Raw genomic sequence first — 142,631 nt, forward strand, 5'->3', positions numbered from 1 at the left:
TCTTCATTTGTTTAAATGCAGAAGTCTGTCATTTTCTTGGCAGGGTCAGACACACTAGTCAGCCCAGCATAACTATTTGTTTGGATTGTAAATTGTGCTGAGAAAGTAGCGTTAAAAATGCACATTCCCGCACCACCCCATCAGCCCATGAACTCTCCCCACCTCCTCCCAGGGTGTGTGTGACGTGGGCCAGGACAACCCAGAGGAAAAACAGAGAGAGAGAGAGAGGAATGGAGGAAACAGCCCCACACACACATGCCGTGAAGACAGCCTCTGGCAGCTCTGGACACGTTGCCTAGAGACGAGGTGTTGAACAGCTGTAGTGGGTCAGTGCTTCTGAGAGTAACAGGGACTCCTGATCATTGACCCCTGAGGGTGAGCTCTGCGTTCTGATTGGATGAGAGGAGCGGGATCTGGAATGAACCACTGCAGTGTGTTCTATGGGTGGTTTCCTTTCCTGTCTGCGTTCCATCAAACCAGTTCCCCCATCCTTCATCTTTCTCTAAAGGCCACCTGGATCAATATCTGTCCTATGTTCCGTAACCAACGTAAAGGTTGGGCTTTAAAAACCACTTACCTCCTTACTTTTCTCTGCTCTACACGCTGCATACTTCTCATATAATATGGAGATGAACATCGGTAGGTGAACCGTGATGACGGACGACCCAGAGGCGACCATCTGGTCCTGAGGAGACTGGCAGAGCCACACACACACACTCAGTGTCTCTCTCTCTCACACACACACACACAGTCTCAGTCTTTTTCTCTCTCTCTCTCTCACACACACACACACATACACACAAACACACACTCTCAGTCTCACACATCAGAATCAGAATGGGTTTTTATTCGCCATGAAAGTTTGCACAGACAAGGAATTTACTTTGGCAGGAGAGCCTACCTAGCCTACATACACACGAACACACACTCTCAGTCTCTCTCTCTCACACATACACACAAACACACACTCTCAGTCTCTCTCTCTCACACACACACACAAACACACACACACACACACACTCTCAGTCTCTCTCACAAACATACACACAAACTCACAGACACTCTCAGTCTCTCTCTCTCTCACATCCACACACGTTCACACAAACACACACCATAGCCCAGCCTTTACAAACACAAACCCCCACCCCCACAGCCCGGCCACTGGACACACAGGTGTTAATGTATGCAGGCGGGTCGATGTACTGCAGCCCTGTAGTATTTGGCACAGCCTCTGTAAACACAAGTCTATGTAGCCCTACGGTGTTCGGTCCCATGGTAAACAGACTGCGCTGTATTTCTCCCCTGTGTTTCCGTATAGGAATCGATGTTTCTTAATTAGCTGGCCTTTCTAAGCTGATCCTGCCTCAGCAGTTCTGTGACCCTGAGTTTGGAAAGCCAGGCTTGGTCTCCTGTTAAACCCACACCCACTCACAACAACACCAGTCCTGTTCCAACAATCCCCGTATCACAGTGTTGGACAAACCTCTCCCTCCCTCCCTCCCTCCCTCCCCCCTCTCCCTACCCCTCTCTCTCTCTCTCTCTTACAGACACACATACACACGCTTCTTATATCAATATAGCAGGAGCAACACAGGAGCGAGCACACCAATAGGAAGCGTCTCTTCTTCGTAACAGGCGTGATGACAGCCTACACACACATCAAAGGAGCCGGCTTGGTGGAACATGTTCTGAAATAGGATTGCTTGCGAGACACACTTCACACGAGTCCGTGGCCCGTTGATAAAGGAACATCAAAGGACCTGGCTGAAGCACCCGTCATCTACTCCGAAGCTGAATGTCACAGTGTGACTCATCAGGTTTCTCCATGGCGACAAGGCTGTTGTGGAGCTCCTAAGAGCGTCTGTGTTCGCCACGTCCTGCGCTCTTCGGTTGTTTGTTCTGCTCCTGTCTGACACGATCGTTCTATCCGACACACTCTGCTGGAAGTCTTTCGACGTTAAAAGATAAATACTGAGGGCTGGCACGTTTTCGTCTAAAGCAATGCTGCTCAGCCTCACAGAGACAGACTTGGACTCTAGAGAGAACTAACTGACCTGTGACGTCGTAATGCTTAAATTCCAGTACTGATGTCACAATGGTTAGGTTCCAGTAGTGATATCACAATGGCAGGTTCCCAGTAGGGGTGTCGCGATCAGAGATATATATAAAGACTATTAACTTTTTTTTTAAGTCTTTATATATATCTATGGTCGCGATGGTTGGGTTTCAATAGTGATGTCTCAATGGTTAGATACCAGGTGTGATGTCACGATTGTATGATTCTAGTAGTGATGTCACAATAGTTGGATGCTAGTAATTATGTCACAATCTGGAACCCTGACTCTTAATCCTTGGCCTTCTGACCTCGGGAAAAACCACTATACAGCACGCACACACCATTATCCCTACAGGAAATTGTGTTGGTCATTAAGCACTATTTGAGACAGCCCTTGAGGCACTATTTAAGTAATTGTGCATAATGACGTTGCGTTTGGTACATTTAGCCTACAGAATGACCGGTCATTCACAACACATTGGTAGGCTAGGGCTACAAAACAGTGGCAGCCAGAATAAAATCAGTTGGCACGGCGGCCGAAATGTTTTTAAATAACATTGCCTACCTTTGATGATCTTTACTTGAAAACCTAGTCCATTCTACTGTCTCTTTGGATGATTTGGTTAACTCCAACTTCTCATTAAAAGTTAACCATGAAAACGGCGCATATAACAAATGTGAAACAATGTCTTCCTCACTAGCGGGAACGTTACTCGCGGCTTCCATTGTGAAGTGAACGAACAACGTTTCGTTAGCTAGTTTATTAGCTTGTGATCGCGTTCCCCACAGCCGGCGGAACTTGTCATAAAGTTAGCGATAACAAAGCCCACCCATTTAGAAGGAAGATATGATTGGTCAATTTTACTGTCAATGGAAATTAGTCTTTCATTGAATTAGCCTACTATTAATCGGCCCTCTGTAAATTCATAGCTGGACCACCAATCACAGAGCATAGCACTTTCCTCCCAACAACGGAGACAGCAACATTCTGATAGGGTGACAAAAGGGGATTTTTTCATTTAACTCTTCACATTCCAACACAAACTGAATAGGCAGGATTGAAGGGGTTTATTTCAGAAACATGGTCAAATTATGAATTGATAAAATAAAATGACAACAGATTACTTTTAAATATATATTTTTAGAATATATTAGGCCCTCTCTGAGGGCCTAGATGTCCCTGAAGGTTTCCCCCCGGTCACAATGGTTGGGTTACGGTAGAGATGTCATAATGATAAGGTTATAAAAATTTATACAAATAAAATGGCTTTTCAGTACTTGATAGAACAATAAGAAATCTATTATGTCCTCGAGGTGTGTAGGTCCTCGAGTGGGCAGATTGCAGCCGATCACCTTCTCAGCAGTGCGGATGATTCGCTGCAGTCTGCTCTTGTCCTTGGCAGTGGCAGCAGCTTACCAGATGGTGATGGAGGAGGTGAGGATGGACTCAATGATGGCTGTGTAGAAGTGCACCATCATTGTCTTTGGCAGGTTGAATTTCTTCAGCAATCACATGCCTGAAACCTACTGTGGTTACTCATACTAGTGCCCTCAGTGTAAAGTAAGAATCATTTGATGCTGGGATATGCAAAACAGACAATAGAGGGGGATGCATTTCACGACAGGCTTGTTGTATTCCTTCTTGCCATGAAATGCACCCCCTGCTAACTCTGACTAGGAAAGTGTCACATGCCTGAAACTTACTGTGGTTACTCATACTAGTGCCCTCAGTGTACAGTAAGAATCATTTGATGCTGGGATATACAAAACAGACAATAGAGGGGGGTGCATTTCACGACAGGCTTGTTGTATTCCTTCTTGCCATGAAATGCACCCCTTGCTAACTCTGACTAGGAAAGTGTCACATGCCTGAAACCTACTGTGGTTACTCATACTAGTGCCCTCAGTGTACAGTAAGAATCATTTGATGCTGGGATATACAGAACAGACAATAAAGGGGGGTGCATTTCACGACAGGCTTGTTGTATTCCTTCTTGCCATGAAATGCACCCCCTGCTAACTCTGACTAGGAAAGTGTCACATGCCTGAAACCTACTGTGGGTACTCATACTAGTGCCCTCAGTGTACAGAAAGAATCATTTGATGCTGGAATATACAGAACAGACAATAGAGGGGGGTACATTTCACGACAGGCTTGTTGTATTCCTTCTTGCCATGAAATGCACCCCCTGCTAACTCTGACTAGGAAAGTGTCACATGCCTGAAACTTATTGTGGTTACTCATACTAGTGCCCTCAGTGTACAGTAAGAATCATTTGATGCTGGGATATACAGAACTATTAGGTTTGAACCATACTTCAAAAATACATTTGATTTAGTGACACAAACATATTGGGGCAATGTGGACATTTACATAAATACACCCCTTTCAGCCATCAAGTAACGTTTTTAAATACCTCAATGATACATATCTGTACACAATTTCAAGTCAATTAGAGCTTTGGTTCAAGAGAAGAGGAATTTTTAAGGTTTTCCAAAATTATCACTGTACAGGAAAATCCATCATGGCGGACCTTATGGGTCCTTGAGGATTTTTTGTTCCTCATGAAAAATGAGGCATGCACACCAAGGTTCAGAAGAATTGGAGCAATGGGGTGGAAATGCCATCACTTTGAACATTTGACTTTTGGGCGTGGCCTGTGGCGCCCCCTATGGTCCGATGTGGCCCATATTTGGTGTGGGGGTACCCACTTGGATGTAGTATCAATTTGCCAAATTAGAAAATGTATGATGAGGGACTTTTTGAGATATCGGGGCGCAAGGAGAAGAAAAATAATAAGAAGAAGAATACTAACAAAAACAACCCTCCTACCGGAGGAACCCTAATAGAACTAACAAATACAATAGGTTCCATGCTACTGGAGGAACCCTAAATATATCTTAAAGTGACCAATACACATTTTCCATCAACAATCCTAAAAAACAGTTTCCCTCTCTGATTTGAGTCCTCTGACTTACACACACCACTGACCACCTGTCATAAACATCACTTGAACCAGCTTTGCCACTCAGAACCTAGTGGGGGAGGGGTGAGTGAGTTGTGCTGTAAGCCAAATCAAATGTATCAAACTGCCACTTACCAACCTCTCCCAAGGCCACCCAATATGCAGCCTTAGGTCTCCCAACTTTTATGACTGGCACAAATGTTTATCTGGTTATTTTAGGAGACTATTCAAAGTGGGCAATTAATTAATCTATACCAAATACATTGTGTGCAATGCAGAGTTTGGCTGAATATCAGATAAAAAGTTTAGTCATAAGTCTGGAAAATCTAATGAACAAGCTAAAAGTAGTATTATTCAAAACATTTTCCTAAATGTAGTTTATTTACAAAAAATAAGTAAGAAAGTAAGCAAGTCTCTGTCAAGATTTAGAAATTTGGAAATCTTGGACAGACGTTTTTTAATGGTTCCAAAATAGGATGTCCAGGATTTTTTTTTTTTTATGTCATGCCAAAATCGCCATTGATTTTTATAAACTTTGTTTGGCCTAGATTGTAATAAACATTGAACTAGCAGCCCTTTTACTTTTTTTGCCCAAGCTCAAATATAATATGTGAGACATTTAGTAACTGATATAGAAGTTAATCATTGCATTTGGGTTTCCCAAATGAAGCAAAAGCAGGTGGCTGTTTAAACCACTTCCTTCCTCTCCCTTGGTCATGTGGTGAAAATTCTAGCCAATCAGAAAAATAACCCTGATTCAGAAACCAATCAAAAAAGGTTGAGGGCCTACCACATAGGTGAGGACTTTTGGTGAAATTTGCAGAGATGGATGCCTATGGTCATAGGGTGTCAGTTTAAGAGTTTGAAGCTATTTGCTTGTGAGGACCAGCAAAAATGTCCTCACAAAGAAAAACGTCCTCACTTTAAAGGTCTGTCAGGTTGTTGTCCTCACAAGTATAGAATTACAAACACACACACACACACACAGTTACATAAAGTTATTGAATCAATTGTAGGAAGGAGACAGGAGGGGTCAGGATGAGAGGGGTCAGGATGAGAGGAGGCAGGATGAGAGGAGGCAGGATGAGAGGAGGCAGGATGAGAGGAGGCAGGATGAGAGGAGGCAGGATGAGAGGAGGCAGGCTCAGCCGTGATACAGGAGAGGAGAGTGGGTCGATTAAGCAGCAGGAGATGGAGCCATGCCATCTCCGGCTTCAGTGCTCTCCTCACAGTCATATCTGACTTCCTGGGCCCAGACAGACAGTAAGAAGCTTAGCAGGAGCTGAGAGACTGAGCGGAGGAGGGCAGGTGTGTTGTGACTGCTGCCTCTTCTACAAGAACCACAAAACAGACATAAAAGGCTTTCTTTCACTTCTTATATTTAAGCTCCCAAACACATAAACCAGTAGGGAACATAATACTGTTTCTGGTAACACAATGCTGGAATGACAAAGCTACAATCCTTCTCCGGTCAACAGCAAGTCAGTAACAATCGATGACAAAACTCAGACATCATCCTGGAGAATGACCGAGAGCAGTGGTTGAAGTCGTCTCCAGGCTCCCAAGGAAGGCAGATCTGAAGTGAACCCCTCAAGGCTGCAGGGCTGGGAGTATGGAGCCCACACAGGGCCCAAAACCTACCCTATACCCATTACCTTCACAGTAACCTAGAGAGATGGACACATATTCATACACATGAGAAACCTACCCTGTACCCATTACCTTCACAGTAACCTAGACAGAAATTTTGGTTTACTCTTTATTTTCTTTGTCATTTTCTACCTCTATATCTTATCTACTGTATACATTTGAACTTTAACAATTTAATCTGTACTTCAGTAATCTGTTTGATGTCCCATATCTCATTACTGCACTGTTGCACTGTTATTCCTGATATTCCTATTTGCCCTAAGTTATTACTGTTTGCATTTCGGGTTAGATGCAAATTGCTAATCTAATCTTGAACATAATCAAATGTATTATATAGTGTGTACATATTCATAGAGAGAGACTGAAAGAGAGAGAAAGATAGAGAGAAAGCGTGTATGTGTGTGAGAGAGTTTGCGTATGTGAGAGTTTGTGTGTATGACAGTGTGTGTGTGTGTGTGTGTGAGAGAGTTTGCGTATGTGAGAGTTTGTGTGTATGACAGTGTGTGTGTGTGTGTGAGAGAGTTTGCATATGTGAGAGTTTGTGTGTATGACAGTGTGTGTGTGTGTGTGTGAGAGAGAGAGTCAGGGCCTCTGCAAAGCAGCTCTGTACAGGGAGGACTGTCTGGGGGGGAGGAGTTTCCATCTGATGTGTGAAGCAGCAGCACACCAACTCTGTGCGGCCCCCCTACCTGTGATGGTCACCTGGTCCCCTACCTGTGATGGTCACCTGGTCCCCTACCTGTGATGGTCCCCTACTTGTGATGGTCACCTGGTCCCCTACCTGTGATGGTCACCTGGTCCCCTACCTGTGATGGTCACCTGGTCCCCTACCTGTGATGGTCCCCTACCTGTGATGGTCACCTGGTCCCCTACCTGTGATGGTCACCTGGTCCCCTACCTGTGATGGTCACCTGGTCCCCTACCTGTGATGGTCACCTGGTCCCCGTCCCTGAGGAACGTCCTGGTCTCCCCTCCTCCCAGGTCGATGCTCTTGGAGCCCCTCCAGGACAGCTCCAGCAGGGAGCCAAAACTCTCCGGGTCCTGTGGACCCAGCAGAGAGAGACAGTCAAGAACACACACACACACAGACATACATGCTCTCTCACACACACACACACACACACATACATGCTCGCACACACACACACAGACGTACATGCTCGCACACACACACACACACACACACACACACACACACACACACAGAGACATACATGCTCTCTCACACACACACACGTACATGCTCGCACACACACACACACACAGACGTACATGCTCGCTCACACACACACACACACACACACACACACACACACACACACACACACACACACACACACACACACACACACACACACACACACACACACACACACACACACACACACACACACACACACTCACAGGTCCACTGATAGTTCCAGAGGCCAGCAGGTCTCCTGGTCTGACATTGCAGCCGTTGACTGTGTGGTGGGCCAGCTGTTGCTTCATAGTCCAGTACATATACTGGAGGGGGGAGGAGAGTGGGGAGATAGAGAGTGGGGGTTGGAGGGAGGGAGACAGAGAGTAGGGGTTAGAGAGTGAGAGGGGTAGAGCGAGGATGAGGGGGGGGGGGGAGAGTGTGGGGGATAGAGAGGGGGGTGGAGGTTGAATATGAAGTTTGACAGGATCTGTGAACACTCGATCTCCATGACCACACACCACAACTGCTCTTCCCCAAGCTCAGCTGGATGGAAACTTACCCTGAAGTTGGACTTGCATATGGTGGCTGCCTCCCTCATGCCCTCTCCTGGAGACACACAATACAGACAAGATGTCCAAATATATATGGGAGTCAGGTGGCTGAGCGGTGAGGGAAGCGGGCTAGTAATCAGAAGGTTGCCAGTTCGATTCCCCGGCCGTGCCAAATGACGTTGTGTCCTTGGGCAAGGCACTTCACCCTACTTGCCTCGGGGGGAATGTCCCTGTACTTACTGTAAGTCGCTCTGGATAAGAGCGTCTGCTAAATGACTAAATGTAAATGTAAATATATGTGAGATAGAGAGAGGGAGGATGAGAGAGAGGGAGAGAAACTTCTTTGTCGAGCATGTAAAAGCTCTAAACGGTGACTCATTGTTACCAGTGGCCTCTGGGCTTACACTGGCTCAGTGAGTGGGCACCTGTTTAATTGTATTGGAACCAAACCCATTAGTTTGTGTTTGTTTGAGTGTGTGGTGTGCATTGATTCCTGACCTTTCACTGACACAAACAAGTTAATGTTGAAGGTGTAGGCGTCGTCATGGCGAAGGTAGGGGAGGGGCTCGGGATCCTAGAACAACAACAAATGGAGACAATAAACACGGAACATTCCAGGCTCAAGCTGCCCAGAGAGTACCAGAGGGGCCCAGAGAGACCCAGGACGTCCCCAGACCCACCTGCACAGCGTTGGGCTCAGCGAAGGGCATCAGGGCCTCCATGGGGACCACCCAGGGGGAGATGGTGGTCCCAAAGTTCTTCCCCAGGAAAGGCCCAAGAGGGACATACTCCCATGCCTGGATATCTCTGGCTGCAGGACACACACATACGCACACACACACACACACACACACACCACAGGGAATGACGCCAAGGAGATGTCAGTGGAAACATGATTTGTGGTGCTCATTACAATAGAGCACCTGGTCATTTCCTGCAAGTGACATCAAAAACAAAGTTATATAACATTATAAGGCAGTCAGGTGAAAAGCCCATTTCAGCTCTCATTACCTCTCCAGCTGCATCACAACCCAGATGTATGAAAATCAGCACTACCAATCTAACCTCCCCACACTCCATTCCTACCCTGGTGGAGCTAAACTACTTCTGCTCTGTGTCACCCCACTGGGAACCTGACGATCCTGCTGTGAGGCCCTGCGGTGAGGCCCTGCAGTGAGGCTAATGCGAGGCCCTGCCCTCCTGTGTAGGCTGAACCCCTGCCCACTGGGAGATGGAACAGGAAGGACGGCCCATTGGCTACACCCTCAGCCTCCCAGACAAACTTTATAAAGAGGTTTCAATAAAATACGATAGGAGATGAGAGGAGGGGAAATATAGACTTCGATATAATTAACAGAAACTGTAAACACCAGAGAAGATAGAGTAGATTAATAGCTACATAATACTATATATAAAAGCACACAAAGCAGATGTGATTTAGTAGTCAAGCATGAAATACCACAGGAGACAGATCTGCCCTCAGAGTTGCATATTCAGCAGACACAACAGAGAGAGAGAGAGAGAGAGAGAGAGAGAGAGAGAGAGAGAGAGAGAGAGAGAGAGAGAGAGAGAGAGAGAGAGAGAGAGAGAGAGAGAGAGAGAGAGAGAGAGCAAGAAGTGGAGAACAGAAGCATGGTTATTATTATGGGATGGTGGGCCACACACAGCATCTGTGCACAACCATCATGGACTCCCCAAAAAATAAATGGAGCTTGTCTTAAACTGTGCTGCCTTTAAGTTCATAGGCAACAATCCTGTATTCCCAGGATATTGGATTGAGTCTGAAAGCTGTGATTTGGCCTGCTATCTGAACCTGTCTTCACTATGACTGAGTGAAGCCCGACCAAAACTGGTCATCATGCGAGAGCAGTTTGTGCCCTATGTGTAAACATGTTGAATTATGCTGGGCTGCCTTTTGCTACAGTCCAGGAGACCCTCTATGTGAGAGGTTTGTTCTCTATTTTACCAGGAGGGAGGGGTCAGGGCTATGGTTGGGGCATTTCTCTAAACGACTGGGTTATGTTAAGCAAATCAGATGTCTATTTAGTTCTGCATTCCATTTAAATGCAATATATTTCTGCCCTGGTTCAAATAGTCTTCCAACTCCTAGTCTGGACTGGATCAATATGGTGCCATCTGGGCCCCTCCCACAAAGAAGGGGGGGGGGGGGGGAGAAGTGAACACGGTCAAATGGAGGAAGACGACTTTCATACTGGAACACAGGAGCTGAAGAATGTTGCTTCTGCAGAGCTTCTCCTAAGATCCTCCAGGTTATCTATAATTGAATCAGCCTGTTATGTTGTGTGACTGGCTGGCAAAGGGATTTCCTCTAGGGGCCTGAGCCCTAGGACTACACATGAAGGCTGAAGGCTCCTGCATTTATAACGTAGAAGCCAATTAAGAAACATCAGGGAGAATACAGTTGGGAACGTTTGATGTTTTGAATGAATAATACCGATTGGTTTTATCGGTTTTAAAATAATGTCATCATTTGCATGTGTGTGTGTGTGTGTGTGTGTTTGGGCCTTACCACTCCAGTCGTTCATTAGCACCATGCCAAAGATGTGTTGGTGGACCTTGTCTATGGGGATGGGCTCTCCCAGACGGTTACCTCCCCCTACGAAGAAGGCCTGGTAGGACCAACAACACATCATCACATAACGGAGCACTGAGACATGTCTTGAGAGGAATTTCTTCCATAAAGTTTTGCCAAGTCTTTAAATATCAGAGGTGCTAAACAATCTTGCAATCTTACCACCAGAAAGCCACAATAGGACAGGAGTTAATTTAGTGTCTAGGAAGAGATTCCTCACACAGTCATTTTTCTTTATGTGGTTAGATATTTTTTACTTTTATATCCAGCAGGCTGGACTACTGTGACGCACTTTTCTTCACAAGACAACCACTGAAAGACTACAGCTCATTCAAACCTCTGCAGCTAGATTATTCACCAAAACTAAAAGGAGAGAACACATTAGTCCTGTCCTAACTACTTTACACTGACTCCCTGTTACCTTCAGAATTGACTTTAAGGTCCTTCTCCTCACATGCAAAGCTCTAAATGGACAAGGACCTAGCTACATTGCTAACTCTCTTACTAACTACACACCAGCTAGAACACAGCAATCATCATATGCAAGCATATTAGAGGTCACCAGAAGCAGTCATTAGAAGATTGGTGATGAAGCCTTTGTCAACTACACCCCTAAACTATAGAACACATTACCCATAAATATTATTGCAAAATGACGTTGTGTCCTTGGGCAAGGCACTTCACCCTACTTGCCTCGGGGGGAATGTCCCTGTACTTACTGTAAGTCACTCTGGATAAGAGCGTCTGCTAAATGACTAAATGTAAATGTAATATATAGTACAGTTCCTTACCATCTCAAGCTCAATGTCCAGCTGCTTGGACTGTCCAAATACAGGAGGGTTGGCTGTGTGGAGAGAACACAACAGAGCTGTCACCCATGAAAGAAGTGGCCTGGGAACTAGAACTGTGTGTCCGATCTGGCAAGGTGACTGGGTAGATGGTGTTAAGTCTGTAGATTCGGTAGAGGATGTGTTAGGTCTGTACACTAGGTAGATGGCATTAGGTATGTAGACTAGTTAGTTGGTGTTAGGTCTGTAGACTAGGTAGATTGAATTAGGTCTGTAGACTGGATGGAGGGTGTTAGGTATATGTAGACTGGATGGAGGGTGTTAGGTCTGTAGACTGGATGGAGGGTGTTAGGTCTGTAGACTGGATGGAGGGTGTTAGGTCTGTAGACTGGATGGAGTTGTGTTAGGTCTGTAGACTGGATGGAGTTGTGTTAGGTCTGTAGACTGGATGGAGGGTGTTAGGTCTGTAGACTGGATGGAGGGTGTTAGGTCTGTAGACTGGATGGAGGGTGTTAGGTCTGTAGACTGGATGGAGTTGTGTTAGGTCTGTAGACTGGATGGAGGGTGTTAGGTCTGTAGACTGGATGGAGTTGTGTTAGGTCTGTAGACTGGATGGAGTTGTGTTAGGTCTGTAGACTGGATGGAGGGTGTTAGGTCTGTAGACTGGATGGAGGGTGTTAGGTCTGTAGACTGGATGGAGGGTGTTAGGTCTGTAGACTGGATGGAGGGTGTTAGGTCTGTAGACTGGATGGAGTTGTGTTAGGTCTGTAGACTGGATGGAGGGTGTTAGGTCTGTAGACTGGATGGAGTTGTGTTAGGTCTGTAGACTGGATGGAGGGTGTTAGGTCTGTAGACTGGATGGAGGGTGTTAGGTCTGTAGACTGGATGGAGGGTGTTAGGTCTGTAGACTGGATGGAGTTGTGTTAGGTCTGTAGACTGGATGGAGGGTGTTAGGTCTGTAGACTGGATGGAGGGTGTTAGGTCTGTAGACTGGATGGAGTTGTGTTAGGTCTGTAGACTGGATGGAGGGTGTTAGGTCTGTAGACTTGATGGAGGGTGTTAGGTATATGTAGACTGGATGGAGGGTGTTAGGTCTGTAGACTGGATGGAGGGTGTTAGGTCTGTAGACTGGATGGAGGGTGTTAGGTCTGTAGACTGGATGGAGGGTGTTAGGTCTGTAGACTGGATGGAGTTGTGTTAGGTCTGTAGACTGGATGGAGGGTGTTAGGTCTGTAGACTGGATGGAGTTGTGTTAGGTCTGTAGACTGGATGGAGTTGTGTTAGGTCTGTAGACTGGATGGAGGGTGTTAGGTCTGTAGACTGGATGGAGGGTGTTAGGTCTGTAGACTGGATGGAGTTGTGTTAGGTCTGTAGACTGGATGGAGGGTGTTAGGTCTGTAGACTGGATGGAGGGTGTTAGGTCTGTAGACTGGATGGAGTTGTGTTAGGTCTGTAGACTGGATGGAGGGTGTTAGGTCTGTAGACTGGATGGAGGGTGTTAGGTCTGTAGACTGGATGGAGGGTGTTAGGTCTGTAGACTGGATGGAGTTGTGTTAGGTCTGTAGACTGGATGGAGGGTGTTAGGTCTGTAGACTGGATGGAGTTGTGTTAGGTCTGTAGACTGGATGGAGGGTGTTAGGTCTGTAGACTTGATGGAGGGTCTCTCAGGGTCTTACATGGGTCTGGTCTCATCTGGCCCGACGGTCTGCGTATGGGTGTCCCAGACACCACCACTGAAGACGCTCTGCCGTGGTAGCCCACTGGCAGCCTCAACCTGCGTTCACACACAGACACACACAAGCACACACAAACAAGCACTTCTATCAAATGTATCATCTCCCTGTCGGTCATCTTTGAGTCTAGCAAGTAACCATACAGCAAATAAAACTATTAACGGTCTAGTTGGAATGAAATCAGGCGTTGGCTCACCAGTTGGGCATCAAGGCGTTCTCCTTCCCTCTGAACATGATGCCCACATTAGTGGCATGGTCTTTGGAGGAGTAGAAATCCGTGTAGTCACCTGGGTGGAGAACCATGTGTGTAGGAATGTGTGTGAAAGAAAGAAGTCAGGAGGTTAGAGAGTGTGTTTTTGTACAGAATATATCTTAGGCGGCACCACAAGCACTGCTAGGTTTAGGCTGTTCAGTAGCACCCCCTAGAGTTGATCTCCCATTTAAAAAAAACACTTTTTCTATTCCACTTGACTTGGCACACAGTGGGACCTCATGTAGCTACATGAATTGGGTTTAAGATTGAATCAAGAACTATGACATGCACTGGCAAGCATGTTAAGAAGTCGAACCTTTCTCTAGAGGACCTCTGACAGGATAGAAGATATATAATCAAAAAGGTTAAATCAGCTTCAGAATGGGATGTGATGGATGAGGGGCACAGGAAGTGGTTAACTACAAACAGGAAAAGCTCACCTATCTCAGCAGGAAGATGCATCTTGACTGAACTCAGAGGCACAAATGCTCTGGAAGACAAAAGCACAGAATAAATGTGAATGTCAAAGTGATTAGCCAATCTGCCCTAATTTAAAGCACGCACGCACACACACACACACACACACACACACACACACACACACACACACACACACACACACACACACACACACTACAAAATAGCATCATAATAACCATGCATGGGTGTCAAAAGAACATACATATACTGTTATTTATTTATTCATGTCACTTGATGCCGGTCTCTGTAGCCTAAATCATTATGTTCTCTGTAAATTATCATTATCAAAGTACAACAAATAAATAAATTAAACATTTCCAGCTGGCAGGGGAAACCTGGAGGCTCACCTGCTCCGTAGGTTGGCGTCATCTCTCAGCGTGGTCTCGTTAGCAGACAGCAGCGTTTGCACGGTTCTGCGGGCTTCTCGCCAGGCCTCATGACCGACACCCATAAACGCATTCAGGGTCGGCTGGAAGGAAGATGCACATTAGTCCAGAGAGGTTGCCGAGTGAATTAGAAAACCGTCAAATAAATCGATTTTGAAACATTGTGTTTTCATTTGTCACGTATTATGTTGTTTACAAATCAATAGCAATTCTCAAAGATAGGTTTAATCCCTGGGTCAACAACTTTAATACACTTTATTTTGCTCAATACCGATGAGTGAAAGGAAGGCAGACACGCAACGCTTGAAGACTAATAAGGCCTCGTTGTGAATCAATCAATCAATCAGCTATTTTGTTTCAAAATAAAGAAGGCGCAATCTTATTACCTGGTCGAACACATCCTGGCGTGCGAACAGGCAGGGTCCATTGAAGAATGACTTAATCACACTCAGGTCCAATACCTGATCTCCAATAGCAACACCAATTCGATGTCTGGGCTGAATGGACGCAAAAACACATAGGCTATAATAACTTCAGGACACACCCATTAAACCACTTTCATGTCAAAAGTTCAACAGAGTTTCATACATTAAGTTATATACATTGGTTATCCTATTGAAAGTATCTCTCCAAAGTTTGCAGTCGACGCACTTTCAGACTGCCGGTGATAGACAGGTAAACAATAATCAAGAGCTATCAGTTTGCTTACATTATCCGGTGTGGAAAACACTCCGTACGGTAAATTATGGTAGGAAAAATCTGAATTTTCGTCAACTTTTACGAAAGACATTTTCAAGTTGCAGTTGTACTCCGGGATACTTTTCAAAGTAAGCAGCAGAGTGAGTAAACGCTTCCAGATGTTGACCGCTGCCATTGGACAGGAGCGCCTCCTACTAAGTGATCCAGCGACCAATCACGCACTCCGTTTCATATCCACCCTTTTCACGAGCTCAGAACATAATCCAAAACAGCTTGAGGAATGACTCAGCGATACTCTAGTAAAACTGATTAACCCACTGTGTTTAAATTGACGTAGTTCTCCAAAAGACTTTACCTGAAATTAGAGATCGTGTAAAAAACGTGTTGCCCATGTTGTTCTCAGACCTCCCTTTTGTGTGTGACTAGAATCTAAATGTTTCGGCCACATTTTTCAATTGAGAAAAAAAGTTTGAACTTTATTCAGATCAAAGTTGTAACAGTGAATAAACTAACATAAATACAGCACAATAAATTCAGGTCATTCTTTTGTTCACTCATAAATGAACTATATTTTTCAAATAAACTTACAACCAGCAACAACTTGCATATAGGCTATTCATGATCACTTCCGAGACTTACACACACACACACACACACACACTTCTGTGTCATCTCACACTCCATAATGACTCAATTATACAAAAGGTGAAGGAGCAGACAAGCAAATGTACGTTTCTGTCATGTAAAACAAGATATCTGAGGGGGTTTGCATGTCGTAATACATTCGGTTATTGACTAGAGCTACATCCAGAGGAGGCAGGTACAGGTATTTACATGCATTTAAAGAAGCACAGCCCTTCAAGGAGCCCCAAATTAAAAAGGTCAAAGCCCTAATCAAAATATATCCGTTAAATGTATTTTCCCAATTAGAGATATCACAACCAACAACGAGGTAAAGAGGTAAAATATATTCAAATAACTTGCAAAAGTAAATGGGGTCCAATAAAATAAATCTTCAAAGAAAAGTTTTCAGAGTGGCATGCATGATTTAAGGATCTGACAATTGGAAGGCGTGTTGCTCAGCAACAGCAACAAATCAGGGAGCAAAGGTAAAGCCAAAAACCAACATGGCCGACGGATGCCTTTCTCTACTCAGTCCCAGGTCAGATCTTCTAGATCTTCTGGATCTTCTCTCCGACGATGACAGGGTTCTCTTTCCTGATCTTCTCCGCTGCGTCCGCCTTGTAGTCAAAGGTGCATTTGTGAATGTCTGAGTATCTGTGCATGCCACAGAACACATGACCACATCTGCAGTCAAACCCTGCAAAGGAGAGGGAAGACATTAACATGCTGAGACAGAGAGAGAGAGAGAGAGAGAGAGAGAGAGAGGGGGAGAGGGAGGAGGGGAGAGGATAAGCATGTAAAATCTCAAAATGGTAATAAAGACTAATAGAGAGAAAGAGAAAAAGAGGGGGGGGAGAGAGAGAGAGAGAGAGGGTAACTCTACCTGTGAGGCCCACTTTCTTGCGGCAGGTGAAGCAGCGGTTCTTCTTGGCTTTGGGTTTGTCCGAGGCTTGGTCCTGGTCATCCACAGATCCTTCAGGGGTGGAGGCAGGTGCTAGCAGAGGAGACAGAGACACATGTCACCCTCACATCAGGACAGAGCGCACGACAACCCAACGACCGCCCAGCAGATAATGCACTCATACTTGCCTTCGAGTGTGATGTGCATAAAGTAAACATTTGACTGCAAAAAGATGGGTTAAAATACTGACCATTTCCTTATTTTTCCATTTACCATGTTCGTATCTTGATATTTTCCCCCTCCTAAACAAAGTAAACATTTTTTACATGCGTGTCTCTGTTTTTGTTTACAGAACCCACATAGTACAGCCTACACTGGTAGTCTGCACGCTAACCCCTCACACCGGGAGCGACTGTATGTCGGCAAGTCTCCGACTGTATGTCGGCAAGTCGCCGTCGCCTAACTGCCTCTTGCTTGTCCAGGTGGTGGTGAGGCTTGTGAGTGGGTTATGATTTTCATGGCCCGTCCCTGATCTGGCCTCGGGCTTGGAAGGTGACAGGTCATTCTTTCACTCACCCTTCTCTCCGTTTATAAGCTGTAGGGGACTCTCTAATCTCCTCTTGGCCGCTGGTGAGCTTTCCCCCAGACAGTCCTCCTGAGATGGCCTCTTCCCTGACTGGCTGCTCTGGCTGGCTGCCCCTGGCCTTGAGATACCTGCACTACCGCTAGCTACGGCTGAGGCTGGGGCTGAGGCTAGGGCTGGGCTACTCAGGCCTAGGAGTAGACAGAAACATAGAGAACCACTGACGCTGTGATCCTGTCAGATTCGACCAAGGAGTTAGTGAACTTTGGGCCTTTTACTATTGTCAAAGTAAATAGGGATGAGGCCACTGCATGAGAACACCACTCTCTGTGTGTGTGTGTGTGTGTGTGTGTGTGTGTGTGTGTGTGTGTGTGTTATGGTCAGCTATGGGGGTTCCCATGGTGGTAATGTGGCTGTGTGGTTTACAGTTCAGTGTGACCTCCAGAGAAGACCAGAGCTATGGCCCAGCCTCACAGCTGCAACCCCCTGGGCAGCACTACACACCTTGTAGCTCCTCTGTCTTCAGGCCTGCTTTAGCTGCTGGGCTCGCCTCTGAGGAAACTGTCGATGCTGTTGTCAACAGAGCTGGGCTGGAAACAAGAATGAGGAACCAGACAGATGATAATCACACTTTGGAGTTGTTTCAATATGTTGAGTAAAAGCCTAGTATCTCTGACCCACACTTATCCTGTACAGCTGTTCTAGAGCTTAACAGTATGAACGGTTTAGGAGATAGCAAAGATGCTGGTTTATTCTATGACAGAAACACACTGTTTTCAACTGCGATCTTCGCAGAGCGATTCTAAGGGTTCAGAAACATGACATCACTCTTCTCTACAAGACACATGGGGAATAGGTTAGCAATGAAGAAATTGTCCTTTCTCAGATCTCGCAATTCAACTATTTCAGTAAACACACCCGTTTGGTAATAAAGGAAATGTATCACCAGTGGGTGAATCAGCCTCTGCTGTAGTCATGGCGTTTTAGGAAACCCTAACTGGGAGTGATCCTGACTATAGATACTATAAGGGAGTCAGGTGGCTGAGCGGTTAGGGAGTCGGGCTAGTAATCCGAAGGTTGCCAGTTCGATTCCCGATCATGCCAACTGACGTTGTGTCCTTGGGCAAGGCACTTCACCCTACTTGCCTCGGGGGAATGTCCCTGTACTTACTGTAAGTTGCTCTGGATAAGAGCGTCTGCTAAATGACTAAATGTAAATGTACTATAATACACGTTTGACTACCATACCTGGTGTGTCCTGAGGCTGAGTCTGTGTGCGGTGAGGCTGATGGTACATCTACAGTACTGCTCTCAGAGCACTGTGCTAGGAGGGACTCCCCCCGGCTGCTGCATGCAGACCCTGGAAAGATAAGAAAAACTGCTCTGTGATCACAGCTGTCAGTCTCCCCCCTGGTCTCCCGCTGGTCTCCCGCTGGTCTCTCTCAGATCCAGTACCACACAAGGCCTAGTACGGCTAGGAATAACATCCTTCTAAGCCCCCTTAGTGAAGCCGACAGCCTATCAGGTCTCACCTGGAGGAGACACCCTTCCGTTGCTGTTCTGTCTCTGCAGGAAGTCTTTGTAGCACACGGAACACATGCCGCTGTTCCGCGGGTTGCCGTAGAAACCACAGCCAGTGGTGCAGAGCAGAGGTCCCTGACTTTGGTTGGTCTCTTGGGCCATATCCCTCCTGTCGAAGTCAATCAATGCTGATGTCAAAACATCTGTTTACAACATACTGGTTAGGGCTGAGTGGGGGAGTTTGAAAATACGTTTTTGGTAAATGTCCAGATATGATGCTGTTTTCTTCTGTATTCAGCTGTTTGTGGCAGAGGGTAAACCACTGACCTAATCTGAAAACTACAAGTAGACACGTTCTGGTGTCTTATTGTTACATCATAACGGAACACAATGCTATGAAGATCTGGAACGATGACAGGAATTCTAGAATGAACAACATGTCTTCTTGTAGCCACATCACTTCCATCAAACAGCCTACAGCTCTCTGACAAGTGTCATTCTGAACACAGACTTACTAGTTGCTAGGCAGGCCACATAAACAAAACAGCTCAAATGGGCAGAAGAGGACTGAGCCGGCCATTAATGTGACACCCGCTTCCTATGATAGTCATACTGATCTGTGTGATGATGTAACAGTGCATTTGCTTGGGAAGGAGCCATCTGGGATGGACAAACAGCCCCGCTCTCCCTGACACAGAAGGGGAGGAGCTATATTAGTCAGATCTATGGACCTCCGACAGAACAGCACCGATATCATCAAGCAGATTTATGGCCAATTTGTTGCAATAGTCTACAGGAGAAAGAGAGAGAATGAGAGCAAGAAAGAAAAAATGTGTGTGAGAGAGAGAGAGGCTAAAGAGAGAAAAAAAGCAAGTAATCCATTGTTAATCTGAAGGCGGTCATTAATCTGGATAGAAGGTTGGATACCATACAGATCAAGATATAGAACCACTTTCATCATTCATACATCACTGGAAGCTAAGAGGCCTTCATCACAAATGCCAAGTTAAACTTGGCCATAAAGACTTGTCAAAATGCGGTCCATTATTTACATTCTGTGTCTGTGCACACGCTCATGTGGGACGATTAATTACAAAACGATTATCAATCATGATCTCCTGCAGATTAGGCTTTGCCAAAAGCTCCCATTTAAACATAGCAACAAATCTCTCAACCCAAATCAAATGTCCTCTGTTACACATTAATCAAATCTACAAGGATGAGCAACTCAACGATAGCCACGGCAACGGCCTAAAGACCAAAACAACCTTCCTGGTCTTCACATTTGAAAAGTGGGCTTAATAAAAACAGGAGGATTTCTTTTGCCTCGACTATAATGGAAGATTGATACCAGAGGAAAAACCAACACAAGTTACCTAGAGCCGGATCTAAAGTCGAGGGTTTTAAGACTGAATGATTTGTTTTACAGACGTTATTGCTGTTCCATGTCGCGATGACAACTCTTGATAGAGAACCTGTCAGCACCCAAACATACACTGACCTCATGTCTAGCCTGCATGACTGTAAGGGGCTATAATACTCATACAAACTACATAACAAAGCATGTGTACCATAACTATGAACCCCAGTTAAGCAGTTGGGTGTAACAGTCAGCACAGGCAGTTTTTAATGTTAAAGTTGTTATATTTAAGTTTTTGGCCATTGACTCCACAGTGCTGTATCACCAATTTGTCAAACATTTGTCCAAACAAAAGCAAATGGAAAGTAGTGTTAAAACTGTGGTTTTGAACATACTTGCATCAATTGCAGTGACAACTTTTCACAGCTAGCAGAATATTTATGCGTGAAGTTTAGGATACTTCTGTGATGGACCAAAGCCTATCTGTTCCCGATGATGATTTTATTAAACTATCTGGCATGGACCAGTGAACACTTCAAGTCCAGGAACAAACATGCTGGGCATTGTAGTGGGTAGGCGGCCTGGGACTGTGACTGCGTGCATGCAAGCCAAAAGATTACAGGTAGTTTTCTATTATCACACTATGAATTCCATTAATTACTGTATCAGTATAGGTGGCATTGCCATGAATGAACCTGCTTTGCAATTTTGACAATTCTGTTTGTTAAAACTGTAAGTCGCTCTGGATAAGAGCGTCTGCTAAATGACTAAATGACTAAATGTAAAACAAAGGCTACAAGTAAGCATATCGTCAGCTTGCCAGCAACGCATAACCTTTACCCTCCTACATTGGTACATTTTAATCTCTAAATCGATTATCATCAATGATTTGAGTTGGAAAACTGTGCCACGCACTGGTTCTTCAAAGCAAATCCGCAGACAGCCTTTCATTTCCTGTCTCAACAGCTTCCTTTTGTTCGGATAAATGAAACATTGTTATCAGACAACCCAGTGAGCAGAAACGAAAACGTCAACATTCAGAAGACAACCGATCCAAAAAAAATTCCGTTCATTAGAATGTTACTTTGAATTTACCTCATGAATCGTCCCAATCCCCGACTGCTCTTTCTTCGTTTTTACTCTACACATCCGACATTGTGAGATACAATGTGGCTAATGTAATAACACATATTTCCTTGTGATTGGCTGTTCGAGACCGAACCACGCCTACATCAGCGTTATCATTGAACAGATGACACGTCAATCAACCACGGTCTTTGAAACAGCTGGTTGTTGGGGGAAGGGGGAAGCCCTTTACTGTCAGAAAAACAAGTCATCAAAACACGGGACACCTACCCTAGCTAGCTTCATTCGAAAGCTAGCAAACGGTTAACTTGTTTAGTGTTTATACTTCATGTGGATTGCCACACTAAAAGTTATATTACTTTGGGTAGACCCTGTACCTGTATGTATTAACTTCAAACACGTAGCACTAGCTAACAGCTCATTTCATAACATCACTGAAGTTATAATATGCCAATTACTGACTTTGCTAGCTTGTAAATGCTGTACTTACGTCAGCTAAACCACACCAGTTAACTAAAGTTTGTTGAAGACAAAGTAGCTAGCATGTACGAACTCAAATTAGTCTTACCCTCGGTGCGATACAGATATTGCCAATATTAGTTAGCTGTCAGATCCTCTGTAAAACGCAGTGGTAGGTTAGCGACGTTCTCTGGTTTTGATGGATAAGAAAAGTTGAACTTTTCTTGTTCGATGACAGGAAAAAGTCAACTCAACAAACGACAGTTAGCTACTATACTACAGTAGCTAGTACATTTAAACAGCAAACTGGCTGGTTACAAACATTTATAATAGTCTCCCCTTCTTTCTGCAACTGTGTAGGGTGTATTTATGGTCCTGCCCTACCCCACAACACAACTATAATATAAACAACAGCGGCTGTGTGCAAAAGATATAGCTAATCTTGTTGCAGGACAACCTTGCTAGCGAGTTTGATACTTTGCGTCTCCAACCCCCACACTGGTTACATTGACCGTGACGTCACAGTCAAAATGCCATGTGGAGTCAAATGTGTCACAGTTGATTTCACGAGAATGACAAGCTTCCCTTCAGTTTAAACAGCTCATCTGCACTGATCTCCAGAGTCGGTGATGATTAACGGCTAAATTGATTTACCGTCCTCCAACTCGACTGTTGAACTTGCTGTTAACTTAACAACCAGCCTAACTCGTAGCCAGGACATCATCGCGTTGCAATTTTCACATTTCTCAAAATATTTGACACGGATTTATAGGCCTACACTTTCTCAACTACCTCTATAATATTGAATTATCACAGAAATTGAAACCAACACATACAGGATTATTAATAACAAAACCCAGTGGAAAAATACAAAGATTATTATTTTTCATTTGAGTCACTTATGTGGGTTTGATGCTTGAATTGAAAAAAACGTAACTACACGATGCAAGTCCGTGCCTAATTATGCAATCCTTTCTTCGTGAGTTAAGTAAAGTCAGGATATTACAATACTGTACTAGTGTAACGGTGTAAATAAATTCAGGTCAGAGCCATGGAGAGAGTTTGCACGTTGCTCTGGTTCAGGTTAAATTTCTGCATGAATGGGTACAACAGCGCCATCTCCTGGTTTTGTGGTGATATGTCTGAGAGAAACGATGGACTGGGTGATTTAAAGCAGAGATGGAATGGTGATGGTGAGTTGCACAAGTAACTTGGTTTCGAATGTATAGAGAGATTATACTGTTGTCAGGTTGAAATATTTTCGAACGTTGTTTTTTTATATATGTATTTCTTAGAAAGTTTAGAAAAAAATCTTTCTAAAGGTTTAAAAACATTTTTGAAAAAAAGTTGTGAAAATCTTTTTTCACATCTGGTCCTGATAGCGGTCGTCAGAATGTTGGATCTTCAAAACTTTTTCTTTGAAACTTTTTTTCTACATCTGGACCTGATAGCTGTCGTCAGAATATTTGACCTCCCTTTCAGTTGGGATAACTGGAAGTGGTAGTGCTTGAGATGTGGAAAGTGTAGTATTCGAACCCAGGTGTCGGCCAAGAGTAACATTTTGCCGGGTCTGTCTTGGCACAATATGTCACATATTTTGATCGCTGTCGTCTTGTTGAAAAAATATTTTCGAAACTTAAATTTTTTTTTTTTTTTAAAGAAAGTATAGAAAAACAGTTTCAAAAGGTTTAAAAACTTAAAACTTAATAGTAATAAAATACATCGGATTACCTAACCTTAAATGAGAACTCACATGGGAAATGGGAAAGATCAGGATATAAAAGGAAATTGTATTGGATATTCTACGCAGACCGGACCAAACAAATGGCTAAATCTAGCCTATTCTTTTTTTTTTTATAAAAAAAAAAATTATATTCTTATCCGACACCAAGTTACATAATATGACGAATCGACATCCACATTATGTCGTTAACAACCCGTTAACCCCAAAACAATGAAGTAGCCTAACCATAGGAATAACAACATTTCACCATATTGCCGGAAGATGGCGGTGTCACTCTTCATGCAGGAATTGTACCCGCATTTATCCCTACTTCAGTTAAGTATTCACGAAAAAATATGAAATAATTCGGCGCTTATTTGGAAGTATTGTAGCTTCGATTTATAAAATGTAAGCTGAAGGCCTGACAGCCTTCTGCTACCGGTCCTGCCACATCAATGAACCCCAGCAATATTTAATTTAAGATTTGGAACTCACCAAAACAAGATATCATTGTATGTTTTTCCCTGGATGCCGCTTAGTGGTTTTGCAGGGTTCTCAAGTTTTATCAAAAGTTTAGAGTGCGATTCTGAATTTTGTTTGGATTGGTTTCTATTCCTAACCTTTTGTTCCGATCGTAGTCCGGCCAGGTCAACACATGGGTGCTTGTAAAGGGAAGCATTTGATTTGATAGTCAGAATTTGATGTCAAACTAGGATATTTTTTAAACGGGTCAGGAAAGGGAGAGGTCGTTTTCGCTAGAGGTCAGGCAGTTTCATAAATGGCGTAGGAAATTGTCCTCACGAAAGGTGGAGTTTAGTATAGGCTACGTCGTGACTGTTGATTTAATTATTAAAAGTCCCACATCCACTTGCTGTTGTCAGTCTTCCTCAAATGACAGCGGTCTCCCCTTCCTTTCCTCCAGCCGCATACAAATTTAGTGCGTCCTCATTAAAATCATAATAATTACTGGGTAACAAGTAGGCTACATCCATAGTCTAGTTATGCAATGCCTCAGTGCTACCAAAGTACGAACGGCTTTCGGAGAAAGCGGATAAAAAGTAATGGGGAAGACAAAGGCGTAGATTTGACAGTAAGGGGTCATTGTGACGTGTAACCTAGTGACCTATAGCTGTCCTCGGCCTAGGGCCTCCATGCTAATCAGTCAGGTTACTGGCGTAGCCATTACTGTTTAACACTGTCAAGCTATTGGACCTGAAAACATGTTGGGATTTTAATCTTAGGCCTATGTGCTTGTAATTGGAGATAATCTTAAATAGGAACGATCGTGCTGACTTTTACTTTGATAAGGTCCCTGTTCTCATTTGGTTGCAGTATTACCAAAGCCATTACAAAAGAGAAAATGGTTTACCTTTGTCCTGAATGCCCGAGTTCACATTCCTGTACTTAGTTCCGGGGTATATCATACAGGTGACATGTACTGTTCGGCATGCTAATTCAAATGTCTGTTCAGCGAGCACCAGGGGAATTTTAAAGGCGCAGGCGTCTCTCAAACCTTTTAGGTCAAAATTACATATCAGTGTGGAATCTGTGATGACTTCATAACATGCACTTAAAAGATGCTCTCCAGAACCTAAAGCACACTGCGTATCCAGCGACATGCAATAATGTATTTATTTATTTCTGCTCAGCAACCTTGAGCTGCATTCACTGCGTGCTCGTCGAGAAATGAGAACGTTTAGAAACACATGCAAATCCAGCACCGTGCTATATAACAAAACCCATTTTCCTTGGAGATATGAAAACAGATGTAAGAGCTCATGACAATATTTTATTGTATTCAGAATTCCACCCTTAGGACTACAAATCCTTGCAATTAGTGGTGGGAGAAGGATGTAAGACTGATTCAGATACATACCATTGTTTTCATCAGGGGGTGCTGGGAAACACAGTTCCAGACTGTTTCTAATGTCTGTTTGGGAACATGAATGTTATGCAAACTGGGGTGAAATACTCAACAAGCGAGGTGAGACTTACGATGAAAGGTGTCATAACTTGACTTGCTGAGTCAAGCAAGCACCTGTCTGCCCCATACTACAGACTGCTCCGGAGGGGCTGGAAACACATAATAGAGACATACAAACCCCATCGCCCACACACTCAAGGACACAAGCTCATGCATATACAGTACACAAGCACATCAACCACACAACTTGTTACCAAGCAAACCTGCTTTACATACCTAGGGCATGCAATTAAATCTATAGTTCCCACAGTCCTCTCTTCCTGCACACAGACTCACAAGACATGTTTGAGCGTTGGCCTGGTTGTATAATGTAGCTTGTGTGTATCTGACAACAGACCAAGAGATCATTTTATTGAGCTGTCGTCAGTTGATTGGTATTTTAGTGAGAGGCCCTTCTGACCTCGTTCCTTTCTTCCTGATACCATTCTTAAAGACGTTAAAGACGCTGGAGGTCCAAACCAGAGGAAAAAGAAGAAACACTTATTCAGTTAGACACACGCTCACATATGCAGGGAGCGGCAACACCGAGAATACACACACACACACACACACACACACACACAAACACACAAAGGAGTGTCCTCCGAAGAATTTCTGCATTTTTCCCCTCCATGCAGCCACATGCAGCTGTATCAGCAGTTACCCGGGGACAAGTCCTCATGCTTTTGTCTTGGTCAGGAACAGGACAGGAGCATTCTGTTCTAAACTGCTTGTTTTCATATTGTGGTTCTTTGTGGAGCGGGAGATCATGCAAACTCCACTCAGCAAGGCTCAGGTGATAATCCACCTGAGTACCTGACAGACCAAACACGTCACCCGACGTGTAGTAGCGTTAGATAAAGGTTATGCACATGAATGAGTGTAAGTGTGTTTGTTTTTGTATGTGCGATTGGTAAGACATTTTAAGGCACATTGTTGTGTACACACGATTATCCCTCCGTGCATGTGTGAATGTAATCAGTGAGAGCGCTGACAAGTGTGCTTTTTTGGGCTTATACAACTTGTCTTGGTTGGCTGACTGCAAACTGTAACAGTGTAATAGCGTTGTATAACCCCTGAATGATGTCGAAGCCCTATGAATTGAGAATGGGTCAATATAGTGCATGTGTGGTGAATGTCCTAATGAATGGACTTTCTGTTGCGCTCAAACCATTGCTCTCCCCATTAGGGCTAGTAGCTGATTGTGCCCTTGCATTGTTTTCCCCTCTCTGTAGCTCCAGTGGATGAAGTTAACGCTATTGATGAAGTGTTTGCCCCCAACCTTTTATCAGTAATTAAAGCCTGCAGGGAAATAAAACGATGCCTACGTCATTCTTCAGCAATCCTCTTCGCAATTTGCCCCCGATCTTTCGTTCTCTATCGGTCTCGGCCCCGTTCCCGATTATCTCTTTTATTCTTCACCTCACACCCGCCACCCCCACCCCTCTGTTTTTCGCTCCGTTGCTTTGTGGCCCCTTGCACTCCGCCACTTGGATCCCTTCAGACGAGGTCCTTTGTGTCCCGGGCAGGGTAACTCGCCGCTGACTAACCCTGAAGGCTTGAGTCCCCCAGACCTTCTGCCTGAACCACAGGGTTTGTGTCCCGCATGACGCTTGTGGAAACAAACACTGAAAAAGAGAACAATAGTTTGTTGGTTAAACAGAGCGATGGGGGATGAGAGTCGTTCCCTGTTCCCTGACAGAGGATAGGGGGTGGAGGGGGGGGGGGGGGGGGCGACCTTGCTCCTCGAGCGCATATGCCATGGCTCATCAAGAGTCATTAGGTGCTCGGAGGAGACCTTCAGTGACAGTTACTTACTCAATTTCTTGTAATCCCTGACCTTTATTCCCTAAAAGTTACTTAGCAAGACCACACATGTTCGAAACCGAATTCTGATGTTTTAGGACTCCTATATATTTAATGTATGCACCTTCCTGCCAAAGTAAATTCCTTGTCTGTGCAAATTTTCATGGCTAATTGTTGAAATGTTTTTAGATGTAACTGTTATCCTGTATAAGAATGATTCTGTGTTTAGTATTCCTTGTGTGCAGAGAGGCCTACCCCCAAATCTGAACTCTGGGTAACACTAGGCTTACGTAAACAAGGGGACCTGGGCTTGATCACAATTTTACTGGAGAGGCCATAAAAGAGTTGGTCAAGCTTAGAGGGGTCAGAGAGCGCACACACGCACACACTCAAACACGCACGCACACACACGCGCCAGGTCTATGCAAGGGAGCCAATGAAGAAGAGCCATGGAACATTTGCATGCCCCTTTCTGATTCTGATTCTGAAATCCCAGTCACCACTGGCATCCTCTGGCCTCTGACTTCAGAAACCTACGAGACCTTGTCAGAAAATGTGCAAACCGGTATGTAGGCTGCTCTTCCTGTTCTCTGCTGTTTCCTGTGACACAGGTATTACCTGAGGGTTAACCCCTCAACACTCAATAACCCACAAAAATGTTGACAACAAATGTCTGCACTTTGACACATCCGTGTTAGCGGCAACGTTTCGAGATCATGGTCGTTACCAAACCTGAGTAGCCTACCTACTTCACACCGTATCAGAACTACGCTTTTGAACGCCAGCCACTTGTACAATAAAAAAAAAAAAAAGAAGTTTACTTGTTCTTTTTAACAGAGTTCCTCCAGTGAGTCGAAACGCTCTCGCCAGCTGTACAAAACTATTGATGTAGGTTCCTGCCAGTGCGCAGCGATGTTCTCTGCCATGTTCCCTCATTCAGAGAAGATACTAGGAATTTGAAAGCAGCGTGCTGTTCCAGGAACCAGCCCCTAGCGGTCTTGGATCTATCCGGCCCAAGTGAACGAGACAGATGTTTAAGTAACTCTTTTCCATCAACTCAAGCACTTTTGGAGTCCACAGACCTCATTGGTTTAGATTAGCCCACACTCATAAACACTGGTAGTAGTTCAGATCTCTCTCAGGCCTTTTCTGTGTACGTTTGTGTAACAGCCAGGTCTGCTGCACTGAGCTGATTTAAGACGAGTGTGAGAGCGTGGTCTGGTCTGGTGCAGTAACGTGAGCTTGTATTCCTTGGGAAGTTGGAGCACTGGGTTGTGTAAAGAGGTGAGATGACTTATTTCTGACACAAATGACAAGGAACACGACTCCTGTAAGGTTAAACAACCCCAGATCAAATTAAACATTTTAACTCGTTTGACAAGAGCTCTGTCAACCATCTTTGTGATTGGCTGGTACCGGGAGACTGTCGAGACAAAACAGCTCCGCTGAACTGAACTGTCCACTGCAGAAACAGTTTCTTTTGTACTTATTATTATTAATACTTGCAGGAACATTAAGATGGAGGGCAGTAATTAGGAGTGTTAAATGGTTTGACTCTCACTGCTTTTGTCCCTGTGTTGACAGAGCAGCGTATTCAGTACAACAATCGTGAGCCACAGTTGAGTGCCGTCTAATGCAGGTCCCTCCTTGTGGATTTAGTTTAATACCTGTTTAATATATTCCCTCTCTGACCTAATTCTTTCCTGTCTCCCTGTTTTTGTGCCTCTGAATAGAAACATGCACAAAGCAGGAAAAAGAGTCGTGAACAGGGGGATGAGAGAGAGAGAGAGATAGAGAGGGAGAGAGAGATAGAGAGAGAGAGAGGGAGAGAGAGAGAGGGAGAGAGAGATAGAGAGAAAGAGAGAGAGAGAGAGAGAGAGAGAGAGGGAGGAGTGGACATGCATGTGCGTACCTGCATGCGTGTGAGTGTGCTTGAACACGTGGGTTTGCGTGTACGTACGTCATGCGTGACGCTGGTAGGTGTTCAAACCAAAACAAAAGCTGGTGTGGAAAATTCAACTCAGGCCACGTCTTTCCGAGTCCACTGGACCTTGATGTGATGGTGTCGGCTTACAACTTCATCAGTATTTATTTGATCTGCAAAACACTATTGTTCTTTTGTTATACACACAGCGACCGTCTGACCTATGCCCTACATCGGCTTTCTTTAGCACAAAGTGGTGGTTGGCTCTGGGAAGCTAAACATTTAAACCTCCACTGACAACTCCTGTCATATCTCCATACTTGCTTCACTGAGTTGGAAGTGGATTCCATGCCACTTCCTTCTAGTGTTACAGCACCACCACAGTGAGGCCTACTGCCACTGTAGCAATACTAGCACTCCTGGACCAGGGAAAGGTTTGGAGCCCAGGTTTGCAGTGGTTTAAATAAATAAAATAAATAAAAACAATAATAAAAACCACAAAAAGCTAAAATAAAAGAATGGATCTCTCACAGCTATTTCAGGTTTTGGAATCCAGTTAGAGAGGAAGTAACGTGCATTGACCAGACACGACCTCACTGTACGTTTGATTCTAGCCAACAGCTTGAATGTAAAAAGGGGAAAGTCAGGGAGCCAACTGGATCAAAGTGCATTACGTTCACTGGAGATGTTGGGAATTTTCCTGCCTCGGGATTTAACTCGGTTCTACGAGGACACTTTCCCAAAGCGGGGGGAGGCCATGAATGGAAATTAGGAGGGAACTTCTAACTGTCATCACCTATCATCTTACCTTGCTTTTACACTGGTTACTAGTGTACACTGGACATTGTATATTGAACATAGGATTAGATAGCTTTGTTGTAGACTGTTAAGAAACTGCATACAGGTGCAGGAATAAAAAAAATAAAAATCCTTCACAAAACATTTCAAAATGTTTCATTTCCTTCCCTCTTATTTTTTTTCTCCCAAACAGGCACTCTGCTGCACACAAACCTTTCGGCCTCCACTAACACAAATCCTGTGACTTCCGGCACCCCACTTCCTTGTCATTGGCAGACACCCCTTCAGGGCTCATTGAAGAAGCCTTGAATCGGAACATTGATCCTAAGGGAACAATTGAGGCAGAGAGGAGTGAGGTGGACCTGAAAATCCCCTGCAGGACTGTGAAGCACTCTGTGACAGGAAGAATGAGATGAAGCTGAGGGGCAGTTCTATGGCCGTATGTGAAGCCCTCTGTGACATGCTTGCGTGTAAAAAGGGCTATACAAATACATTTTTATTTGATTTTGAAGCTGTCGTCTGAAGGAAGGTCATGGACTACTAAGACGCTTACATTTACATTTAGTCATTTAGCAGACACTCTTATCCAGAGCAACTTACAGTAAGTACAGGGACATTCTCCCGAGGCAAGTAGGGTGAAGTGCCTTGCCCAAGGACACAACGTCAGTTGGCATGACCAGGAATCGAACTGGCAACCTTCGGATTACTAGCCCGATTCCCTCACCGCTCAGCCACCTGACTCCCGCTTGCTCCTAATGAAAAGACCCACAGCAGTCATCGATGCAGTCTAATGCAGATCTATGCAGTCTATTTCTTTAACTTGCACATGCTTTTGGCAAGATTGTGCTGTTGCTTTCTTTAATTGGTACTATGAATTGTATTCTTTGAACTTCAACAATGCTAGGTATACTGCCAAAATATCTACTCAGTATTCCTTCAAGGGAAATAGAGCAGAGTAGGAATTAGGTTGTATGTTCAGGCCAGCCAAATGGAAATTAAAATAACTAGTCTGTCCCAGGTCTTTTGCACTGGAAGAAACTGGAATATAAACCACTGGAGTGTAATTACATTGGGGTTTTGGCATATTTTTTGGGTTGAATTACTACAGAATGTCCGGAGATGATTTCAACATATCCCTTTTATATGTTCGCAAAACTTGCAGGTCAGTGATCGCCAAAAGTGAATTGACCAGACAAATTATGAACATTTTTGTGCAAATGTGTTTTTTCTCAAGACGTGGAACTCGCACACAAGCTGAAAATCAATCTTTGGTGATTCCAATAAAAATGGAATCACCCTCTAAAAAAACATTTTAGGGAGTGGTTGAAGATTGAAACTTGTGTTTTTCACACACTGATCCCTCATGGGGTGCAGCTGTTACACTGTGTGTGTTACACTGTGTGTATGAGTGTGTTACACTGTGTGTATGTGTGTGTTACACTGTGTGTATGAGTGTGTTACACTGTGTGTATGAGTGTGTTACACTGTGTGTATGAGTGTGTTACACTGTGTGTGTGAGTGTGTTACACTGTGTGTGTGAGTGTGTTACACTGTGTGTATGAGTGTGTTACACTGTGTGTATGGGGTCAGATGGTCGTGACAAAATGACGTTGTGTCCTTGGGCAAGGCACTTCACCCTACTTGCCTCGGGGAGAATGTCCCTGTACTTACTGTAAGTCGCTCTGGATAAGAGCGTCTGGTAAATGTATGAGTGTGTGTACTGTGTGTATTGCTGTGTCTAGAGGGAGTTGCATATTGTTCTGCTGTTGCGTTGATTAATTGAGTTTTCAGTTGAAGTGAGGTGGCTGACTGGTGGTGGATGATGGTGTTGTGTTGGTGGAGGGGTGTTTTTGTTGTTGTTGAGAGCTTCACCCCCCCCTCCCTCCCCCTCTCTGTCATTAACACAATTGATAAGAAATGCCACGATGACCTCAAGGCTTAATTGAATGATGAAAAACCCTGGAATTAGCAGAGCCGATGCCAGCCGCCAAATGCTAATTGAGGGAATTAAAAGGGGGTGGTTGAGTATGAGGGTCAGTTGGTGAGAAAACAAACCTTTCGGAAACAAAGGCAACCCACTGTCTGATCTCAGTGCTTTGGAAAGTGACGGACCAAGTGTTTGAAAAAGTCAACTTTAATACTATCAAAGAACGAACCAAGTGAACAATTGCGGTTTGTTTGTTTTTTTCATCCGTTTTTTTCATGATGTGATATAAAATTCACAGTTGAAGTGATTCATGAGTAAAACCAGAAATAAAAAAACACCTGGCATGAATATTCTGATTTAAGTGACAAGTTAACAGTGAGGTGAAAAATAAAAATAAATGCACATAAGTACAAACAACATCTGAAATTCAACTTCTAGGATCCATTAATCAAAAAACTTGATAATGACATATTTACAAAAACAAGGCCAAGTTTGTGTCTTTTGCTCTGTACTGTATGACTCAGAGCAGGTCACAGGGCATAGTTCAAATCAGCCGCGACAGCAACAAGACAAATGAATTCCACTACATACATTTCTGTCATAATGATTGCTACGATACATAATGATTGCGACCAAGGCACGTCTTCAGTGTGTTGTCTGTACATGCGGTGAAATACCAATATGCTGTTGCCAGTAGTAAATGTGCGTTTTTATCTGCAGATTTTATTACGTTTGTTGTCTACAATGTGTTCGTAACTGAGCTAGCTTGTGCCTAGAACCTAATACAGTACACAGGGTCATAGACCACAGGTGTGGGACCCACAGGTACAAGGCTAGCCTAAGCCTAATTGTTTGTTGTCATGGAGATAGCTCTACCACCCCAAACTTGTTGACCTCTAGGCTTATCTTCTCTGACACAGAACACACTCACTGGCTGCCATGTTATATTATACGAGACAAAAAAAAACACACACACAAAAACATTTGGTGCAATTAAATGATCCCTTCAATAATACATATTCAATATACAAGTAAAAAACAAATATACAAAACGAAACGTACGTCAAAACACAACACTATGAGCCTGTTACAGAAGTGGTCCTACAGATTCGTACACATATTTATATATTTTTTCCCACACCCATCTATAGTTTAGACTACTTGACTACTTTCTCAATGTTGTTGTTGTTAATATTGTGGTTCAGGCCGTTTAAGCTCAGGCTGTTTTCCTTCCTCAAGGCCCGGGGTGCCAGCTTCTTCCGGACAAACAGTTTCTGGAGGAACCTGTCGCTGATGCTGAAGGGAAAGTAACTGTAGATGAAGTACATGAGGCCCACGCCGGGGCCAGCGAAGTAGCGAACATGAGGCCTCGGGGAGAGGAGCGCCTCCGAGATGGTGTCGATGACAGGGCTGAGGTCTTCGTTGGCTGTCCTGGCGTAGCTGTGGAACAGTTCCTTGGTTTCCTCCACGTAATCCTCCCCGTATTCCTCCAGGAGGGACGGACTCAGGTTCTGGACCAGGTGCTTGAATTGTTTCTCCCAGTATTCCTGGTTACTGGACTGACCTGAGAAAGGGGGGGGGGGGGGGGGGGGGGGGAACGACACAGCAAAAATGTTGAGCTTTGATCTTCTCTTGCGTAGCCAGCCCAGGCATACTGCTTGTGCAGGAGAGGTATCTCTGTCTCTTTCCCTCCAGTTGTATTTCTCGCTCTGTGCTATTGTTGTATAAGCCGTGGGATAACGTATCAACCATGGAGAATAAGTTACAGGGCTGAAGAGGAATGATGGGTTAGTGGGAAAAAGAGTGTAAACAAAGTACAGGCACACTTTGTCCCGACATCTAATCTCTAATCATCTGGGACTGCTTTTGGCCGACCACAACTTTAAGTCAATGAGAGGAAAAAAGGCAGTTACAGAGAGGAGATGATGTGTCCTGTGATCCAAATATGTAAACAACAGTGGTTAAAACGCTCTGTTAAGCATCTTTTGTTACTTCGGATCCTCAGTAGTGCAAATCCGCTGGATTGAAATGTGCTTTTTTCGGTGGGGATGTTCAATGTTCAAGTGGTTTTCTGTTCCATAACCGCTAATGGGTTGCATCACAGACAACACTTATTCTGTCCAGCAAAAGTCTAGACCACTACTGCCTTAAAGTGTTGTGTGGATCCAGTTCACCGGCTACAGTTTAATGTGGGTGCAACCGCAAACCCACACACACTCACCCCTCCCCCCATCCACCACCTGCTATTACCATCAAATCCTTCCACTTGTACCCCCTGCCCTCAAACCCATCACCCCCATCCCTCACCCCCATCTCCCCCTGCCCTCACCCCCATCACCCCCTGCCCTCACCCCCATCACCCCCTGCCCTCAACCCCATCTCCCCCTGCCCTCACCCCCATCTCCCCCTGCCCTCACCCCCATCTCCCCCTGCCCTCACCCCCATCTCCCCCCTCACCTGTCTTGTAGGAGGATGGCAGGATGGTGGAGACTTTGACCCCCCAGGGCTCCATCTCGTGCCGCAGGGTGTTGATGAAGAGGTTGAGGGCGGCCTTGGACGCCCCGTATGCAGCCAGGCTAGGGAACGGCTGGTCTCCTACAAGCAAACACACCCTTAGTTAGAGGCTTGTCCTGAGGGGGGAACGGACCGCACTTGTAGTATTTAGAATCCGTAGGATAGTCAAGGGTGTGCAGAGGGATTGGAAGCAATACCTCCCCCTTTTCTTCATGCAAACAGTGCACTCACACCCCTTAACCACTATTCCTATAGACATTTCGCCTACAAGTCGCTATTAAGATACACTGCATTGCTCTTTTGAATCATTTCTAATACTTGAGCTGAACCTAACTTAACTTGCCTGGCACAGTTAAGCTATGGGATTACTTTGCAGTCAAGCAAATGCTCAAAGTACTTTAATGGATTACAAACAGTATATCCAACCTAGGGAGCGAGCCAACACCATTATATCATCCAGTGGCCTTAGTTATTTTCTAGTGAATTTGGAGAAATACAAACTGTATATCAGTAATTTTCTTTCATTTAATCACAGTCTTTATCCAATAAAGATTACCTACTACTCAAAAAAGATTATGCCTGTTTATTGTTCTTTGGTAACCATAACTGCAATAAAAAAGAACAAGATGTACATCGTTGGTATGCAACCTGTTATTATATGGTATCAAAATAATTCATCTGGCAACCCAGGTTTGACTGTAAAAACATTTCCCTCCAAAGGAGCTGTTCAAGCCCTGTAGCAGCGCAGCTTGGCTCTGTTTCAACGCAACGCCGGGAAGTGCTCTGGGGCGGTTTGAGTCAACCCCAAAACATGGTACGGCTACGGGAAGACACTCAGGACAGAGAATCTCCGATTGATATAAAGGAAACCTTGTTTACACTTTTCTGGGAGCGATGCAGTTTAGGAATGAAGACAGTCCCAGTGATGGTTGCAGAGATAAGAGGCAAGCCCCAGCGCGTGCCAATTCTGGGCCTCCACCTCCAGCCTTTGATGGAAGGGAGGATAGGATCAGAGCCAGGTAGGAGCTTAATTACCGATTGAGACTCTTTATAAATGTATGTTTTCACCCTGGAGGCGTTCGCTGAATGAAAGACTTTAGTTGTGAATAGCTTTGGTGAATAGCTTTGGTGTATGTCTCCTGGGATCCCAGAGTAGGATATAGTCCTCTGCTCTATCATCTCAGGATTTCAATGAAATACAGTCATGACAACATGACTCATTTTACTGATTGCTGTCTTGGAAGACCAACACGAACAGAACTTTGGCGGCAGCCAAATGTTTTAGTTGCGATGTGTGACCACACTGCAGTTCATGTTCATGCCTCACAGTTTTAAGATGATCTCAAATCGTAGTAATCAGTCAGGCGAAGTAAAGAAGAACCTTGTTTATGCCCATCTGCCTCCAATTCATAGTATGACAAGAGAAAGGAGAGAAAGTGCTGATTAGGACAACAGAGTTGCTGCACATGTATGTATCACTGAGGCCTGACAAAGTGATATCAACTCCATATGGATCTGTTTGTGTAGCGTGTGTTTGCGTGAGCAATTATATTGCAGGGACATGGGTTTGTTTTTTCCAACATGGCAGGGACAAATCTTTTGAATAACTGAGGATGTGGTTGCCGTTAATAAAATTTTCTTAATGGAAAGTGTGTGTGTGCGTGTGTGTGGGGCAAAATTTCAGTTTTCAAAAAGCGACACATCTGACACATGTACACCCCTGCTGTGTGGAGTGTGTGTGTGGAGTGTGTGTGTGTGTGTCGCGGACACACACTCACCTGCGGGGCTGGAGATGGTGACGATGCGTCCCTTTGCCTGGCGCAGGAGGGGGAGGAATGTCTTGGTGACGAACAGAGTCCCAAAGAAGTTGACCTCCATGCAGCCACGGAAGTTTGACAGGAGAGACAGCTCGGCGTCGCCGAAGTTCACGCACACGCCGGCGTTGTTTACCAGCCCCCAGAGACCTGGAGGAGAGAGAGAGAGAGGGAGAGAGGGAGAGAGGGAGGGAGGGGAGAGAGAGAGAGGGAGGGGAGAGAGCGGGAGGGAGGGAGAGAGGGAGGGAGGGAGGGAGAGAGAGAGGGGGAGAGAGGGAGGGAGAGAGAAAGAAAGAAAGAAAGAGGGAGAGAGGGAGGGAGAGAGGGGGAGAGAGAGGGAGAGGGAGAGAGAGAGAGAGAGAGAGAGAGAGAGAGAGAGAGAGAGAGAGAGAGAGAGAGAGAGAGAGAGAGAGAGAGAGAGAGAGAGAGAGAGAGAGAGAGAGAGAGAAAGAGGGAGAGAGACGGTAAATCTAACTTAATGTGATGCTACACCATCCACTCCACGGTTTGAGTTAAGTGGTAAAGCAATAAGAGCCAACTGCTCTTTTCTGTTACTCAGGTGCATTTACTTGCATGTTCCACAGAGGGGCAGTCTTTCTTGTTTGTAAAAAATCCTTGAGATGATACTCTGACATAAGGGACAATGTGTTTGTATAATCCGCAATATTGCTATTTGTGCTTCTCAACACAACATTTTGGACAGCCCCAAAACTAGCACAGTAATACTAGCCTTGTAGAAGGTTTAGGTATCTAAGATCAACATATTGGCCTAGAGGACTGTTGCGCAACTTCAACATTTCACAAGCAACATTTGATACATTTCAGTGGGGTATATTCGGGAAGATAAGCTGTCCAACATGTTTGATCCTGAACGTTTATGTGGAATCTGGCAAATACGCACGCTGATGAAAACATCAGCGAAGATGGAGGCAGGCAGATGTAACATCTGAAAGAAAAGAAAACGTGTATACTCTTTTTATTTTGTTAGGTAGCGATAACGCTGGACAACTAAAAAGAATGCTGCGCAGTCAGGACGGCAGGTTTTGAGGTGTGTTCAGATCATCTTCCTTAAATCTTAAACTCCCCTTCTTTCCCGTTCTCTCTGATTTGTCTGCAAAACATCCCTTCTCCACCGTTTTAACTGTTAAAACGGCAGTTTGTTTCCTCTCACCCCCAGCAAAGGCTGTCATTTCAGTTCCCTGTGTGAGACCGGGGACGGGGGGGGGGGGACGGGGGGGGGGGACGCACAGAAGCCAGGAGGAGAAACACTTAGAATGGGAATGAACGTTCTGTCCCAAACTGGGCAAAGGAGGGAGGGATGAGGGAGGGAAGGATGTATGTCAAGAGAAAAAACTCCAGAGAGGGAGACGAGAGAGAGAGAGAGTGAGTGAGAGAGAGAGAGAGAGAGAGAGAGAGAGAGAGAGAGAGAGAGAGAGAGAGGGGGAGGGTTGGGTGAGAGAGATTGGGAAAGAGAGAGAAATATACAAAAACAGAGGTGAGGTGTAAGAAGATATTTCCCCCCCACTTCTGTTTACTGGTAGTGAGTGACAGTCGGGGAAAGTTGAGAAGTACACGTTGTATGAGAACACCTATTGCGCCAACAAGACACTCTGCATCTGGAGTTCCATGTACGTGCCACCCAGAGCAATCCCTAACCTTTGGCCCATTTGATTGGCTTTAAAACCAGAACATAATTAGAACTGGGTGACTAGTGGAGATTTAAACTCAAGCCCCACGGCATCACCCCTACGTACAATACTGTACGTAGGGGTGATGTGATTGGTCGAAGACAAAGGACAACTGTCCTGGTAGTTACATGTCAGTGAGATGATTGTGCTGCATCGTGTTATCAGGAAGCTCTTGCCCCAACTGACAGAAGGTGTTGGAAGTCTAGACAGGTTATGCAACAGTTATGTACAGATCAGAAGTATTAGGGTATTTCCATCCTATATTTATTTCCATTTAGTCATTCCACGTCATTTGGCACAGCCGAGAATCAAACCAACAACTTCTGATTAATAGCCGGATTCCCTAACCGCTCAGCCACCTGACTCCCTATAACTCTTAATCCTTTCATTGTTGAAAATCCCTGAGTTTCCTCTTTTAAGAAGCTGTGACACGTGCTAGCCAGCATACCCTTCGGCGCGTTATGATGATACCTTCAGAGTGATAGCTACTGTTTGGTCTGTCTACGTCAACAAGCCTCTTTAGTGTTCAGAGCTGTGCTAATGTGGCTCATGGACGACTGTTGCATTGTGTATACAAACACAGGTGGCCCGATCGTCTGACTGTTCCTCCGGGTCAATCTTTTTTGAGTTCATGTGTGTGTGTGTGTGCGCGTGTGTGTGTGTGTGCGTGTGTCTGTGTGTAGGGAAAACATGCCAAAGTACAAGACAATCTGCCATGTTAATCTGACTGTACGTCTGTGTGGTGTGCGACCATTTAGATCAGTGACAACTAATAAAAAGAACTGTACATCAAGCATCTAACATCTTGTAATTCATAAATGTCCTATTTTGATACATAAACAAAAAGGTTAACTTGCACAATTAGTTTTGTTCCAGTTCATAAAAGTACATTAAAAGTGAAAATATTCTGTGTATGAAACTGAATGCATCCACAATTTCTGATAGCAGATAAATTCAAAGGTTTCTCAAGTCATAATGAGCTTCAATCACTACTCAAATAAAACATTTTGGTCAACTTGGCAAGGGGAATTATGCTTTTTAGTTTAGGTTTTGAGCCCCTGAGCACATGGTCTTCGAGAAAATGGGTTTTGGATGGGGGGCACTGCTGATTGAAATATAATCAATCCCTACTTTTAATCCTTCTGTAATTCTTACATTTACATTTTTAGTCATTTAGCAGACGCTCTTACCCAGAGCGACTTACAGTAAGTACAGGGACATTCACCCCGAGGCAAGTAGGGTGAAGTGCCTTGCCCAAGAACACAACATCATTTTGTCACGGCCGGGAATCGAACCAGCGACCTTCTGATTACTAGCCCGATTCTCTAACCGCTCAGCCACCTGACTACTAATTCTTAAAATAACACCCCCCCCCCCCACCACTACTCTTTAATCCATTAGTGCAGAACCTGCGGACACCGTGGTGTTGGTTAGGGTTCTGTGGCCAAGAGAAATGAAAGTGTGCTCTTGATCCACAGCCAAACCCCACACAGCCCCAGTAGTGAGAGTAGATGAGTGAGCATGTGAGTGACCTTTCCCTCCGTCTTCTCTGATTACACTTCTGACACACACACACACACAGTACATGCCGGGCGCACACACACACACACAAATACACGATGTCCTTAGATGACATTTGCAAAAGTAAACACAGCCATAGCCCAGCTCCTGGGCTAGCGGCCTCACATTATTACAGTGTGTTTGCCTTCTTGGTGTGTTTTATGCCCCCCCCCAGCCACCCCCCCCTCCCCAAATGGGGAGCTCCTTCCAAAATCAGGAAAGAGGATTCATAGCCAAAGTAAACTGTTGAAAGGCACAAGCATAAACAAACATGTGCTTCAGGAATAATCTCAGCAGAAAATCTTTGTCCTGGTCTTTTAATGAGGGCATTAGAAAGAATCCTGAGTGGGAATTAACTCTATGCGCCTTCAGGTTGTACCAATATTTATAGGGTGTGTGTCTGAGTGTGTGGTTTGTCTGTGTGTGTGTGTGGTTTGTCTGTGTGGTTTGTCTCTCTGTGTGTGTGTGTGTGTGTGGTTTGTCTGTGTGGTTTGTCTGTGTGTGTGTGTGTGTGGTTTGTCTGTGTGTGTGTGTGGTTTGTCTGTGTGGTTTGCATATATGTTCTCGCACATGTGCCCGTGCACATTGCTGCTTGTTTACAACACGCATGCCTGTGTACATGCGTGTTCCCCTGCATGCATTTTCTTGAAGGGTTGGACCAGGAGTTTGACATACCTCTGAGTCCCAGTTTAGCCTTTGTGTCCAGTAGGGCCTGCTGGACCTGCTGTGGCTGGGTGATGTCCACCTGGAGGAGGGTGAGGCGCGGGGAGCAGGTCCTCTTGAGGTCTCTGGCTCCCTGCCCGGACAGATCCAGCACTGTAGCGAACACTTCGAAACCCAGCTCGTCCAGATTTCGTGCGGCTGCATTACCGAAGCCGGAGTCGCAACCTGGGGACAGAAAGACTCACTTGGTCAAAGGTCCTCCTGGCAGCCAGGGGGAGCTGTTCTGGTCCAGTAGCAGCATTTAGTAAATTAGTTTCTCGGAAAGTAATGCAATCGTTCAAAAGCTCCAACAACAAACCACTCGACTTTCAAGGAATCACAGCATATAAAAATAGCAATATATTCCTGCAATGAATATCTATCTATCTAGGGAGTCAGGTGGCTGAGCGGTGAGGGAGTCGGACTAGTAATCCGAAGGTTGCCAGTTCGATTCCCGGTCATGCCAACTGACGTTGTGTCCTTGGGCAAGGCACTTCACCCTACTTGCCTCGGGGGAATGTCCCTGTACTTACTGTAAGTCGCTCTGGATAAGAGCGTCTGCTAAATGACTAAATGTAAATGTAAATGTAAATCTTGTATCGCAGAATGTCACATTTTCATAGATGCTGTTTATTTTTAACTATTAGAAATTTGCCAATTTATTGGAAATGTGTGAAAAAGGGTTGTGAGCTATTCCCTAAAACACGATGTAAATGCACCACGGACAAGTCCTGACTTGAAAGTCGCCCATGAACTATGGACCCAAATCAGTCATAATTTCCACTCTCTCAAACAGTATAAATAAAGTTCAGCAGATCTTACATCACACACAAAAAGTTCTTGTTCGAGCAAGTGCAATGTTCAACAAGTGACACTAAAAAAATACCACATGCCAAAAGCACAGAATCTCTTATCACATACAACATAACAGAAAGGAGCGAGTTGATAATGCAGATAAGACATGCTTCAACAACTACTAAACTCCATATAAAAATGAATGATTCATTCATGTCCAAGAGAGTAGAAAGCTGATTGAAAACTCTTTGGCTTGGATTAAGAAGGGCAGCTGCTGAGATGAGTTGTACAGACGTTTTAATGGGCTCTTTTAACATCCCACGGGAAACACAAACAGGAGATACCATTTTGGAATGTGGCGGGGGACATGAAACAGATGCCAGGGGAAATAGAGAGTGGCATCCTATGAGATGAATCCTATGAGATGAATGATCACCCTCAGCCCTGGTGCGGCTCCCATCACATAATCATTGCCTCACTATTAATGTATATCGATCAAAACATTTACATTTAGTCATTTAGCAGACGCTCTTATCCAGAGCGACTTACAGTAAGTACAAGGACATTCCCCCCGAGGCAAGTAGGGTGAAGTGCCTTGCCCAAGGACACAACGTTGTGCGGCACGGCCAGGAGTCTAACCGGCAACCTTCTGATTACAAGCCCGATTCCCTAACCGCTCAGCCACCTGACCCATCTTTAGAGCACCCAGGACACTTCCCCAGTGCTCGAGTTACCAAACTGTACACATCCAGAGGTTAAAACATGAGTTTGCAATCATTCTTTTACTCCCGCAATAATAATCTGTAATCAAATACAAGGTACAGAGGAGCCCTTTGTATCGTACCACTTGGGGTAGTAAATGAATGGGTATCAAGGGTATCCTTTTTGGAGGAAAGAACACATTCGTTTCTGTCAGCTACACAACTCTAGGCCAGTGTCTAGGCCAGTGGCTCAAAAGATATTAGATTGTTGGAACAACTGATTCCAGAAGGATTTTGTGTTTGTGCATGCATGTACTGTAAGCAAGTATGTAAGTACTCAAATGTATTTACGTAATAAGTTTGTATAAATGTGCGTATGCATGTGTGAATGTGAAATGACACAAGTGTTCTCTCTCACCTTTCACCTGAATCTTGTTTCCAGCAGTGAACCGTAGAGAGTCCTCCTCTCCTGTCTCTACTCCTCCCTCCTCCCCCTTACTCTCCATCTCTCCCTTCCTCCTCCCTCCTCCTTCTAGCTCTCCATTCCTCCCTCGCTCAGAGACTGTCTAGGGACATGCTTCTGGCTCACCTTATCTCTTGTTCTAAGGACGGGGATCCTTATCAGTTAGCTGGGTGTGTTCTATCATCTTGGAAAGAAAATAACCCCCTCCCTACACACACACACACACACACACACACACACACACGCACACGCACACACACACACACACACACACCCCTCCAGGGCCCAACAAATCATTACTTGGTTACCTGTTACAATGTCTCTCTTTTAAAAATGTTAACCATGCACCTACAGTATTACACAAAACTAGATTACAATGTATTTCTAAAAGAACAGTTTTACATTATTTTACATGTCATAGCCCTCTCTATCCTGTCCTCTGTTTGCAGGTGTGTCTGTGTTTGAACATACATGTATTGGTTGTGCGTGCATACATCTTTTCACAGTATAAACGATGTGTGTGAAACAAAGGGAAGGAGAGAGAGCTTGGTGAAGGATATATTTGGAGAAAGGTTCACTGTATCTTTCTGCTTGGGACTCAGTACTGGAAATTCTCCAAGGACATTGAGTAAAAGAGCGCGCCAGCGTCCTGGGCAGTGAACGGGAAGGGGTGGTTAAACACGACGTGGGTACTGAGGCGCTGAACAAACACGGACCACGTAGAGTGCTATGTTGACTTACCGTTGAAGAGCAGAACCGGGTTCTGAGTACTCAGGTTTGAGGAATCTGGCTTCGTGGAATAACGACGCTGTAGAGAAGAGCTAACAAAAAATGTGTGTTTGTTCGCGCCTGTACTTTTATGTGCGCCTGATTTTATGTGTGTGTGACTTCTCGCCCACACCAATATCTGAGTTTGCTGGCATGTTTGAACAACCGATAGGATGGACTCCAAGTCAGACGATATCTCTCTCTTTCTCTTTCTATCCAACTCGGCCTCAAGTTCACCCCTCAACTCCCCGTCCGCTTGATGCAACTGAAAATACTTCTGTTGTTTGCCTTTGACAGAGACAAAAGCAGACATAGTTTGTCACTTGTCCCCCTCCTGTGAGATCGGCTTCTTGGGCAGGATGATGCTGTTGAAACCAAATAGGATCTTCACATTGGCAGTGTCAGACCAAGATCTCTCTCAACGAGGACGCCATGAGAGGCCCAGCAATGAGAGGTTCTGTTACGGAACCTGATCGTCACTTAATATATCGCTGCACTAATTTTCCTAACTTTTCATTATTCCTGCTGATGTTGGCCAAAGTCTGACACACACACATATTATACATACATTGTATTATATGTATTATACATATTATACATTGTAAATTAATGTGTTATATTTGACACTCGGTATAAGTATTGACCCCATATGTCTGTGGCTTATGCATACTGCATAACCACGCCTCTCATTCTCCTCTTCCACTTAGACCACACACACACACATTCTCCTCTTCCACTTAGACCACACACACACACACACACATTCCCTCTTTCCCAGAATGCTGGAGTGTAGCGGGAGGGATAAAGCAAGGAGGCGGCTCTTGTTACTCTGATTCTGAAGCCTGAGCGCTGGTCAACTCCTCCTGCCTCTGAAACACATGTGAAGGGGGAGAGCCCCTACTGCAGCTGTCTCTCCCAAGCCCCATCCTTTCACAGATGGAGGGATGGAGGAGGAGAGAGGGAGGGAGAGGGACAGGGAGAGGGAGAGAGAGAGAGAGGGAGGGAGTAAGGGGAGGCCGGTGTTCCACACTCTTCATCTCGTCCCATACCCTACCTTTTTAAGGACACGAAGGCAGGCATATTTCACTGGGCCCCCAGGGAACATGAGAAGCCTTCAGTGGCTTCGCGGCGTAGGGTTGCCGTTGGGAACGAGCGCTGATCCGAGAGGGGATATGTGGACTGGTTTCAGTCCGGAGGTTTGGGAGGGCCAGCGAATCATCTTTCTGAAGGAAGCGCCGTTGTGCAACAGCTCGCTTTTTCGCTTAAAGAGGCCCCCCCCCCCCCCCCCCCGAACTGAAAAACAAGCAAGGCACCCCGCGGAGATGGTTGAGTGTCCGCTGTCAGGGGCTTGCAAGCGTACGGAGGCAAGGCCACACATCTGTCTCTGGGTGACCACGGTGGCCCTCACATGGCCTCCATCTTGGACCAGAAAGAATCTTTGGAAAGAGAAGGAAATGTAGGTATGTTTTGAGGCATTCAGAGTGAACGTGTGACGAAATGACTGGAAAAAAAAAAGTACAATTTGCACGTCCTCAGTCGGTTCCTCCTTGCATGTAGTTGTCAAGTCCAGACACTATCCAGATGAAGGGCTTCATCAGGTGGCCGCTTGTGACGACACAGGCAGGGTGACCGAAGTGTGAAAACCATGAGGTCGTCATGGAATCCTGCCAACGCAACAGGCGGCAATCGGCCAAGAGTTTGGAGAAAGAGGGAGCGAGAGAGGGAAGGGGGGGGGAGCGAATAAAGCGAGAGGGTGTGAAATTACAAGCCCTGTCCTCAAACAACTCCTGGACAAAAGGGGAGGGGCAGGTTGTCACAAGTTTATCTGCGATAGGAACCACCTGGGAGATTCAGCCTTGCTTGAGGGTTTTTTTAAAGGGTGCGCGCTAGAAGAAAAAACTAATGTGTGTTCTATTTTGAAATCACTCAAAGCAGGCCATGTGTCCTTTTGAGGACAAGAGTGTCTTATTAGGCTGAGAAATTTCTCAAGGAATGAGTGTGTTTAGGAAATCTCAGTATTAAAAACGGCTGGGGAGAGCAGGTTTTTGTTTAATTCGCAGAACGGGAACACAATGTTTCGCTGACCGGCGTTAGCTAGCTACCGTAGCCTGAGCAGGGGTTTTCAAGCGGTGGGAAACCGGATGATGTCAGGGTTCTCGATGCACCTGTGAGAAAGACAATCTGCGCTTCTTCTCAACTCGTAAAAGGAGGTTTTTCTCAACACCCAAGAACGGAGCAGGTCGAGCCATCGCACAGTATGTTAACACATCCCTGCGTATCAGCCCTCTACTCCTTTACGGTTCATGATACTGTTCTATCAGCTGGGTTTCTCCGGGACATCTCGGTTGTGCCACGCAGCTGTTATGAACCTTAAGACCTTCATGTGGGAAACACAGACACGGTGAAATACCGTGTCTTTATTAGTCCCTGTTGGCCTAGAGTCTATAAGATCTACAGGCTCTGGCATCTCTGTAGTATGTAAAAGTCTCTTGTAAATGTGGTTACATGTTAAAGGGAATGATTCTACATATTAGGGAAGAGTTGAATGGAGTATCGCCATCAATACGTTCCCTCAACCAGAACAGAAATTTCTGATGCGAGACAATTTCCAAGCACCTCCTAGGAAAATGGCCCTTCTTGTTTTAAGAGTCACTGAAGTCCAACAAGGGAAAGTCAAATTCATCCTTGGGGGAATTCCTCCTCTTGGACAATATTTGGCTTCAAACTCTCAAACAAGCTCATGTTTGAAAATGTACTTCAAGACTGTTCACACATTACCCACATGTAGAACACGATGGTAATAAGCACAAATTTAAAGTACTTGCATTCCTCAGCTTTTTTATCCTTGAACCTGCAAACTTCTGAGGGCCGGATGAGAAGGTGGAACAGAGAAATTGCCCAGTCAGCCAGTGTGTAACTTCAGAGACCTTCATCATAAAAGGAATGCCAGCCTTTTTCTATTGTACTTCAGTTGGCTTTGTAAGAGGTTTAGAAAGTTCCCCCCCCCCCACACTTGTCTTATTGCCAGAGTGACCCTAGAGTCGTTTATTGAAGCTTTGGGGGCAAACAATTAACCGAGTTGGACAGCTGCCCTGTCTTTCTGTTGAGGCGGTTTGACCATTTCAACAGGTTTTTTAACATGTAGGTGTAGGTGATGCTAACTACTGTATGGCAGTCGTGCACTTTTGGTAGTTCATTTTGTTGTGGACCATGGTAACGTATGATGCTTTTTTCCAGGTTAGTCATGATTAAGAGATAAAGTTAGCAGCTAGCCAGTGGGGGGCACTAACTCTGTTGGCAGACTTGTGTCATTTCAGCCCAAAAGTACTTTGTTGCTAAGTCCAGAGTCTTTTAATTTGTGTGTGTATGTGCGCGCAGTATGTCTGTCCTGACTCTGTAAGTGTGTAAATATGTGTGTGTTGGGGTGGGGGTGTCTGTGGCATGATATGTGAAAAAAAAGATTAGGTTTAACTGACTGTTGGCGGATTTAATTCTGTTACCATGCCACTAGACGTATTCTCTGTGGGGATGCCGGGCCAGTATGGTCTGCGGTGAGTCTGGATATTTGTCTCAATATAACTTGATCTCATACAGTATATGATTAGTCTGGCACAGACCCCTCACCCATAAGGTATAGTTGAATATTTTAGTTCAAAATCAAGTTTAAACACATCAGTTTAAACATCAACATTTTACATTTGGTCGAAAACAAAGTTGCTTTGGAGACCAGTGATATTTACCCTTATTTTTAGACCTTGTATTAAAGTAACCTCTTTCAAGTTCCCTCAGCGAGTTTGTTATCTCAGTCAGCCTAATAGCAGTTAAGAATGAATATGTGTGCCAGCTTGTGCCAAGGCCGGCAAGATAAGGCATTATTTGGCCAACAGTTCATAGTGTTGACATACAAACTATTCAAGCAAGGAGAGGGACCATAGTTGGTGTTACTCCTAGAAGTGTCACTGTGTGTAACTTAAAATCACTTGAGTTATCTCAGTCAGGGTTGACAAATCAAATAAATTATTTCCTTCTGCGTGGCAGGGTTGTTGATGGTAAAGTACTTTACAAGTTCAGAAGAAACTAAATGTTTACTTACTGACATAAAACAAACAAGAGGAGTAAGAGGAAGAAAGAGTCGTTTGTGGTAAGAGAATCGCTACATGCATGGGATAAAGTTCATACGCACACATGCACAAAAGCATCCATGCATTTATAAAGTAACAATAAAATGAGATCATTATCTTTCTTACTCTCTCTCATTCTCTATCCCCCTAATCTCTTTCCCTCTTTCTCTCTGTCTCTGTTTCCCACACTCATGCACAATCACACTCCAGTGCACACTGACACAGATTATAAAGGTCCCTTAGTGCAATCTAGACATAACATAAAAGGTCTTATGTAATCATATAGATCTCAGCAGTGGATTAGTTCACTGATCAGTTGAGCCCCTTAAACCACTTTGACATTTACAATAATTGATTATTGCAAAATGCGATTACTACTATAGATTTAGATAGCGCCTGACTGAGATTTACATCATATTTTAACATTTAACATTATGCAATTAGTGTTATGGTGTAGAGTCTTGATAGCCAACTATTTGCCTTGGCATGTACTAGTGGATGACAAAGCATTTATCTAACGGAGTAATCTCTCTCCCTCCCTCTCTCTCCCCTTTTCTTTTGCTTTTAACTCAGAAAACTGGGACATATCTAATCAGGGACAATTATTGTCAGAGTCTTTGAACGATACCCTGTTGAACCGGGACAAACACATCCTGTGATCCTCGCACAATCTCAGGGCAGAACAGGATACACACATACAGGATGTTCATGTACTGTACACCGTGTGAACTCAAGCTACCCAGCACTTTGATCGTGATAAGACTTGGAAGCGAAAGTTTCTAAAGTGTCAGCTTTAGGTTGCAGGTGCTTACGCCTCTTTTAACATAGCTAAGAACACGAATGAGGCTGAAAACAAATAATGAGTTCTTGACATCTATAGCTTTAAAATCTAGGAAATGTTGCACAACTTTATAATAGAGAGAATCCAAACAGAGAAATTTATATTTTTAAAACTTCACAGAGGAAGGGAGAGAGATACACAAGAAAGATTGAAGCAGAGAGAGATAAACACACACACAGAAGCAGATTCAGACCGGAGGCCGAGATAAGCATTCCACAAGACTAAAACCTTGTTAGTCAAAAAGAAAAGGAAGGTTTGCCTTACCTGTGATGAACACAACCTTGCCCTCGGCCGGCAGAGCGGGCATCGGGGCAGTCCTGACAGAGTAGAGGCAGCAGGCGAGGCAGAGGGCAGCCAGTACCAGGACCGCGGGCACGCAGAAGGACCACAGCCTTTCCACCAGCACCGTGGCGCTGAGCCAGGCCACCAGCGTTGGCACGGCGCTGATGTGGGACGCCAGCACTTTCTTGATGGCTCCGCCGACAAACACGGACATCACTCCCATGTAGAGCCAGAAAGGCAGCGCATAGTCTTCCATGGTAACGCACAGACTGCAGGAGAGGGAGACGTCAGGAGAGGGAGACTGCAGGAGAGGGAGACTGCAGGAAAAGAAGACCAGGTGTTGGAAGAGGCTCTTCCAAAAAGGTTCTTGCAACCAACTCTCTCTCTCTCTTTTCTTCTTCTGTGTTTGGCTTTCTCCTCTTTTTTTGTTGCTCTCTGTCACAGAGTGGAAGGTGTCTGGAACACACCATTAACAATGTGCCTCTCTCTCTCTCTCTCTCTCTCTCTCTGTCTTGCTCACACACGCATAAGCACACACTCACAGACACACACATAGGCACTGTAACACCCAGCACACTGAACACCTAATCGTGGAGGAGGAAGAGTGGAGGTTAGTACAGTACACAGGGCTCTGCTCTCTCTCTCAAGTGTATATATAGAGCAAGCTGCTGGGGAGGGGAGGGACTACGGAGGGAGAGATCTAATCTGTGCCCAATGGCCAAAGTTTTACAGCAGTTTAGAGTAGCAGAGGCAGTAACCCCCTTGCCCCCCCTCCCACCCCCCTCAAATACAACCGCCTCTCAGGCTACCCCACCCCTCTCTTTCTCTCTATTTCTCCCCCTCTCTCTTTTCCCCTAATTGTTGATAATTCCCTCTTGGAGTGTGTGTGTGTGTCCCCCTCCTTTTCGCAACTCCTGTCTCTCTCTCTTTCACTCGTTTCTCTCTCCCATCCTCTCCACAGTTCCCCCTAATTGTTGGAAACTAGATGAGAATTGTGTGTGTGTGTGTGTTTGCGTGGGAGGTGTGTTTGTGTGCTGAATGAAAGTTATAAATATAATAGCTCCACTCAAGCAGCAGTTATCCCAGAGCAATTAGCTGCCACCCAGGGCATGTATATACTGTAAACTATACAGGACCCTATTGTGTAGGGGTGGAGGGGGCAAACACTGTACCGCTGAACTGAAACGATCAGTGTGGGATGACATTGTCTGGAGGGGTTTAAACCATGTTCGGGGCAGCTTGTACAAACCCCCCTATTCAAATCCATCCTCTCCCACACAACCTCCTCCCCCTAACCTCTACTCACACACAGCACAAAAAGTGCCTGTCTGGCCTATGAAGCATTTCATCAATCACCCCGCCTTGACCACAGATTCAGCGCAGGCACAGGGTCAAAGGAGAGGACACAGCATTGTGTCACCAAGGCTCTGAGCGAGACTTCTTCAGGGCAGGTGTTAAAGCCAGCATAGAGTCGACCTCAGAGGAACTCGTCGCTGTTCAGCGTCTGTGTCTTTTGAACACGTACTCCTCCCTGTATGCACCCTCTCAACCCCTTTCTGCAAAGTCCTCTTGATCTTGAAATGGGGGAGGGAGCGGGAGAAAGGGAAGGGAGAGGGAAGGCAGTTGGAGCTGTCAGGCCAAATAGTGTCCTAGGGCCAAATAGTGTCCTACCTGACATCACAATGCCGTTCCGATGCAAGGACACGTCCGTTGCTATGCCAAACTTAAATTCCTGAGATATCTACGCGTGCTAGCAGGAAACTGTCATGGTTGCTATACTGGTTACTAGGTAGGAAGTTTTGTATTTAGGCTTATTTAAACCAGTTTATTCTACTCTAAGATTTAAAGTTTTCACTCCTTCGATAACTAGTGCTAGCTAGCTAGTTGTTTTCGTCGAAAAAATCACTTATTTAGCATCAATTTTAACAGACCGGGAAGGCAACACGTATAGTATTATACCTGCGCGCGTTGCTGTCTCGGGAATGTCGAACGAGTGAAAACTTCAAATCTTAGAGTAGAATAAACTGGTTTAAATAAGCCTAATACAAAACTTCCTATCTAGTAACCAGTATAGCAACCATGACAGTTTCCTGCTAGCACACGTAGATATCTCAGGAATTTAAGGTCGGCATAGCGACGGACGCGTCCTTGCATCGGAACGGCATTGTGACGTCAGGTAGGACACTATTTGGCCCTAGGACACTATTTGGCCTGACAGAGCCATTTTTCTATCAGGTGTGTGGTTTCATGCTTGATTTACACAATCCGTAACAACATCGTAATCCCCTCCCCACTTTCTCTTCTGCACCTCTTTAACACCAACAAGTGGCATTTGCATGTATATTGTTTTCACTTGATTTTCCGTTTGCGCCAAGTAACAACGTTGTTGCTGTTAAGTACTGCGCTGAGAAGCTACTTACACGGCGGTCATGATCAAAGGTTATCTTAAGTGTTGTGCGACGATCACTGCAGTTCTTTAGAAACAAGACAATGGACGCCTTTCCTGTTCAGATGGCCGAGCACGTGACCTGACAGGACTCTGGTCGACCCCTTGACCCAGGTCACCCGACACAGGTCAGTGCACACGAGCAGACCAGACTGAGAACTCACCGATGCATTAGCAACGGTATTAGGACGGAGTGGCGATGCTGGTATTAGCGACTCAAGCTTGACCTCTGACTTATTAAGTATGATGTAAACTTTCCACAGCCTCTCATATCCATCGGAACATGGAGGTGGATGGAAGTCAAAGAGAAGCTAGGGATTTCAGGGGATATGATGCAACCTTATTATGACTTACTGAGGAGAGGGGGAGGTCGATTGGAGATTTAAAGAGGGGAAGGGGGTGAAAGGTCACATTAATGCACTAACCCCCTTTCTCGTAATCATGTCACACCGCTGAAGAGCGACAACTGTACGTTGCAGACGGGAACAGGAGGAACAACGTGGGCTAGTTCTCACATGTCCGACCTGCCCTCTCCCTCGCTGCTGATCTGACGTGATCTTCTCTGGTCCTCACTTGGCACCTGTCCTCTCTGGTCCTCACCTGGCAGAGGGGGATGTCCGTTCAGCTTAAAGGCTAACACACAGCCTGAACAGATCGAGTTCAGCTGCATGTGTATCCCTACAGGATCGCTGTTGTCCTTACCCATCCCGCGCTGGAGTTTACACGGCATGGCACTGCCCAGAGGAACGGGTCTGTTTTCATTGCCAACGCGCCGAGCGGAGCACTGCACAACAAAGGCCATCTCTGACAGCCGTGGATTTTCACTCTCACAAATACTGAAAGGAGAATCTGGTCCAGCCAAGCCAATGACACTGATTAAGTTGTGGCTGGCACAGGGGGAAATGCACAACATTCCCTGACCACTTTAATAGCTCCAGGAATTCACATAACCATTCTTTCTAAGAACTGGACACTGAGGCCATTGAAGATGTTTTTGTGATTATATCCAGGAACATCACTAGGCACCGTTCTCGTTCAGCTGACTGGTTGAACATGCAGTACCCAGAATGGTCCCTAGAGAGAGATGATGGGAGCCCTACAAGTGGGGAACGCAAGTTTCTTCATGAATATTATTAATCATGTTTAGAGATATTCAATTAGTGTTTCTCTCCCATAATATTCCTTGATGGGGCCCAAAATACTGTACAGTATGCAATGTATAACTAATACATAATCAACTAGCTAGAATACAAGACAGGAATTTCTTCATAAATAAAAGGTGCGAAAGGGATTTAATTGACTTTTGGAACTGGCCACCTACTATTTTGATTTGCATTATTTTATGATGGGCAGTTGAAATCCTATGAATGTGATCAATATCACAGTCATCGTTTCAGCACTGGAATGAATGAGAGTGAGACTGTGGATCCTTCAGTGTATGCCTTTAAACAGCGTGACCCTGAGAGAAAACTGTCTGACCAAGTCATCTCAACAGGCTTAGCTTATTATATCCCATTTTATTTGTATAGCCCTTTTTACAAGCAATGTCACAGAGGGCTTCACATTATGCCCATTGAACTGCACCTAAATCAACCCAAGACCCTCAAGGAAGACAAAGAAAGACTCCCAGGAAAACTATCAAAGAAAGGAGAAGTTCAGTGAGGGATCCCCTCCTCCGGTAGTCAATCGCAAAGTTCTGACCAGTGCTGCAATGTAAGTCTCTCTATGATTGGTTGTCTGAAATTGACTCAGTCGTCAAGGATACCAGGGGAGTCAGGTGGCTGATCGGTGAGGAAATCGGGCTAGTAATCCAAAGGTTGCCAGTTCAATTCCCGGTCATGCCAACTGACGTTGTGTCCTTGGGCAAGGCACTTCACCCTACTTGCCTCGGGAGGAATGTCCCTGTACCTACTGTAAGTCGCTCTGGATAAGAGCGTCTGCTAAATGACTACATGTAAATGTAATGATACCAAAACCTCTCTTCATGGGTTCCGCCACCGTGACAAAAGTTCTCATACATCGTATGACGTCCTGGCAACCCACCGCAAAATCGACATTTTCTTCGACTGTCTCCCAACATGTACACAGAGTCAGCGCACCGTGTAAGCCAGGATCTCACACGCCTTTATCGCTAATGACGTTCTGTCCTGCGTTAGCGCAAAAGATTCATGTGACGGGTTAAACCAGCAGGTAAAGAAGGAAGATAAGTGCCTGTACAATTGCACTGATGATTAGTGGTCGTTTGGTTGTTTTCAAAACAAGCTTGCTTTATAAAGGGAGGGATTTGAGAGTATTGATTGGTTGATGGGGTCCATAGAACACAATGTATGATATGCAGGTACTCTGTTGGCCTGTCAAGCAAACATGAGAAATAGCAGAAATACAATTAGCCTAATGAAAAATGTTCAGAAAAAAAACATTCAAACAGGGGTCACTGAGGTAATTGTGGTCAAACACACTACCAAACATCGGTGGTCTGAACCTCTTTCAACTCAGCCAGTGGCTTACTTTGATCTGCAGATTCTGACCTCCATAAGGACAATGGGAGTCAGTTGGCTGAGCGGTGAGGGAGTCGGGCTAGTAATCCGAAGGTTGCCAGTTTGATTCCCGGTCATGCCAACTGACGTTGTGTCCTTGGGCAAGGCACTTCACCCTACTTGCCTCGGGGGGAATGTCCCTGTACTTACTGTAAGTCGCTCTGGATAAGAGCGTCTGCTAAATGACTAAATGTAATGTAAATGACAATGGTGGCTGAATCTCCATATTTAGGTTGCATTCTGTGTGGTGTTCATGGGGCCCTCACTGACATCACGCTGTGCAGAGTCACACGCAGTGCTTGAGGCTGCAGTTAAAACAAGATTTAGGGTAATGCTTATTTCATGCTAGAAATTGTGCCTCTTTCCCTCTCTCACTTCTTCTGGGTTTTTTATGCCTCTCTCTCCCTCTTTCCCTCTCTTTTTCTATCTGCTCTCGCACACAAAAGACAGAACAGCAGGGGTCTGTGTCTCACAGCCGGACATCATGACACACTTACCAGGCTTTTGTTGAAGTTAAAGTGTAACTAGGTTAAGGCCATGTCTACACTAGATTGAAAGATAGTTGGGTAAACACAAAAAGGATTGTTTTTTTACAGTACATAATTCCACAGTCCATACATTTTCCATAAGAGAATGGGCCATGTTGTGAGTGCAACAAATCAGTCAGTGAGAATCAGAGATTTTAAACTTCCATTTTTCTGCTGGTCCAAAATGTGTTTAACATAATGAAAGTGTGTGTGTGCACTATGAGTCTGTGTGTGTCATAATAATTAGGCAACATAAAACAAGAGAAAAACGAAAGGCAGATCAATACATAAACAGTTCCGATTTTAAAGGTACAGTAGGCTTCAGTTTTTCGTAGAAGGATAACATATGTAGGACCAGCTCATAGATTTTCAGAAGCAACGTTATGATTCAGCGTGCATGCGCGTGAGTAAAAAACAAAAGATATATTGAGAAAAAGACTATCCCTGAGATTGTTTATATAAAATGTGATTTAGGGTACACACACACACATACACGTTTTACATGTGTTTGGTTTGGAGTCAACACTGATGCAGATAAGCCCACTTAAGGTGACTAACAATTGTTTGACTCAACCCTGCCACCTATTGTCTAAGTCCAGAGTCAAAAGCCCAGATGTTTCTCTGCTCCAACACACCTGATTCAAATGAATGGTCGTAACTAGGCTTCTGCATAACTAGATAACGACCCATTTTTTGGAATCAGGTGTGTTGGAGCAGGGAAACATCTAGAACGTGCAGAACAGGGGATTCCTGAGGACAAGGGTTGAGAAGGTAGAAGATCGGCAACTAAGTTGCGTCTTTGTACAGAGATGCAAGAACTGGAAGCAATAGTTTTGTTTTAATAATTCACACATTTATCATTCAAGCTACAGGAAGCTTGATGAGGATGCAACTGTTTCCAACAGTTGTATTTGACCTGTGAATGGTTTGTAGTGGTAGTCGACAAGTGGTGGCTGGTGACTTAGAAAATTGGGGAGGACATTGGAAAACCAACCCATGGCGTCATGTTTAATTGTGAATTTTACACGCATTTGCCGTGAGACTCACGCATTTCAACCATTTCTCATGCTCTCACGCAACACCTTGTATTTCTCACGCTGAGTAGTATGGGATAACTTGTCCCACTATATAGGCCTACCATGAATGGACAAGCGCAGGCATACAAAGGAAAGTTTTCTGTCGAGTTGAGAGCTGTCTCGAGCTATACACAGTTAAATGGCCTCTACCAGCCAATCAGAAACATCACTAGCACCCCCCTGCGTAATTGTGTGAAATGGCTGTGACAGTAAATAATCCACAAGATCGTCTTCCCATCCTCCTCTCTGCGTCCGTATCAATCCTTTAGGGCTGCCGTAACAAGCTAACTGCTGCGTTGGCTAACGCTAGTAGCTAGCTAGTGTTCAAGGAAAAAGGGAACAAGGACATCTGAAAAATTTACATTTGGATAATATCTTCTGCCTCTATGGATCGGGAAAAGGCTTTCTTTTGTGATTTAAAAGAAATTTACAATTTGCACGTGTGCTGAATCACATAGATGAAATATGAATCGCTTTCACCAATTTGTCAGACTCACGTAGGCCTCCAATACAGCAGTAGAGAAGATGCAATTTGGAAATTATCACTCTACCTCTCTACTATACTCTCCCACCCGCTCCTCTACCCCCCCCCCCACCATCACCATCATCACCACCATCATCATCACCACCATCACCATCATCACCACCATCATCATCTCCACCATCACCATCATCACCACCACCACCATCATCACCACCATCATCATCACCACCACCATCACCACCACCATCATCCTCATCACCACCATCATTATCACCACCATCACCACCACCACCACCACCATCCCCACCATCATCATCACCACCATCATCGCCACCACCATCACCGCCACTATCATCACCATCACCACCATCACCATCACCATCATCATCATCATCATCACCACCACCACCACCATCATCACCACCATCATCCTCATCACCACCACCATCATCACCACCACCACCATCACCACCATCATCCTCATCACCACCATCATTATCACCACCATCACCACCACCACCACCACCACCATCATCATCATCATCATCATCATCATCATCATCATCATCACCACCACCACCATCATCATCACCACCACCATCACCACCACCATCACTTCTCTTTACCCCACCCCACCCCCACCCAACAAACCCTTTACCCTCTTGCCTTCCCTGCAGGGGTCACTGTTGAAGCATTCTAATTAGAATTTCAAAAATGTTTTCATAATTTTTCTTTCAAAAATTTGATTCTTTTTTAATATATAAATGATAGGCCTATTGACATTTGCTATGGTTTACTTCAACCAATTCTTCTCTTTTTACATTTCGATCTTCCTCTTGCCTCTCTAAAATAAGGGAGGAGCAAGCTCTTCTCCCTCAATGGGCCAGCCTTCCCTGGAGCTGTCAGGCCCAATAGTGTCCTAGGGCCAAATAGTTTCCTACCTGACGTCACAATACCGTTCCGATGCAAAGACGCGTACGTCGCTATGCCGACCTTAAATTCCTGAGATATCTACGCGTTCTTGCAGGAAACTGTCATGGTTGCTATACTCATAGATATATAAAGGGTAGATGTCTCGTCCGCGTTGCCGGACAACGGAGTCGAACGTCCGCACATGGCGGCCATCTTGCTACAGTCAACTTGTTCACTCATAACATTGTGTTGATGCTATGCCACTGCATACTTCTATTCTATAAAAAAAAAATGTAATTATTTTTAAGTATGCAGTCACATAACGACATATCTGACGTTGATAACAAACCAAACCGTTTCAAAATCGGTTGAAAATTGAGCAAGTTATGGTAATTTAAAAAGTACATGTAGCATCAACACAATGTTATGGGTGAGCGAGTTGACTGTAGCAAGATGGCCGCCATGTGCAGACGTTCCAGACTCCGCCGTAAGACATCTAGTCTTTATATATATCTATGGCTATACTGGTTACTAGGTAGGAAGTTTTGTATTTAGGCTTATTCAAACCAGTTTATTCTACTCTACGATTTAAAGTGTTCACTCGTTCGACATTCCCAGTCATGCGAACTGGCTCCTTCTTGGTTCTAGGACAGCTGCTAAACTGGTTTGGAAGTCTCTGAATTCAAGGCCTTCTCCAGTGAACTTCTCCCCAGTAAAAACGACTAATTTCCAGTTCTGGATTTCGCAAAACATTGTTGTGGAATCAGATGAATAGCCAATCATCTTTTCCTCGTGGGAAAAAACGTCACACCATTCCTTCAAAATAAACTGTGTAAATAAGTCTTCTAAATTCTTCTGCTTCCAGTGTGATTTTAAAATCTCCTGTAATCCTGTTAACGTGAGGGATTTCCTCAATGACTCGAGGACATGTTTATGTATGTTGCGTTGGTAAGGGGCATGCAAGGGGCATCCTACTGGAGGGCATCCTACTTATCCTCTGGATAAGAGCGTCTGCTAAATGACTAAATGTACTGAATGGCTGCTTGTAATCTCTACAGTATATTGTTGCTACAGTCCTGGAGTACACGAATGGGTTAACACAATTTTCACGCTCATGTGAGGAGTCTGGTCTGTGTTAGTCTATGGGGCAGAAGTGAGTTTTAACATTAATTGTCATCTGTAGGGGTCAGGAAGTTCATGTTCCGGGCTCTTTCATGGCATCTGTAACATTATTGAGTGTAACGTTTTTTTGTGCTTCGGTGACAAAGGTTCTGCGTCATCTTCGCCACCTGTTGCTCATTTAAGGAGTTGGAGAAAAATAGGTTAGCTATGGCTGAGCTTGTAGTGTGTGTTAAGCGTGTCAGAACAACTTGACCAAGCTTTCTGTAAAAGGAGTCCTAGTTATTTTCAGAACGAGAAGTCGTGACAAATGTCCTGAAATGAAATGGGAGACATTTACAATGTTTGTGAAAGTCCAATGACAATGGAAACGTGGGTTGGGGAAATTTACCGCAAATAAGAAAATAATAAGAGCCATAACGATCTTTAAAATGTATTTTCGAATAATAATATTTTATAGCAATAATGCAACAATAGTTGTAATAATGTGGGTGAAAAGGGCGTGCCTAAAATTAGGAAAACAAGGCACCATTTTCTTGGAAGACATACTTGCTTGAATTTAGCCATCCAACCTATCCTTTTAATTCTACTCAAGCCTTTACAGATTGTACATTGGACTATTTCCATACCAGCCTATGAATGGTAAATTGATTGACCAACCCGTCAGGTACATTTAGTCATTTAGCAGACGCTCTTATCCAGAGCGAGTTACAGTAAGCCGGTAGGTAGCCTTTTGTTTCAAACAGGTAGCCTGTTTGAAACAAAAACCTTAAATAAACCAAACACTGGAAGCTTGACTAACTAGAAGAAGGTCCTGTGAATTTCAGCCATATATAGACTAATGTATTTTTTATAATAATGATTTTTGCCTAATCATTTAAATCACGATAACCAATCTCTCATGTAAACTCACGAAAGACTAAATGTTTAAAACGTCAGCCATTCAAATGTATTCTAAATTAATTGGTATACCAGGAAAGACAGCATGTCACATAGACGTGATACTAGATTTGATGTTGATGGAGGCATCCTGGTGCACTCAATACAGTATGGTGGTTCTTTGGGCTTTGCCTAAGCATAAACTTTAGAAAACTCTGGTTTATGCCTGTATGTTTCTTTAACTCTGCATCAGAAAAAAAAACTCCCCTCTCTTTCCCCGAAAAGAAAAATAGAAAAAGAAATGTAGGTCAGCCATGGTACCAGAAATGTATAGGTCCACTGCAACGACACATGACCTACAAAAAAGCGTATCATATCTCCAAGAACCCATTCTGACCAAGTTTTCTGAAAGCTGTCCAATATTTACATTTAGTCATTTAGCAGACGCTCTTATCCAGAGCGACTTACAGTAAGTACAGGGACATTCTCCCCGAGGCAAGTAGGGTGAAGTGCCTTGCCCAAGAACACAACGTCATTCGGCACAGCCGAACCCAATTGAACCCAATTTTGAGGCAGTCAAAACATCCATTGCACACAGCTACCCTGGTTGGTAAACAATGGCCTTTTCCTCTCAATTAAGCACATTTGTGTCAAGCATGGATAACAAAAAGATTAAATATCAACAGTACTTTCATGAGACCACTTTATTGAATAATGCAACCCCCTCTCACTTTGGCTAAAGAATAACCACATTTGAATTACACCCCACGGATATCTTTCATTTTCTGATGAAGCTGAGTTGGAGGTGAACTTTAATGCCAAGACGTAAGTCGTAATAAGTCGTGTTGACTACAAATGCATTGGACAATCTTAACACACCTTTATTCTCGAACTAAATATTGGTGTCAGGCATTGTTTAATGTCTGCATCGGTACTCAAAGCCTTCAAAGCTTTGCCTATGTCTGAGTTCTATTGTCCTACTGCTCCCCATTTAAACACTGATTACAATTGAATTATTTAATCACTCCCTCGGCCAAAAACACAGCTTATGACACACAGACATTGCTTTGTTTGTTTACAGTAACAATGTTCTCTTTTTGTTCATCATTCTTTTGCAGTTCAAGGTTCATTGCGGGTATTAATCAATTTGCAATCCGGTCTGCACAGGGCTCTGTGTCTGTAATGTCATTGTTCTTACTAAGATGCCCTAGGTACACAGGAAGCGGAAGGGACGTGAATCTTCTCATAACATCAATATTCCTTTGCTTGTTTGTGAACAAAATCATCTGACTTTGAAAAATATACATTTCAAAGAAAGATTTATTGAAAGCAATGGAAGAATTGTTCTTTACACACTGTACCAAATATACTGTTAAAATGGACTATGATGTGCTTAGGTGGAGGAATGAGATAGACTTGGGGACAAAAATCTCCTTTCAACAAGGTTATAATTTCATTCAAAATCTTCAATCTGATGTTCTCCAAGGTTAAGTGCAAAGAACCATGTTATTTCCTATTAAATGTGGAAATCGAATGTTGTAAAATCGACATGGTTGTGACAGTATAATTGAAGTTCCTTCGTGTGTTGTGAACAACCTTAGGCCTGAAGTCCCTGAAGGACGAAACAGCCAGTGATGGCTGATAGCCTAACAAGATAGGGGGAGACCTCCAAGGCTGACATTTTACCTTGTTTCCATGTACACATTCTGCACACATTCTACCACTGTAACTGTGGTGTCTCAGTGACTCCAAATCAGATCCTTCACCAATGTCCTCCTATAAGACTATCCCGACTGCAGGTTTTACTTCCTTTTCAGCCTCTCACCACAAATCTTCCAGATGTTTGAGGCCACATTATGTCAATGACCCAGAGGGACATGGGATATATCCGGGAACAGAGCACCTTGTAAAAAGCTTTGCAAATCACTCATCCCTTTTTGTCCCATAAAACATTCAACCCAGATTTCCTTCTTCAAGCACAATTGTATCCCATGTTTCACATCCCTGTCAAGGGAACAGATCCAATATAGAAAACTCTGCGGTCAAGAGCTGTGGCATCCTTCAGACGAAATCATGTTTGTTGACCTTGTAATGAAACTCAATCATTGTTTTAATCATGATTGACATTTGAAATTGAGAGGCCAGTCAAGTTATTTTAAATGAAATGATGTGCCTATGTTAATTCTAAAAGAAAGTTAACATGAAGAGGCACAGAGTTGTTCGGTGAAGAACCCCTTTAGTTACAGTCTTACCTCAAATAAAGGATCGCTACAGCGAGCTCCGAAGCCTTAAGGAACTCCCTGTTTTCCTTCAGAGTACCTCTGACAGTTCTTTGAACCGAGCCTGTGGTCTTCTACATTTACATTTACATTTAGTTATTTAGCAGACGCTCTTATCCAGAGCGACTTACAGTAAGTACAGGGACATTCCCCCGAGGCAAGTAGGGTGAAGTGCCTTGCCCAAGGACACAACGTCAGTTGGCTTGACCGGGAATCGAACTGGAAACCTTCGGATTACTAGCCCGATTCCCTCACCGCTCAGCCACCTGACTCCCTGTGTATTTCTTCTGATAAGGCCTGGTATGAAATACAAACCTTGCGCATATGATTGTCACACTGCCAATTGTTGTTTCACGTACTCTTGTTGAACTTGTTGTATAAAAGCTTTTCCCTTTCCAACCATAGAAGATTGGTTGAATTCAAGTGGATGTTGACACTTGCCACTTGTTTTTGTTTTGGTAAAGGGATTAAAACATCAGTCAGCTATTCCAAACAAAACATATTTGACGAGGAGCAAATTTAAATCCAAATGAACTAAGCAGCTAAGCAGCAGAGGTATTTGAACAAAGTACGAGTGCTTATCCACAGATAAATGTAATCGACTGTTCTTTTATTGCTTGATGTTCTTGAGCAAACTTGACACAAGCTCATGGAAAACGGCCCCCTTACGACCCACAGATCATTTTGTTGGAAACACATCTGACTCAAAATACAACCATAACTAGTGTTTGTGTTTTGTGGCAACGCTGTAAATCGGGTGGGTACCATGGGGGTGGGGGCGGAAGCATCAGATGAGAGGGAGGGGGGTTGTTGAATTCATCTTACAAGCTGCCTTCAGCAGAGTGGCAGGAACATAATGTCCTCTCTTTCATCAACCACCTGAAGATGAAAAGCCTTCAAATGAACACAGTATATTCCCAGCACTGCTATTCACGAGATGTCTCTTTAACTCATTTGACTAATTACTTTTTTAGATCTTTCTTTTATTTTCCCACTATGACCCCCCCTCCTCCCCCCCCCGCACACACACACACACACACACACAAACACTCACACCTTTTCTTGTTTTTTTTTCATCCAAGATACAAAAGTTGACACTTAAGCTAATACTTGCATTCTGTAACGTTTCACACGTTGGGAGTTGAGTTACATTCACATTTACATTTAGCAGACGCTCTTATCCAGAGCGACATACAGTAAGTACAGGGACATTCCCCCGAGGCAAGTAGGGTGAAGTGTCTTGCCCAAGGACACAACGTCAGTTTGCATGACCGGGAATCGAACCGGCAACCTTCGGATTACTAGCCCGATTCCCTCACCGCTCAGCCACCTGACTCCCTAACGGTACACGTTGAGAGGATCACAGGGCCTCTTCCAGAACAGTCTACGGCAGGGCTCGGGTGCTTTGGTGAGAGGAGACGTGTGACGAGGTGAGGGACAGGATTCCGCTGCATGAGCCAAATCTGAGTCGCTGGAGAACGTTCAGTTCAGATTCTGTTCCTTGGCAAAGGGTGCCAAAATTATGTCTCAGAGTGTGTGTTCTCAGTGTGTGTGTGGATGTATGTATGCGCGAGAGAGAGAGAGAGAGAGAGAGAGACAGAGAATGGAGAGGAACATAACACAAAGGAAGTATTTTTTTCTTTTTACAGGATTGTGTACCCGTATTCATATGTGCGGGGTTACAACGCAGAAATTCAATTAACTGCTGTGTTTGTGACAGATAACGTTTCCACAACTGTTTCTTTGTGTGTGTGTATGTTGTGGGTCTAGCAGTGGTTTAGAATTTATCTGTGTGTGTTTAAAGGTGTATGCGTTCGCGTGTGCGTGTTTAGTTTTTGTCTGCTACGGGTGCTGGTAGTACGGGTGAATATTATTGGCCGGATTCCATTATTTACTTAGAGTATTTCTGACACAGATTCTAAGAACACGTTGTTCTGGGATGGCCTTTTTTCTTCTCTGTTCCTTCCATGGCTCCACAGTGCTGTGTTGTGGATGAGCAGGAACATAGCTGAACAAATTGAGCCTTTGTCCATGTACAGACTTTGGAGGGGAAAGATTACCACTGTGGAGGGGGCTGTGGACTCTCTGAATGTAATTCTACACCCACCGAAAATAAAGTTGTTAAATTCCTTAAAAAAAGAAACACCTGTCTTAAGTCATGTCTTGGTCAATATTGGTTAAGTTGAATTGTGATGTTTTGCCAATATGCTGTGCTGATTGAGAAACTGCTCAGTTGTTGATTGATTTGGCAGAAACTGTGTTTTCATCCTCAAATAAGTGAACCATCCCTGTCCTATGAATGTCATAAGAAAACAATCAACAAATACTAACCCACTGTTAAATACCAGTTAGGGACTGCACACAGGTCTACAGCAAAACATGAATAGAGGTTCTGTTACATGAGGTAAGATTTAAAGTGTTGTTTACATTGTAAAGAATGTGTGTGGGTTTTTTTTAAACAAGGTGTTCTTGTGAGGGTGATTCAAGGCTAGGAGGAGGCGTGGCAACCTGCCTTCAACTTTGAAGTGAAAACAATACTGTCTACATAAGCCAGGGGAAAATGGTGTGTAAACGATGCTTAACTTGATTATTTTTGTTGTTTTCTTTGGCTTTCGTCCCTGCATGAATCAGACTGAAATGCCACCGTGACTGTCATGCAGTGGGTGTCCCAGTTGCTTGTAAATGGGACAGGCTAAGTTTACACTGTCCTGTGTTTACGTAAGTGGTTTGAGGAGGCTAGACACAATGTTCTGTGTATTTCTAGACAACCAATCTTATTCAGGACTCTGGACTTTTGGATTAACGGCAGCTGATAATTTGCTCACATTAAGTCACAGTACAGGCAACAGGAAAATAACAGGAAAAACATCAAACTATAACATCTGTCTGGTCTCTCGTCCTCAAGCAGGGCCTAACTGATAAACACCCAGCACCCTTGGTCTTCAGACCAGACAAGCGGCTGAGAGGAACCCCAGGCTGCTCTCTGGCATGGGTCAAAGGTCACTGAGATCTATTCAGGGGCCACGCCTTGCCATTCCTTGAAAGTGATCAGTCAAATCTTTAAAACAATACAATTCTAAATTGTACTGGTAACCAGTAGGGGTGGGTGAAAAAATTTATTCATATTTGAATCGCGATTCAGTCTTCTAGAAATTCAAATCGATTCACAAATGTAAAAAATATTTTTATGTGATTTCTTTTATTTTATTATAAAAAATCCCCCAAAATCGGGAATCGACTTTTAATCTAATCGTGACCCCATGAATCAATTCAAATCGAATCATGAGGTACCAAAAGATTCCCACCCCTAGTAACCAGTGTAAAGCCAACACTGTAGTCTCGCACTGGAGTTCAGGACCATTTGGACCCAATTGGACAGGTTGATCGAACAAGTAAAAGTGTATACAAAAAGTATATTATCCTGCATTGGAAATGTATTGGAAGAACAGTTTAAAAAAAAACAAATATTCTATTTAAACGTACTATTTATAATATTATTTCATATTCAGTCACCTAAAATATTCTGTACCCCCAATGCGAAGGCCAAATCTCATAAGAGGATATTGAAGGTGTTATAATCCAACAGGGGTTATAATTCATATTAGCTCAACAATTTAGTCATGTTGTATCGCACCAGCTGGTATATAGCCTCACACAATTACACAGTCACACAACTACACACTCTTACACCCTCATGATATTATACACTCTTTTCTGACATCACATACCCTAATCACATGCCCCACGACAGGCAGGGGGGATCTAGACATTTACATCTTGGGTGGCAAAGGGGTGGCAGGAGGTAGTTGTAGGGTGGATGGACGGAGACCCGATGCCACCATAAAGTATCATAACATTGTAGTTTCATTATTTCTACAACATACTATTCATATTTCTGAAGTGATGACAGGTACCTATGATGTTCCAGAGAAGTGTCTCTGGTCATAAGTGAGATTTACCAACTGGCTACAATAAGGGGCGCTTGGGACTGCTTTCAATCATGGGATTAGACAATCTGCACAATGTTCCTCGAATAAACCATGCATGTAAGGCTCTTTCATGCAGAACATTTTGCACATGTTTTTTTTATAAACGACCATTAAAAATTATTACACTTTATTGTTTGCTGTAGTTTACTTTACGTATAGAATTTTGTATTGGAAATCCAATATCCAATATAAGATATTCCTTCGATAGGTTTGGTGCTTCTTGAAACACACTCCACAAGCTAGGTGTGTCCCATCTATCAACAGATCAACTTTGGCTGAAGGGAGTTTTCCAGGAAACCTTCATATTTCCTTGAAACAAACATGTAACAATCATCTTAACCAACTCTCAGTGATAGGTTTTTGCCCCAGGGTAGTTACTGGTCTCAGATTCTGTTTCAATGCATGACTTAAAAGCTTTTCTTAGAACATCGTTTGACGGACAGAAGTTTATGGAGTCCCAAACCGATGACGACATCCCCAGTTTACGCTGTTGACACACAGCGCACCCATGCCCATGGGAACGCAGTCGAATTGCGAGCAACGAGTTGTGGTTCAGAGTTGGAAGGACATCTCCCCTCCCTTGTTATGAGTTCGCAATGCTTCCCCGTAACGAGGAGATTAAGGGCTCAGGGTATCAAGGACCTCGTCCTGTTGACGGCTTCGTCAAAACCTGCTCCCAGGAAGGCAAAAAGAACAGATTAGACTGATCTATTTTATTTCAGTCAAAGCTCACTGGTTTGCATGCATGCTTGGACAGCTTCTATTGTTTCGTATTTGACTTGGCTTACTGGTAAACAGGGACAATGCCAACACAACACACACAAGTGAATTTGGGTAATCTGAGACATATTTTGCATGCATTTTCTCATGGGAGTTTCCTGAAGTGCCCTGACATGTCTGTGACACCACACCTATCATGTTTTGTGATTTCAGTAACATAACATCCATGCTAAACCTAGAGTAAAAGTTCTGTGGACTAGACATTGTCATAGCCGGAAAGAAAACACACGAGTTTAGGTGTTCCATATTACCCAATGTCCCAGATTACGCGAATTCACCCTACCAAACTGGTGAAGGAGGATCATGTCAGGACAAATGTTTGTGTATCCTGAGATTAAACCTGTTCTCGGACTGTTATTTTATTTTGTTTTGTCTCTTTCTCTCTCTCTCTCTTTCTCATCCTCTCTCTCTCTCTCGCTCCCTCTCTCTCTCTTTCTCTCCCTGCATGGTGGCGTAAGTTAGGGCAGAGCGAGTGAGACAGGGCAGGGTGAAACAGGAATCACTATCCGTTGCGTGAGCAGTTCACACCTCAGGCATTTTAACACTCCCTCACAAGAGTAAATCAGAGCTCATGTCCTCAGTAAACTCTGCAAATAGGCTTATGCCAATACGCTAGCACACACACATACACATAGCTTAGATTCCCTTTCACACATTTATACAGACAGAGGAACACTTGGACGCCAGTACAAACACATGCAGGATCACACACACACACACACACACAGTAACCCACTTGCAATTTGCAGCTATGTGAACCCTCAAGGTCCTTCAATCCACACATGCACATGGTCATATTAACATTGAGATCTTTTACGAAATGTCCCCTGATATTTTTAAACAGATCTCAATGTTCATTTATTAACCCTACAGCTGACCTATTCACCTCACACATGCACACACACACACAGACTCATTGTTAACTAAGACCAGATGTTTGTTTACCCTGGCTACCCTGCATCAGTACCCCTACCATAGAATTCCCCATGAAAAAAATGTAATCCGCCAAAACCTAAATAAAAAACACAATACAAGAGACAAACGGAGGCAGGATAATCTTAGTTTGATCTTCAAGCAATGTCAACAATACTGAGCTGCAAAAACTTGCCAAATGCATTTTAAAACTTGGAACGAATGACAAAATAGGATTCTCCTTAGATTGAAGACTGATTAGCCATGCCAGAGGGAATTACTTTAACTCTGATATGTTATGGAATCTCTAAAGAGCCTGCAGAAAGGAAACTTGATTTTATAGTTTACAAAGTATTTATTCTGTATGAAAAAATGGAACATTATATCTGTACCATCAGATTTGTATTTGCTATAAATGGGGAAAACATTTTGTCCACCAAGGAATAGTTAAATTAACATTGACCTGTTGTAAAAAGTCTAGGTATTTAAGCCTTTCTACATGTTGGACAAACGCACGCTACATAGGTTCTGTTTTTGCTGATGAATGTGGCCTTGGCCATTATATACAGTACAATCTAAATTCTCTGTGATTTAATATACGCAGTAACATACTGTGGCTTGTTGGCTTGAGCCAAAACAATTGCATGATGAACGACTTTTCTACATTAAATCTGGACCTCCGAGCTCTCTATATCTGAAAATAACACCAAAAAAACTCTATACCACAAAACAACAAATATAGTATTACAATCTCATAACAGCTACATACACATGAATACGTGTTAGATGTCCACCAAAATACACTCTTGAAAAGGACTGTAATAAAGTTATTTACGATGTCGCAACATCTGAAGATGAAGTGTGATAATCACAACACGTGAGAGCACGAGAAGATAAGCTAGGTCTTGTTTTGAGCCACGACTGTTATTAGTAACAATTATATTTTATACTCCGATTAACATGGCCCGGCATCTGGATCCTTTATTAAAATTCCTGTAAGGGAGACTTCATTATGCGGGTCCAGATCCCCGTTTTATGCACGGAAACGGGGATAATTATACAGGAGAGCCTGTCCAAGGGGGTAAGCCAAGATCACAACCAGGTGGTCCACACAGCCTTCCCTCTCCTGAATTTTAAGTCCATGTAGAAATTCAGATATTGGCTGTACGTAGGCTGTACGTAGGCTGCCATGTGATATAATTTATAATAAAAAATGTTGGGGTCAGATGGCTGAGCGGTGAGGGAGTCGGGCTAATAATCAGAAGGTTGTTGGTTCGATTCTCGGCCGTGCAAAAAATGACATTGTGTCCTTGGGCAAGGATAAGAGCGTCTGCTAAATGACAAAATGTAAATAATTGTGTTCTTTTGGGGATAACATGTTCTCAGCCTTTGAAGTGCCGCCGTGGTCGAGTTAGATCTCACAAGTTGAAATGATTTGAAGTAGAGGAGGAGGAAAGGGTGATACCAAGGGTTTTGGGACTGTGATGAACATGTTTGAATGTTTTCATTTAGGTAGATACAGAGGAGGGGCTTAGTGTGGAAGTTTGAAATGAGAAAATAAAGATGGATCATCCACCTGGTTGAAAGGTTCAGTGTGAGAGACCAGGGTAACAGACTGTTTTGAGAAGGACATGTATCTTTGTTTATTTTATCAACTCTGGAAAGTAAAGTGAATTAGAGATGTTCTAATTATGAGTATTTTTCATGTCATGTAATCATTACTCTTAGACCTAGCGATAAAATGAATGGCGGAGATAATTTATATTTTTGAAAAGGTGGGGTGTTGAGGCATGAGACAAGTGGGTTTGTTCATTCCCGACTGGAGGACTGTTTGATATTACGGCAGGAATCAACTTGTTTATAATATCTGACTCCAACTTTGAAAAGTGCACACATTACCTCGAGCGCTAAACTCTCAATGACATCCTCTTCAAAGTTGATGATAATCGTTTTAATGCTTGATCAGGGCACCGATCTCAAATGCAAGCATGTTCACTAAACAGCTGTTAAACCGCGATCAGAGTTTACAGAACTGAACCCCAGAGGCTATGGTGACATATTACTGAATTAATTCTAGAATACATCATGAATAATAATATATCAACAGTATGGGTTATTTAAAAAAATCAATTTGTTTGGAAGGCATGTGTCAGAGAATCTCTGAACCCTTGTGCTGCCTTCGGGTCACATGACCCAAAGGTTCATAACGAACCATCGTTGTGTTTACCCAATTTTACCCAATACAAAAACAAATAAAAATAATTTTCTTTTTACCTTCGCAATGTGGGGGGTCTGAGACAGCCCGACGGTTAAAGGAAAATGCTTCACTTTGTTTTTGTATGAGGTAAATTTGTCGCAATACGACGGTGGGTCACAATGACTGATGGGTCAGAATGACCCGAAGATAACACAAGGGTTAACAAACCACTGTGTGCCATCTCAAAATCAAATCTTTTTTCCAGGAACATTTCAGACATAGAAATTGGGACGTTGGAGTTCCCGCAGTGACAAGCCAATGAGCAAAGCTCCAGTGTGTTTGCTCTGTAATTTCAGCCAAATGTATTACTTTTAGTCTTCCAAGTAAGTTAGCAAGCCAAGCACACTTTACCGAGAAGTCCCAAACCTGACTTTCTTGGAACTGGAGTTTAAATCATTTTCTGACATATTGTAGTTAGATTGTGTCAAAGGTGTAATGATTTTATCATGCTGTGCTCTCTGTACTGGTTTTCATCATTGCAACTCAAGGTTGTAGTTGAAAACAACAATTCTTATCCCTGCATTGGAATAACATGACACGGTTCGATTGTTTTCATATTGAGTTATGCACATAGTTAATTTTTATGTGGTTGTATATTTGCTTAACAATTGCCCCACTGATTGAGTGGTAAACCACCATGGGGGCAGAGTGGCAGAAGTGCTTACACTGCTAAAACTCCACATCTGAGTGTGATAGTCTTGTTTTTCCATTTTAAATCTAGTTGGACTTTTCTAGGAATTAATTTAAGCAAACAACACGTTATTTTAAGAAATATTATGAAGTTAAATGTTCTTACCCCTCTGGCAGCCAAACTGACTTGTTTTAAGTATATAAGCAAGCTCATAACTAATTTGTTGATCTTAAATTTGATAGGGCATTTTTGAAGTGTACTGCGTAGTGCAAACATATTTTGTTGAGAAAAATAAATCATTTAGGATGGATAATTTAGCAAAACAGTTCAGTTTGACTGTCTGTATTTGCCTGCTTATGTTTGAAACTTCTCAACATTTCGGACATCTTTGACTTTTAGATTAGGCTATGAGACTTGTAGAAAAACTTCTCTGGTGTTATCTGTTCTAATAAAAGCATCTGATGAGCAAAAGTGACAGACTTACACCAACCGATTAAACAGCAGTGAGTTATCTTGCCAAAGAGGGCAAAAAGTCACACTATTACCTCTGTCCTTGTATGGCCTGCAGCTGGGTCTATCAGACATAAACATAAAGCCCAGCTGTTTAGCCTTGTGTTCAGAAGAACTTTGGGAGAAAAAGAAAGCCTTGACAAAGAGCCTTGACTTGGATAGGCTTATCTACAACAGAAGAACACAGAGAAATGTTACATAACACCATAAATCATAAAGATTACAGTCGTTTCTTGTTCTGAAACACACGTTGAAACGGGGTTCTTTTTCTTATCTTTGTCTATTTCGTCCCCCCCGTCCCCCTTCCCCTGTGGTCCAGCAGGCTTTCCCTGTGCAAATGTATCACAGGGTAGACCGTGACAGACCCAGTGTGTGCCTACTCCGTGTCACATTAACCTGCACTCGACAGTGCCACAGTCTCACAAGCACACTCTTTTGTCAGCTTGTTGGCGTGCCTTTTCTGCTCGTTTCCGCCGCGTTCTCCGCTGTTGAATAATCAGATTACACACTGCGAGGATTCGAATCGAAACAGACTGAGACAAAATGTACAGTACATCACACGAAGGGCGAGTTCATTCACACAGTCGGGCCCCAGCAAAACAGGAAGTAGCTTTTGCCGACGGGCAACAATGAGGCCGTCTGATTACCGTAGCCTCGTTTCCACAGCCCCTGGCCACGGTATGGCGTCCCTCGGCTCTCGTGACAACAGTCTTTTTAGAAAGTGCACAGTGGGACACAAAGAGTGGTGCTGCCTGATAAACTGTTCAAGAACTGAAACAAAAACCAGCATTAGCCTATTACCCCTGGCTGGCTGATTCAGGGAGAACGACACTCTTGTGTAACACGTGGGAGAGCAGAGGGACGGATTAGAATACACGGAGTACTCGACGCACAGCAGTCTTTTATATCCACGCGGTCCATTATAATTGAAATTGAAGACATTATTTGTGGGGTGAATGAATCCTGGCGAGGCTTGTTGTGTTGCAAGTGTGTTTGAGAATAGTGTTCTTTGTGGTAATTTCTTTCTGACGTGTCTGACGTGTTTTTCGTCAACGAAGAGCTAGCTTTTCGTTGGCGTAACTGTTAGTGGGAAAGTTAGAGGTGGCGTGTTCGAGCTCAGTGAGTGGCGAACATCTGTCCGGAAACCTTGGTGACGGAGCGTGGCCACATCTGTTACATCAGACGGGGTCAGATGGCTGAGCGGTGAGGGAGTCGGGCTATTAATCAGAAGGTTATTGGTTCGATTCCCGGCCGTGCAAAATGACGTTGTGTCCTTGGGCAAGGCACTTCACCCTACTTGCCTCGGGGAGAATGTTCCTGTACTTATTGTAAGTCTCTCTGGATAAGAGCGTCTGCTAAATGACTAAATGTACATACCTGTCACACTAGCTCGTCACAACATTGCACAAAAATCATGGCATACGATAAAGTGGACTTAAAGGTGAATCTAAGAGAAATACACAGGCCTACGTGACCAGCTGTACGGTCGTGGCGATAAGTCTTGGCAATGACAAATGTTGTGTTTTGCAAAGTTTGCTTTTCAGTATCTGAGGAAAAATAATTCACATGTTTCTATAGAATACTGGAATACAATAAGGCACATTTCATATTTTTTTAAGCTTTTTGGGGGCGAACATTTTCAATATATGCAAATAGTCCCCTCTTTTACAACAGTCAATCTGCTCTTAAAATCCAATCAGAATGATAGAGTGATTTCCCCTGGCTATAAACTAGTTCACACTTTCCCCTGTGCTGATGATAAGAACTTACTGAAATTATGTTAGCAGTCATTTTTTGCCAATGCCCAGGAAGCTTTGCAAACACAAAATGTACGTTGCTCCCAATACTTTAGGCCACGGCTGTACAGTGAGGTTCATAGCTGCCCCCCTGATCTCCTGTGTGAGGGATTTTCAGGCGAAAACCTTCTGAAAGCCATACACACAGGCATACACAGGAAAAGCTATACATATTCTGGTATGTGGGAATGTACAACAGACCCTCTCTGATACTGGCACTCACCAAACTGTGGAAAAGTCTATCAAATGCCAGTTTATTTTTCCCCACTGCAATCAAATGTCACCATCTTCCTGCTGCTAGATTTATAGGGAAGCCACAGAGGACCTGTTAACCGAGGCAGGAGTCTGCGGTGTTCTCCCTCACAGCAGTGTTATGAAAGAGGACGTTTTCTCCAATGAGCGTACATGACTGTACCCCTTTGTTAATGCCTCTAGATACCCCTTTGTTAATGCCTCTGGATACCCCTTTGTTAATGCCTCTGGATACCCCTTTGTTAATGCCTCTGGATACCCCTTTGTTAATGCCTCTGGATACCCCTTTGTTAATGCCTCTAGATACCCCTTTGTTAATGCCTCTAGATACCATCAAGTAAAGCGACATCCTTTCTGCATGGTATTACTGCACGTGCTGGAGAGATTTTCATATCGGCCCCTATCCAAATTCAGAATTTAAGACCGTGAACTGTACAGCTCCCCGTGACGTCTGTGGATAAAGGCGGGAAAATCCTGATCGATTGTAAGAGAGGAAGCGTTTAGTATCTTTTTACACGGATAGGAGAGATTGCGTTTGGAGATGTGTCCGATTACAGATAAGAGTCCCAGTACAGCTTGAATAAACAAAAAAATAAATTAAAAACTATGTAGAGCAGAGGGAGAGATAACTTCATTCATGAGAGGTTAAACCAATAACAAGTTTGCCACCTCAATATTTTGATTAATAACGTTAAGATTTTCACATTAATTTTTACATTAATTACTTTCCACAATTTCAATATGGCCATTTCTTTTAATCTATCATCCACTATGCACCACTGTACACAGTATTCCCCTAATTGGTACTTCTTTTTTTTTGCACTGGCAGTACATTTATGGGTTTTCCGTTGGGTTCATTAAAGACTAAATATTTGGTGTCCTTGGAAAGAGAGGTTACCTCTCTTTCCACTTCCTTGGGCAACATCATATTCAGTTCCTTGGATCGAGCTATTTCACAGAATTGTGATGGTTGAAAAAAGAAATAAAGAGGTTAGAAAAAGGCGCAATCTGTATTTCTTGGAAACTGTGGGAGGAATCAGAGATTCTCATGTTTACATTAATCACAATCAGTAGATCAGTCATTGTCTTATCATCTGTTCATGTATTGTCTTAATAATTAATTCAAATATGGCCTATGTGTTCCTACTCTAACCTATATTGTGTTCTAATGACAGTCACATATCTATAATGTAGTATCCATCTGATTGAATAACAAACACTTGTCAACTGAGTGTTCTCTCTGTTTCTCTTTCTAGTTCTGTCCTTTGATCTTAATGCCTCAGCTTGACGCTGTGTGTTTGATTTGGTCATTTTGACGTCCAGTCAGCTGGTTGTCTAAAACTCAATAGACCCAAAACCTAAACTTATAGTCACAGTGTTCTAGTGGAGTTGGAGAGAACGTTCTTCCTCAAAACTTTCCTTCACCTTGTTCACAGATCCGCAGTCACATCTGGACCCCACTTGGACTAAACAGGCTGTAAAGCAGTCTCACACAGACCCGCACAGGCAGTAAGAAGTCCGGTCATTGAGTCATCAGAGCCTGCAGTTAATTTTGAGAGCAAGCTTGCTGACCGAGTTGACACACTATAGAGGAAACAGGAAACAAGAACATGGACAGCAATTGTTGTTTTCTTTTTTTCAAGGAAAGGAATAATGAGACAGTCATTGGAGACAAAGAACGATTGAGAAATAGGAGGTAGACACAAGCAATAATTAATTCAAACTGGCTACAGGAAATTGAGAGGAAGGACTTATGAGAGAACCCTTAAACCAGTCATCTAACGAGTCAGTACATAGGTTCACAGGCCTTGAAGGTTTACGAGGACTTAAGAGAGTGTTGGGTGAGAGAGTGTGTGCATGCATGTGTATGAGTGTGTGTTAGTGCTTGTCAATGCGTGTGTGTGTGTAGCAAGAAGTCACAGACACCACAGCAGAACATCCAACCACTTATAAAAAAAACTGTTACCTTGACCGTGTCCAAGACACTGACGCAAAAAGTATTCCATCAGAAATTATGCCAACGATCATAGTTTGATTAAAGTGAAGCGTGGTCTTAAAAGGAAACACAATGTTCCTGTAAATGAAGGATTATAGCAGCAAGGACCCACAGATGTGATAGAATCCACAAAACACATTCGGGAATTTGTAGCCCTTGAAGTACCTTGGGCCTGCTGGGTTATGGGAAAAACTGCTCCACTCATATTGTAGGGCGCATCTGTTGTGGTGCAGTTCATTATGACTAAGTAAGACAACACACGTGTTTATTTACATTTCAGTCATTTAGCAGGAGCTCTTATCCAGAGCGACTTACAGTAAGTACAGGGACATTCCCCCCGATGCAAGTAGGGTGAAGTGCCTTGCCCAAGGACACAACATCATATCGCACGGCTGGGAATCGAACCGACAACCTTCTGATTAAAAGCCTGATTCCCAAAAACACAAAACACCTTGCCCCAGAACATTAGTCAATTTGTACATTATGTAGTACAATTAAAAAAGGTGTTGGGTAAATGTCCGAGTAAAACATTTCCAGTTTCTATCAAATATTTATTTAAGTAAAACTAGTATTTCTACTTCTGTTTATTACTTAAACGACACTATTGCTGTCCTAATAATTCATCTAGAAACAATCCTGTACAATAGTATTAATAGGAATCAAAGCTAAATTAATGTAGTCATATCCTGGATTAATTTAGTTGAATCAAAGTTGAGCAATTACGCTGTTGCGTGACCATTGAAAGACTGTTACGGTAAAGAAGGATCACAAATGTCACCCCCCCACCCCATTAAAAAACGTAATGCAACAGAAAGAACAAGTGCTATTGTATTTTTAAGAGGTTAATACTCAAACAACAATGGTATGTGTGATAAAGCCGTAAGCTGCGGGTTCAACACTCTCAAAAGGTCACACACATAGTACAGTACTGTTCATCAGTTGGGGAATGTAACTTTGAAACGTTCGTGGGACTCCAGTGTTTGCTGGAACATAGTGTTCCCAAATTTACTAGTCTCCATAGTGGTTTGTGGAAATCGCCAAGCCAATGGATGGGGCCCTGCATACAGACGTTCAGCTCCCCACCCCCTTCCTGTTCTATATGATGACTGCTATACGTATATCCCTCATATTGATTGGCTACACATGCCTGGCATAATTGAAATGCTGGGTTGGGAAGGGAAACTTGACAAGCTTGTTAAAAGGGTATACTGTTCTTAGCAACTGTTGCTATGATGTAATACTGGCATGGGTTTTATATGCACCAGTTGTTGTATAGACAACTTTAGGGTTTTAATGCGTTTCTCTACAGGGATATGACCTATTTGGAGACAGCGTTGTATTCCCCCTGATCCATTTTCGCAGTGACTCAACTTCCAACTGTGTCCAATTCCAAACCGACTTTGAAAATTATGTAATTAAAAAGATTTGGGGGGGGGGGGGCACACTGAAGCCGTTGTCTCAGTCAGTCAACACAATAAAACAAATCGGGAACTCCACAAGATAACAGGACCCCCCCCCCCCCGTGTCCTCTTCCCAAACAGAACGGCCAAATCAGGCTCATTGTGCGTAATGGTCCTAGAGTACTGCAGGTCATCACCTGCCAGGTCAGCTCCTCCCTGCCAAGCCGCTCACCCACAGAGCTGGCACGGCCGAGCAAGGTCTTCCCCTGGTTGTCCCCGGATGTTGCCAGAAAACTGCCGTTTGGAAAAGCACGCGCTGCCATTGTACTGACCCACGCACGCCTACTCTGTTTTTCTCTGCCCGGAACTTGGGAGGAGGGGTTGGAAGGGTGGTGTGGTGGACAGCCTGGTCAATGGAAAACACAGGCCTCCCATCCATCCCTCAATGAACACACAGAGACTGAATATGTGAGATGAGTGGGATGTGAGACATTTTGTACAACCAGAGCTATAATACTAACACTGTCAGGTAATTGCCAAACTAAATAGTTATACAGTATACAGTACCTTTGAGAAGGCCTTATCAAAGCAGTGTGATTGTTTGTAGTATAGATACATTTCCTGTTAGACAATAAAGACTGTGGGTCTCTGATTGGAGGACACCACACAGAGCTTCCCACGAAACCCCTCCCACATCTAAAGGAAGCTAGGACACACAAATACGAACAGTCTGATTGGTCAGAGTCTCGTCTGTGTGTGATGGTAGAGAACGTGTCAGGGTGCTTACATGCATCCAGACCTGTCCTCTGGCGCTGGGGAGACAACTCCATCTTCTCATCATCACAGTGGGAGGTTGTGTTGGAGAGCTTTCATTCACATTGTTTGGTTCAAATCCCTTGGTACATCTTCTTCCTTCCTCTGCGTTAATGTGTTTTTTTTTTTTATGGAACGTAATCAGGATTCGATCTGGGTGGGATATTTTTACACAGTTGCCAAAAGAAATCTGCTCGCTTTACTGTAAAGTGTGTGTGTGATGGAATGCAAAGATTAACGTAACCCGATAGCTTTGAGCTTACTTTACTTGAGTACCCCATGGGCAGAGCCTGCTGCAGGCCTGGGCATAGATAACTCTCAAACCCTATTTTTCAAACATTCAAGGTTCATTCTTGGGAGATTCTCTTGAGATTAAACGTTCTCCATATCAAATGCAGGTTTCAGTCATCGTTGTCATCTCTGTCAGCATTTGGCCGGTGAGGGGGTCAGGTGACAGGGGCCTGCAGTTGCTTAGGCCCCCAGCTCTTAAGTTTAGGTGGTTAAGGAAATAAAGAACGGCTTGAATAAAGTGTGTGTGTGTGGTTTTCTGTGTGTGTGTGTGTGGTTTTCTCTGTGTGTGTGTGCTTCCATACAAGTACAAGACAGGTAACTGGTGAAGCTCACATGAACAGTAGCTAATGGAGACTGAGGGGGGAAAAAGACCCAGGCACAGGAGACCCAGGAAGAGGCCCAGGAAGAGGCCCAGGAGACCCAGGAAGAGGCCCAGGAAGAGGCCCAGGAAGAGGCCCAGGACGAGGCCCAGGACGAGGCCCAGGACGAGGCCCAGGACGAGGCCCACAAAGAGGCCCAGGAGACCCAGGAAGAGGCCTAGGAAGAGGCCCAGGAGACCCAGGAAGAAGCCTAGGAAGAGGCCCAGGACGAGGCCCAGGACGAGGCCCAGGACGAGGCCCAGGAAGAGGCCCAGGACGAGGCCCACGAAGAGACCCAGGAAGAGGCCTAGGAAGAGGCCCAGGAGACCCAGGAAGAGGCCTAGGAAGAGGCCCAGGAGACCCAGGAAGAGGCCCAGGAAGAAGCCCAGGAGACCCAGGAAGAGGCCCAGGAGAACCAGGAAGAGGCCCAGAAGAGGCCCCGGAAGACGCCCGGGATATAGACCCGGGAAGAGGCCCTTGAAGCATGTTGGTAGGCTACCAACATGCTTCCATTCCAAGCAGCTAGATACCACTTTCCCCTGCGAAAAGGCAGTAAAATCACCAACCTCCCTGTCACGTTCAATCGGCACGAGAAAACCAGCACGTACCTGTGCTGAGACTACCCCCGTTTAGTTCCGCACCCAGGTCTAAATATATCAAGGCGGCCAGCAACTGGCCTTGCCAAGGAGGGGCCTGTCATCCACCTCAAAGCTGTGTGCTGACCATGCCAGACCTCCTGAATCTGTGCCCAGACTTGTTCCCAGCACCCCTTTCCCACCCCTCCTCTTCCTCCCTCCTCTCTGAGAGGACATCCAACGCTGTGCAGCTCTCAGTGAGCAGTTTGTCTGGAGGGGAGGGTTACATTTCTGAGAAAATATATTTGTGCTAAGCGTGCCCAATTTATTTATTTTTTTGCCAGGGTTCCGTTGCTAGATTTGAACATAAATATGATTCATGTTACATCTCACATGCATGTATTCAGATCATGTCTCTGATTGCGTAGCAGGATTCAAATGTTTATGTTTGTTTTATAGCCTATGACTTAGCTGTGTGGCTATTCACTGACTAGACCAAAGGACCACCTTCAATGCTCATGGCGATTCTGTCCCAGCTGTCTTGCACAGTGGAGTGGAGAGACTGCAAGAGAGATTGCAGACAGGGTGAGACAGGGAGAGACTGCATACAGGGTGAAACAGGGAGAGACTGCAGACAGGGTGAGACAAGGAGAGACTGCAGACAGGGTGAGACAGTGGAGTGGAGAGACTGCAAGAGAGACTGCAGACAGGGTGAGACAGGGAAAGACCTCGGACGTGGAGCGATTGCAGACATGGAAGGCTTCGCGTTACCTCTTTTGAACCGTGTGCCAGCTCCATGTGGATGTCCAGAGAACAAACTGGGATGTGTGTATGGTGTGTTTGATGTGTGTATGGTGTGTTTGATGTGTGTATGGTGTGTTTGATTTGTGTGTAATATCCTGCTGTGTTTGACTCTTTCCCTCTACAGTATGTGTATGTCTGTGTCTGTATTTGATTGTGTGTGTGTGTTTGTGAGTGAGTGAGTGAAAGAGAAGGGCGGAAAGGCAAATAGAGAATGTGTGTGTCTGGCCGTGTGTGTCCGAGCATTTGTGTATGAATGCATGTACATGTGTGCGTGCATGTGTATGTGTGTCTGTGTGTGTGTGTGGATGTGAGTGCAAATCTGCCAAAGGAAACCCAGATCCCTCCTGTCAGTAAAGGAGAGTCCAAACTTTCCATTGGGGAGAAGAAGGCCCCTTTATTGCCTGCCTAACACACTCACACACATACACACAAACACATGCACTGGCTAAACTCTATATTGCCCGATCACCCAGCATCTTGCCTTGCAAATTCATGGAAATAACTTACATTGTTCAAAGCTCTGCGGGATATTAACCGGCCGTGTCACTGAGTTTAAACAGCGTCAACTTCACAACCACACGTGCAGTGTTTCCAAAGATTACACAACGGCACACTCAGCACTCATACAACGCGCGCGCACACACACACACACACACACACACACACACACACATGACACTTAATTTATCTGTCTCTTATCCAAAGTTAATCCTTGCATCTCTCATTGGCCTCAAATGACCTGTTCAGAATCTCGACGGTGGCCAACTCTCCGTCCTTCCTCCAGATCCACGGTGATGATAAACTGTTCCCCAGTGCTCTGACAAGGCCAGGGCCCTGGTTCGAGCTGTGCTTGTAGCAGGGAGGCCAGTGGGACAGCCTGCCTGCGTTTTCACTATAGGACACCTTCCTTTTTTCCCTTTTCAGTTAATACGAATGTCCAGATGTCTCTGAGGTCGTCTCAGGAAACAGAGCCCCCCACACTGTCCCTCCCAGAGCCCCACTCAGCTCCACACTGTGACCCCTCTCTGCACCTCCCTGCCTGGGCAGGAGAAGCCGGGCCTGGAGGCAGGGTTAAGGGTCAGCATGGGGGGTTTACAAGGGATGAAAATCCCCTCTTCCATTCTTCTTCTGCACCTCTTCCCATGCCCCTCATCTAGGAGGCCCCACGATGAGCGATTTACAAGAGAGAAAGATGTCACGATTTAAAATATTATATATTTTATTGGGCAATTTTCTGTGGTTAGAATGGCATTTCTGCTCTTTAGGGTGATTGACGGGTTGTAAAATCAGAGGCAGGAGGTCGTGACCCCCTGAATGATAATTGAAGTGAACGCTCAAATAATTTCCCGCCAGTCATGGGATACGTGTTCTTATTGCGATCCCTGCTAAAAAAGCAGTCGGGTCAAGGTCTGCATGTTGTTAAGAGTCACCCCACAGAACGTGGTAGAAAGCAAAGGAACAAAGTTAGCACTGACTAGAAACACATGGTTCAAGCCCAGCCGACAAAAACACTGGCTTGTTCTCATGCGGTCTGCAATCATTGGAAATATAATTACTGGAAAATGGGAATGTACTTATTTGGAAAGCCCTTTAACACCTCTTGAAAGATAGATGACACTACAAAGCATAGTTCGAGTTTTTTTTGTACAATGCATCCCTTATGTGCACTAAACGAGGCCTATAAAAGCAATTACAAGGTTTAATAAATCAAGCCATTACAAGCCGTCTACTACCACTTCCTTGGTTTCTAAAGGCCAATATAACTTTCTCTGTGAATGTCTATGTATGAATGTGCGAGGTGGACACATTAAAATGCAGCTGCCATTGCCATTACATAAAAACAGTTATCTCTCATAGTACACAATATCTGCACACTAAAACCGAGTGTCGGCGATCCACTAACAGGAGACAGGACATATTTACAATTATTTCTGTGCCGAGTATGTAACGTAAAATTAAATTACAATAGGTTACTCCTACCGGAGGAATCCTAAGTCCAACAGAGAAAAGCATGGTACAGGAATGAAAGCTACGGCATACTACAGTACCGACAGGAAATTAGGTTGCCTAGGAGTCTACATGTATGATCCGATTTTAGGCTAATTCTGGCATCTAGTGGTACACTTGTGTAAGTGCTACCAGCAGTGGTTTATGGGCGAAGCGCATGGTAGGCACTGATCTACGGTCTGTGTCTCCTCTCAACACTTCGCCACGTAGTGGCGAACCTCGATTTTTTTTCTGACTCCGAATCTGTGACTTCATAGGACCTCAGTGGCAAAGATGAATATGTAGCCTCGTCCAATAGAAATGGTAGCTGGGTCGTTACCAGGGAAACAGCGTAGCCAAGGGCTGTGAGTAGAGTCGAGAAGAGGATTTTCAAAGCACTTTGACTAGCTAGCTAAATAACCTGTACCGTTATATGATATAATTAAAATATGATTTGGAGTGCAAGGTAGCTGATTGGTTTGCATCCAACAACGTTACCAAACAAAATAAATGAGCTAGCGTTAGATAGCTAGCTAGCTAGTAACCAGTAAGTAATTAACTACCTAGCCTAAGGGGTACTGTAGCACTAGTTAGACAAGCTAGCTAGCTAACTAACTAACTGCAGCTAAAGCGTAAAGCAAACAAACGTAGCCAGTGTTTGTTAGCTAGCAGCATATAATCAAGCCTAGTCATCCACTGTCACCACTACAATACAAAAGGTTGGTTACTTGTGTTAGGTAAATAACATATCGAGCCCTTTGAGAGGCTAGATTGTACCTTAGCTAATAGCTAACGTTAGCAAATGTTAGCACGCTTTCTGACAGGCAATATCTAGCAAACCATATGGTGAGACTGAAAGCAGGCTATTCGCCTCAGTCTCTAGTCAGTTGTGGTTGCGCCTGTACTGTTGTCGGCAGCTTGCCACTGTACGGAATGTAACTAGTCTAACGTTGTAGCGATGCACTTGCTGTCTGCTGATGGAACAGGGATAACGTTTCAAGATTTGTCGAGAGATGGCTTGCTTGTTGACACCCCGCACCAGGCTAACGTTACCCCACACGTGTGATCTCAGTCTAAAATGCCCCGGACAAAATCACCTCGTCGCCACCACATCATAACACGATTCAACCCGCGTTGAAAAGGTGAGTAACCTTCGCCGTTTTCCTCTATTTGTCGACACATTTATTCAACACCAATCTAGTAGTTACCTGTCCATAAATTCAGAATATAGAGCAAACGGAGGTATCCGCACTTTAGCTAATGTAAGACTATAACAGGCAATTAAACCCCCCCCCCCCATCTCAACACGTAATTGGGAATTAGATGCTATATGATCGGTCTGTAATTGTCAAAGTTCCATGACCAGACAGTGTTCCACTGTACTATTCTTTGCCCGCAGAAGGCCACCCCTCCCCCTATGGATGTGTGCAGTAAGAACCCCAATCGTACGGCCCCGGTAAGCGAGGGTGGCCCTCGGCGAGTAGACCTGCCCCTGTGCTCCCGCACCAACGGCTGGAGCTGGCCTCCGCACCCCTTTCAGCTCCTGGCCTGGATCCTCTATCTATACTTCGCCGTCACCGGCTTCGGAGTGTTCGTCCCCCTCCTCCCTTCCCATTGGATACCAGCGGGCTATATTGTATCTTTTGACGGGTCTTCGAGCCTGCTGAGCTGTTTGTAGCTCGTCGTGAAACGTGGATAGCTGCAGTGTTTGTGTCAGTCACTTGAGTCACCTCATAGAATATGTGATATATATTTTATGTATAGACATAGTCAGGGACAGTGTACATTGTCGAAACGACCCATTGGAATACCATGAACCATAGTCTCAGTGTCAGAAATTCTATGTGTGTAGTACAAGAGATAGAGATAGAAACAGTGTGAGTGTTGATAATGGGCACAGGCACCCTAACTATATATATTTGCAAAACAACTGCTCCTTCACCCAGTCCCCCAGTGCACGGGCATCATGTTTGTGTGTCACCTGTTTGTCCACCTGATGGCGGTTTCCATCGACCCCGCCGACTACAACGTGCGGGCCAAGAGCTACAAGGGCCCTGTGCCCGTGTTCGACCGGACCAAACACGCCCACGTCATTGAGAACTGCCATTGCTACCTCTGCGAAGTGGACGTGTGAGTCTAGCCGCCCTACATCTTCATGGATAATAAATAAGACTTTATAGATCGTCATCAATAATAGATAAGAGGGGTGTCGTAGAAGGATAGGCACAAAAGTAGGTTACTGTACATCGTGTCTGACACAGTTCTGCCTCTTTTAGCAGATAGCAGAAATGCAATCCACTGATGTAGTCCGTGAAGGATCTCTGCCAGTTCTAGACTGGAGTTTCAATAATCAGCGCATTCAGCTGCGATGGGCGTTCGCCTGAAGGCTGATCGTCACATGTTCGGTGATCATGCTTTCTGTACCGCACTGAAATGATTAAGGAGGAACCCAAAAAAAAACATGAGTGAATCGAGGTCAGGTGAGCTGGCAGACAACGACAGCATCTCCCATCCCTGTTGGCACTTCACGCTTCGTAACGGGGTCAGTGGAGGGAGGGGTAGTGGGGGGAGTGTGTGGGTGGGGGGGTAGAGAAGGATGGAGAAGAGAGATGATGAGGAGGAGAGAGACGAATGGACGATTGGCAGGTAGAGAAGGGAAACGAACAAGAGAGTAGAAAAGAAGGGCGAGAGAATTGAGAAGCAGGCTGCTGTTGATGTTGATGTGGAGGGGAGGACCACAACGTGGGCAGTAGTCTGAGAGGAAGGAGGCTGAGGAGGAGGACAGGAAAAGGGTGTGGTAAAGAGGGGGGGAAGAAAGCAGTGGATGCCAGCCTAGGGATGAAAGAAAGATGAGAGAGGGATGAGGAGGTGTCTGAAAGATGAGAGAGGGATGAGGAGGTGTCTGAAAGATGAGAGAGGGATGAGGAGGTGTCTGAAAGATGAGAGAGGGATGAGGAGGTGTCTGAAAGATGAGAGAGGGATGAGGTGTCTGAAAGATGAGAGAGGGATGAGGAGGTGTCTGAAAGATGAGAGAGGGATGAGGAGGTGTCTGAAAGATGAGAGAGGGATGAGGAGGTGTCTGAAAGATGAGAGAGGGATGAGGAGGTGTCTGAAAGATGAAAGAGGGATGAGGAGGTGTCTGAAAGATGAGAGAGGGATGAGGAGGTGTCTGAAAGATGAGAGGAAGAGACTGAAGTAGTGGATTTCACGCTCCGGTTCATAATTTAAAAAAAGCGCTATGTGTGTTTGTAGAGCTCCCTCTCCTCCCTACTCCGTCACCACCACCACCCTTTCTGCGCTGTCACTGCTAAACTACCAGTCGTTTTAGATTACTCACTCTGGTCTGCTGGGATTACAAACAGCAGCCGTAAGTAGGTTGCCGTAGAGATGGAAAACGTGCAAGCAATGCATGGGGTATGTTTTCCATTTGAAACAAGTGCAAACACAGGTACATTGGTTCTGCACCTCCCCGCAATTAGACTATTATCCATCTAACCCACGTCCTATGTTGTGGTTTAAAATCTTAAAATCGATGTAGTTTCAACCTAATGCTATGTGAGAATTTCTTCTAAACAACATAAATAAATGTGTGTGTGTGTGTGAGCAAGCGTGTATGTGTGATAAATGGATGCACTTTCTGTTGCAGGGGCCCCAAATCGAAGCACTGCAGTGCCTGTAACAAGTGTGTGGCCAGCTTTGACCACCACTGCAGGTGGCTCAACAACTGTGTGGGTAGCAGGAACTATTGGTGGGTCTCTCTTCTCCTACTCTCACACTCCCTTTCCTCTCTCTCTCCTTTTTCTCTCTCTCTCCCTTTTCTCTCTTTCACTCCCTTCTCTCTCTCACTCCCTTCTCTCTCTCACATCTCTCTCTCACTCCCTTCTCTCCCTCTCTCACTCCCTTCTCTCTCTCCCTTTCCTCTCAATCTTTCTCCCTTTTCTCTCTCTCTCACTCCCTTCTCTCTCTCACATCTCCCTTCTCTCCCTCTCTCACTCCTTTCTTTCTCTCCCTTTCCTCTCAATCTTTCTCCCTTTTCTCTCTCCCCTTTCTCCCTCTCTCTCTCACTCCCTTCTCTTTCTCCCTTTCCTCTCAATCTTTCTCCCTTTTCTTTCTGTCTCACTCCCTTCTCTCCCTCTCACTCCCTTCTCTCTCTCCCTTTCCTCTCAATCTTTCTCCCTCTTCTCTCTCCCTTTCCCCTTTCTCCCTCTCACTCCCTTCTCTCTCTCCCTTTCCTCTCAATCTTTCTCCCTTTTCTCTCCCTCTCTCACTCCCTTCTCTCTCTCACATCTCCCTCTCTCCCTTCTCTCTCACGCCTGCTCCTCCTTTTACCATCTTAACCTCATCAGCTCACCTGTTTTCTTCTTCTTCCCGTATCCCTCCTTTTGTCTCATAGGACAGGGTACATCACAGCTACACAGCGCTGTGACGTCCGTAGACCAGCCAGGCCTCTAGGGACCTGTCACAGTCCTCTAGGGACCTGTCACAGTCCTCTAGGGACCTGTCACATGCTCAAACACTCATGGATAAAGTACACCATACACAGGCTTGTAAATGTCACTTGTTTTTCTATCGTGCATTATTGAGAAAGGAATACGATAAGCCTCAGTCTAATCTAAGATGTATTATTTACAAACAGTGAACCCAAAACAACGAAGCTTGTTCGTTTTTGGGTTTTGAGATTTTATTTCGCACAACATGGCCCGAGTAGAATATTCAGCGCTTGAAACATAGAGCCACGTCAGACTTGAGTTTGACCAGACTCTCATGCTTAGGGGCATTTTAGCGTAGCCACATGTCTTTAAAAGCACAAATAAAGTCACAGTTGTATATCATTTGATGCCCTTTCCTAAGAAACGCATACCAGATGTGGCCAACACATGAATAAATATATTGTGTTGTTGGTCATGATGGTATTTGAATAATTATACAGTAACCATAGTAAGGACCTAGCCCTAGAATAGTAAGGATCTAGCCCTAGCATAGTAAGGACCTAGCCCTAGCCTAGTAAGGATCTAGCCCTAGCATAGGAAGGAACTAGCCCTAGCATAGTAAGGATCTAGCCCTAGCAAAGGAAGGAACTAGCCCTAGCATAGTAAGGATCTAGCCCTAGCATAGTAAGGATCTAGCCCTAGCATAGGAAGGTTCTAGCCCTAGCATAGTAAGGATCTAGCCCTAGCATAGGAAGGATCTAACCCTAGCATAGGAAGGATCTAGCCCTAGCATAGGAAGGATCTAGCCCTAGCAAAGGAAGGATCTAGCCCTAGCATAGTAAGGTTCTAGCCCTAGCATAGGAAGGACCTAGCCCTAGCATAGTAAGGATGTAGCCCTAGCATAGTAAGGATCTAGCCCTAGCATAGTAAGGATCTAGCACTAGCATAGGAAGGACCTAGCCCTAGCATAGGAAGGATCTAGCCCTAGCATAGGAAGGACCTAGCCCTAGCATAGGAAGGATCTATGCTAATAACCTGAGAGGGTAATCCTGTTTGATTATCATGTGTCTGGGCACTGCAGACCATATTCTTGCCTGTGTGTGTGTGTGTTTCCCTACACCATGCTGGTCTGTTTAACTACAATCCGGTGGTGGCAAAAGGGAGGGATAAGGTCTAAGGTCTACCTCTCCTCCTTTCGCACCCCCTAGGCTTTTCCTCAACAGTGTCATCTCCGCCCTGCTGGGTATAGTCCTGGTGGTGGTCATCGCCAGCTACGTGTTTATTGAATTCTTCTTGGATCCCTCCAAGCTGCGCACTGACAAACACTTTCAAGGTAAACATCAAGGCCCCTGTCACACATCGCTGTGCTGTTGCTCACAGTCAGACACGGTTGACATTTCAGAACCTGTGCAAGAGGGCAGTAGGTTATGAGTACATTTAGTCATTTAGCAGACGCTCTTATCCAGAGTAGATGTCTGTGTGAAATACAGTGAGTGTGTTTAAGAGGTAAATATGAAAGTGTGGGGAAAAAGTATCAAATAAACACTTAAAAACTTAATGTATATATATTTGTATTGATTTTGGGGGATTTAAAAAAAAGTTTTATTGGATTGATAATTAAGGTGAAGTGTGACAGGAAAGGCAGGGGGGGGGGAGAGAGAGAGAGAGAGAGAGAGAGAGAGAGAGAGAGAGAGAGAGAGAGAGAGAGAGAGAGAGAGAGAGAGAGAGAGAGAGAGAGAGAGAGAGAGAGAGAGAGAGAGAGAGAGAGAGAGAGAGAGAGAGAGAGAGAGAGAGAGAGAGAGGAGAGAGAGAGAGAGAGAGAGAGAGAGAGAGAGAGAGAGAGAGAGAGAGAGAGAGAGAGAGAGAGAGAGAGAGAGAGAGAAAAAGACTGAGACTGTGTGTGTGTGTGAGAGAGAGAGAGAGAGAGAGAGAGAGAGAGAGAGAGAGAGGGGGGGGGAGACGTGCAGCAAAGGGCCAAGGCCAGATTTGAACCTAGGCCGCTGCTGTAAACAACGTACAAATGTCAACGTGTAGGCTTCATTTAACCAGGGGAAAAACATAAAGACCTGTTTCAAGGGAGACCTGGTCAAGAAAGGCAACAGAGCAGCATTTAAAAGTTACATTTGACACGCATGACCGGAGATACAACAAAAGCATGAGAAACATCAGAGGCTTGCGGTGGCTTTTCTAGCTGTGTCTTGTCCCCCGTCCCGCTGCAGTGAAGAACGAGACGGTGGTGTGGTTCGTGTTTCTTCCCGTGGCGCCGGTCTCCACGGCGGGAGCGGCCATTCCTGCCATGGCCGGCATCACCGTGGCGATGGGCCTGCTCTGCGCCCTGCTGCTGGGCCATCTGCTCTGCTTCCACATCTACCTCAGTAAGTCTGGCTGGCCCTCTCTGGCCCTGCCTGTCTGTCTCTGGCCCTGCCTGTCTCTCTCTGGTCCTGCCTGTCTCTCTCTCTGGACCTGCCCGTCTCTCTCTCTCTGGCCCTGCTTGTCTCTCTCTGGCCCTGCCTGTCTCTCTCTATCTCTCTCTGGTCCTGCCTGTTTCTCTCTCTCTCTCTCTCTCTCTCTGGTCCTGCCTGTTTCTCTCTCTCTCTGGCCCTGCCTATCTCTCTCTCTCTGGCCCTGCCTATCGCTCTCTCTCTGGCCCTATCTCTCTCTGGCCCTGCTTGTCTCTCTCTCTCTCTGACCCTGCCTATCTCTCTCTCTCTCTCTCTCTCTGGCCCTATCTCTCTCTCTGGCCCTGCCTATCTCTCTCTCTCTCTCTCTGGCCCTATCTCTCTCTCTGGCCCTATCTCTCTCTCTGGACCTGCCCGTCTTTCTGGCCCTGCCCGTCTCTCTCTGGCCCTGCCCGTCTCTCTCTGGCCCTGCCCGTCTCTCTCTGGCCCTGCCCGTCTCTCTCTGGCCCTGCCCGTCTCTCTCTGGCCCTGCCTGTCTGGGCCTGTGTCTGTTCGGTCTGTCTGTCCCTGCCTGCATGTCTCGATCTGTCTGGCCGTGTCTGTCTGTATGTATGTATGTATGTACAGTATGCCTGTCTGTCATTGTATGTCTGTCTGTGTTGCACTTTCATACTTGAATAATCTCCAAGCTCAAGCTCCCTTTTACAGAAGCCCATTCACACCTGAAGTGACCAGCATGTATTCACTAAACTCTGAAGTACAGACTGCATCACAGATCCTGAGTGATTCTGTACAATGTCCTATAATTCCTCATACAGTGTGTTTTGTATGGACAGCTGTAACTCACACCTTACTCATCTAGCTGTGTCTGCAGTAGCAGCAAAAGCACAAAGCCTAATAAGAAAATGTCACAGTAAACATGATAACTACACCTCTTTGCCCTTTGCCCATACTCCCCTGAGCTCCTATGATAGCCAGCACAATAACTCTTATTATCTCACGCAATAGAACAGAGGGACTGCGTATGTCAAACACTATGTCAGTGCCCCTGCAGTGACCTGCTGTTGGTCAAACAGGCATTGGTTCTGTGTGTGTGAGTATGTGTGTGTGTGTGTAAGAGTAAGAGAGGGTGTGTGTAAGAGAGGGTGTGTATGTGCTCATGCATGCTTGGATTTGTGTGTGTGAAAGTGTGTGTTAGTGTTTTTGCGTGTGAGTGTGTTGTGGGTACTCTGTCAAATACCAGTTGGTTGAGACAGCGCTGACCAGTCAAGTGCTTGGCCTGGTTACCATGGACACCACAAGCACACGCTCACACCTTCTGATAACAGCCCATAATTCCATCCTGTATCAGGCTGCTGCTTTGTTTACACACACTAGGCTCTATTTAAATAAGCCTATCTCTTCCAATTAGCCTGATTTGACATGTGCTCAAGGCCAAATACAGTTTGTGTGATCTCCTGTTCGATGAATAGGAGATTGTTGTTGATAAACCTAAACCCACTTAATAATAATAAATCGAATAATAATCAGTAAGTCCCCATCTTTGTCTTCATGTTCAAGCTTAAGTCTACAGCCTAGCTTGTTTTCTCTCACTGGATCTCTCCAGCAAGTCCTCTTCCAGGGTAGCGACCAGTCTAGCTGTGCCCATGGCAGCACCCAGTGTAACCTTAGCATGGGGATCCACAGGGCCTATAAATGGCTCGGTGTCACACATGAGAATTAGCTAATTGGCGCCAACACTGCCTGCCTGACTGTGGGCAATGTCAGGGGAGGAGAAACACAGAAACAAAGAAACACACCACAGAGAACATGAAGGGGCTACTTTTCATGTTACATTTACATTTAGTCATTTAGCAGACGCTCTTATCCAGAGCGACTTACAGTAAATACAGGGACATTCCCCCGAGGCAAGTAGGGTGAAGTGCCTTGCCCAAGGACACAACGTAATTTGGCACGGTTGGGAATCCAACTGGCAACCTTCAGATTACTAGCCCGATTCCCTAACCGCTCAGCCATCTGTTAGGTAGAGCAGTGTGGAGGGTCGGGTTATCATACGTAGGTAGAGGTGTGTGCAGTGTAAGCCCATTTTCTTGTTGTGTTGATGTTTGGGGAAAAGTAAGTAAAGTACTCATTTATTCATTTAAAGTTAAGTAAACTTCAGTAAATTGCGTTGTGTGGAGCCTCCACCAGGGGGCAGAAGAGAGAAGGCTGAAGACAGTTTCACTGGAGCCTAGAACACGATGTACGACCCACTGTAGATGACAGATTGATGAAGTACAGAAATTACAGAGATAGGTGGTTAGTTCCATATCTCATGTACTGTAGCTGTATTCAGAAGACAGGTGTGTGTGTGGGGGTGTGTAGGGAGGGGTCTGTGAGCGTGTGTGTGTGTGTGGGGGTGTGTAGGGAGGGGTCTGTGAGCGTGCGTGCGTGTGTGTGTGTGTGGGGGGGGGGGGGGGGGGGGTGTGTAGGGAGGGGTCTGTGAGCTGTGTGTGTGTGTGTGTGTGTGTGTGTGTGTGGGGGGGGGGGGGTGTAGGGAGGGGGCAGAGGGGTCTGTGAGCGCGCGTGTGTGTTCACACTCCTCCCTCTCTCTTCCAGTGTGGAACAGGTTGAGCACCTTTGAGTACATCGTCAGGCAGCGCCACCGACAGGAAGCCAGAGACACCAGGAAAGACACGGAGGCTGGCCCTCCCAAACTCAACCTCATCAAGGTACAGCTCACGTCCTGCCGCGCGCTGCCAGTCACAACGCACCGGAGACGACCACACTCACTGAAACCACCCCTGTCTTGTTGTGTCTCTTAAGCCTAATTGGCTTCCTACCCTCTCACTGTTAGGTAGTAATGGACCCTTGCACCCAGTGTGCCTTTCAGCACCTACAATAACTTCTCTTTCCCAGACACCATTACGCCGGCTGGAGCGCGCAGCTTTCATAACGTCTGTGTTTTATGACTAGCCTAATGTCATTTGATGGCAATACCCACTTTGCCTAGCCATAGCAACAAATCACTTTGTCCTGACCTTTTGCTTGCCGTACGGCAGCCATTGTGTTGATACTGCCTACCCTTTAAGATCCCTTTCCTTCCTCCAATGCTATCAATTCATTCACACAGAGAGAGAACATCCTGACAAAGGCACCAGACGAAATGATACTGATGTCGTTACGTATGACATCATTTCCCACAGCTCCCTTTGCAGTCTAGTAACGTTCTCCTCGCCCTTCTCTCCCCTCACCTCCTCGTCTATAGTTCACTTAAAGTCTTATCAGAGGATATCACTCCATTCAGGAGCTGAAACGGATACACCTGTAGTGAACACACACACACACACACACAAAGCTTCCGGGGCAAAGTTCATCCATCTTTAATGGGATTCACAGGTCTGTATGTCCTAATTAGTGTGCTCAGATACCCGTTCTCTCCAATGATACACTCGGTACATATAGGCCCACACACACGCATTGCAGTGCATGCACACTGCACAGCACCTTGGTTTATAGGACACGCAAAGCATCAAATTAAAGAAACTAGGGCATGCTGGTGTATTAAATGGAGGGATGATGTCACTCCTCATTGACACCTTCAGTCTCAAGCTTAAGGTTTCAGACAGCACCTACGTCGACATACCAAACTCAGCACATCGCTGAAGGTCAGTTGGTGTAATGTGCATATCAATTCACCCCAAAGCCAGGACAGTAGAGGTTACCCTCGGACACAGCTGCTGTGGAGCTACCGTAACCCATGGCGACCCGGCTGTGCTAATAAGACAGAGGGCTTTTCAGCACCTTATCTGTGTGTCTGTGTGTCCATCCTAGCTTCTCCTGAGGATTCCTTCCAAATGGAAGGAGGAAATGACTAAATGTGGCTCCCCTGTTATTCAGTATAGGAAAGAACTGTGTATTGGTATGAGAGGGGGTTATGAGGTGACTTCCTCTTCCTGTGGAACATTCCGGTGACCCAGTGCATTCTGGGAGCTGTTTAATCAGCAGGACTGCTACAGGCTGCTGTGCTGAGTCATGTAGCTTGACAGGACTGGGGAGCCATGGAACCCCCCCCCCCACCCCACATACACTCAAAGCAGCCTTACCAAGGGAGAGCGCACAGAGCCCTCTCACCCACCCCACAAAACCACACAGCGCTCCAACGCAGGCAACCTCAAGCCTCAGCCTCAACCCTCAGCCTCAACCCTCAGCCTCGTGCCATTTGGACACGCCTCTGGCAGTGACATTGCCTGTGGCTGACAGGGTTGTCTGGTCTGTGTCATGGTATTTCACTAATGACATTAAGTGTTCAGAAGAACATGTTTATCTCACTGTGCCCCACCCTCCCTCCCCAAACTCTGGTTATGACGTTTGCTTAAAGAAGCGTCCATGAAATGAATTCACTTTCAGATTTTAGGAGGTTCCCTCCCCACTATCATTCTTTTAACCAGCAGATTGAAAGATGGGGAATGAGACCTGGTTGTGAGAAGGGGATGTTGGGACCATTTTAAAGCTTAGAGCTAAACCCTCTAAATAGTTTCTACAGAATCGGCCCTTCTGTTTTCCATCAGACAACGCTAACCGTCTAAAAGTGATGATTTTTTTTTTCTTTTTCAGTCATACGCAATTATTTTTTATTAAATTATCCATATGGTCTACATAGTTGTGTGTGTAGCTAACAAACTATTAACTTTATCTCTTTTCTCTTTCCGTTTTCCTCTCTTTTAGGATGTAAGCTATTCAGGGACATTGGGCTATACCAACCCTGAGGTGGAGGTGGAGGACCCTACCATTATGGGAGCTAGAGGGGGTCCAGAGTAAGATATCTTTATTTTTTTATTAACTTGTACAATTTTTTATTATATTATTATTCTCCAGTGGACAGTGATGTTAATACTGAAAGGGCTTTCTCTTAGTTTTTACTGGCTGCTATACTGTCGCCCTCACACAATTGTCTTTGGCAGGCTGTAGTTTATTTAGCCCTAATTCAGTCAATCCACCAACACCTCATTAAAGTAAAATAATTTAAATCACTTTTTAAAGGTTTTCCTCCCAGCCTGTGAAAAATGTTGTTTCTTGACAAAACCACAAGATGATGCCTAGTGGTACCAGAGAACTTAAAGGCACAGACAGTCAAGTGAAAGTGGAGTGATATAACGATATAAAAAGACAAGTTGGGACATTTGAAATTGGACTGTGATTCCAGCATGTGGTGTGAGTGAGTAATAGTATTAGTGTTGTTTGACCACAGTTCAATTAGTGCTCTTAGTGCCAGAGAGCGTTGGGTTGCCAAGGATGTGAGTAATCCCTCCTTCTGTGCATGTTCTTAATTTTCTTCAGTCTCAAGAAAACGCAGGCCGATAATAGAAAAACAACCCAAACCAAATTGACATGCACAATTGTTTCTAAATCCCATCGTTTTTTTTATGTATCAACAGACTCAGAGTTCAAACATGAAAGTACTGAACTGTCGGTTGTAAGTAGTCTGTGTTTATGGTGTTTAGAGCACCTGCACATCTTCAAAGTGTCCTCCTTCCAGTTTCAGCCTATAATCGTAGGAAAGCCGTAGATAGTCCTCTCTGGAGGCTGATCCTCCTTGAAGGCTGGGTCCTCCCTGGAGGCTGATCCTCCTTGAAGGCTGGGTCCTCCCTGGAGGCTGGGTCCTCCCTGGAGGCTGGTCCTCCCTGGAGGCTGGTCCTCTCTGAAGGCTGGGTCCTCCCTGAAGGCTGGGTCCTCCTCCCTCAAGGCTGGTCCTCCTCGAGGCTGGGTCCTCCTCCCTCGAGGCTGGGTCCTCCTCCCTCGAGGCTGGGTCCTCCTCCCTCGAGGCTGGGTCCTCCTCCCTCGAGGCTGGGTCCTCCTCCCTCGAGGCTGGGTCCTCCTCCCTGGAGGCTGGGTCCTCCTCCCTCGAGGCTGGGTCCTCCTCCCTTGAGGCTGGGTCCTCCTCGGAGGCTGGGTCCTCCTTGAGGCTGGGTCCTCCTCCTTTGAGGCTGGGTTCTCCGTGAAGGCTAGGTCCATACACGTTTACCATGTTCATAAGACACGGTAAACAGCTTCAAAGCACATTAGCTGTAATTTTGCTTTCAAGAAAAACGCAGAGTTCCCATGTCCGTTGCCACAGCAACCATTTGTCTTTCGTGAAAACAAATTGTGCAAAAAAAATCCCCCATGACTTAAATGACACTGAGGAGGCAGAGGCCGGGGGTAAAAAAAAAAAAGAAAAGGTATAGGGCGGTAAACCCTCAGTGAGACTGAATAAATGGAGAAGGTCCACGTGTTAGTCAGTAGCAGGGGGCCACGTCATAAATAACCACCACACACACTCAGACTTTAGTAATAGATTCACATCCTGGACTAAATGGCTCATTTAAGGCAGGGACCATTAGCTGCTTAGCTTCTTGCATCTCTCCTGGCAAGGCCCTGATTTAAGAGGTGTGTGAGTGAATAGGAAAAAGAGCCTGAATGAAGGCAACATTTTTTATTTTTAGGTTGCCTGCAGGACTCAGGGCCAAGCACTACAAATCAGGACAGGGCCCACAGACACACTTATTTACAGAAACAGCCCTCAAAATCCTCCCACCTGAAGGGGCTTGAAGGAGATCCAATATCAAACACAATTAAGTTTGATGTAGTATTTGATTTCTTATGACCTTCACAAGCTTCTCAGTGCACCTGTGCAGTCGGTACATATACTTTAGGTTTAACTGCTGATAGACACCTCAGTGTTCAGAAGTCTTATGAGGAGAATGCATACCTAAGGCGTCAGTTACACAAGAAGGCAGGGTTGTGTGTGTGTGTGTGTGTGTGTGTGTGTGTGTGTGTGTGTGTGTGTGTGTGTGTGTGTGTGTGTGTGTGTGTGTACAGGCCTGAGGCCAAAACCAACATGACTTCAGGGCAAAACACGCCTACTATACCAATGTGCGTTTGTCTTACAGTGGGGTTTATGCTGCAGTCTTAGGTGGGCAAACAGCTAGAGATGTGTCTGCAGCATTAGTAAGGCCTGAGTAGTTTGGAGCATAGATCTATTTATTACGACTGATAAATTCAAATGCTTTTTCTTTGTTGGCTATGCCATTTCAAATAAATATGCTTGGAGCATTCCGACATTTAATACTCCTTTCCCCGTCAATGTTGGTAACTTGAGTGAATATTAAACAGTGATGTCGCAACCTAAATATTCCCCAGTTTTGGAAACTCACTCTGGACATCTGTAAACTCACACACATTGCAGACCGGTCCAAATCCGTTTTGCACACCATAATTTGACTTCTGCTCCCCTAAATCCGCCACATGGCTGAAACGGGATAGTCGCGTAGCATACGAAACATTAGCGTTTCACCCTAATGGACCCACATCTGTTCCTGTGATAATATTTTGAATGGGCTGGTTTGGCAGCACGGCGCAGTAGATACCTTATCCCTCAGCTGTTGTCATGGTTGCTGTTGTGTTCCGTTGTTGCGGAGCTAGCTAGCGGAACACTAACAGACATTTTTTTTTTTTTTCTCTCTCGAACCACAAACATTCCTGATTCTCGGCGGTAAAGCTGTGTCAAGTCAGGCCCGTTCACAACTCAACACCACTTAAGCGTCCAGTAAAAGTTCGTTTAACTACGGAAGGTAGCTTAACGAGCGCATCGATGCAGCAGCCCCACAATCTCCGGAGCAGTGGGGCTGCCCACTTCGTATTCCTCCAGACAAAAGGGCTTCTGGGAATTGGTGTTTAGTTAACTATCCGCACTAATACAGGAGGAAACACTTTGTAAGGAGAGGGGGGAAAAAAGGTTGAACAGTAAAAAGCAGCAGACTTGAACTGTACTAGAGTCTGTCTGTAGCCATATGCGCTTTGTCATCCCAGTTGTGATTTATGCTCTTGGCGCACAGAGTTGACAAGCTTGTGTTGTAAGCATGTGTGTCGTAAGTTCTCCATCAGTGTGTGTGTGTGTGTGTGTGGTAACTTCCCCATGGCTGTGTGTGTGTTGTGTGTCAGGTTCTATGGCAACGGGAGGGTGAGGAGTTCGTCCAGCAGGGCGGTTGAAGAGGAGGCCCTGCCCAGTGTGTCTGCAGAGAGCACTGCAGCTCAGAGGCCTCACAAACGCACTCAGGTGAGGAGGCAACCGCACTGCACACTTACAGACCCCCCTCCCACACACACACACACACACTTACACAGACCCCCCTCCCACACACACACACATTTACTTACACAGACCCCCCTCCCTCCCACACACACACACCCCTCTCCCACACACACACACTTACACAGACCCCCCTCACACACACACCCCTCTCCCACACACACACACATTTACACAGACCCCCCTCACACACACACCCCTCTCCCACACACACACACACACACTTACAGACTCCCCTCCCCCCCCACACACACACACACACAGTGCACCCAGATAAGGGAAGTTGAGGCAAACTCTCACATGGCAGGTCTAAGTGACCGCTACCATCATTCATACCGTGTGGTCATGGTTGATGCTGTTGGTTCTGCAGAAGAAGAAAAAGAAAATACACAAGGTGCCGGCAGAGGTGATCAACGACCGCTCCACTGAGACCAGCAGCAACAGGGGGCCAGCCTTCAACACTACAGAGCCTGGTGAGGAGCACACACACACACACACACACTGTAGATGCTTGCTGTGTGTACGCCATAGCTGGGTCTTGAGTTCTTCCTGGTCTGGAAACTACACCAGGAAGTACTCTGGTCCCATTGTCCTGGTGGTGGAGTGCATGTTTTCCTCCAGCATGACCCTTGTGTCTGAGTCCACTTGTGTCTGTCGTCCTGCCGTCGCCAGACTCGTACTGTGTTATTCTCCGGTAGCAGGGTGTCGTGAGTAGTGACTGTGTTGTTCCCATCCTGTCGTCTCCAGTAGAGCCCAGCAGTGTAACAGCTATTCCCACGGCCGTGTCTCTGAGCCAGAGGCTCCCCTTCCCAGCCTTCCCCCTGCGGGCCTCCCTGCCCCCACTGGCCCCCGGCCTCCCCGTCCAGGCAGCCGGGCCCCCTGCTGAGTACCACTCTGACTCCGCAGAGTCGCTGGACGAGATCCCTGTGGCGCTGGCTCGGCTGGGCACCTCCTCCGTGGCGGGGGTGTCCTCGGGAGGTGCGGACGCCGCCGCCTCCTCCTCGTCCTCGCAGCGAGCCCTGCCGTTCCCCGCCATGAGCAGGCTCCTCCCCCTGCCCTCGCCGCAGCCCCGGGCCAGGAGGAAGACTTCGTCCGTGCGGGGGGGCAGAGCGGCGGAGCAGAGGTTTGAGATGACGGTCGCTCATGCCCCCAGCGTGTTCGTCAGCCGGAGCAGCGGGGAGCCTCTGGAGCCCCTCGGCGACAGCCCGGGCATGGGAGGAAGACGCAAGCAGGCCACCCGTCGAGCCCTGGAGCAGCAGGGCTCCAGGACAGGCACTTCGATGACCTAGACCAACCCAGGACGGAGCACCGCTCCCTGGGCACTGGTGGGTCGTGGCAGGGCTCCGGAGGGTTGGGTGTCTGGCTGGTTTGGATGCAAGGCCTACGAGAGCAGAGACCATCTCTTGGAGTAGCATTGAGTCTTGACACAACCTATGCAAATACCACAGAAGAGAAGCCACTGTATGGACAGTGCGTGTGGGAGTAAATCTTCCCCAGCTACCATTAACTTTTATAACCACCATACAATCCAATACTCTTGTGACTTTGTTACCTTAGATCATTTATTCTGTTTATCACTTGAACTCTGTGGCGTTGGCACAACAATCGTAATTGAAGCGCAGCTTTTTTGTATTACTCCTATTTATTCATATTTAAACATTGGATGCCAAAGGTTTAATCCTGTCGTCAGTCTTTATAAATGAAGGACTATGTACATTTGTACTGTATGTAACTTAACTTTTTTGTCCCAGGTCTACACTTTGTTACTGAAACCTTAATTTTATATGACTTTTTCATAATGACGCCACTTAAATGTGTAAGTTTTTTTAAATATTTTTTTAAGGAAGTCTCTTGTTTGTGACTTGCTGTTCAAAATGTTATGGTGAGTATCTGTTGCCTAGATACCCACATCGTCACGTCTTTCAGCGGAACTCAAAGATTCACAGAACGATGGCAGCTTACAAACTGTCACGTTGCTAGGACGATGGCAGTTGACACCGTCACGTTGCGTCTACAAATCCACCTTGTTGTTGTTCCTGGCACCATGAATGGCTTCTAAAGCCCCATTACGTTTTTCTACTGCTCACGCACCATCAATAAACAGGCGGGGCTCCGCCCCCAGCAATGTGTCTTCCTTGTTTGTTTTCTCGTATGGTGGATGAGGCAGGGTTTTACCGGACAATAGCAGCTAGACTAAAGCTTCAGCGCTCAGCTTCAATCTCTCTTTCACTGGCATGCAATGCATTCCTCATATATCATTCACTCATGTTTAAACTGGGTGCCAGAAAAGCAGCTGGGGTATTGGACTTGTTAAAAGCTATTTCTCCCTGGGAGATTTGCTAGCATATCAATGGTGCTGAGAAGCCTATGTACACCCTCCGAAGAGAGAGGAAGATGGGTTAGGGTGTTGGTTTGCGTCTCATTACAATGTCATTAATTTGTGAGGTTAATTGGTTGGCTTATTTGAGGTAGAATATTCAGGTCTAGATCAGGTGCCTCGATTCCTGAAGTTCTTAGAACAGAAAAAGTGTGTGGTGCAATAAGTACCCTTTAGCAGTTTCACGTTTTTAATATCTAATGTAATTCTATGCTCTACATAACTATAAATAAAGAAAATCTACTTAGTGTAGCATTATAAGCAAAGATGGCAAAAGTAACACATCATTCACTCAAGTAGAAATACAGATACTCATGTTTAAAAAGACTGGTAAAAGTTGAAGTACTGACTACACTTTCACTCAAGTTAAAGAAGTATGGGCTCTGACATGTATTTAAGCAAAATGTAGCCATTACTACTACCCGTTTTACTGTCATGCTGGTAACAACAACATAAGTGTAATAAGTCTAATAACCGTGTAACAACAGTGTAAAGATGGCATAATGCATCCTCCCAAGTCTCCCCCCTGTAAAGTGAGTGAGTCAGGTGGCTGAGCGGTGAGGGAATCGGGCTAGTAATCTGAAGGTTGCTAGTTCGATTCCCGGTCATGCCAACTGACGTTGTGTCCTTGGGCAAGGCACTTCACCCTACTTGCCTCGGGGGGAATGTCCCTGTACTTACTGTAAGTCGCTCTGGATAAGAGCGTCTGCTAAATGACTAAATGTAAAGTCAGTTAGGATTATGGTCACAGCTAACTATAACTAGCAGGTTAACCCTACCCATTATTAAGCAGTTGGTTAGCCTTGGTCAAGGAGACAGAGAGCGAAGGAGAGAGAAAGGAGAAGGTGGCAAAATGGAGGGAGGGAGTGTGAGACAGTCATCTCCACGATGTGCTGGTGCATAAAGTACGGTAATGAAGTATTTGTACTATGTTACTTCCCATCTCTGATTACAAGGTTAACGCCAAAGGTGTGGTTGGCAGAGGTTGGGTTGCCAGGTTTGATTGAATGTGGCCTCCAGTTAAGACTTTGAAAGGTGTCAAATCATTAAAAAAACACAGTATCCCTTTGTTGTATCATGTTCACTTGGGACTATATCTGTCCATGTGCTCAGATGTATTTCAGCATTGTAAGTGGGACTTGAGGCTGACTCGGAACTGTTTTCCAAGTCAGCTCCATGATGTGAGGCAGATGTGAGGCAGGCAGCCTGAAGTTCAACCAGACATCGATTTAAAATCAGTTGGATGCAGGAGAACAAGTTCTACTTTTTACATGCCAAGTATTTATTTTTAGTAAGTTGACCCTCCCTTGCAGAAGTGTAGTTTTTGAACCCTCTCCAGAACGTCAAGTCCCTCCCTCCCTCGCTCTTCCTTCCTGTCGGTTGCTGCGTGCAGTGTTTTCTAGTCTGTATTGTTGTGCTGGGAAAGTTGACTCTGGAACTGTCCCCCCTCCCCTCCCACTTCGGCTCAGCTGGCTACCGCATCGCCACCCCGGCCCCTGCGGGAAGCCCGGGGCGGTGGGGGAGGGTTACCGAGGCAACGGGAACACTACGACATCATAACAGTGTCAATCACAGTCCTGGCCATGAGAACTCAAAGCATGTGGCGGTGTGTGTCCACAGAGAGAGAGAGGTAGAGAGAGAGAGGGAGAGAGAGAGAGGGAGAGAAAGAGAGAGAGAGGTCTGACAGGCCAGACTCTCTCTCTTACCGGTTACTGTGGCTACTGGAGAGTAGCTTAATCATCTGGGGCTTTGCAAAAGTGCTCACATGTGCACATTCTTAGGATAGCTTCTAAGCAAACCTCTTCTTCATGTGACCTTGCCGGAGAGCTACGGCCAACAAACGTCAATCAACTGTCTCGGTGCGTAAACATCATGAATACCACACACAGATTTTATTACGCTTTTGCATAATTTCCTGGTGTTGAATTTGGAAAGGGTGTGTGTGTGTGTGTGTTTGTGGTTGATGGCATCAGCGCTGCAACGTGTGATTGTGAAATTGATAAGTGTGTTTTGCTGTTGCTAAGTTTACCGAGAGCCAACCATGTCAAGTCTGTTTTTCTCTCCTATCACAGATCCCAGGCCAGCTTCTCCACCTTACTTCTCTCACGGTCGCTGTAGCGATCTCCCTTGGATTCATCAAACCATCCCAAAGTGTGGGTTTGTGTGGAGGTGATTGTCTGTGTGTGTGTGGAGGTGATTGTCTGTGTGTGTGTGGAGGTGATTGTCTGTGTGTGTGTGGATGTGTTTGTTTGTATGTGGAGGCGTGTATGTGTGTGTTCATAATGTGTCAGCAGAACATGGAATGTCTCCCGTGGTCCTGCTGAACTTCCAGCCAGGTGAATGGGCCCAGCTTCCACCCTCCTCCATGTCCTTCCAAACCACCGATGACGTGCAGATCAAAACCACTTGCTGATCTCGCATGCACGTACACACTCATACGTATGCACTCACCCATCCACACACACACCTGCACACACACACACACACACACACACACACACACGCACACACACGCACACACACTCACTCACTCACAGAAGAAAGAACCTCAGGGAAGTTTGATGCATGCTCCTTCACATTTTTATACACACGTGCAACCCTGTATAAAGCTACACTCACGTCTGCACAAAGACATGCACACACAAATATATGAACACACACACACACACACCATGAATCTGCTTTTAAGTTTGAGCCCCATGTGAGTACAATCTGCGTCTCCGTTCCCCTTGCACAGGTTCAGTTTTATTAAAGCTGTAAAACATTTGCGCCGGGTGCACATGTCCATCACCGGGGGTTTTAGTGCAAGAATGTGCCCTGGCCAGATCGTTGAGCTTATCTGTGTGTTTTTTTGGACGGTTGGTTTGTCTTTATTTATTTATTTGGTTCTATTTGCTGTTGCTGGTTCCCTTGGAAACATCTCCTGTCTGTCTTCCTCGTGGGCCGGGCGGGTGCGGGTCACCATGGTGACGCCCCGGACAACAAAGCCTGGAACTACGATGGCCATGATGTCTCATGGCATTTTCGGACCTCGTCTATGCCCCGCCCCTTAGGCCCCTCCCGTGCATGTACAGCGATTCTGCTTCAGAACCAAGCCACCATTGGCAGCAGGATCATGTCACTAACCACCCCCCCCCACACCCCTCTGGTGTTGTACAGTAGTCCCCGGATGGCGACCAGACATTCACCCAACATTTAACCATTGTCGGCTTCCTAACTGGGCATATATCATTGATCTTATATAGCGCTTTCTACTACTCAGAGTACTCAAGGTCGCTTTACAGATTCCAGCATTCATTCAGACACAGTCAAACCGGTGGTGGTACAGAAGCGTGGCTGCCAATCAGCGCCTACGGCCCCTCCGACCACCACCAACATTCACATTCATACGATGCATATCTTTATGATGGTGGGGGAAACCGGAGTACCCGGAGGAAACCCACGCAGGCACGGGGAGAACATGTAAACTCCACACTGGTCCTGAGGGGTGGTACGGCTACACTGATCCAGGTTCAGACCTCTGCTTTGTTACGGACCTTTTGTTCCTCTGTACGGTGGAGGTTGACATCTGTTTCCTCTCTCCAACCCCTATCCCCTCTACTCTCCTCCTCCCCCCCCCCCCCCGCTCCTCTCTCCCTCTCTTCCTCCTGTTCCATCACAGAGCCAAAATGAGCTAATAATGAGGCATGGTGAGAGTTCTTCAAATGACCGAGGAGACTTAAAAAAAGAAAAGAGGAAAGGCAGAGATGGAGTGGGGAATAAGCAAGTGCAGGTTGTGTTGTCATGTCAAAAACAGCTGACTGGGGACGCCCTGCTGGCTAACCGGGTGAGGACCACCGAGTAAGGCCGAGGGCTCTCTCTCTCTCTCTCTTTATAACTGCAACTATCACAATTTAAGCAAAAATGCCTTTATATTTATGTTGAAATAAATAGAAACAGACTTTATGACTCACTACTAGTGAGTCACGAGGCCACGACACACACAGAGGCTAACATGAGCCCACTGGTAAGGTGGAGAGGTCTCTCTGCAGGTTAGTACTACCACCAAGGAGGCCTGAAAGGTGATTTCTGACCCAAATAGCGAGTCTTTGCTATTGTACACTGTGTGTGCACTCTGTAGCTACCAGAAAATGTAAGGAGTAGGGTTATTTTGGCAAGGATACTTGAACTGATCTCAATGTTGAACGTCAGTACAATGACACAATCTCTGAACAAAGACGATTCTTTGAACTATCATTCACACATACTTAATTTATTTTCTCAAAACAAACCTTTCAAGTACTTCCAAAGTCACTCTTTACCCTTTTCTCAAAAGGGTCGGAAATGTCTAAACCAGAATTTGGAAAAAGAGGCATTGGAGCTCTTTTACAATACTGGCTTGATTCAGGTGCTTTTGGCAGGGGTGTTGCTGTGTATGGAGTGGTGTTTATGGACCATGCCGAGTTGTCTGCAGCCAGGCGAGAGCTGCTTCACCCCGACGCAGAGACACCCCAGAGATCCTCATCCTCTCACACATCCTCCCTCCTGCTCCCAGTCCAACTGGACCAGCGCAGGATATGACATCATTAGTGTGGAGGCCTGTGTGTGTCCTCGGTTGTGTGTGTGTGTGTGTGTGTGTGTGTGTGTGTACACAGACCACAGCCTCTCTCGCTACTAAGAGAAGCCTACATGTAGGGCCCTGATGCAAAATCTGCGCTTTCACAATGACACCAATAACATCAAACTCCTCTCCTGTTTAAAATGGGATTACCTGTGGTGCTCTGCTGGATCTACTATAAATCTGCTGATCCGTAGATACAGTCCGCGACACATGAATACACCTGTGCTGAACTGTAAATGTTGCCATGCCTACCCTACCGTATCTAAAGATCTGCCCATCTGCAAGAGTTTCAAAGCACCACCCCCACAGGCATCCATTCCACACACTTACATGGCTCCTTCACAGTCTCCCCAAGGCCTGAACTGATATCTCCCCCCCCACCCCCCCCCCCCCCTCCGCCCCCCCCCATCCCCACCCTCCTGTGTGTCTCCTGTGTCTGGCTAGCGGCGTCAGATTGAGCTGCTCTCTCCGCGGCCCCGCCCTGAATGTGACCCCTGGCAGAGCAGCAGTCAGGGAATCATTATGTCATTAGCTGCTTATATTGAATGGCAACAAAGCAAACAGTGTAGCTTGGAGAGGCGGGGGGGGGGGGCGGGGGGGAAGGAAGGTGGAGAGGGGAGGAGGAGGGGGGAGCTGTTTATGTGGCAGGGCTGTGACGCAGAAAGACTTCACAGAGTCTTCATGCTAATGTATTTACATTTAGTAATTTAGAAGACGCTCTTATCCAGAGCGACTTACAGTAAGTACAGGGGCATTCCCCCGAGGCAAGTAGGGTGAAGTGCCTTGCCCAAGGACACGTCATTTTGCACAGCAGGGAATCGAACCAGCAACCAGTGTATCCACTGTTTACTGTGTACCATACACTACAGTGTACTCCAATAAACGATATGTGTGCCACAGTGCAGTATACAATAGTACATACTATGAGTATGCAAGTATGAAAAGCCTCGCTAGAATAGATGTATTGTACCCGAAGCACGTGTGGCACTCTTGTTTCACCTGTAAACACAGAGCCCAGCACATGTCTGTGGAGACATCTGGGACTTGGGAGGAGGGTTTACACGAGGTCACAACCAAGGGGCGTATTTGGACAGGAAACCACGGTGACCGTTCTGCAGATACAACACAAGCCAATAACGATAATATAAAAAACTACTAGTAAGAAAATGCGCAAATCTCCTTGGTTTAAGGTTTATCTTATGTCTGCAGGCCGTTTATCCTCTTCATATTCCACACACACACAAGTTCATAGGTTGTATATCAAAAAGGCTAAAATCCAAATAGAGGATATTGATATTATATTCCATATCCAAATTCTGTGTGCCTATCCCAGCTGCACGTCTGCCCAGAGAGACGTGCGAGCCGGGGGGCGGGCGAGTCGGGGGCCGTGCGAGCCGGGGGCCGTGCGAGTCGGGGGCCGTGCGAGCCGGGGGCCGTGCGAGCCGGGGGCTTTTCTGAATCAGACAGGAGGCACATCAGCGGCACTCGAAGCAGCCCAGCCAAACACGCACAGCGCTCATGCGTGTGGATGCCAGACAGGAGACTCCCGTGTTTTATTCAGGATGTTTGCCCTCCAGACTGTCTTTTCCCCAGCAGTCTCTGGTGCTTCAGATAGTTTGGGTCTCTCTCCCTGGTGCTTAAGTCTGGGTCTCTCTCTCTCTGGTGCTTCAGATAGTTTGGGTTTCTCTCTCTCTGGTGCTTCAGATAGTCTGGGTCTCTCTCTGGTAGAGACGGCTTTACAGCCAGGACTGGCTGGGTAATGAGACTGGCTGGGTAATGAGGGGAAATTAGGCTTCATGGTCCAGTTGTCCAAGGTGAGAAGGGGCCTGTTCACATTTTCCTTTGAAAGTCAGAACACGCACCTATGGTCTATGCGGACTTGGGCGTGTGTCAAAACTGTTCTTTTTGTGTATATACACACCCACGTGCACAACCACACACACACACACACAAAGACTCTCACGCACACACAGGCACACAAACTCCCTCTCCGTTCTCCTTAATTCACTTCTTGCTCTAAACAGAGCGAGACACACAAACACACGTTCACACTGGGGAAGGATGAGGCAGGGGATGTGTATTTTAAGCGGAGAGTAACTCTATGAGCCAGCATTAAAACCCAGGATTTGTTTATAACATCACAGACCATTAACTGCTGGGACAGATTCCAGATGGGTAGTCTTGAGTTTTTTTTCTCTCTGCCCCTGATTAGAACCAGAGGTAATTAAAACACATATCAGGATGACTTCAGACTGCACTGCCTCATCGCTGGCCCAGGCGGGTGTTTAACCCTCGTGCTGCCTTTGGGTCACATGACCCAAAGGTTCATAACGAACCATGTGTGTGTGTGTGTGTGAAAGAGGATCTAGGTCTGCCTTTTCTAGCTCTGGTATAATGGTGGGATACAACCAATAAATATAAAAAGTTTACAGATTTGTTTTATGTTTCCGGATGGTAGGACGGTAAAAGAGGAAGCCATAAAAATAAACTTATAATCTAAACTTCCATCTCCCGTATTACGAGTGATTCATTGTGCGTTTTGTTTATATGTTAAAAATGTTTACCCTATCATTTACATTTACATTTAGTCATTTAGCAGACGCTCTTATCCAGAGCGACTTACAGTGAATACAGGGACATTCCCCCGAGCACTGTGTACCCAGGTGCCCCTCACCTCACCTCCTGGGAGGTACCCAGGTGCCCCTCACCTCACCTCCTGGGAGGTACCCAGGTGCCCCTCACCTCACACCACCTCCTGGGAGGTACCCAGGTGCCCCTCACCTCACCTCCTGGGAGGTACCCAGGTGCCCCTCACCTCACCTCCTGGGAGGTACCCAGGTGCCCCTCACCTCACCTCCTGGGAGGTACCCAGGTGCCCCTCACCTCACCTCCTGGGAAGTACCCAGGTGTGCCTCACCTCACCTCCTGGGAAGTACCCAGGTGCGCCTCACCTCACCTCCTGGGAAGTACCCCCTTCCCTGAGACGTGCCCCAGAATGACCTCACTTCAGGCTGCCTCCGTGCCTCCATGTTATGTTTACATTTCAGTCGTTAACTCATCACTCTCTCCACGTCAGAGTGCAGCTCCACCTCCCATCGGAGGAACCCAGAAGAACTGCCTGGTCCACATACCAGGTCTGGTTATCTAAACTAGTCAATTGAGAACCAGTTCTCATTTACAATGACGACCTGTAGACAATGACAAGAAGGAAGTGGGCAAGATATTAACCCATAGATACCAATAATGCAAGAAAAAAAATCTGTCCCCTTCACCTCAAACATACTAAGTCTATCCCCGACTCCAAAACCTCCTGGAACGCCTCACCTACAGCACCTCGGCCCGCACCCTCCACCCCTCCCAGACACCTATGCAGAGCCAGAGTTCTCCCCGCAGCCCTTCTTTGTTATTCCTGCGAGGGCCGCTGCCCTGGCCCCTTTGATAAATGACCCCGGTCACTTCACGCCTGTGGAGAAAGACTTCCCTCTCTCCCTCTCTCTCTCTCGCTCTCTTTCTCCCTCTCCCTCCCTCTTTCTCTCTCTCTCTTTTATTGCCCTCCCTTGATGTTAAACAGGATGTCTCTATGGATACAGGGATAAACAGATGATAACAAGCCCTCGGCTCTTTAAAGCTCATTTGAGTGCCGGGGCTGGTGACTGAGAGAGGAGAGGCGGTAGAGAGCAGAGCAGGAGAGAGCGGACAGGCAGACAGACAGACAGACAGAGGCGTCCCAGGAGGTAGACTCAGGTAAGGGATCTGCTCGAGGATGGTGAATGCAGACCAGCTTTCATGGCTCTGCTGAGGCTGTGAAATTGTGTGTGTAGCGTGAGGTTGGTGTGTGTATGTGTGTGTGTGTGTTTGTATGTGTGTGTCACTTGCTGTGTGTGCACTTCTTGCTGTGCTGCCCCTGAGGACTGTCACACACACACACAGACTCACACACACACACACACACACCTGACATAGCATGTGAGATTTCTGTCCACAAGGTGCACTACAGTAATGGCAACAAGAAGCTGGTTGCATTGCATGCTCCAATAATACAATGCATAGATGCAATTTTAACACCAAGTGAAGGTGACTTGTGTTTATTTTGAGACTAGAATCTATGCAATGGTGTCAATATCTGTGCAGTGCTTTGGTGTGACTAATGGAATATGTAATGGAAACAAACTTTGAAATACAGATTAAAACACTGGTTCAATTACCAATTCAAATAATTTCTGTAATGCTTGCGGGCACAAACCTTACAGTTCCGTTTAAAAAAAAGTTTGTTAATAATACAGCGTTATATTAATAATAGATTGTTAATTATGCTGCGTTTTTGCAGGTTTGTACAATAGTGGCAGGAGTTGAGAAGGTGTGCATGGTACAGTCCGGTGTGAATAACAACACACCCTAGTGTTCCTATTACTCACACTGTCTCCCAGCAAAGTACACACCGACTAAAAATACATCACTTTTCCTTTCCATGTTGAAATATGTCAATAAAAAAGCGAAGGAAAATTTTGGGAGAGAAGAAATTACAAGCGCAAAAAGTGTGAAAAAGTTTTTTGGGGGGGAGAAGTATTTTCGGTGAAAATAACTTATTAGGGAATATCCTAAATAACTAGGACCCTGGTAACCAAACACACAGTACATTCTGTAGTGTCTACAATCACTTGTTTCTATGAATCAGGAGTTTGACACCTGTTTTACCTTAATTTGTACTTTTTTGAGTAATTTGTATTTGAGTGTGCATTTTTGCAAAAGCACTTATCTTCTGATTAGACATGATCTTGATTCAACAGGCAGCTTTAATATGCATCGCTAGATGGACCTCTCCGAAATGTATTTCAACAAAAAACATTATGAACTGTCCCTTTAACAGGGGAAAAAACAGGTGCTGTATAATCTGTATAGCAAGTACCTCTTATCCTAATCTCTTGTAAATGGTTAGGGTTAGCAGTTACTGGTTGACTGATTGAAGCTGCTAATTAAAGACCAGTGGGATCAGTAAGAAGTCTGACACATCTTGGCTCAAGGCTTCTACTTTAAACTGCCAAAGTCTGCATGTATAGAGTTCCTTCTCTCTGCAGCGGTGATGAAACCCAGATCTAACCCAGACCCAACCCGGTCCAGCCAGGCTCTTAGACAGAACATGGAGCTAATCTGCCCGCAATCTGAGGCATTTACTGCTGGCTCATCTTTAACGCACATGTGTTCTGACATCTTGGGACTCCTGGAAGGTGTGTGTGTGTGTGCGTGCAGGTGTAGGTGCATGTGTGCATGCATACGTGTATGTATGTGTGTTTGTGTGTGTGTGTGCATGCAGGCATAGAGGATAGTGTTCCCTTCCAAACCGCCAGCACTGGGCTCTGTGTCCTGGGCCGCTTGGTTCATGTGTGTGTGTGTGTGTGTGTGTGTGTGTGTGTGTGTGTGTGTGTGTGTGTGTGTGTGTGTGTGTATATGAGGCTCCACCACACCAGTCCACAGCCCACTAACCCTCTGTTGGAGCGAACCAGCCTCCTCTCCTCCACACCGCACACACACACACACAGATGCACATGGAGATAGGCTACTGTGCTGCTTATGGTCAGGACACACACACTGCAGGATGCACAGCATGGAGTTGTGCAACACTAGTACACACAAGTAGCACTCATGTCTAAATCATATATTTAGATAGAGATATATAGATATGTTTCTAGTAGTCCACCATGCATATGATATAAAAGTAGCATTATTTGGTGGTTAGAAGGTTCCTGTATAGCCGTTTCTGCAACCCAGCCAAAAGCGTACAAATTACATGCAAAATGTCCAAATACATCAGTGTGCTGAAGCAACTATTCAACATTTTTGACCCAACAAACGAGGCTGTGACTTGCATCATACTGTCTGCATGGCACAGAAAGCACAAAACAATATTTTGAATAAACCAGTGGAGTGCCACAGAAGAGATTGTGGCAGTTGGAAGCTTTCATGACAATTTTATTGTATTTCTGTCGCTGTATCTACTCTGTAGAGTACACTATGTAAACCCACTCTGTGTTTATTACTTGAGGGAGGCCGATCAACTGTTGTGTGAATGATGTGCTTTTAGTTGTGGTGGTGGATGAGTCAGATGTTTCTGCTGCTTTCATGATTCTTCCAGTGTGTGAGAGGTATTGGTGCCTTGTGTTGTAGCTCAACAGAGCGGTTCTCTAAATGATGTGATTGTTGTGGACCTGCATACAGTCCTACTGGGCTGTTACACGGAGGTGAAGAGTGCTGTGGGGAAGAGAGGTTTGGGAGACTGAGGGTCGCTGCAAGGCGTGGAATTTCACTCTTTTTCCTATTCTCTCCCTCTCTCTCCCCCTTTCCCTCCCTCTCCCCCTCTCCCCCTTTCCCTCCCTCTCCCCCTCTCCCCCCCTCCCCCCTCCCCCCCTCCCCCCCTCCCCCCCCCTCCCCCCCTCTCCCTCTCCCTCTCTCCCTCCCTCCCTCCCTCCCTCCCTCCCTCCCTCCCTCCCTCCCTCCCTCTCTCCCTCCCTCTCTCTCTCTCTCCCTCCCTCTCTCTCTCTCTCCCTCCCTCTCCCTCCCTCTCCCTCCCTCTCCCTCCCTCTTCCTCTCTCTAACTCTCTCCCTCTCTCTGTCTCTGTCTCTCTCTCTCTGACAGAGACAGACACACAATGTGCCCTTTCTTCTCCCAGTCCTCTCAGCTAGAAGGCTGGGTTGCCCTGTCCGGTCCTGGGCTCCATTCACACCCACATAGCAACTCATACAGATGCAAAGCTCACCGCACGCAAGCACACACCTACACAACACACACCCTGAGAGATCATCAACATTTACACAGATATAATGACATAGGGAAATCTCTCATTAATGCAATGCTTACAGAACAGTGCACGATATCCCAAAGCACACCCACACCAAACCAAAATGAGTAGAAGAGTGAGTCCAGATGGTAGAAGTGACTGCTTCCCCAACTGCTCTGAATCTCCTCCAAGCCCACACACCGTTTTCAGTTTCCTACAGTGAAAATTCGACGGCCCAAGGCCGTAACCGAGACCAACAATGAAACGTCCGTTTCGGAATATAAAAACTTGCCGTCTTGTCCCCGTTAACTGGGAGCTATCATAACAACCACTACTCGTGCAGCTGATGTCGAGCGCCAGCTCAACGTTACCTCACCTTTAATGGCTGCTCAACGTTACCTCACCTTTAATGGCTGCTTCGTGTTGGGGCAACTACCAAACAACTCTGTGTGTAATTCGGTTTAAATGAAAGGGCACATGGGGGAAGGTGACCATGACAACCGAGGTTAGGGATTGCATCACTGCGTGTGTAATCGAAATGTTGAGGCCCAGAGTTAGTGAGGTCATGTCTCACACCCTCCCTACACACACACACACACACACACACACACAGCCTTGAAGGGAGTGGAGGGCTCAACTATTTTCTCAGCAACTTGTTGACCCTGCCCTTCTTACAGGGATCCCTCTCTCGCGCGAATAAACAGACTGTAGCTACGGCAACAGTTCTGACCCAAACTTGCCCCCTAACCTCCTCTCCCACCTAACCTCCTCTCCCACCTAACCTCCTCTCCTCTGTCCACATCTTCCCCCCCCTCCTCTTCTCTTATCTCCTTAGTGACAGGGCTTTTTTTAAAGCATGAGATAGACCTCCACCTTTAAACCCGCTCTCATGTCTTACTGGCCTCTGGTGAGTTCTTGGCCATATCTTAAAAGTCAAATCTAGTATGCTGACTTCATGCTAACGTCTCACCTGTCACTTATATAAAACATTTGTATTAGCTGTGATAAAGAGGGAATACACTGTGCTCAAACCTCATAACCTCACAATGTAACCAGTGGTTCTTTTTACTGGTTGAGAAAGAAATACATGAATCTAGTCATAAAAGGCATCGATGGTAGAGAAAATGAAGCTGTTAAAAAAAGTTGGAACCCAGAGAGATGCCCTGTGTTCTGGGTCTGGAGGGAGAGAGAAGCCTGCAGTCTCTTTCTCCTTGACACGGCAAAAATTGAATCTTTATTCATTACTTGTATAAAAACATGTGAACCTTCAAGTCCTGAGTTATAGGCCTGTAAAATGTCTGCTGCATGAGCTCTGCAGATGCACGTGAGCACACAGACACACACAGACACACACAGACACACACAGACACACACAGACAGGGAATTTTCACATTTCACGCCAACATCCCTGAAGGAAAGGACAAGTTCAGAAATTGAATATAAGGGTCTGAACATGTGATAGTTAAGAATGTATTTTCACACAAAGAGGGATTTTTTCTATAGAATAGACACAACAAACAGAAGCAATATCTCCAGTGCTCAATCAATCAAGTTTGATATCGATGACAGATCCCAGTACTGTTGGTAGTCCTCTGTGTGTCAGGTGGCTGAGCGGTTAGGGAATTGGGTTAGTAATCTGAAGGTTGCTGGTTCGATTCTAGGCTGGGACAAATGACATTGTGTCCTTGGGCAAGGCACTTCACCCTACTTGCCTCGGGGAGAATGTCCCTGTACTTACTGTAAGTCGCTCTGGATAAGAGCGTCTGCTAAATGACTAAATGTAAATGTCTCAACTGTAAGGTCTGATCGTGTCTCTACTTCATAACAGACGTTTCCTAAGATGGCGGAAAGCGCAGACATGGAGCAGCTGATGACCTCCTTTAAGAAGTTCGCTATCCACGGTGACACCAAGGCAACAGGCAAGGAGATGAACGGAAAAAACTGGGCCAAGCTGTGCAAGGACTGCAAGATCATCGACGGCAAGAACGTCACCAGTACGGATGTGGACATCGTTTTTACCAAAGTCAAGTACGTACAAGACTGACATCTGAATCGAATTTCCTTCTAACTCCCATGCACCTGAAAAGATTGTATAAAAAATACAGTACCGGGCAGAAGTCTTAGGCACCCAAGATTCTTTCCCTTAATATTTTTTCTTATTTAAAAAAAAATCATTCTGTATTTGTGTAGCAATATAAAAGAGCAATTTTGTGAAAACTTTAGTCTTTTCATTCCATTATTTCTTAAATCATTTTTGATTTACTTTTTAAAAACATTTTATTGTGTACTTAGTTTAAATGCTCAGACCAGTTTAAGTCAAATCAAGCAAATACAACATCAGAATCCAATCTGCTTAGCCTACAAAATATACCCAGCAAAGTGAAAAATATATAATTCCTAGCTGCTGTATCTATTTATTCTACTGAAAGTCCAATCTTGGTTGTGTTTGTTGGGGCAGAGCGAAGACGTCTCGGGTCATCACCTATGAGGAGTTCCAGAAGGCTCTGGAGGAACTAGCTCCTAAGAGGTTCAAAGGTCAAAGCAAAGAGGAGGCCCTGAATTCCGTCTACAAGCTCATTGAGGGCAAGGAGCCTACCAATGTAGGAGTCACGGTAAGCTGCTGTAACACCAGGACACGCCAAAACTACTCCAAATAGGCAACTCCCTTCGTATACAATGACCCATTCCAAGGCAATACTGAAAGACAGTAGCGAACGACTCTTAAACCTTGGCTCTCTGACCCCAATTACAGCTCGCGCACAGCATTAGGCCTCCATGAAATTGTGCACAACACATATAGGTTAGGCTAGGGGCTACAAAACAGTGGCAGCTGCGACAGGATTAATAATCAGTTGGCACGGCGGCCGAAAGGTTTTAAATAACAAAGCCTACCTTTGATGATCTTTCCCTGAAAACGAAGTCCATTCTCTTGTCCTTTTGGATGATTTGGTTAACTCCAACATCTCATTAAAAGTTAACCTTGAAAAAGGCGCATATAACAAATGTGAAACAATGTCCTCCTCACTAGCGGGAACGTTACTTGTGGCTTCCATTGTGAAATGAACGAACAAGTTTGTTTATTAGCTTGTGATCGCGTTCCCCACAGCGGGCGGAACTTGTCAGAAAGTTAGCGATAACAAAGCTCACCCATTTAGAGGGAAGATATGATTGGTCAACTTGACTGTAATTGGAAATTGGTCCTTCATTGAATTACTAGGCCTATTAATCGTCCTTCTGTAAATTCATAGCTGGAACACCAATCAGAGAGCATAGCATTTTCCTCCCAACAACAGTCAGCAAAATTCTGATAGGGTGACAAAAGTGTCCGATTGTTAAAGCAAATTGTGGTTCGCGACTAACATATTGGAGTGAGAACGGAATTGGAGTGAGATAACGGAATTTTCCCTGAGGACAAACCTTTAGATTCTTCCTCATTAATAGACTCGGCAAACGTGTTGAAACAGAGGACAGGGGAGGGGAGAGAGAATGATGTAACTGTCACCTGAGTTCAATCTGTCTACACTCTAATCCATAAATCCTGACTCATTCAGTGCGTCGTTGGCAGAGAATTGAAAAAGCAAACCGTTTTATAAATAAAAAAAAAGATCGACTGTTCACTTAAGTTGTGTGAGCAGTGGCCTATATTAGGTACTATTGCCAAAACGTTACACCCATCCAATCATCATCATCATCCTCTCTCACACGTGTTTTTTTGATTTGGCGCCAAAGAGAATTATGAGTGCATGTTTATTGTAGCCTACATAAACGTCATGTTCCCACTCTTCCAAATTCCCACAGAAAGTGGCCAAGACGGCAGCCGTGGACAGACTGACAGACACGACAAAGTACACGGGCTCCCACAAGGAGCGCTTCGACGACACGGGGAAGGGCAGAGGGAAAGGCGGTCGCGAGGAACTGGTGGAAAAGACGGGCTACGTTGGAGCGTACAAGAACGCAGGCACGTACGAGGAGAAGACCAAAGCCAAGTAGCGGGCCAAGGATCATGCCGACCAATATTTTATACCCTGCCCCCATCTCTGAGCTTTCAGGAAGAGGAGCCCAGGTTGTTGAGCTCGGTTCTATAGCACTTAGGACTGGACCAAACCCTGAACCCTAACCCATGGTCGCCCTGTTAAACCCCATGTATACAGAGGCATGATAAAATGGTTTGAACGTAGTCGAAAGTGTGTCTGTGTGTGAGTGTTTGAGTGTGTGTATGGGACATGGCACAGGGGAATGACAGCGTGCTTTTTGACTATGTGTGGGATTAAGAATGTTTAATAGGTTGAGCTAATTTTCTTGTCCATCATAATGTGGAAGTGTGTTTACAGACAAGACGCTATCAGCATCGCCCTGCTCATTGTCACACGTGACCTGATCCTGTATGTCGGTAACGGAAACAACATAACTTGCCTGCGCATGATACGTGATAAATTGCACTGTGACGTTCTTAAACAAGAGTTCTTCTGGACTAAAGATTTCATCCAATAAGTACATGCCACCTTGGGAGGAAATACTTTAACATGGAATTCAGGTTTACTCTTCAACCAGGAGCAAGTCTTGTAAGGAGTCGATAGATCTTTCCAACCAAATTTCTTTTTTTCTGCAATCCTGTTTTAATCTTTAGTTTTACTTTTGTTTGTATTTTCCGACAAGCTTTTCGTGAAACAATTTTATTTCAATCTTATTTCGGTTTTTAAAACGTTTGCTTTGAAACAACTGTATATTACTTGTAATCCATGTGTTCATTCATTAGGTTTGTTTTGTTTTTGTTGTGGAAATACAGCAACTGGAAAATTACTGCAATGAAAAATAGTTTGTTACATTTGAATGAAAAAAATAATAAAGTGTTTCTTTTAGGCTTACTGTGTGGTTTCTGTCTCCAACTTGCATGTCACAGGACTGGACCCATTTATTAACATTTAGAAGATGCTTTTATCCAAAGTACAGGGGTGATTTGAATTTACTGTCAAATGCACTACCTCTGAGCTACCCCAATTGTTTTAAAGGTTGAGAAACCAAGAAATGCAATTGCAATACACCAAACAAATAAGCGAATCCACAACATGGTACAGAAATCCCAACATTTAACGTTGTCACCGCTTATTTCATTCTAACATCAAACGGGCCTGCTCTCCTAAAGTCCCTCTCATGGTTTCACTGCTCTGCTCCGCTCTGCTCTTGGTCATCGGATGTTAACCCTTGTGTTATCTTCGGGTCATTCTGACCTATCAGTCATTGTGACCCACCGTCGTATTGTGACAACTTTACCGCATACAAAAACAAAGTGACGCATTTTCTGTTAACCGTCGGGCTGTCTCAGACCCCCCACATTGTGAAGGTTAAAAGAAAATTATTTTTATTTGTTTTTGTATTGGGTAAAATTGGGTAAACACAACGGTGGTTCGTTATGAACCTTTGGGTCATGTGACCCGAAGGCAGCATAAGGGTTAAGAGGGCAGTAAAGTTGCTAGCTGCCTTCTGGGCCTGGAGACCTGGCTTCTCTCCATGGTGGGCTGCCAGTTGTCTTGACTTCAACCACACACACACAAACACACACACACAGTGGCTGTTCATCGTTGGCAGGCCATGGTGGGTGAGCTACCGGGTGATATTGATGCGAGTCCCATTCACAGTGACTTGCCTTATTGCCTCTTCGCGAGAGTGACAGTTTTTACACAGGATTGGCACATCTAGAGCAGAGAGCTTGCAGGGCTGTGCACTCTGTCACTCTCTACTCTCTCTCTGTCTCTCTATCACTCTCTCTCTCCCTCTGTCACTCTCTACTCTCTGTCTCTCTATCATTCTCTCTCTGTCACTCTGTCTCTCTATTACTCTCTCTCTCCCTGTCACTCTCTATCAATCTCTCTCCTCTCTGTCACTGTCCTCTCTCTGTCTCTCTATCAGTCTACTCTCTCTGTCTCTATCACTCTCTCTCTCCTTCCTTCTCTGTTTCTAGCCACAGGAGAACTCCCACACATGGGAGGGGCCGTGTGTCAATAGCACCCCTCTTTGTTTGAAAGAGCTTTCCTGACGCGATACTTTATTCTCAATCTCCAACAGCCTGGCTGGGGTGAGGAGGGTCCATGCACGGCCAGAATGTGTGTGTGTGTGTGTGTGCAGGGTACTGGACACACACAGTGTGAGCAGCAGCCACACCTCTCCCCACCGCAGCCTGTGGCCAGAAACAGGAAGCCAGAGCGGGTCCCTTGTTGTCATGGCAGCCCATGCGTACACAAAATAACACTTCGACACCTGGCTGTGGCGGTCCCTTTTCTTTCCCTCTCTAGTTTCTCTTTCTCTCTTTCTAACCCTCCCCCTCCATGCCTGTCTCCCTTCCCCTTTCCTCTCTCTTTCTCTCTTTCTCTCTCTCTCCTCCCTCTCTCTCTCTCTCTCCCTCACTCTGCCTTCTGTGTTTGTAACCAAACACACAAGCTCATGGCAACGCATGTTTGGGACATCTCCTTGGAAGCTCTAATCAAAAACATATCTGGCCCCGGCGAGGCGGTCCACTCACAGCCCTGCCTTTGTTGCCTTGCTGCTCTCTGCGTCGCAGGGTGATGAATGGCATTGAGGCAGGCAGAAAACTCAGATACTTATTGAACTCAGGAACATTCTCCTTGGGGCTGGAGCTGGGGTTGGGGCTGAGGTTGGGGCTGGGGTTGGGGCTGAGGTTGGGGCTGGGGTTGGGGCTGAGGTTGGGGCTGAGGGCTGGGGTTGGGGCTGAGGGTTTGGGCTGAGGGCTGGGACTGAGGCTGGGATGACTTGCCACTGCTGGTGCTAAACTGTGTGATTAATTACCCCACCAGCCGCAAACTATGACATAAGAGGCTACCAACGCTGTGAAATGGTTTACACTACCTCCCCCACCCCCCATCCACACCACCTCTATAGGGACTGTCTGCCCAGCACGGATGGGCTCCGTATTGTCTGCGCTTTCCCTGAGCCGATGACAGGATCGCGGCCAGACATGTTCGGCTGTTTGGCTCAGAGCTTTGACATGGGGGCAGGTGGCCCTTATTGCCTGAGAGTGTGACATGCTCTTTATACAGTAGGATATGTCTGATAAGAGGAGAAGATGAGGAAAGAATATCTGATGTGACACTGGGAGCGAATGAGGGTGGAACGCTAGGTGGCAAAATACACTAAACCCACCTCAGCTGTCTGCGTCCTGAGAGGGGGATTAAAAGGATGGTTTATGTCTCTCCGCTCTGCTGCACAATGCTCCGTGTTCAGAGTCAGTTACCGTGAAACAGGTGCAGCCCAGGACTCACTTCTGGTGTCGACAGGAGCTGCAAGTGCATGTGTCTTTGTGTCTGTGTTAACCACCTGATAAGAAAAAAAAAGCACAGCATGAAATGGATTTCATGTGTTCCAGCTGGAATCAAACGATGAAGAAAGTGGACAGGTTTGAAGGGTACCAATAAATTAGCACCCCAGATATGAGCATCTGTTTCTTCCTCTTGGATCCAGTCGTTGTGTTGATCAAAGCCATTCAAGAAGCACTGGAACTATTAGCCAGCCCAAACAAACCTTTATCTGAACCGCAAATAATAAGAACAAACATTTCCCTCTCTGTTTGAAGGTCAGCGGGGTCAGCCTGTCTCCTCATTCCTCTGCCAAAACCTCAAATTAGATCACTTCAAGGGGATATTTTTGTGTTAGCATAGCCTGTTAATTTCTCCTTCAGAGCAGACCAGACTACCATCAGAGACAGGAAGAACAGACGCTTTGTAGTGAGTCTGGGTGTAATTTAGTATTTAAGTTAAGGAGGTCCCCACATTTACTTGATGCTTCAAGCTACTGCATGCGACAGCTGGTAACAGTCCAGTTAGTCAGGGCTCGGGAACAGGACAGTCCTGTTGAGCTTTGCACCAAGACAAGGCATTGGGTTTTTCTTTTTCAGGTGCCATCTAACTATTATTCCAATAATCTGTGTGTGTGTGTCTATGTGTATCTTGATTATCTTGAGATCTTCAGCATTGTGTGAAGTTGCAAGTTGTCTCGCTCTGAACCCGGGGACATGCAGTTCCGCGTCTGATGTTATTGGACGAGCTGTTCACATTCGCTAAAAATACACAAAACAGGCCTAAAAATGTACATGCTTAGTTTCTCCTGTCTCAAAGGATATTTTCTGACCAGTAAGGTGGTTCTTTTGGTCAACAAATGGGTCGCATCATGGGCAGTCAGGTGGCTGAGCGGTTAGGGAATCAGGCTAGTAATCAGAAGGTTTCCGGTTCGATTCCTGGCCGTGCAAAATGACATTGTGTCCTTGGGCAAGGCACTTCACCCTACTTGCCTCGGGGGAATGTCCCTGTACTTACTGTAAGTTGCTCTGGATAAGAGCGTCTGCTAAATGACAATGTCTAAATGTAAATCACGGCCATGAAAGGGCACAGACTTTTCAAAAACTCTGCCACCGAACGCACCTGGGAACATACCCTAATGAAGTTAACACAGAATCAATTAAATGACATCTTAATCACTGGCTGCATCACAGGCACAGGCATCGCAGTCACGGGAACTGCACCAGTTGTTAGATTTGGATAACCTCAAATCAAATTATGACAAATCTCAAACAAATCCTGTTTGTTACGGTAAAAAATGATGTCAGTGATATTCTCAAGCCACTTCAATGGCATTTGGTTTGTTGCTAGTTACTTTCTATGAGTCCTTAGTTACCTGTGAACCTGCCCATGATGATTGATAGGAGCCTTATTTAGGACTGGAGTGTTTCTCACACACACACACACACACACACACACACACTGTGCTGGAACCTGTCGAAGGCCATATAAAGGTCAGCCCTTCTGGGCACAGTATGACAGGCGTCATATCAGAATCCAACCTCCGAAGGGAATTGATGTTGCAATGACCCCTGAAGACAACCCTCAGAGAGCACAGTAAACGCCTGTACACACTCAGAACTGTACATTTATAAACACATTTATAATCTCCCATACACTGAATAACAATACATTTTGAAGAACATGCACTAACACTGTGCCTTGATCTGTCATAAGTACTAGTTGAACCAATCACAGACCTGAAGAGCATAAAGCCAATTATATGTAATAATGAGGTACTGATTCACAGCTAATGAGTGGATACAACAAAAAAGTACCAAGATATGGTTTGGACTTTTGCACAGCATAAAACGGCAAACATTATACAGACACAGTGACATCATGATCTTTTATGGAAGGAACATGCTGGAACTTCTGACAGGGAGAAAGAGGTGTCTTTAGGTCACTGAAAGTGAGCATGTATGTCCACTAGGAGGAGTACTTCTCACTTCAGATCAAAGACAAACAGCCTATTCCAACACTGGACCACACAATGCAACAGTGCAGTTCCTCAAAAGCTAAAATGTTTAGCTGAAATGTATAATGTCATGGTATTTTGCATTTAACAACTCCTAACTACTCCACCTCAGTTTAGGATCCTTCATGAGATGTCTTTGAGGTCAGTCGTACCGGTAGAACACATGAAAGGCCAGGGGACATGAGAGGACAGGGGTGTTCCACACAGGCTGAGGCCTTACTGCAGCGGCCTGGGTTCAAATCTGGCCTGGGCCCTTTTCTGAATGCCATCCCCTCTCTCTTTCTCCCCTGCCTTTCCTGTCAGACTACACTGATAATAATAATGAAGACAGAAATGCCCCTAAAAATATAATCTTGAGGATGAAAAAAGAACACATAAAAGGAAGTCTCAGCATAGTGTTAACCTGTTGTTATCACAAGGCCCCATTCCAAAGCTCGTCCTCCTTCACCTGCGCGAATGTTTGACTACAGTCAAGCTGTGTCCATGGCTACCAAGAATGCACTCTGCGCAGCGAGCAAACTCAGCCACCTGCATGCTCTATAGATCCCTAGCAACCAGTGGTAAAAACATATGTCTTATCTTTTCAAGCTGACATATTTTGGCTCTGCATTACTCCTCTGGTTTGCATGTTGGTTCTGTACGGATAAAAGGTAACCTGAATCTGAACCGGAGGAAATACTGTGCAGAAGAACCACAGACTCGTTTGTCTACTTCTGTAAAGGTGAGACTTGAGGTTCTTTAGAGTGTCAGATGTTGATGGTGTGAAGTAAAAAGCTTTTGTGCTGTAAAAAGATATTAATGAGGAAGTAAGAATGAATTAACTGAGTGCGTCTTTGTTTGACCAAATGTCAGGAAAGAATTACCCCGCTCCACACCTGTGACATCCTAGCTAGTGTGTGTGTGTGTGTGTATGTGTGTGTATGTGTGTGTATGTGTGTGTGTGTGTGTATGTAGGATCACTGGCTCTAAATGCATCTGTTACATTTGAAAGGACCGTAGAACATTTAGTAGTTGGATGGTTGCTGTTGCCTAACTGATATATTAGAGAACGACTTCAAAGAGGTACTTTTTCTTTAAAGTAAACAAACGCTGTGTTCTTTCTTGATGCAGGTACTTAAACACTAGATGAAAATGAAAAGTGGCAGTGTTGAAGATGGTAAGACCCAAACCTATAGTTAGGCGCGATGAGCGCATTGACCACATCCACCAAATAACCGCGCTGTGTTTCAGAGTAGAGGCCTCTACCATCTCCTCCTGTGTTTCAGAGTACAGGCCTCTACCATCTCCTCCTGTGTTTCAGAGTACAGGCCTCTACCATCTCCTCCTGTGTTTCAGAGTACAGGCCTCTACCATCTCCTCCTGTGTTTCAGAGTACAGGCCTCTACCATCTCCTCCTGTGTTTCAGAGTACAGGCCTCTACCATCTCCTCCTGTGTTTCAGAGTACAGGCCTCTACCATCTCCTCCTGTGTTTCAGAGTACAGGCCTCTACCATCTCCTCCTGTGTTTCAGAGTACAGGCCTCTACCATCTCCTCCTGTGTTTCAGAGTACAGGCCTCTACCATCTCCTCCTGTGTTTCAGAGTACAGGCCTCTACCATCTCCTCCTGTGTTTCAGAGTACAGGCCTCTACCATCTCCTCCTGTGTTTCAGAGTACAGGCCTCTACCATCTCCTCCTGTGTTTCAGAGTACAGGCCTCTACCATCTCCTCCTGTGTTTCAGAGTACAGGCCTCTACCATCTCCTCCTGTGTTTCAGAGTACAGGCCTCTACCATCTCCTCCTGTGTTTCAGAGTACAGGCCTCTACCATCTCCTCCTGTGTTTCAGAGTACAGGCCTCTACCATCTCCTCCTGTGTTTCAGAGTACAGGCCTCTACCATCTCCTCCTGTGTTTCAGAGTACAGGCCTCTACCATCTCCTCCTGTGTTTCAGAGTACAGGCCTCTACCATCTCCTCCTGTGTTTCAGAGTACAGGCCTCTACCATCTCCTCCTGTGTTTCAGAGTACAGGCCTCTACCATCTCCTCCTGTGTTTCAGAGTACAGGCCTCTACCATCTCCTCCTGTGTTTCAGAGTACAGGCCTCTACCATCTCCTCCTGTGTTTCAGAGTACAGGCCTCTACCATCTCCTCCTGTGTTTCAGAGTACAGGCCTCTACCATCTCCTCCTGTGTTTCAGAGTACAGGCCTCTACCATCTCCTCCTGTGTTTCAGAGTACAGGCCTCTACCATCTCCTCCTGTGTTTCAGAGTACAGGCCTCTACCATCTCCTCCTGTGTTTCAGAGTACAGGCCTCTACCATCTCCTCCTGTGTTTCAGAGTACAGGCCTCTACCATCTCCTCCTGTGTTTCAGAGTACAGGCCTCTACCATCTCCTCCTGTGTTTCAGAGTACAGGCCTCTACCATCTCCTCCTGTGTTTCAGAGTACAGGCCTCTACCATCTCCTCCTGTGTTTCAGAGTACAGGCCTCTACCATCTCCTCCTGTGTTTCAGAGTACAGGCCTCTACCATCTCCTCCTGTGTTTCAGAGTACAGGCCTCTACCATCTCCTCCTGTGTTTCAGAGTACAGGCCTCTACCATCTCCTCCTGTGTTTCAGAGTACAGGCCTCTACCATCTCCTCCTGTGTTTCAGAGTACAGGCCTCTACCATCTCCTCCTGTGTTTCAGAGTACAGGCCTCTACCATCTCCTCCTGTGTTTCAGAGTACAGGCCTCTACCATCTCCTCCTGTGTTTCAGAGTACAGGCCTCTACCATCTCCTCCTGTGTTTCAGAGTACAGGCCTCTACCATCTCCTCCTGTGTTTCAGAGTACAGGCCTCTACCATCTCCTCCTGTGTTTCAGAGTACAGGCCTCTACCATCTCCTCCTGTGTTTCAGAGTACAGGCCTCTACCATCTCCTCCTGTGTTTCAGAGTACAGGCCTCTACCATCTCCTCCTGTGTTTCAGAGTACAGGCCTCTACCATCTCCTCCTGTGTTTCAGAGTACAGGCCTCTACCATCTCCTCCTGTGTTTCAGAGTACAGGCCTCTACCATCTCCTCCTGTGTTTCAGAGTACAGGCCTCTACCATCTCCTCCTGTGTTTCAGAGTACAGGCCTCTACCATCTCCTCCTGTGTTTCAGAGTACAGGCCTCTACCATCTCCTCCTGTGTTTCAGAGTACAGGCCTCTACCATCTCCTCCTGTGTTTCAGAGTACAGGCCTCTACCATCTCCTCCTGTGTTTCAGAGTACAGGCCTCTACCATCTCCTCCTGTGTTTCAGAGTACAGGCCTCTACCATCTCCTCCTGTGTTTCAGAGTACAGGCCTCTACCATCTCCTCCTGTGTTTCAGAGTACAGGCCTCTACCATCTCCTCCTGTGTTTCAGAGTACAGGCCTCTACCATCTCCTCCTGTGTTTCAGAGTACAGGCCTCTACCATCTCCTCCTGTGTTTCAGAGTACAGGCCTCTACCATCTCCTCCTGTGTTTCAGAGTACAGGCCTCTACCATCTCCTCCTGTGTTTCAGAGTACAGGCCTCTACCATCTCCTCCTGTGTTTCAGAGTACAGGCCTCTACCATCTCCTCCTGTGTTTCAGAGTACAGGCCTCTACCATCTCCTCCTGTGTTTCAGAGTACAGGCCTCTACCATCTCCTCCTGTGTTTCAGAGTACAGGCCTCTACCATCTCCTCCTGTGTTTCAGAGTACAGGCCTCTACCATCTCCTCCTGTGTTTCAGAGTACAGGCCTCTACCATCTCCTCCTGTGTTTCAGAGTACAGGCCTCTACCATCTCCTCCTGTGTTTCAGAGTACAGGCCTCTACCATCTCCTCCTGTGTTTCAGAGTACAGGCCTCTACCATCTCCTCCTGTGTTTCAGAGTACAGGCCTCTACCATCTCCTCCTGTGTTTCAGAGTACAGGCCTCTACCATCTCCTCCTGTGTTTCAGAGTACAGGCCTCTACCATCTCCTCCTGTGTTTCAGAGTACAGGCCTCTACCATCTCCTCCTGTGTTTCAGAGTACAGGCCTCTACCATCTCCTCCTGTGTTTCAGAGTACAGGCCTCTACCATCTCCTCCTGTGTTTCAGAGTACAGGCCTCTACCATCTCCTCCTGTGTTTCAGAGTACAGGCCTCTACCATCTCCTCCTGTGTTTCAGAGTACAGGCCTCTACCATCTCCTCCTGTGTTTCAGAGTACAGGCCTCTACCATCTCCTCCTGTGTTTCAGAGTACAGGCCTCTACCATCTCCTCCTGTGTTTCAGAGTACAGGCCTCTACCATCTCCTCCTGTGTTTCAGAGTACAGGCCTCTACCATCTCCTCCTGTGTTTCAGAGTACAGGCCTCTACCATCTCCTCCTGTGTTTCAGAGTACAGGCCTCTACCATCTCCTCCTGTGTTTCAGAGTACAGGCCTCTACCATCTCCTCCTGTGTTTCAGAGTACAGGCCTCTACCATCTCCTCCTGTGTTTCAGAGTACAGGCCTCTACCATCTCCTCCTGTGTTTCAGAGTACAGGCCTCTACCATCTCCTCCTGTGTTTCAGAGTACAGGCCTCTACCATCTCCTCCTGTGTTTCAGAGTACAGGCCTCTACCATCTCCTCCTGTGTTTCAGAGTACAGGCCTCTACCATCTCCTCCTGTGTTTCAGAGTACAGGCCTCTACCATCTCCTCCTGTGTTTCAGAGTACAGGCCTCTACCATCTCCTCCTGTGTTTCAGAGTACAGGCCTCTACCATCTCCTCCTGTGTTTCAGAGTACAGGCCTCTACCATCTCCTCCTGTGTTTCAGAGTACAGGCCTCTACCATCTCCTCCTGTGTTTCAGAGTACAGGCCTCTACCATCTCCTCCTGTGTTTCAGAGTACAGGCCTCTACCATCTCCTCCTGTGTTTCAGAGTACAGGCCTCTACCATCTCCTCCTGTGTTTCAGAGTACAGGCCTCTACCATCTCCTCCTGTGTTTCAGAGTACAGGCCTCTACCATCTCCTCCTGTGTTTCAGAGTACAGGCCTCTACCATCTCCTCCTGTGTTTCAGAGTACAGGCCTCTACCATCTCCTCCTGTGTTTCAGAGTACAGGCCTCTACCATCTCCTCCTGTGTTTCAGAGTACAGGCCTCTACCATCTCCTCCTGTGTTTCAGAGTACAGGCCTCTACCATCTCCTCCTGTGTTTCAGAGTACAGGCCTCTACCATCTCCTCCTGTGTTTCAGAGTACAGGCCTCTACCATCTCCTCCTGTGTTTCAGAGTACAGGCCTCTACCATCTCCTCCTGTGTTTCAGAGTACAGGCCTCTACCATCTCCTCCTGTGTTTCAGAGTACAGGCCTCTACCATCTCCTCCTGTGTTTCAGAGTACAGGCCTCTACCATCTCCTCCTGTGTTTCAGAGTACAGGCCTCTACCATCTCCTCCTGTGTTTCAGAGTACAGGCCTCTACCATCTCCTCCTGTGTTTCAGAGTACAGGCCTCTACCATCTCCTCCTCGCTCTTCGCTCCGCTCCGGAGCCAGAGACCAAGGACGCGTGACCTTCGCTCAGGACGCCTCTAGCAACACCTTCAAACTGGACCCAGAGAGGTCTGTGACATCCAGCCTGCAGTCGTACCAGGCCTCTGCAGAGCCAAAGCAGAGCCCTATGTCTGCCTCAGACCAAGCACCACTCCTGAAGGAGTCTGTTCAGGCCCGAGAAGCCTGGGACTATGAGTCTATCCCTGCCCACTGGACATGCCCTGCACCCAGCCTGACCACACCACTCCAGTCCCTGGTCTCAGTAACAAACACAGATATTGACTTAGACACAAGGACAAAAAGACTGCTGGAGCTGACCTCGGGTGAGTGAGCCAAAGTATGCAGCAAATGTCCACAGCGCACAGCGTCCTGTTTTTAGATTTGCAGATCCACATCAGCACTTTTCATGCATGTTACATTTACGCCACTAGAGGGCAGTAGTACACAAGACAAATATAGTACATATGATCAGAACCAAGAAATCATCCTCCTCATATGATAATTTTGATCGAAATGGAGATGATTCCTAGCCTGGCTCTGCCCTCCTTAGTACTTCCGCTCAATTTGGATTTTGCTTCTGTACTAGGTCTGGGATTTCAGTGCATCAGTTGGTTTTCAGAAACACATTTTTTGTAGGTCCAATCAGCGAACAGAGGGAGTGGCTGAGAACGATGACGTTGATGTTGTGTGCTAGTTTGAGTTGTGGTTCAGTAATGGCGGCGGAGGAAGATGCGAGCGAACCTATTCTGCGGTTGTGGCAACGCTGCCGAATATCCATAAGTTAAAGCTGGAGCAAGAACAATCCTTGCTGAGTTTTGTTGGTGGTCATGATGTTGTGGCCCTCCTCCCCACGGGGTTCGGGAACAGTTTGATTTTCCACTTACGGCAGCAAGCTCCGTGGTGAAGGAGTTGGCTAAGGCGAACGCTAGCGATTGGTTATGGCAGATCAGAGTGGCTCTGGGCAGATCCAATAGTTTTAAACTTCAACAGAGTACCCGCCTTCAAGGAAGTTAACGCTTGTCAATGGAGCGATCCCAGACCCTCTGTACAAATGAAATGTACGAGGTTCTGGTTAGGACCAGGCTAGATGATTCCAACGTATGTTTATGTTTTCTCTCTTCAGATCTGTACGTAGCCACTCACCAACCAGACCACATCATTCCCCTCCAGCGTTTGTCTGAGGGTGTCCGTTGGAGAAGTCCAACCCGTCGCAGTGTCTCGGTGGACAGGTTCCTCGATCACCTCAGCCCCAGGCTTCAGAAGGCCTGGAAACGTGGAGGTTCTCCTGAGAGACAGACTCTGGACCATGGCTGCCAGGTCTCTTCCTCTCCTAGGCCAGACTCCACCTTGAAGGACGTCCTCTCCTCCGCCCTCCTCTCCGTCCCCTCAGAGACCCACCTGCAGGCCAAGTCCAGATATCAGACGATCAGCACTACACAGGTGCACGATCCACAACATCCACATACCATACGAACGAGAAATCCATCTAATGCACACAATTGAGTAATCTTACAAAAGCCTGTACTAGATATAGGCCTGTGTGATAGGCTTATCAAACATGTAGTTCACCGAATCTGGTCAACCATACTGCAACTCTGGAATGACCCCGGCACCTTTGATGTTATTGCAGTTTAAAAGGCTAAACTCTTGGATGCCGTAGGAGTTCTCACATTCAGATTAAAACAAACTTGAGACTTTAAGGTCGGACGATGAAAACCCCAAATTAAAATAGAAACTACACTGTCTTGGGAACTGTGGAGAAAGCTCATCTAATCACGAGGGGAGCTTTGGGTAAGATGAGAATGAGTCAGAGGCTTGTCTTATCTACCCTATTCATAACAAAGAGAGAGAAATTAGTAGTGAAAATATTAGGTTTCCACTTGATTGGCAGGGAAATTGCAGGAGGCCTTAAAGAGAGTGATCTGTAGCTTAAGGAGATCTTGAGGGAGTGTAGGGTTAAATACATGAGGTAACATGAGAGGAGTGGGAAGACAGCCTTATCTGAGTGGTGGAGATCTCACTGTCTGTGAGGGTGGACACCCTTATTTTTCAGAACGCAGGGTAAAAAGAACAACATAAAAGAGTGTTGTTGTTTTTTTAACAGACAATCTTTAAACCAGGCTTGCGGTTCGTTTTGTGTGGGTTTGTTTCATACCTATTCCCAACTGGGTTCCCTATCAACAAGACAAAAAGGCATCCTCTTAACAATGCGGCATGTAATGGTTCCTTTAGTGCTGCACCTATTGTACATGACCCTTATCTTAGGCTTGTATCAGCTATGCACTATGGTATTTTTCAGAGTTCCAGATTAGGGAGTATTGACTTCCCTGTACCCAGGATCCCCTCACCTCGGCTGGGGGTTTCCGAGCTATCCTCTGCCCTGAAAGGCCTTCTGGATCTGGTGGACCAACACTGGAGGGGCAAGCGCTCGCTTCACCTCAACCCTACCTTCCTAGGTATCGAATCATAACCATGAGACCATGTTTTGGGGTTGTAAACCCTGTTTCCAAAACATCAGTTCTATTCTATAGGGGAGCCCTTTTACATTTACATTTAGTCATTTAGCAGATGCTGTTATCCAGAGCGACTTACAGTAAGTACAGGGACATTCCCCCCGAGGCAAGTAGGGTGAAGTGCCTTGCCCAAGGACACAACATAATTTGACACGGCCAGGAATCAAACTGGCAACCTTCTGATTATTAGCCCGATTCCCTAACCGCTCAGCCACCTGACTCCCATCTCCCACCTGACTCCCAAATCATAACCATGAGACCATGTTTTGGGGTTGTAAACCCTGTTTCCAAAACATCAGTTCTATTGTATTTTATAGGGGAGCCCTTTTTGTTGTAAGGTTGGAGAAAAACTAAATTCTATCTCACATTGCTTCTCAGGCCAGGCCTATGACATTCTCTCATCTTCAATATCGTCTGCATTCCCTGCCATGTCCAGCCCAAGCAAAACAGAGGGATTAAGAGATGAGAAAAGAAGAGGGGAAGAGGAGACTGAGGGCAACAATAATATCCCTCTGCACTGTAGCGAACTGGGTCACCTCAACAGGAAACTGGCCCAAACGGAACAGCAACTGGTGAACATCACAACATTATTTTAACATACTTCCACCACGGCTGTGAGACAGTAGGACCTTATCTGTAATGTGATTTACAGGAATCCTTCAAGAAGAGACTTGTGTCTGCACTGAAGGAAAACTACAATTTGAGACTAAGAAATTTAAAACAGGATCCGTCTATTCCAGTCAACAGTGAGTTGCCTTGTTATTGTGCGTAGATTTTATATCTGCCAGGAGGTAGATGTACACTAACTTTGAGTGTGTGTGTGTGTGTCATCGTGAAGGCGACAAACAGTGGACAAGTTGTTTGCAGAAGCAGGTAAAAGCTCTGAGGGAACAGGAGTCCTACCTGAGACAACTGGAGCAGACCGTTGTGCTCATGCAGGACAACCACAGGTGAATTTACTCGCCAGTGTGTTCCCACTGAGAAGAAACTATGAAATTGTATTAAGTGCTTGCCTTATCAAGAACATTTTGTTTCACAGGTCTTTGGTATCCAACAATGTGTCGATCTTGGGACAGCTGAATGGGCGCACAACAGAAGAAGCGGCAAAGGAGTCTCTAGCAACACAAAGCTGGCTTCCCGAAAAGGCCATCAAATCAACCTAGATTACCAATGATTTTTTTTTTACCGTTTCCACATTCGATATTTTCAGAAGTTTAATTTATATTACTTGAGTTTACGACATTAAAACAGTATTTACTTTACCTGCGGTCGTGGCCTGGCTTCTGTGAGTCGGCTAGGCTTATAGTTGTAAATAGCACTCTCAATTGAATGATGTCAATTAACATCACAGATTGTCTTTTTTTTCCATTCAGACTGAATTAAATGCAGTGTTATATAAGTGTTACAAAGGCCAAGTTCTTGTTTTACCAGATAACTACTCAGCAGTTAAGGCCAATGGACCCACACGTTGTCCATGAAGTTGACAGCGCGCGATACAAATTAACTGATGGCGCGTGTCACTAAAACGGCTACATTTGACAATACTGCACCTCGAGCTCTAAGAATGACAACAATTGTATGTTTCTGATCGTTTACCGACATGATCTCCGTCGTATATGATCGTTTTAATTATCTAGTTAGCTATATTTTCACACATCTTATGAGTGACTGCGTGGCTATTTGCTATATGTAGACCTACAGTTTGAAACTGTAACATCCGATTAACTGATTGATGATTCCTTGTTCGCTGACATTTTTGTTGTCTAGCTACAGTAATAGCTAGCTAAAAGTAACCAGCACAATTTTTAAAAACTGGCTCCGTACTTTACAGTTTAGCTAGCTAGCTAAATTAGATTAAATTATATCGTTGTTTTTCAAAATATTTACTGATGGCGGATGGATCGGCTAATCAATCTTGTTTTTTCAATGTTGGAGGGTGTTTTTTCTCTATACCTCGGGCTCGCCTGTCTTATCTCCAAGACTCATTGCTTTTTAAAGACTCTCAAAATCAAGGGAGATGGTTTATCGATAGAGATGGATGCACATTCAGGCATGTACAATATTATCTCCAAACTGGTAAACTAGCCACATCATGTTCATCAGAGATCAACATATTATATGAACTAACAGCAAGTCTACGCCTCAGCTCATTACTCCAGGTAAATTCCTGTAAAATTGCAAACCAACGTTGCTAAACACCTACTATTGTATTTGCTAGTGCATAGCGGAGAAGAACTTTAAGATAACTTGAGTTTGAGTCAAACAAGCCTAAACAGCAAGATGAGTGGATGCTAGGCTTACTGTAGTGATAATATTTTTCAATTTCAACAAGGCCTTAGAACATTTTCAATCAGGCAAGCATTACTTGCGTGCTCGGCCAGTAGACCTTCAAATCGCTGAGAGAGCCACTCTGAATTACTGGAAAACCCGCATCTGCAACAAGAAGCTACCGGAACTCATTGCCAGTCCCGTTTCCTCAGGTAAACCTAGGTCCGGTAGCAGGCTAATATGACCTAACCTGCAACATGTCTCATTGCTCGTAACATTACTAATGTGTTGTTTATTTTACAAGTGATCTACTTAATTTGTCATTTTCTTACAAATTATCTGTCATTGTCTCGGAAACTGTAGTCCATGATGCGGTACCGCTGGGCCTAATCGGAACCCCGCTGATCGATGGAGACGAGGAAGTGCTGTACTGTTTCCTGCCGATGGAACAGATTCGCCTGTACCCAGACCTGGTGACACCACACAACCTGCTCTGGCTGTGTGATAATGTGGCCATCATCGAGTGTGACAGCCCACTCTTCAGGTTCATAGGCAAGCATCAAACCCAAACAATCTCAAACAAACCTGTAGGTCTGCTTACCTCACTACAACTTAAAATAAAACATGCTCAGCTCTAGCAGGAAGAAACCAGCTGTAACAGGTCTCAACAGTGGCGGTTGTAGACAAATTTTACTGGGGGGGCCAAGGGGGGGGGGGGGGGGGGGCAGTGTTGAATCAGAGGGGCACATTAAAAAACAGAAACAAATGATATTTAAACATTAAATACTTTAATTTAGCTTTACATTAAAATCATACAAACGGCTCTGGCTCTCCCTCTTCCAGCTCCTCAGCTCTCTCAACACCTTGATAAGTTTCTCTAACTTTTTTATTTACTGGGGCAAAAAAGGCTGCAATGTCCCTTCCTCGTTTCATGATGACTACTACAAGAAGAAAAACGTGTAAAAAAAATTCAGTCAGCTCAGGGGGGGCCACAGGGGGGGCCAGGGACATTTTTACAGTGCCACTGTAAGGTGATCAGGTGGCTGAGCGGTTAGGGAATCGGACTAGTAATAAGAAGGTTGCAAGGCACTTCACCCTACTTGCCTCGGGGGAATGTCCCTGTACTTACTGTAAGTCGCTCTGGATAAGAGCGTCTGCTAAATGACTAAATGTAAATTTAGGCCCCTGTGTAGAAACGCCCCTGGGTCTCAAAGTACTTTTTAAATGTCCTTGGCATTGTTCCTCTACATCTGTTGAAGTAAGTAAAGGATCACACTCAATATTCATTGCGATTGGCTTTAATTCTGACCTCTTGAGCCATCACTTTTTTAAAAAAACTATGTCTGGAAAAATATGTGCTGATGGTAGCGGAATTGTACTATTGGGTTAAGCACATTCAACTAGCTTGTTTTGCCAAACAGGAAAAGCCCATGTTAACTACAGCACTTAGCCATCCAAGCTATTGTTACTATAGCAACAATACAAGACCAGACAGAGATCATCGTGATCAAGAATAAAAACACCTCCTTCTGAAAAGAATTGACAAAAATGTCATGCCTTCATTTCTCTCTCACTAGCAGAATAAGCCCAAAATATCTTTAGGTTATTTTTGTCGTTTATTTAACATCTCCAAACAAGTTGAAAATCCATCTATCCATCCAGCCGCAAGATGTGAACTGCTGTGTGTTTGAACATGAGGCAGGGGAGACGGCTGGGAACAGTTAACCAGAGTGACCTGTGTTTGCTTTGTGTCATTAAAGCTAATTTCCTTCAGACGGGAAAGATCGTGCTCCCGGAGCAGTTCAGTGATTATGAGAGGTTGAACACAGAGGCGAGATCATCTGGCATGTTCGACTTCATGAAAGCTCTGCAGGAATCACATGGTAAGGATCAGATTGATAATCACACATGACACTTCATTCCGTGTTTATTAACCCTTGTGCTGCCTTCGGGTCACATGACCCAAAGGTTCATAACGAACCATCGTTGTGTTTACCCAATTTTACACAATACAAAAACTAATAAAAATAATTTTCTTTTAACCGTCGCAATGTGGGGGGTCTGAGACAGCCGAACGGTTAAATGAAAATGCTTCACTTTGTTTTTGTATTCGGTAAAGTTGTCGCAATACGATGGTGGGTCACAATGACTGATGGGTCAGAATGACCCGAAGATAACACAAGGGTTAAGCTCCTTATCAGTGCTGCCAAACATTTCTAGAATTGTGGACGGATTACATAGTTGAGGTCCATATAGATTAAAAGACAACATACTTCAACCTGCTTAGAAATCTCAGGTTGGACGTAAGTGTGTTGGAAGATGAAAACGGCCTTGCTCTAAGACAGCTCTGAGATGTGTGTGACTTGTAACTGCATGGTAAATTGGACCACAGAGGCTAGCTTCGATGGTGACTGCCCTCCGGCAGCCCATGCCAGTGAGCTGTCGACCCCTCAGCCACCCAAACCTCTGTACGAGATGACCTTTGACCTCCTGGTGAGGTATCAAGACTCCGCTCTGGGTCAGCTCTACGTGGACGGAGACCTGCCCGGCAACAAGCTGTACATGTGTGGGAACGGGGTCGTCTTCCAGCACGTGGAGTAAGTTGTATCCGTAGCCTACTTAAGTGTCATTCCGTGATCCATAATGAATGCGACAACATTAAAGTAAACATTAAAATATGGCTCATGTTAGCTGCAGGCTTGTTTTTCCCGTCTGGCTATGCTTGTAGGAACTGGCTGGGAACAAGCCGCCTGCCTCTCACAGAGAGTGGGCCTGAGCTCCAGGGGCTGTGTGAGTACCTGGACCAGCAGGATGAGGCCTACCAGGCCTTCAAGGAGGTGCTGTGGGAGTTCCTACTCAGGAAGAAAACCCCAGGGGGTGAGAGTCCTGTCAATACACACACACACACAGACGCTAGCGTACTGTATGTAGAGACACACAGTATACGCACACACACACAACGCTAGCGTACTCTATGTACAGACACACACACACAGTATACGCACATACACACACTGTGGATCTCCTGTTAGGCTGAGTTAAAACTGCTGTTTTTCCCTGCTCTGTCTTTTACAGGGTCTTTTACGGCATGGCCCTGGTCTGCCTCAGTGGCAACGTTCAGCGTTTATAAAGTTGTTAAAGTTTATGTTGGAACACACTGGTATGCCACTTACTTTAAAACCCTTTTAAAGGTAGGTACTGTGGACCAATCATCTCCTGTCACTTTACTGGCATTTTATTCGGTGAAAACAATCTGGTTGTTAGCAAAACATTAACAAATATGGTGTCGTTATTGGACACAGTGACTTTGTGTACAAATCCTGGTCTGCCATAATGACTATGCTGAGGGGGTTAAACAGCTGCAGATGTGTACACACAAGTTTAAAACTATGAGGAACCCATAAGATCATCTGTTTGCCAATTCACTCTGTGCTCTTGAATGCAAAGCTACAGTAGCGAGTCAGTAATGGAAACTTTAAATCTGGACATTGTGTTCAGTACCCAGAGCTGCTATCCAACGTCAAGAAGACCAGCTGGATCGTGTTTGGAGAGAGCCTTCTTGTTAAAGGAGACGGGCAAATGTTCCGTCACGTACTCAACTTCCTGAGATGCGGGCGGCTGTTGCTGCCCTCCGAGTTCAGGTAGAGTAGGGCGGTCGGAAACCGGAGGTGTAGATCCAAAATGGCGTCCGTTTTGACAAAGGTGTTCTGGTTGGTCTTTGCCGTGTAGGGAATGGCAGCTGCTCCTCCATGAGATTGGGGAGTTCCAGATTCCCTCGCTGAGTGGCGCTCTTGAGGACTGCACAGATTACAGGTGATGAGTGGGCCATCGTGGGTCAGTATGTTGGTTTTATCCTCCAGCATGGACCACAGGCGATGGACCAATGGTTATTGATCGGGATTAATCAATTTGATATTATACTCCAGTACGGTCATATGGGGATCAGTGTAAAGCCTGTCACGTTGTTTTGATCTTTGTTTGACTTTTTGACGACTGGCAAACAATATTGTGTCCAGCTGCAGTATTGGGTTACTGGAAGACTTGTGGAGCACCTGTGTTTGTCTCTCCACCCAGGGTCTGGACCCAGAGCAGAGAGACTTCACACAACCTGTCCTCCTCTTCAGCCATGTCCTTGCTTGTCTATGACGGAGAGCAACACTGCTTTGTAGGGTTCAGTTTCCACAAAGTATACCCGTGCTTGTGTCGACCCTGCCAAATATAAAGAATGAGAGGTTCTGATTTTCCACGGGTGTGAATTAAATAATCGTTGGCACAGCTCTCTAGGACTGTTGTCAAAGTCAACTCCTGCTTTTACGCGTTGGAGTTCTGCAATAGCTGCTCTAACTTCCCCCCAAACACTTTGTTTTCCAGAGGGGAATTTAGATCCTGGAGGGAGAGGGGGGATGTCTGTGTCAGGGCCCAAGGTGTCTACTGATAGTGTGTGTGTCTGTGTTTCAGGGAGTGTGTGTGTGTATTCTAGTGAATGTTTGTGTGTTCTAGGGAGTGTGTTTGTTCTAGAGAGTGTGTGTGTGTGGATGAAATGGCTGCAGTCCAGAGTTTACAAGTCCAGTTTAGAAACAGTTACTGTTCGTATTTGCTTATAGTTTGTATTGATTGTGTGGGAGGTTTTTGGAAGTTGGAACACTTTGTTGGAATCTTCACAGGAGAGCAGGGATCCGAGTTCAATACAGTGGCAAAATTCTGACAACTCCCAAGACCCTTTCATCTCAGTGAATGGGGACGTCTGTCTGTCTGAAGACCCAGAGGGTGCACAGAGGCCAAGACACCCCATTCTAAACACAGCGGAGGGCAGCTACATCACTACAGAAGTCACAGCTGGCTCAAGTCAACCTCCACCAGCTCTCCGTAGAACAGATCCTGTTGACAGATCTCTGCCCTCTGACAGACCCAGTCAGCCAACTTCATCCGCCGCCAATACCAAGATCTCTGCAACGCGGACAAGCGTATTCCAAAACAAAACACTAGACAACACAGAACTCCCGGCAACACAAAACCACAGCGACTCCACTCGAATCTCTGTGGCTCTTTGGCAGATGATGAAATCAAAACCAGCGGTTTGTGGGAATCTGTCGTCAGTGAGTCAGGGCAGCGCGACAAAGAGGACACCAGAGGGCGTAGGACAGATGTCGAACTCCCTCCGCAGAATGATCCAGAGAGGCAGAGAGGCGGGGAATCTGTCCGCCCCTCTGCAGAGGCTGGTACACATGGTGGAGAGTGTGTTTCAGACTGGCCCAAAAACAGAGCCTTGGGGAACGCCGTCTAGGCCAACCGCCAGAACCGGGACCACCCCAGAAGCTGCTTCCAGGGGCTCCACGTCTTTCTCCCTCCCCACAGACCCCCTCCCTGCCCAGGCCTCGGCCAGGCTGTCTGCCCTCACTGCCCTCTTCTCCAGACAGAGGCTCCCTAGGGGCCCCACAGCACATACCCACCCCACACACACAGCTAAGACGGGGGAGCGAAGCAGAGCCAATCCTTACATCGTGACTCAGCCAAGTAAGACAAGCACGTAGAGTGGAGATTTGGTTCCTTCTCTATATCTCGCTATATTAACTCAAGGCTAATCCCTTTTTTCGACAGACGTTTTTGTGTCTCGCAATAGGCATACCATGAAGTTTGCAGCTGTGTGTATGTGTGTGTCCCTGTGTTCAGGTGGGGAAGGGAGTGGCTGGAACGGGCCTGCCCTGAGGAGCTGTGTGTTCCCGGTGAGGGGCTGTGTGTTCCCGGTGAGGGGCTGTGTGTTCCCGGTGAGGGGCTGTGTGCTGCCTGTCCAGGGCTCTGTCGTCAGGGTGGACCACCCTGCTGTCCTGGGGAGAGGAGAACCAGGAGGCTGCTTTACCCAGAGTGTCATCTACACTGCCAGCTCCAGGCTGTACACCGGTGAGAGGGGAGAAGTGGGAGATGCACTTAGGGAGGGAGCGAGGGTGGGGAAGGGAAGAGAGGGGAGGGAGGAGAGGGGTGAGGGGAGGGAGGAGAGGGGTGAGGGGTGAGGGGAGCGAGGGAGGGTGGGGAAGGGAGGAGAGGGGTGAGGGGAGGGAGGAGAGGGGTGAGGGGAGGGAGGGAGAGGGGTGAGGGGAGCGAGGGAGGGTGGAGAAGGGAGGAGAGGGGTGAGGGGAGGGAGGAGAGGGGTGAGGGGAGGGAGGAGAGGGGTGAGGGGAGGGGTGAGGGGAGCGAGGGAGGGTGGAGAAGGGAGGGGAGCGAGGGAGGGTGGAGAAGGGAGGAGAGGGGTGAGGGGAGGGAGGAGAGGGGTGAGGTGAGGGAGGGAGAGGGGAGAGTGATAGGGGGCTAGACATAGGGCTAGGCATGAGTGATGAATAAGAACCTCTTCTAATCAATCACGTTTGATTTTATGAATATTAGTCCTTTAAAATTTTGCTGTGTCAAGTCAGGATTCTCAGACTGGAACTGGATGCTTTTTCCTCAGAATATCAATCACACAAGGTGCAAGATGCAAGAGAAGATGATCAAAGTAAGTTCATATAATACATCTAGTGCTAAGTACTAAGGATACTTGAGTGTACAGAATTTGATTTACAGCTTATCACAGCTGTTGTGGTAGTACGTGAAAGTGTCCACTAGAGGGAAGCACGGATCACTTTCTTTTATCTAAATAATGTCTGTATCATTGTTTTCCCTGGAAAGCAATCATCTGACTTCTATTCCAGCTAAATGTGATTTTACTAAACAACATTCCTTTGAACAAAACACAAGCTGTCATGCAGAGCAGTCTATAGCGTGTTATGTTTCCTGGCGGTGTTACAAGGAAAGTATAATCACCATAAATTATTCATCCACTCAAATGGGGCAGATCTGGGTTTAATTCTGCTGTTGATTTGAGGTTTCCCTCTCATCGAAATGAGCGAGGATCAGAGTTTAAATATGAGGCATTTCTTGTAGTGGTAAACAAGTCCATGTCGTCCCTTCCAGATGTGGCCTTTGCGTGCTTCAGTCTGTCCTACGAGGAGATGGTGTACGGACGGCAGTGCCACGCTTTTCTGACGGGGGTCATCCTAGACTCCGTCAGGTTACAGGACTCCCAGGACAACACCGTGAAGATAGCCAACCTGGTCTACGCCCTCTGGGTAGGCCTGATTCACATTCATGAAGAGGAGAGGGGGAGTGGAGCAGACCTGGGTTGATGGTGGTTTGATGTTACTAACCCGGTGTAGGGACACTGAGGGATCAGCTGGGATACGAATCAATCTCACCGTGATTCCTTTCAAATCCTTTTCCAGTAAATGATCTATGTAGTCGTTCCAGGTCAACTAAACAGAAGACACTAACTTGAAACGTTGCTTTAGAGGATGAGCTTTTTTTAGTTTCATCCCTCTTTAATGTTCCCAAGACCGGACAGACTGAGGTGGAGGACTTTGTCTCTGAGCTGATGAGGATCATCTCACCTGGGAGACAGAAACAGAGAGAGCTGCTCCAGCGCTGGCTGAAGGTGAGGGCCTCAAAGGAAACGCTTCCTCTAACAGCCAGTCAGGCAGCGACAACACACGCAGTATTCATAAACACACACAGTCGCTGAATGAACGTATAACAGTTATATTAACTTCAGGATTACTTGTTTAGTATACATACAAAATGCACCCCCTCCTCCCCATTTTAATACTATAGTTTCCATTCTTTTCTCCAGCTCACCCTGACCTTAGCCCAGCGCTACACGTCATGTTTGGAGTTGCTGGGGAGACAACACTGCCACATGAGCGCTCTGTTTCCTGGGGAACGGAGCGCTCGTGTGTCCCAGCTCACCGCAGTGAGACACACACACACACACGCCCTCCAGACGACCAATGAAAACACACACGCACACCTTCTGGATACAAAGCAATCCATCTTTATTAAATACGTGTGAACTTGTTAGGATTAAGAAATATGACACTTGAGTACACATTCATGCTCCAGCTACGAGTGGAAATGTGATTAACATTTTCTTTTGTGTGTTTTGTCGATTTGAGAATGGCACTTCAGTGATTCCCTGCTTTTTCGCTGGTTAATACATACATGTACAAAGTTATCACAATCTTATTCTCCTACGGGCTAATATTTACAGACAATGTACATTTTGGTGTTCTTTCTTAATGCCATCTTTTTTTCTCAGAAAATATGAACATGGAAAAAGTTGCATTAGCGCTTTCTCTAACATCCTCCCCTTACTTTATCCCCCCCTCTCTCTCCTTCTCTCTTCCTCTCTCTTTCTCTCCTTCTCTCTCTCTCCTCCTCTCTTCCTCTCTCTTTCTCTCCTTCTCTCTCTCTCCTTCTATCTCTCTCTCTCTCTCTCCCTCTCAGGCTGTTCCGTTCTCCAGCCCGTCTCAGGTGAACAGCTGAGCTGGGCGTGAGCTGGGCGTGAGCTGGGCGTGGGGACGGAACACACCGCACCATCCCCAAGACGCACTACGGAAGTGGCGGGGAAAAAAACGAAGACGAAGGAACGAAACGGCCGAGACGAAGGAACGAAACGCTTAAAACCAAACGACCGTGAGGAAAGATCTTGACCCTTGACCCCGGGTCAATCAAAGAACAGGAACAGACGCTGAAGTCAGAAGAGCCTTTGATAAAATGAAAAATAAAAAGGCGTCTATGCTTAAGAAGAGCACGTCCACAGTCTTGCCTCAGAAACCTTCCACTATCTGCCATTTTCAATTGCAGTCTGCAGCTAAAGTGGTCTATGAGAAAACACAGGAGCAGTTTATAACCGCATTGTAAACTAGAACAAGAATTATTTACAGTTACCAATATAGTACAGAGAACTACTGCACCAGGAAAAAAAGAGGATAAATATAAGAATATTTAAATCAACTTTGTTTTTCTTTTTTTTCTTTTTTTACACGATATAAAAGCTATGCTCAAAAGTGGCTTTTAAAAAAACAGTGCTATGTCCCAGCTGGTGTTTGTGAGTGATGATGAGATTTTCTGGCGCTGAGAATGACCACAAGAAACCCCGTCCATCTTTTCTCTGGGTTTTTGTCTTGATGGTGAAAGCGGGCAAGGATCAATAAAACAATCTTCCGGCCGTAGACCGTGGTCTTGTCTTGATGGTGATAGCCAAGTATCAAACCTGTAGAAGAACAAACAAGTAAAAATAAGATTACACAACTGCTCCCAGCTCTCCCAGTCTCTAAAAACATGCCACACGACCGTGGAGAAACGACACCAGGCTAGCAGAAAGCCGTTAGCCGGGGGGGCATGGCTGTAGATTGCAGTGGTTTTAGATGTTAGGATTTGACTTGAGAGAGAGAGAGAGAGGAACATATGAAAAGCGTCGCTCCACTTACTCAAAGCAGGATTACAGGGATCACACTATAGTGGATGGCCCTATGATTTGAGCTGCTTTCTGTAAATGGAGGGAGAGAGCTGGGGTTAGAGACTGCGTGTTACGGGTTAAACAGCACCGCCCAGGTCAGCAGGGATGACATGAACGTTACCGGAGTTCACATAAGCAGCGTCAGGTTTAGGTGTGAGTGCTTGTCAGAGTTCAGGTTAGGCACAGCTGATTGTCCAGAGGGTGTCGTTTGTGTACACCAGGACATGGTTCGTGAGTTTGAGCAAGGAGAGGGTGGATACGGCACTATGCTTTGACCTTTGACCTGTAGAACAGATATGAACGCCCACTTCTACAGGTGTGGAACTGCAGGAGGGTTTAAAAGCAACGTCTCCAAGCTGAAGAGATGCACATTTTATATATCGAGAATGTATAGAATCAAAGGCAAAGTCATGGTGCCCAAACCACCACTTTTTCGAACACGAAGGATTGGTTCCAAACACATCCGACACCTGACATCCATCAATTAATTAATGATTATATTTATTATAATTAATGAAAAGCCATTCAATTATAGTAAAACATTTATTTAACGTCCGCATCCTAAGTTATCAAAAAAGCTTCCCCGCCAACCAAAAAACAAAGCTCCGCCCCTGCAGTACGACGCTGTGTGTCTGTGTGGGTGTCGACATCCCCTACTACTCACGGCTGAAATGTACTGGCTGTTGAAGCGTGGCTTGTCGGCGGCGGCGGGCGAGGCGGCGGAGGGGGAGTAGCAGGAGGAGGAGGAGGAGGGCTCGCATGGGGAGCTGGGCTCCTCGGACAGGACCTCGGGAAGGTGGCTGGACACACAGCCGCTGTCTGAACCACTGGAACCCCCGCTGCCTGAGAGACAGTGAGAGGACGAGCCTGAGCTCTCTGTGGCTGGAGGGAGGGAGGAGGGGAGGGAGGAGGGGGTGAGGGAGGGAGGGAGAAGGGGAGGGAGGGAGGAGGGAGGGAGGGAGGAGGGGAGGAGGGGGTGAGGGAGGGAGGAGGGGAGGGAGGAGGGAAGAGAGAGGGAGGAGGGGAGGGAGACACCATGTCACACCACTGTATTTGAAAAATCCGGTGTTGTGTCACACATTTTAAAGACTTTTCCTTTCCTTAACCCCCCCTCCTCTAATCTGACTTTTCCATTGGCGTGGGAACGGATGCTGGCGTCGCTAGGCTACGCTGGACCACGTACTCATGGAGGGCTGGCTGCTGGTCTCATTCTCCAGCTCGTCCTCTTCGATGCAGGGGGAGATGAAGGGCCTCTCGGCCGAGGCTGGCAGCAGTGCCTGGTTGCTGTACATGTGCAGGTTGAGGGGCCCCAGCAGGCTGCATGACGAGGGGCCCGAGGCCGCGGGTGCCCCGGCCCCAGAGCTGTTCCCCGAGGCCCGCTTGAAGGGGTTGGAGTGGTCGAAGAGGGAGACGGCGATGGAGGCTCTCGTCCTGGCCCCTGGGGGAGGGGGGAGGGGAGGGAGGAGGGGTGGAGGAGGGAGGGTTGAAGGGAGGGTAGGGAGGGAGGAAGGGGAGGCAGGTTAGATTCAGGGCTAGGCACCAGACTGTACAGTCTATATTAGTCACATTAGCACCAATTCCCACCCCCCCCAAAAAAAACACTACTGTGACTGCCACGATTATGTTAGACTGGAGATTACTTTTCGCAATAACAAAACACAGAATGATTTGGATGGTCCTGTGAAAACAGTGTAACCTAGTCCATGCCCAGCCTCCTGCTGTGAGTGTGTGTCTTCAGTGTGTCCTACAGGAGTGTGTGTGTCCTCACCTCTGCCCTTCATGATGTAGTCGATGGCCCTGTCGTTGATGGCAGCGTCGCTAGGCTTGATGTCCAGGAAGGGCTTGTTGCCCACGCCCATGGAAACCATCTCCTGCATGCGGATTTCTGTACACACACACACACACACACGTTAAGCACACCTTGCTTTTACCAGACAAGTTAGCAGAAATGCAGAAATGGGACAGTCTCTGTCTCTGCTTTCAGACCTGGTGGGGTTGAGCTCACGACAGACAGAGAGATGATGTGTGTGAGACTGAGCTAGCGTACACACCAACAAGCCGACGCTGGTTGTTGGAGCCGTATGACTAAAAGGTGCTACTGCTGTGATGTGGTGGGGTGTGTGTAAGGTGAGCTGCTTCAGGAGCGACACACACACACACACACACACACACGGACACACACGCACACACATACACACACACGGACACACACGTACACACATACACACACACGGACACACACACGGACACACACACGTACACACACACATACACACACACGGACACACACAGCTGTATTTGTCTAGATTAAGACTGTGTTTTAACAGACTATCTCACTCTTTAACACACACACACGCACGCACACACACACACACACCTTTGTTCCTGTTAGCCTGCTGCCAGAGGATGCTGGTGATGTCAGAGGTCCAGGCGTGCTTGACGTCCTGATTGGCCGCCTGCAGGATGTAGGTCTGGTTCTTGGAGGTCCTGCGTCTGAACCAGACCTCGAAGCGCAGCCCACTGTCTCCAGACGTCTCCGTCATCCCCACGTCTGCTGTCTGGGACCACGAGAGGAGACCGCCACATTTGGAAACCAGACTAGTGATGTCACACTGATTTCCCCTAAGCCCTGGTTTCCCCCTACTGTCCAATCGGACTAGGCGCCAAGCGAATCCTCCTCATGTTTGCGTGTATATCATGTCGTTACATTTAGTCATTTAGCAGACGCTCTTACCCAGAGCGACTTACAGTAAGTACAGGGACATTCCCCCGAGGCAAGTAGGGTGAAGTGCCTTGCCCAAGGACACAACGTCATCTGGCACGGCCGGGAATCGAACTGGCAACCTTCTGATTACAAGCCCGCTTCCCTAACCGCTCAGCCACCTGACTCCCACGTTACGTTATCGCTGTTGCTTGGTGAGAGAAAAGGCTTTGAGACACTCCTGTCTATAACAGTGCAATACTACCCAGGGTTCAATAAACTCTACTGTAGTCTAGTCTACTCTGCTCTAGTAGGGGAGTCAGGTGGCTGAGCGGTTATGGAATTGCGCCAGTAATCCGAAGGTTGCTGGTTCGTTTCCTGGCAGTGCAAAATGCCGTTGTGTCCTTAGGCAAGGCACTTCACCCTACTTGCCTCGGGGGGAATGTCCCTGTACTTACTGTAAGTCGCTCTGGATAAAAGCGTCTGCTAAATGACTAAATGTAAATGTAGTCTACTCTGCTCTCCCCTCTCCTCTGGCCTGGTGCTGCGGGCCCCACCTTGAAGGAGTGTTTGTAGATGTAGACGTCCAGGCCGCCCTCGATGCGTTTGGGCTTGCTGAACAGCACCAGGTCCTGCAGCAGGAACACGTGGCGTTGGCACTTCTTCCTCCCGTACCACACGGTGAACTCCCCCTGCCTCACCAGCTGACCCTGCTCCTTCAGGTTCACCTGCACCACACACACACACACAGGACATACACACACACACACACACACAGGTACACACACACATATTCAATATACAGGATCTCTGATAGTGGAGTTATTCTGATCAGGTTCTTGTGATAGACACGCCCCTCTGGGGGTCAGGGGGCGTGTCCTCTCGTGGCTCACACTCACGTCACAGTCCCGGATGGCGTCCATGGCCAGCAGGTCGTTGCCGTGGCGCAGCTGGAACTTGACCATCTCAGCGGCGGCCCGCAGGTAGGCCAGCTCCGTGTCCTGAGCCTCGCTCACCTCCTTGATCAGGTCCTTCAGCAGCAGAGCGTACTTGCTCATCCTCTGGACGGGCTTCAGCAGGTAGGACGCCAGGTCCATCTTGTCCCCCAGCTCCAGCTGCTTGTTCTGGGGGAGAAAGGGACGGAGGGAAGGGGGTAGGGGTGGTGGTTGGAGGGTTAGGGCTGGTGTTGTGTACAGTGTCCGCTGGTCTGTGTGTCTAATTTGTATGTCACTTTGGATGAAAAGCTTCTGCTAGATTGACGAATCGTCAAATGTGAATGTAAAAACATTGTTCTCTTAATTTCTCTCTTTGTCTTGATGCAAACATGTATGTGATGGCTAGGTGGACAGTGTGTGTGAGTGTGTGTGAGTGTGTGTGTGTTTGAAGGCTCCAGACTCACTCTGAAGAAGCTGTTTCCGTGGCTGGCCAGCAGAGTGTCAGACTTGGGCTTGTTCTTGCTGTACAGCGCGTACAGGCCAAACTGGTCTTGCTGTGGGTTACAAAGAGAGAGGGAGGGATGCATTTCAGTTATATATAAGGTTAAATAAACGAAATTTCTGACCCATTTCAGCACACAGAACACCCTCTTGTTCTCCTACAGAACTCCTGCGACAAGCGGAAAACATGCGATTTTCCATATCTTGTCATTTGAGTATTGCTTGGCCGCAACTGTTGGCAATGAGGCGAAATGCTTTATGGCGCATTTTATACTTGTGTGAAACGTGCGATATCTTTCACCGCTGCGTTTCTGGCCAAGAATACCCCGGGTCTCTCTCTGCTGTAGAGCTGGGGTGGTTCTGACCGAAGTCTATTCTTGTGTGTGCTGTTTAAACTGTGGAAAACATTTAGACCCTTTAACTCTGCACCACTAAATCAACCCGAGTAGGAAGGAAAGAAGGATGGAGAAAGAAGGAAGGAGAGAGAGGGGAGAGGAAGAGGAGGGGATGTACAGAGGTGAAGGAGTGGGCAGGCCTGGATAAGAGAGTTCAGTACATGTGGGCTGCTTTGATAACGCTCTAATACCACTGGAATGTAAAGAGAGAAACGGAGGGATGGAGAGGGAGCGACGACGAGATGAAAAAAGAAAAAAGTTTCTATGGACTGTATCGAGAGATGAGAGAATTCGAGAAGCTCTGAGAGGTTCTGCCAACATGAGAACCACCAAGAGAGCTTTGGGATGGAGTGATTGAAACAGAGGTTGTGAAAGAGAGAGAGAGGGAGGGAGAGAGAGGGAGGGGTGTGTTTGCACAGCTGGGTTCATAGTTGAGGGGTAAAACCATCTCCTTCGGGTTTAAAACTAGAACAACACCTCACCTACTGGAGGAACTGACCCAGCAAATCCATGATCCCTACCCAACCGCCCTGCTGTATGTGTGTGTGTGTGTGTGTGTGTGTGTGTGTCAAATCCTGCCCTGACATCCATGTGCATAACTCTTTTTCTTTTTGTAAATCATAACTGGC

At 45.8% G+C, this 142,631-nt stretch overlaps 7 protein-coding genes across 13 annotated transcripts in view; 3 read left to right on the forward strand and 4 right to left on the reverse strand.

Annotated features, from left to right (window-relative positions):
* Positions 1-6,391: 6,391 nt before the first annotated feature.
* fah (fumarylacetoacetate hydrolase (fumarylacetoacetase)) lies at positions 6,392-15,519 on the reverse strand. Its single transcript, XM_067248909.1, has 14 exons — positions 15,349-15,519; positions 15,026-15,136; positions 14,601-14,722; positions 14,214-14,263; positions 13,717-13,807; positions 13,464-13,561; positions 11,791-11,843; positions 10,937-11,036; positions 9,087-9,217; positions 8,905-8,980; positions 8,415-8,461; positions 8,077-8,178; positions 7,596-7,713; positions 6,392-6,689 (listed from the first exon to the last, which is right to left on the reverse strand). Exons 1-14 carry the CDS (start codon positions 15,511-15,513, stop codon positions 6,613-6,615), a joined length of 1,341 nt encoding a protein of 446 aa, XP_067105010.1. The 5' UTR covers positions 15,514-15,519; the 3' UTR covers positions 6,392-6,612.
* Positions 15,520-15,791: 272 nt separating this feature from the next.
* Positions 15,792-25,034, reverse strand: zfand6 (zinc finger, AN1-type domain 6). Of its 3 annotated transcripts, none has more exons than XM_067249407.1 (6): positions 24,965-25,034; positions 18,979-19,136; positions 18,695-18,806; positions 17,951-18,036; positions 16,846-16,956; positions 15,792-16,659 (listed from the first exon to the last, which is right to left on the reverse strand). In XM_067249407.1, exons 2-6 carry the CDS (start codon positions 19,127-19,129, stop codon positions 16,511-16,513), a joined length of 609 nt encoding a protein of 202 aa, XP_067105508.1. In that variant the 5' UTR covers positions 19,130-19,136; positions 24,965-25,034; the 3' UTR covers positions 15,792-16,510. The 3 variants fall into 3 exon arrangements, with proteins under 3 accessions (XP_067105508.1, XP_067105507.1, XP_067105506.1); XM_067249406.1 differs by lacking the exon at positions 24,965-25,034 and adding an exon at positions 21,982-22,303; XM_067249405.1 differs by lacking the exon at positions 24,965-25,034 and adding an exon at positions 21,423-21,505.
* Positions 25,035-32,202: 7,168 nt separating this feature from the next.
* On the reverse strand, positions 32,203-48,836 carry hsd11b2 (hydroxysteroid (11-beta) dehydrogenase 2). Its single transcript, XM_067248675.1, has 5 exons — positions 48,245-48,836; positions 40,265-40,477; positions 36,306-36,491; positions 34,471-34,608; positions 32,203-33,577 (listed from the first exon to the last, which is right to left on the reverse strand). The coding sequence occupies exons 1-5, from the start codon at positions 48,516-48,518 to the stop codon at positions 33,171-33,173; spliced, it is 1,218 nt and encodes a 405-aa protein (XP_067104776.1). The 5' UTR covers positions 48,519-48,836; the 3' UTR covers positions 32,203-33,170.
* zdhhc1 (zinc finger DHHC-type containing 1) lies at positions 48,575-96,940 on the forward strand. 3 transcript variants are annotated; one of them, XM_067248673.1, is made up of 11 exons: positions 48,575-48,625; positions 81,272-81,508; positions 81,827-82,002; positions 83,519-83,620; positions 85,511-85,635; positions 86,522-86,677; positions 89,300-89,412; positions 91,409-91,497; positions 94,664-94,778; positions 95,182-95,284; positions 95,559-96,940. In XM_067248673.1, exons 2-11 carry the CDS (start codon positions 81,290-81,292, stop codon positions 96,098-96,100), a joined length of 1,740 nt encoding a protein of 579 aa, XP_067104774.1. In that variant the 5' UTR covers positions 48,575-48,625; positions 81,272-81,289; the 3' UTR covers positions 96,101-96,940. The 3 variants fall into 3 exon arrangements, with proteins under 3 accessions (XP_067104774.1, XP_067104773.1, XP_067104775.1); XM_067248672.1 differs by lacking the exon at positions 48,575-48,625 and adding an exon at positions 80,141-81,014; XM_067248674.1 differs by lacking the exon at positions 48,575-48,625 and adding an exon at positions 80,141-81,014 and having other exon boundaries at positions 95,562-96,940.
* Positions 96,941-105,406: 8,466 nt separating this feature from the next.
* On the forward strand, positions 105,407-113,422 carry tppp3 (tubulin polymerization-promoting protein family member 3). The gene is made up of 4 exons (XM_067248991.1): positions 105,407-105,532; positions 110,390-110,589; positions 111,020-111,173; positions 112,360-113,422. The coding sequence occupies exons 2-4, from the start codon at positions 110,402-110,404 to the stop codon at positions 112,549-112,551; spliced, it is 534 nt and encodes a 177-aa protein (XP_067105092.1). The 5' UTR covers positions 105,407-105,532; positions 110,390-110,401; the 3' UTR covers positions 112,552-113,422.
* A 14,344-nt stretch (positions 113,423-127,766) lies between these two features.
* LOC136955747 (BTB/POZ domain-containing protein KCTD19-like) lies at positions 127,767-136,276 on the forward strand. Its single transcript, XM_067249471.1, has 18 exons — positions 127,767-128,036; positions 128,210-128,357; positions 128,509-128,697; positions 129,906-130,028; positions 130,538-130,742; positions 130,874-131,022; positions 131,221-131,336; positions 131,644-131,786; positions 131,875-131,958; positions 132,220-132,310; positions 133,052-133,109; positions 133,200-133,364; positions 133,501-133,659; positions 133,816-134,043; positions 135,091-135,245; positions 135,509-135,607; positions 135,803-135,922; positions 136,268-136,276. The coding sequence occupies exons 1-18, from the start codon at positions 127,767-127,769 to the stop codon at positions 136,274-136,276; spliced, it is 2,511 nt and encodes an 836-aa protein (XP_067105572.1).
* Positions 135,987-142,631, reverse strand: part of plekhg4 (pleckstrin homology domain containing, family G (with RhoGef domain) member 4) — a 12,446-nt gene continuing 5,801 nt past the window's right edge. For 2 of the 3 annotated variants that reach the window (XM_067248684.1, XM_067248683.1), the window contains exons 3-11: positions 141,571-141,660; positions 141,071-141,295; positions 140,729-140,899; positions 139,848-140,028; positions 139,239-139,355; positions 138,654-138,908; positions 138,135-138,352; positions 137,442-137,500; positions 135,987-137,224 (exon numbers count right to left, since the gene is read on the reverse strand). In XM_067248684.1, the coding sequence (XP_067104785.1) occupies positions 137,462-137,500; positions 138,135-138,352; positions 138,654-138,908; positions 139,239-139,355; positions 139,848-140,028; positions 140,729-140,899; positions 141,071-141,295; positions 141,571-141,660 (1,296 nt within the window). In that variant the 3' untranslated portion in view covers positions 135,987-137,224; positions 137,442-137,461. The remainder of the gene's footprint in view (positions 137,225-137,441; positions 137,501-138,134; positions 138,353-138,653; positions 138,909-139,238; positions 139,356-139,847; positions 140,029-140,728; positions 140,900-141,070; positions 141,296-141,570; positions 141,661-142,631) is intronic. The other variant, XM_067248685.1, reaches the window with a different exon arrangement.

This window comes from Osmerus mordax, chromosome 13 (assembly GCF_038355195.1).
Source record: "Osmerus mordax isolate fOsmMor3 chromosome 13, fOsmMor3.pri, whole genome shotgun sequence".
NCBI classification, from domain to species: domain Eukaryota; kingdom Metazoa; phylum Chordata; class Actinopteri; order Osmeriformes; family Osmeridae; genus Osmerus; species Osmerus mordax.

Coding starts and splice junctions, on each gene's coding strand:
- fah (XM_067248909.1), bottom strand. CDS start 15,513: ATGGCAGCGGTCAACATCTGGAAGCGTTTACTCACTCTGCTGCTTACT. Junction 15,137..15,348: donor TGTTTTCCACACCGGATAAT/GTAAGCAAACTG, acceptor GCGTCCATTCAG/CCCAGACATCGAATTGGTGT. Junction 13,562..13,716: donor AACGCCTTGATGCCCAACTG/GTGAGCCAACGC, acceptor GTGTGAACGCAG/GTTGAGGCTGCCAGTGGGCT.
- zfand6 (XM_067249405.1), bottom strand. Junction 18,807..18,978: donor CGGAAGGGTGTCTCCTCCAG/GTGAGACCTGAT, acceptor TTATCTTTCCAG/GGTCTGCATGCAGCAGCCGG. Junction 16,957..17,950: donor GAAGACAGAGGAGCTACAAG/GTGTGTAGTGCT, acceptor CTCCTCTGCTAG/CACCTGCCTCCACCCCTGAA.
- hsd11b2 (XM_067248675.1), bottom strand. CDS start 48,518: ATGGAAGACTATGCGCTGCCTTTCTGGCTCTACATGGGAGTGATGTCC. Junction 40,478..48,244: donor CAAGGTTGTGTTCATCACAG/GTAAGGCAAACC, acceptor TTCTGTCCCCAG/GTTGCGACTCCGGCTTCGGT. Junction 36,492..40,264: donor GGCTAAACTGGGACTCAGAG/GTATGTCAAACT, acceptor TCTCTCCTCCAG/GTCTCTGGGGGCTGGTAAAC.
- zdhhc1 (XM_067248673.1), top strand. CDS start 81,290: ATGGATGTGTGCAGTAAGAACCCCAATCGTACGGCCCCGGTAAGCGAG. Junction 83,621..85,510: donor GTGGGTAGCAGGAACTATTG/GTGGGTCTCTCT, acceptor CGCACCCCCTAG/GCTTTTCCTCAACAGTGTCA. Junction 95,285..95,558: donor CTTCAACACTACAGAGCCTG/GTGAGGAGCACA, acceptor TGTCGTCTCCAG/TAGAGCCCAGCAGTGTAACA.
- tppp3 (XM_067248991.1), top strand. CDS start 110,402: ATGGCGGAAAGCGCAGACATGGAGCAGCTGATGACCTCCTTTAAGAAG. Junction 110,590..111,019: donor ATCGTTTTTACCAAAGTCAA/GTACGTACAAGA, acceptor TTGTTGGGGCAG/AGCGAAGACGTCTCGGGTCA. Junction 111,174..112,359: donor CTACCAATGTAGGAGTCACG/GTAAGCTGCTGT, acceptor AAATTCCCACAG/AAAGTGGCCAAGACGGCAGC.
- LOC136955747 (XM_067249471.1), top strand. CDS start 127,767: ATGGCGGATGGATCGGCTAATCAATCTTGTTTTTTCAATGTTGGAGGG. Junction 128,698..129,905: donor CCCACTCTTCAGGTTCATAG/GCAAGCATCAAA, acceptor GTGTCATTAAAG/CTAATTTCCTTCAGACGGGA. Junction 135,608..135,802: donor TGCTCCAGCGCTGGCTGAAG/GTGAGGGCCTCA, acceptor TCTTTTCTCCAG/CTCACCCTGACCTTAGCCCA.